Below are 144,179 nucleotides of genomic sequence, written 5' to 3' on the forward strand. Positions count from 1 at the left end.
AAGTCATAGTGGAGCCAGTAAATCTAAGAATGCTTTATACTGTTCACTGGAAAATCCATTCAATCCTGTGGCCTTTCCAGAAGGAAGTGATTTAATGGCATATAGAAGTTTGTCCTTGGTAACATTAAACTCTAATTCTTGCTTAGCCAAATTAATGAACTGATGCCTAGGGAGCGGTTTAAGTAAGACTTTACCACACTTGGAAGAGCAGAGGTCCATACAGAACTCTTTAAACATGATTTTGATTTAATTCTGCAGATTGACCAGCTACTGTAGCTTGAAAACTTTTAGGTTGCTATGCTAAACCTCCTCTGGTTTTTCAGTAATTCAAACTGCATTTGTTTCAGTTTAAGAAGGTAATGTAACCTAACTTCTCAGAGTGTAGTTGTATTCATACTTAAGCATCATAATGGCATTAAACTCTACTAAGATTTTTTTAATTTTGATTTTGAATATATACAGTATATCCAGTTAAACCTTGGATTGTGAGCATAATCCATTCTGGAAGCATGCTTGTAAATTAAATTCCCCATAAAAAGAATGAAAACTTTGATGATTTGTTCCAAAAATATTCATATAAAAATAATCAATACAAAATGTAAAGTAAAAAATTTTTTACCTGCACTTTATCTAAAGTTAAAGTAAGTCGAGAGAGCAGATAGGACGAATTTTACACAAACACAGACACTAACAGAATCACTGCTTTTTAACAGAGAGAGAGTCTGGAAACTAGATCTTTAACAATTTTATGGTCACAATATTGTAATAATCAAGACGCGCAAACGGATGTTGACTAATACAAGTGAGGCATGCGTACTGAGACCAAACATGGGAGATGATTAACAACAATCCCACCAAACATGAAAGAGAAGAACCATTGGCTCATTTGAGATCTCGTGGCGCTTGTCAGACAATGTGCATGCGTACTACTCGTATGTCAAGACCTTGCTTGTTTATTAAGTTAAAATTCATTAAAGAAAATGTACTTGTCATGCAAAATGATTGCAGACCAAGTTATTCACAATCCAAGGTTCCACTTGTATATATACAGTATGGGCAGATAAGTGGAAATTAATATTAACCAGTGTTGGGTGTAACACATTACAAAGTAACACATTAGAGTACTTGGATTACTTTTTTGATGTAACGAGTAATCTAACGTAATTTACATTTAAATCATCTACCATTTAAGTACTTGGTTATTTAGTTATATTTTCAAAAATGTAATTTGTGAGCCAGACAGCAGCGATTCCGTTAGTTTGCGTGTGTGTGTGTGTGTGTGTGTGTGTGCGTGTGTAGGTGTGTGTGTGTAGATGTGCGTGTAATTCCTGCTGTTAGTAGTTAACAGATTATGGGCCAAACTTCGCTGAGTGATGATGGTAGAATAATTATAAAGATCTTGACTTATTCGCTGTCTACCACAGCTGAAGATTTTTTTCCCGCTATGCAGCCAGGTTGTGTGTGGTCATGTGACAACATGTCGTTATTGTCTCTGATTGTTGAAACACTCATGTGGTAAAATATCTAATGTGTAGAATAAATGGTTAGAAAAGTAACTAGGGTCAAGTCGAGTGTAGCCAAATGTAGTGGAGTAAGTGTAGCATTTTTATGTCACAAATCTACTCAAGTAAAAGTATGGTGCAGTAAAACTACTCATAGAAGTCATTTTCGTTTCAAGAAGTTACTTAAGTAAATGTAAGGGAGTAAATGTAACTTGTTGCTACCCACCTCTGCATGCCAACATACTGTATGGCACAACAAAGCTGCACACACAGTCACAGGGAGCTGTTTCATGTAAGTCAGTGTACCAAAAGACATCATCCTGTGTACATTGGGAGCTGTGCATCTGGTGTCATGTGTTATCATGTCTGCTTTTTCATTGTGTACAGCAAGTTAGAACAGAGCAAATGTGAAATTCATGAAACTTGGCAAATCTGCCACAGATCAGACATGATTTGGCAAGTTGCATGAGGAATCACAAAGGAGTTTTCATTTTCTGCAATGGAAAAGTACACTAACTGGTTATTTTTATTAGAAGGTAATGCCGTAATGTAACTGATTATTTTTTAATGACAGTAATTTTGTAATGTAATTAGTTACTTTAAAAAGTAATATCCCTCAACATGATATTAACTCATAGCATTTAAAAGTGACAGGACTGCAAAAAGTGAGTGGGTCAAGATATTGAAAATGAATGCAGATCTGGGTACATAACAGTGACTCGGAGGAGTTACAAAAGAGAGCTACATGTATAACCGAAGTGGTAGAGGGACCAGCAAACCGTAAATAGGTGTTAAAACAGAATTATAATGAGACTTAAACATAACCTCTTAGTGTGATGTGAATCACAACTAACAATTTATAGTGTTTTTGTTTGCACAATAAATTTGTAATGCTAAACAATACAGATTATTACAAATATTCATCTGTAGCATGCAAATGCATCTGCTCTTGCAAAGCAGCAACATTTACATTTAGGAGACGCTCTTATCCAGAGCAACTTACATTTTTATCTTATTATACAGCTGAACAGTTGAGGGTTAAGGGCCTTGCTCAAGGGCCCAACAGTGGCAACTTGGTGGTTGTGGGGTTTGAACCTGGGATCTTCCGAACCGTAGTCCAATGCCTTAACCACTGAGCTACCCCTGGCCCCCAACATACATCATATTTAGCAGCATCTGCCAATCTGCATTAGCTATGCATCAATTTATTTTTTCTTATCCTCTACTGTTTAATGATGAACTGTAGGATAAAGAGAAGGTTTAGGTTCATGCAAAATTTTATCTGTTATAATAAATTTTTTTATTATTATTATTATTATTATTATTTCTTTTTACTTTTACATGTGTCTTCAGTGTATGTGTGTGAGTACAAAATGTTCAAATGTTCTGTATGTACAAAACCCTTACCTTTTTTCTTTTATGTCTGTGCAGGAACTTGTGCACAGCATTCAGATCTTCTTCTCTTTATGATGTCAAGGTGTTTAAAAAACAAATGTAAAGCACCAGAATGTAAATTAATTTATGTAAAACTTTCTAAGCCAATTTTATTAAAGTTGTAGGTCAGTAGTAAGATATATTACCTTATAGGGCCAAAAGGTTAATTGCATTTAAAGCTACAGACAAAAATAGAGCTCATTGGAAGCAGGAAAAAAACAGAGGGAATTTCACGCATGCCAGAATGCATGATCTCAGTGCTATTTAAGATGGAAAATTAACAACACATTGGGGCCCTCTGAGATCTACATGAACTTGTTGAAAAGGAGCATAAAATGTGACCTTCAAGCTAGAGAGAGAGTTATGCGAGGGTTGAATTGGTATAGGGTAATAGCAGAGGTGGAAAGTAACCAATAACATTTACTCGCGTTACTGTAATTGAGTAGGTTTTTTGTGTACTTTTTCTTTTAAAGTAGTTTTTAAAATCGGTAATTTTAGTTTTACTTAAGTATGTTTTGTTTGAAGTATTGTACTTTGCTAGATTTTAAATCATATTTGCTACAGTACTAAGTAAAAAAATAAATGAATGAAAATAAAAAAAAAAATGAAGCTAAATTTTTTTTTACCCTTTTCTTTACTTTTACTTTACGTTTTGTATTCTAATTTTGTGACCCTGAAAGAGGCCGATAAAGGGTTTGTGCTGAATGTTATTTTTGGCTCTGAGCCCTTTTTTCCTCGGTTTTTGGCGCAAAGCGTCACAACATATTTAAGCAATCACTTTGATTTCATGTACAAGAAAGTGAACCGATTTATTATGCAAAGGTGTTTCTCAATAAAAAGCAACTAGTTTGAGATTTATATCCACTTGTCTTTTTTTAACTACATGAGAATCCCAGATCCCACTCCGCTTTTAAAAAAGGAAACTCGGTAACTTTTACTTTTTTGAGTAAATTTTTAATGAGCTACTTTTTACTTTTACTTGAGTAGATTTTTATAATAGTAACTTTGCTTGTAAATTTCACTAAAGTAACAGTACTTACTTGAATACAAAAGTGTATTACTTTTGCCACCTCTCGGTAATAGTTATGTTTGGGTTGAGAAAGGGTTAGGTTAAAATTTCTCTCTCGATCGTTTAAATTATTCAGGCTACAGTTTTTTTTTTCCACAATATATTTATTTGCATTTGTTTTAAATACAAAAGCATACATTCAAATAAAGAAGAATAATAAAAAAATTAAAATAAAAAATAAAAAAAAAGAAGAGAGAAAAAAAACATACATAACAGAACCTTACAGATCAGCAAAACATGGAAAGGAAAAAAAAAGAAAAAAAGAAAAAAAAAAAGAGAAAAAAACAACCCACATCTCAACTACTTTCCATACACCAGCATACACAGCCATCCATTTAACAATTTAACTTTTACCTTTTCGGAGTATTTTGTTATTTTTAAAAGAAATCACATTATGTAATGGAGATACCAAATACAAAGAAATGAATGTCGAATATCAGTCGTCTCCTGCTGTCAAGTCCTCTTGGTTACAGTAACATAAAAATGGAGTCCAAATATTGTAAAAGTCTTTAAGTTTCCCTTTAACTGCATAAGTCAGCTTTTCCATGGCGAGGTTGTTAGTCATTTCTTTAAACCAGAGGATAGGGGAAGGACCTTGTATCTCCTTCCATTTTAAAGCAATAGCCCGTTTAGCCTGCAGCAAACTAAAGTCAATTAGTTTATGTTTATTAGTGTTCACCACAAAATTAGCTGGATATATATGAAATAAACAGAGTTTGGGATCACGAGGAATGTTTTCTTCAGTTAATTTACCAATCATAACCAGAATATTCTTCCAAAATGTTTGAATCTCAATACACTCCCACATACAATGGTAAAGGGTTCCAATCTCTTGTTTACATTTTAAACAACTGTCAGGAATATTTGGATTAAATTTATGTAATTTGACCGGGGTAATATATGTCCGCATGAGCCATTTATATTGCAGTAATCTGCATCTAGTATTGACACTACATGTTTGTGCAAGCAAACAAGAATCCATCCATTCATCTTTAGAAATATCTTCCTGAAGGTCATTTTTCCATGCAGTTAAATAGGACATAGAACTTTCTTTTGAACCCTCTAAAAGTGTATTATAAAAAAAAGATAGATTGCCTTTATCCCTTAAATGTTTCAAAGTATGTTCTTCTATAGTTGACAAAGAAGGTACTGAATAAGTTTTCATTTCAGAGTGTATAAAACTTCTTATCTGTAGATATTTGAAGTAGTGTTTCTGAGGAATATCGTATTCTCTCATCAGTTGTTGGAATGACATCATTATACCATCCTTATATAAATCCATTACTTGTTTTGCTCCCTTGTACATCCAGTTTTTGAATCCCCCATCGTTTCTCCCAGGCACAAACATTGTATTACCCCAGATTGGTGACAGACTCGAAAGTTTAATTGTTTCATCTAAAAAATTATGAGCTTCATACCATACACCAATAGAATTTCTAAGAAAAGGATTATGTGTAGATTTTTTTAGCATTTTAACTGAGGAAGAATAAAGATACATCTCTAATGGAATTGTTATTCCATTTTTTTCTATATCTATCCATGCAGGAGGGTCTGTTTCTATGAAGTAATACATAGCAGAACATAACTGAGCTGCCCAATAATAAAGTTTTATATTTGGTACTTTAAGCCCTCCGCGGTCATATGGTAAATAAAGTAGGGACAGACGTAACCGAGGACGCTTGTTATTCCATATAAACCTTATGAACATTTTCTTCAGTGTTACAAAGAATGTAGCTGGAAGAGGAAGAGGAATTGACTGAAAGAGATACAAGAATTTAGGTAGAATTGACATCTTTATAATATTTATACATCCAATCATTGAGATTGGCATTGCATTCCATCTCTCGAGCGAGTCCATGACTTTTTTAATTAATGGGTCATAATTAATTGAAATAATTTCTTTTATATTTGTTACTATCTTAATTCCTAAGTATGTAAACCCTTCTTGAGAACTGAAAAATTGTTGCCTATTGGTTTTATTGTTTCTCCTTTCATCCACATTTAATAATAACAACGCACTTTTATTATTGTTAACTTTATACCCAGAGAACTCTCCAAATACTGTTAATAAAGTGTTAAGTGATTGAATTGAAAGTTCTAGATTACTAAGAAAAACAACAATATCGTCTGCAAACAAAGATAAACGGTGTTCTCTCTCACCTATTATTATGCCTTTAATTTCAGGACTGCTCCGAATTGCCATTGCAAGAGGTTCTACTGCAAATAAAAACAACAAAGGGGACAGTGGGCACCCTTGACGGGTGCCTCTACTTAAATTAAAGGGCTTTGAGATTTGATTATTTGTTATTATTTCTGCTTCTGGACCATTGTAAAGTAATTTGATCCATCTAATATACCCCTCACCCAACCCAAATCTCTTAAGCACCTCGAAAAGATACCTCCATTCAATTCTGTCGAAGGCTTTTTCCGCGTCCAACGACAGAATTGCATGATCCTTGGCATTTTGTTTTTTATATACTATATTTAAGACTCTTCGTATATTATGAAAGGCTTGCCTTCCAAGCACAAACCCATTTTGGTCATTCATGATCAGGTTTGGAATGTAAGTTTCAATTCTCTTAGCTAGAGCCTTACACAGAATCTTAGTATCACAGGACATTAACGATATGGGCCTATAGGATGATTTTTCATTGGGAGGTTTACCTGGTTTTAATATAAGAGTAATCAGAGCTGATCTCAGAGAAGGGGGTAATATTCCTTTTTCCATAGATTCATTAAACATTTCAAGTAAGTGTGGTAGAATTTTCCTGGCAAATGTTTTCTAAATTTCCATCGGGAGGCCATCCGGTCCCGGAGCCTTACCGTTACTTATGTCCTGTAGAGCCTCTGAGAGCTCTTCTATACTTAGATTCTTTTCTAAAATACTTCTTGTCTCCTCTGATAATTTTGGAAATTGAATTTTATCAAGAAAATTATTTTGCCCCTCTGAATTGTTGGTGTTTTCCGATTTATACAAATTTTCATAATAGAGTTTAAAAACATTATTTATTTCCATTGGGTCTACAGTCTTCTCCCTATTCTCTAAGAAAATTGAATTAATGGCTCTATCTGTTTGTATTTTCTTAATTCTTCACGCTAGAAGTTTTCCTGATTTTTCCCCCTGATCATAATATGACTGCTTTAGCCACATTAAGTTCTTAGATATTTTACTACTAGTTATTTCATTATATTTGGCTTTTAATACGTGAAGTTCTTTCTGCTTTGAAAGGTCATTATTGGTAAAGAGATGCTGTTCTAGTACTTTAATTTGTTTCTCCAGGTCTACTAATTGTGCCCAATAAATTTTGGATCTGTATTTTGTAAAACTTAAAATCTCCCCTCTAATATATGCCTTGAAGGCCTCCCATTTAACTGAGGCACTCGTTTGATTTGTATTAACTGAAAAATATAGATCTATTTTACCCACATGGAAAGAACCTATATGAGGATATATGCGCATATACGAAACCTATATGCAGTATATATGCGCATATATCCTCACCTATATGAGGATATATGCACATATATGAAGGCCTATATGCAGTATATATGCGCATTTATCCTCACCTATATGGGGATATATGCACATATATGAAGCCTATATGCAGTATATATGCATATATATAATAATATATATGCTGCATATAGGCAAAATTGAGGTGCATATATGTGCATATACAGGCCATATGGGTCTCCTGTATTGCTTCTTTATATCCACATATAAGCCCTATATGTACATACAAGATATGTCTCCTATATAGCTCATGGCAGGATCTGGTCATTTTAGCTCATATCTCACTTTGGCATGATGCGCTCATATTTTCTATTATCAAGGCAATAACTAAGAACTAACTAAATAAAAAACACATTTTAGAATTTCTGTCGCATTATCTGCTAATGACCCGAGGCAGGACACGCGCACACGCCAATCACATGGAAATCAGTCCGGCTAATTTACATACTAGGCCACGCCCCCGGACAAGGAAACTCTTCAGAATGTTCTGGAAAGTGGGAGGAGTTTACATTTACCTCAGAAGAAGACTGTGTGGCCCTGACGACGAACGGGAGCATTTTGAAGAGAGAATCCAGGAGGTCAAACTGGGTAAGTTATTAAGTCTTATATAACTCTTATTCTGATAATATTAAACTAATATTAGTAAATATTTTCCTCACTTCAGCTAGCTCTTGTCAGCTTGTGTGACACATTGGCTTTCAATGCCATTTACATAGTTTAGGTAAATCATGCTAACATGCTGCCTTTCTGTATGTAGCACAAACATGATATTTCCCGGTGGCTAAGCTAATGCCTTATGGAGTTTACAGATGTTTATAAACGTTTTAATAAATAATCATTTATTATTATTATACTGTCTTATTATTTTTGTCTTTTCTAGATTCTACATTGAAGAAGTGGCCGGCAGCCACCCGAGGGCAGACAGGCACATCTATCAAGTCAAAGCTCACGAAGCTGAGAAGGTCCTCAAAATATATATATGTTTTCTTCCTGTTGAGTTTTTTTGTCTTATTTTTGTTCTTTTACTATTTGATTGTTCTTAAAAAAATAAAAAAAATAAATTTCTACATTTTGGGCTTTTATTTATGTTGTCTAACAGCTATGGATTTTAATAATTTTACTAATATCTAGGTAAAAATATAGGTGCATATATATGCACATAGGTACATATATGCACGTATATATGTACACATATATGTACATATAATATAGGAAAACGGCCAATTTTATATATGTCACATATATGTCTATAGGTACATATATGCACGCATATATGCATGCACGCATATATGTACATATATGTACATATAATATAGGAAAACGGCCAATTTTATATATGTCACATATATTAAAAACCTATATCAAACCTATATTAAAACATATATGTTTTATACAGGTTTTTTCCGTGTGGGTATTATCCAGAAATTTTACAAAATCAAGATCAAAAAGCCAGCTTGCTTGAAATCGAAATCTGGGAGGGGGGAGTACAAAATTGTCTAATTGGATTGTAAACGAAACAGGGGCATGGTCAGACAGTAGGATACTATCATACCAACTTTTGCCTACCTTCGCCACTAAACCATTGGAAATTAAAAAATAATCTATTCTTGAAAATGTTTTGTATGTACTCGAAAAGCATGAGTATTCTTTCTTGCTTGGATTGAGATACCAAATCTCAACTAAATTTAAGTCAGTCATAGACTTCAAGATAATTTTTTTAGACTGCTGATGGGTACTATCTACTCCTGAGGAGCGATCATTCGCAGGGTTTAGTATACAATTAAAATCTCCTCCAATTACATAATTTCCGGTATAAGATGAGATAGTGAAAAAGAAATTCTGAAAAAAGGAGGGGTCATCTACATTAGGAGCATATATGTTTATTAAATTAATAAGTGATGCCAAAATTGTACCATTAAGAATTATGTATCTCCCTAACGGGTCTATATATTGCTGTTTTAACTGAAATGGAATGGACTTATGTATAAGAATCATGACTCCTCTGGCTCGAGAGGTGAAAGATGCATTGAAAACTTGTCCTGGCCATCTCTTAGTGACTCTACTAACATCTTCTTTTAATAAATGAGTTTCTTGTAAAAAGATTATGTTTGATTTCATTTGTTTTAATCGACCTAGTACTTGTTTAAGTTTTACCAAATTATTTAATCCTCTTACATTCCAGCTACAAATATTTATCTCCGAATTATTAATCATTTACTTACTTATACAACCATGTAGATACAGCTGTGCATGGGCATACCATATAGAATGTAAAACAGAAAGAGTGAGAGAGAGAAAGAGAGAGAGAGAGAGAAAAGTAAATAATAAAAAAAATATTAAAAAAACGCTAACATTAACAACCACCGCCACCCCACCCCACCTGCATTCCCCCAACTGGAAAGCATAACAATACCCCTTACAATGAACCTTGGTTATGAAACATGTTAGATCCATATAATATGGAGCTACATTTGGCAAGCCTACTCTCATTACTATCAGCCCTGGGCTCGCTACCCAAAAAAGAACTGGGCTCTGATTTTAATACTAAGTCCCACCTTATGGAACATCGGCCTAGTTTAAATGGACATGTGTACCTCTATACCTGAACTTGTTTACTCATATTGATGAAAATATTGCTGAAAGGAAAAATCTATTTAAACCACATTTAAACCGGCAAGGTGATTTGTCGCGATATTTCGGTTCTGCTGGAATATAATATAAATTCCAATTGCACGTAAATATAAAAATCTTGACAACTTGAAAAAAAAAATGGAAAAACGCGTGAATCCTTAATAACTAAACACAGAGTTCAAGTCCTGATGAGTCCACACTTACTTGTGTTACAATGTTTAAGCATTGGTACGTACTGACCGAACAAAATCCTCTGCCTCCGCAACAGTTTTAAAGACATGACGCTGTCCGGCGTGCGTGACTATCAGGTGCGCTGGGTAGAGCATCCCGTAACGAATTTCCATGCCTCTAAGTTGTGCCTTTACTCCGTCAAACTGACGCTGCCGCTGACGAGTCTCAGCTGATAGATCTGGAAACAAGCTGATCCGTTGCCCTTCATATCTTAACTCCTTCATTTTCCTAGCCGCTCTCAAAGCCTTCTCCCTGTCCTGGTAATTCAGGAACTTTATCACGATCGCTCTTGGAGTTGACGGGCGGTTCGGGTTTACTTGTCCTACGCGGTGCGCTCGTTCAATGACAGGTGGGGATCCGAACTCATCTCTCAGAATCGCGGGGAAAAAATTCTCAATGAAGGCACACATATTGGATCCTTCGGTTTTTTCTGGCAGGCCAATTAGTCTCAGATTAGAACGCCTTCCTCTGTCCTCCAGATCCTGCACCTTGTTTCGTAGAACTTCTGTTGTTTCTTCGAGTTTATTAACTTTGTGTTGAAGGGCTGATACGTCCTCTTCAGCTTGCGAGATCCTCTCCTCAGCCGCTCCCATTCGTTGCGCTTGTGACAGTAATTCCGATTTTATGCCGTTTATGGCGTCCATCGTGTCAGTAAATTGTTTCGAACAATCATCTCTCAAAGACTGAACCGCACGTAGGATATCATCGTTTGTGGCCGCGTTATCTTCACTCTGCGGCTCGGCTAGCTTCTTGCTAGCTAGCACTTTGCCTTCCTCCCCCATCTGCCCAGACGGCTTTAAATGTTGTGCAGGTTTGATGGTTTTGGGTGGCATTTTGTCCCGGCAAACTTAAAAGTGATTTTCCAAACACTTATTGTATGAATTCTAGCCTTTCTAAAGGAGTTTAAGCGAGTATTCAGCAGCGAGCCCGATTCGCGCGACTTTCAGCTGCACGCCATAACCGGAAGTCCTCATTCAGGCTACAGTTAAAGATAAGATGAAGAAATAATGACAGTATCATGGTTTATGGTTTGGTGTGTGTATATGTGTATATATTTCTGTGTATATATTTCATGTAGGTACACACAGACACACACATGAGCCGTGACTTTTGTCTCCCCCTAGTGTGTCTGTGTCGGTATTGTTCCCCCATTGAGTTAATCAAACACTAAACAGATGTCACCTGTGTCTACCTCCTGTGTCACACTATTTAACCCAGCCGAACCCATACCACCTCGTCTGGTCACTGATGTGCACGTTAAGTTTATCTCTCACCCCTTTGTGTGTTTTCTCTCTCTCTCCCAGGACTGAGTGGCGTCTGCAGGAGGTGGCGGTGGGAAAGAAAGGACCTGCATTAAGGTTATACGTATTTTTTTGGAAAGTCATTCCGCTTTGTGGTTTATCTCCCGTGAAAGAAGGGAGTACACGCATTCTCAAGTGCGCTTTACACAGCCCCCTGCAGACCCAGCCTGGGAATACGGTTGCTGAGCCGTTCAGTGTTTCATTTTGTTTGTTTCTGTTTTAGTTTGTGCTTTTGTGTTCTTTTTTCCTCAAATAAACCTCTGTTCTTCCTTAAACCTGCACCTGCGTTCGTCTTCTCCCTATGGAAGTCATGACAGATGACCAGACCTTCCAGAACGCAGCAGGGACCCCCCTCCCAGAAGATGAAGTCCCTATCCTTGATTACATCCGCCGGCAACAGGGGCAGATCAACAGTTTGGCCAGGGCAGTAAGCGACTTGGCTCGCAGCGTGCGAGACATCGCTGTCAACCGCCCTGCCCCTGCCTCTCCTCCACGGCGCTCCACACCATCACCACCTAGAGCCACCCCCCCGGAACGATACGCCGGAGACCCGGAGGGGCGCAAAAAGTTCCTCATGGCCTGTGAGCTGTACCTCGCTGACTACCCCTACCTGTCAGGTCAGCTTCATCATACAACAGCTCACCGGGCCAGCGATGGACTGGGCCACCGCCGTGTGGAGCGCAGGTGGGATGGTGACGTCCCAATACGGCCGGTTCCTCCACGCCTTTCGCACGCTATTTCAGCATCCGGATCACAGCAAGACGGGAGAACAGCAGCTATTGAGGCTAAAACAAGGACACCTCTCGGTGGCGGATTACGCCGTCAAGTTCAGAGTTCTCGCCGCGGAGAGTGGCTGGTGCGAGAAAAGTTTACTCGCATGCTTCCGGGACGGTTTGCAGCCAGAACTCCAGCTAGAGTTAGCCTGCCGAAACGCGGACTTCGACCTGGATGAAACCATCGAGCTCGCGATCAAACTGGACCAGCACCTCCGCGGACGACGGCGCCCCCCCCCCTTTCTAAAGGCATAGGGGGAAAATCCGACTTTTCACACAGGGACAGCCTCAATAAAACCCCCGTCGAACCGCGCGAGGAGAACGCGGTCGAACCCATGGACGTCAGTACCTCTCGCCTGTCGACCCAGGAGAGACGCCGGAGGATTTCGTCAGGACTTTGTCTTTACTGCGGAGGGGGCACGAACCTCCTTAAGAACTGTCCCCTAATTCGAGTAACTGCACACACACCCCCACGCACACATCATGCTTTTTGTTTACGTGCATCACTCTCATACCATAACCACTCTGTTTCTGTTTTCCCCTTAATAGATTCCGGTTCGGCTGGGAATTTTATTTCTTCCTCTCTCCTTTCCGCGCTGTGAGCTCCTGTGTCGAAGCTTCCAAACCCGATTAAAATCAAAGCTCTAGATGGCAAACCATTAAAACAATCGCCAGTTAAACTTCTGTCCGTGCCCCTGCGGTTAACCTTCCCCGGTCAGTCCGAGGAATTAAAATTCTTTGTGATTTCGCGGATGAACCAAGCCGTCGTGCTGGGTCTCCCATGGCTAAGCTCTCACAATCCAAATTTTGATTGGGCAGGTTCACGCATCACTTCTTGGTCCCCCAGGTGCGCAAAATTCTGTAAACCTTCCATGTTGAAAATCCAAACTACCACCATTGAAAGCCCTATCACCCTAATGTCTACCACGGTGCCATCTGAGTACGATAGTTTCAGTGACGTGTTTAGTATTAGGGCAGCCGCACGACTTCCTCCTCACCGTCCGTAGGACTGCGCGATTGAGCTCCTGCCGGGAAAAACACCGCCTTGCTCACGCATTTATCCATTGTCTGTGGCAGAAACACGGGCAATGGAGGAATACGTGAGTAAAGCTCTCCAGCAGGGACTCATCAGCAGGTCCACGTCTCCGGCGTCGGCAGGTTTTTTTTTATCGAGAAAAATGGGGGGGAGGGGGTCTTCGACCTTGTATTGATTATAGGGGACTCTACAGTCTACTATTACAGTAAAATATAAGCACCCACTGCCCTTGGTACCGGCCGCTATCGACCAGCTCTGCGGCATGCTCATCTTCACGAAACTCGACCTCCGCAGCGCTTACAACCTCGTTTGTGTTCGCAAGGGCGATGAGTGGAAGACTGCGTTTAGCACGACATCAGGTCATTACCAATATAACGTAATGGCTTATGGACTCGTAAAGGCACCTGCGGTGTTTCAGGGGTTCATGAATGACGTGCTTCGTCATATGTTAAACCGGTTTGTCAAAGTATACTTGAATGATATCTTAGTATACTCTCGGTCATATGATGAGCACGTCCATCATGTAACCGCCGTTCTACGTCGACTGCACGTGCTTCATAAGGGGCTTTAGTATGCTGGCAGCGCTGCTCACTAACTTGCTAAAGGGAAAACCCCAAAGGCTAGGTGCGCTCACGCTGGAAGCGCGCACCGCATTCCAGCGCCTAAAACGAGCTTTTACCTCCGCACCTATCTTAAAACTGCCCGACCCTACCAAACCTTTCGTAGTTGAGGTCGATGCGTCAGAGGTAGGACTTGGAGCGGTGCTGTCACAGCGCCATGGCCACCCAGAGAAACTCCACCCCTGCGCCTTCTTTTTTTTGTAAACTAACACCTGCTGAGTGCAATTATGATATCGGTAATCGTGAACTGTTAGCAATAAAGTGGAGGCATTGGTTGGAGGGAGCCGAACACCCTTTCACGGTGCAGAAACTACTACTGTTTTCACGGTTTCCCGCATGTTTGGCCACCAGAACTTTGGTTCCAGGAGATGGTATGTTCTCAAAACGCCGGGGTGTCCTGAAGAAAAGCTGAAATGTGCCTCTATCATCACTCATTCTCGAAGTGACTCCGGGACGTAGGTTCGGCCCGGGGGACAACCCGGCAGCACGGGTTGGGACCGCATCGCCTGGGATATCTTCGAGTCGATATCCCACAGTACCGGAGCCACGACAAGTGACGGAGGCAATATGGGTTCAGGATCCGAATTCAGATCTGGCGTCGGGAAACAGCGGGATAGCGCATCCGCCTTTATATTTTTTGAACCGGGACGGTACGTGATGGTAAAATGGAAGCGCGTGAAAAACAGCGCCCATCGGGCTTGACGAGAGTTAAGTCTCTTTGCTTGTTGGAGGTACTCCAGATTCCTGTGATCTGTTAGTACCACAAATGGGTATTTAGCTCCCTCCAACCAATGCCTCCACTCCTCTAACGCCGCTTTGACTGTTGTTTTAGGCGCTGGGACCACAAATGGGTATTTAGCTCCCTCCAACCAATGCCTCCACTCCTCTAACGCCGCTTTGACTGTTGTTTTAGGCGCTGGGAAGTCGTACTTGCTTCCAGCGAAAACGCGCGTAGCCGTTGTGGTTTCCCCTTTAACAAACCGGTGAGCGGTGCTGCCATCGTGCTGAAGCCCCTAATAAAGCGCCCATAGAAATTAGCAAACCCAAGAAAGCTCTGTAGCGCCTTTACTGACTTGGGTTCCGGCCATTGTTGCACCGCCGTTACCTTGGCTGCATCCATTTCGACCCCCTGTGGCCTTATGTGATAGCCGAGAAATGCGATCTCACTCTTGTGGAATTCGCATTTTTCTGCTTTTACATAGAGCCCGTGTTCCCGTAGTAGACGAAGGACGGCGGTTACATGACGGACGTGTTCAACATATGACCGTGAGTATGTTAGAATATCATCTAAATATACTATAACAAAACGGTTCAACATATGTCGAAACACGTCATTCATGAACCCCTGAAACACCGCAGGTGCATTTACCAGTCCATCACGTTATATTGGTAATGACCTGATGTAGTGCTAAACGCAGTCTTCCATTCATCACCCTTGCGAACACGAACGAGGTTATAGGCGCTGCGGAGGTCGAGTTTGGAAAATATGGACGCGCCGCGGAGCTGGTCGATAGCGGCCGGTACCAAGGGCAGAGGGTGCTTATATTTTACTGTAATTGCATTGAGCCCTCGATAATCAATACATGGACGTAGACCCCCGCCTTTTTTTCCGATAAAAAAGAAACCTGCCGACGCGGGTGACGTGGACCACAGTCCCACGGACGGTGAGGGGGAAGTCGTGCGGCTGCCCTAACACTAAATACCTCTTTGAACGAAGTGTACTTAGATGGCACTGTGGTAGATACCTGGGCGGTCGGGCTTTCAATAGTGGTGGTTTGGACCGTTAACGTGGACGGTGTACAGAATTTAGCGCATCTTGGGGCCCAGGAAATGATGCGTAAGCCTGCCCAATCGATATTGGGATTGTGAGAACTGAGCCATGGTAAACCCAGTACGACGGCTTGGTCTAGCTGAGGAATCACAAATAATTTTAATTCCTCTGCATGACCGGGAAATTTTAACCGGAGGGGCACGGAAAGATGTTCAACAGGTGAATATGCTAAGGTTTTGCCATCTAGAGCTTTAATTGTGATCGGGTGCGGAAGCTTCGACACTGGCGCTTGCAGCGAGGAAAGGACAGCAGACGAGATGAAGTTTCCAGCCGACCCAGAATCTATTAGGGGAAACACAGAGATAGAACGATTATTAAATGACAAGGTGGCCTGTAAACAAAAACTGTGGTGTGTGCGAGGTGGAGTGCGTGTAGTTACTTTAAGTAACGGACAGTTTCGGAGCTGATGTGTACCCCCCCCACAGTATAAACATAACCCCGACGACAGCCTTCGGCGCCTCTCCTGGGCCGACAGGCGGGATGTGCCCACGTCCATGGGCTCCGGCGAGCTCTCCTCGCGCGGTTCGATGGGGGGTTTGCTGAGGCTGAGCTGTCGACGCGGTTCGGACCCTCCGCTGGCTCCTTTTGCTGGATAAGATCTGCGATGTCGGCGGAGGTGCTGGTCCAGCTTAATCGGCAGTTGGATGCTGTCATCTAGCGACAAACCCGCGTCCCTGCATGCCAACTCCAGCTGCAGGTCGGGGTGCAGTCCATCTCTGAACCTGGCGAGTAAGCTCTTGTCGCACCAGCCACTCTCCGCGGCGAGGATCCGAAATTTCACGGCGTAGTCCGCCACTGTAGATTGTCATTGTTTCAGCCTCAGCAGTTGTTGTTCCCCCGTCCTTCCGTGGTCAGGATGGTCGAACACCGCGCGAAACTCGTGGAGAAACTGGTGGTAACTGGACGTGGTGCTCCCGCTGGCATTCCATACCGCGGCGGCCCAGTCCATCGCCGGCCCCGTTAGCTGTTGGATTACGAAACTGACCTTCTTTCCCTCTGAAAGATCAGGAAAGTCGGCCAGATAGAGCTCGCAGGCTAGGAGAAATTTCTTGCACCCCTCGGGGTCTCCTGCGTATCTCTCCGGAGAGGCTGCTCGTGGTGGAGAGCGTGCGGACCGGCGTTGGGGCGTGGACAGGCGCGCCTGGCCAGTGGTGAGGTTCTGGACGCCGCGCGCCAGGTCGTGGACTGACCTCGCCAGCGCGTCAATCTGTCCTTGCTGCCGTCGGACGTAATCAAGGTAGGGGGGTTCATCTTCAGGGAGGGGAGTCCCTGCTGCGTTCAAAAAGGTCTGTTCATCTGTCATGTTTATGGAGGAAGCGAACGCAAACGCAGGGTTAGAAATAATAATAATAGTATTTAATGAGTCCAAAACACAAAAAAAACACAGAACACAACCAAACCAAACACAACGAAAACCAGATGGGGAAAAGCTTCCCCAGGCCGGGTCTGCAGGCGGGAAAAAAGGAAGAGTGCTTAGGTCACACCAAACAAACTGGATTTACAGCCTTTCGAGGAACTCAGCGCTGCCTCTCGGTCAGCCTTGCACTTGAACTTTCAGTGAGAGAACAAAAAGGATCTTCCGCCTGCAGACTCCCTCAGTCCTGGGTCAACACAAAAGACACACAAAGATTAGTCATACGGGAAAAACAAGACATGGTGCAACAGTGAACAGACGAGGGGCTACGGGTTCGACTGGAATAAATAGGGACACACACGGGGTAGACACAGGTGCAGGTAATCTAGGAATTAAGGAGGACATGTTACACACGCAGACACACTAGGGGGAGACAAAGCGACGGCTCAGTAGACAGGTGAGCCAGATCTTACTCCCCAGGACAGAGGTGGCTCAGATGTGACCATATTCACAAAAAAACACATTTGCGTGTATATAAAAATATACAAATTCATAATATACAATTCACATATGTACAACTGTGTAAAAAAATTTAATGTTTAAAATTTACGAGTGCATCATGGGCTGTGCATGTGAAAATCGATTTACGTGTGTGAATATCGCTGGATTTGTGTTTGTGTATTTTTGAGACTTTTCTGACTCCAACGTGCCAGCAAAGTCTTAAATATAGAAATATATATTTTTTATGAATATATAGCAGAAACATCTCACCATTAACTGTTCAAAGGAGATTAATGCCTTCTTTGGACGCCTTCAGCATTCCTTTGCAATGTAAAAAGAAATAACAATCAGGAACCATCATGGAGTTAGAATGTGACCCCAAACTTTTGAACTGTAGGGTATATATATATATATATATATATATATATATATATATTTGTCTGATCCACTGACGCTGTATGAGGTTGCTTAGATTTTAAAAGGGCTGTCATGACATCTTCTGAAATATGTATCATTTCATCCAGGGCACCAGTAACCACCAGATCCTGTCTGCAAATGAACTGTAGGTAGTCAATGTTCAGTGGCGTCTCTTTAAGACATGAACCAAACCATCATGAAGTCATTAAAGAATGTACTGCTGGAGAGATTCCTAAATTGTGAGAAACATGTAATGAAGGTAAAGTGTGTTATTACTGTGTAATTAATTAAACATTGTGCACTAAAGTAATAACTTGACATGCATCCTGTTCTTGGTTTGAGTTGGTAAAACTTGTATTTCTGTTGTAATTAACTCCGACTGCGTAAAAGGTGTGGAAAGCTGAGCTACTCGAACACTCCTGGAGGGCTGTGATTGGTTGAATGGTGAGGTCGCATCTGATTGGCTAAAGAGTACGAGTGATGTATTTTTGAGACTTTGCTGGAACGTCAGGAAAGACTTAAACATACACACACACACAAATCCAGTGATATTCACACACGTAAATTGATTTTCACATGCACAGCCCATGATGCACTTGTAAATTTTAAGCATTCAATTTTTCTACACAGTTGTACATATGTGAATTGTATATTATGAATATGTATATTCTTTTATGCACGTGAATGTGTTTTTTTGTGAATATTTTTTTCCGTGCACGTGAATTGGGTTTTACGCAGGTGAATTGGGTTACGCACGTGAACATTGTGTCTTTTGTGTGAATTATGTATGAGGCTGATCTGCCTCCATAAATATCACACAAAGAGGGGGGATCTTTGTGTGATATTACACTTCAGTATCTTTCTTTATACTTGAAATTCTGGAACTTAGACAGGTTTCCAGTCAAACAGGCAGAGACTGCTGCTATGTTTCCTTCCAATTTTCCAAGATTAATTAGATGTGCATTAGGAGACCTTGGTACATTTCCTGTGTACTGTATAAAATTATAGGCAGTAATGGATAATTCCCACAAATACTTTCGCTTTTTCTTGAACTGACTGTGTAAATAACTGAGAAGGTCTCCTACTCTGCTTGTAGGGGTTCAACTTAATCCTGTGTATATGAAAATTTACCGAATTGGTTTGGATCTTTAACTTCAGCTTGTTACTCTTTGAAATAAAATTAACTTGCCCTTTAAAAATATTTCTAATATTTACAATTAGCCACATGATTTTCATGTCCCTCTTATTTATCTTGAACTGACAAAATAATATGTTGCTGGCTCCAACATCTGTAACATTACATGTAAAGTTTTGGTAAACCCGAGCTGCTGGTGTGCCTAAGGCCAAATAAATTTATGTCATATGTCATATGTTGAAGAGCAGTTAAAGCAAGCATTCATGCTAAGGATGGTGAACCTCTTTGACACCCAAAACTTATTGGTACTCCCCTGGGTGAGTTGTAAACGTTAGTCTTGGCTTTGTGACTATGAGAAAATATTTACACACAACATTACAAAATGATTAATAAATGATAACAATTAATAATGGTTAGCACAGTCAAAATTGCTGTTAAAATGACAGAATATGCATTTCTAAACCCATAACAGTGCATTTTATTTTGGTATTTGCACACATCGCATGCATTCAATAGCAGGAAAAGCTTGAGGAAACACAAACAATGGCAACACCACAAAACACATATCATGTTCTTGATCTGTTCCTGAAATGTTTAAACTAATTTCTTCCTGTGTGCCGTTTTCCTGCCAGGAATATTTAACAATGGTTTGTTTTAGGTCTTTGCTCTGACACTCTTGAAAACCTATTTTCATAGCAATTATTTTATTTATTTATTATTTATTATATACTAATATAAATATATAATATTAAAAATTATCACAGAGTTTAAAAAAACTGTAATTTCTCATAAGTTTGTACATTTAATGTCACATCCACAATGCTTATAAAACACTATATATTTTTTAGAATGTAAATAACAATATTAATTGTAGGATTTTATTTTTATTATTTTTATTATTTTAGAAATTATGCAATTTAATTGAAACTAAACTTATCCACAGGCTGACGCTTTTTTTTTTTTTACTATTTTGAGTCCAAATGTCACATCCATAGTGATAGAACTGCCTAAACCTATAATAAGTAAATAGTGTTAATGTTTATCTATTACTTAATTGAAAAAAAGTTTTTTTTCATTAGTTATTAATTAGGGCCCAAACACCATAGCGTGTGCAGACCCTCTTTTTTTCCTAAGGATTATATTTTTCCACCTCTTTGGGGTTTTGTGGGGTCTTTACAGACTCAAAAAAACAGGAAAAAATTGGCAGACACCGGGCCCTCAGGGTCCCTCATGTCCCTGAGTTGAGACCATGACATGGGCAGCATGTCATGGTCTCAACTCAGTCAAGTCAGATATTTTGGGTCGTTCGCATAACGCACCCAATGGATACTGATATACTCCTCTGAGAAGATTTATAGGATCGCCACCAAACCGGGCCTATGTGATCTAAAGACATTGAGAATGTAAAATTGTATGACATTATAATCAGTGACATGTTCAGTGACATCACATCGAGTAACATCATAGTGTGATGTTTTTTTTTCGGGCATCTGCAGCCTATTCTACACATGTACACATCACAAATGTTAACACTTATACACACATACAAACATACCCCAAAAATGTTAACACTCATCTCTCTTGCTCACACACACACACACACACACACACACACACACACACACACACACAGAAATACACATACACCCACACTAACAAGTCACATGTTTTACACACATACTAACACACATCACAAATGTTAACACACAGACTCGCACACCACACACACAAACATGCACACACATTTACTCGTCACACACAGACTGACATACCCACACAGGGATTTTTGATATCTCAAACGCATCAGATGTAAAGATGCCTTAACCTTATGTTGAAAAGTGATTAATAACTTTGTGTGGCATTCTTTTGAGTGACATGATATTTAGTGACATCACATGTTGAGTAACATCATAGTGTAATGATTTTTTTCCCAGCATCCTGTAACGGGTTTGACTCTCTCGGGAAAATAGTAATTTATAAAGGAAAATGGGGAAGGAAAGGGTTAAAGGAGGGAAGATGAAAAGATACGGAAAGAAATGTTGTGCATGTACAGGTCTGGTGGCCAGCTCCTGCGCAGTTTGCTTGCGCTGACTCTCCTCTCAGGGGATGGCCAGACCGGCCTTTCCAAGCTCTCTCTGTGGGCGCGGTCTCAGACAGGAGTCCTCGCTGACGTCCGGCAGCTGGGCGGCTTTCCCCAGCTGGGAACAGGAGCCGTGATGTGTAACCCCTTTGCAGCCTTTTCCTCTCCGGCAATGAGCTCGCGGCTGTCCTTATTGCAGAGATTAAAGTACTTGTTCCTTTAAAGTCCCTGGGGCTTGTTCCATTTACCCCGCTTGCTTGCCGCTCTACCGCGTTTTTGTGCACAAACAGACTTATAGATCAAACACATATACAACACACACACATGGACGCACAAACACTCATACATCACACACACAAACAAGTCACGTCCCACACACACAGCACACACATACAGTACTATCACATCATAAATGTTAACACACACACTCACATGGGACAGTGGTGGCTCAGAGGACTAAGGCACTGAGTTACTGATCGAAAGATCGGCGGTTCGATCAGTAACTGGCCGGCGTCAGGAACAGGCTGAGAGCCCGTGCACACCGCACACCCCTGCCTAGCATCCTGCTCGCCAACGTCCAGTCACTGGAGAACAAGCTCGATGACCTCAGGCCCAGGATAAAGTTCCAGAGAGACATTCGGGACTGCAATCTCCTCTGCTTTACCGAGACATGGCTGAACCCTGCGGTGCCGGACCACGCCATCCAGCCGGCCGAGTTCTTCTCGGTTCACCGCATGGACAGGACACGGGACTCGGGGAAGTCAAGGGGAGGCGACGTGTGTTTAATGGTGAACAGCAGCTGGTGCAACAGCGTGAGCGTTGTTCCTCTCACACGCTCCTGCACACCAAATCTGGAACTACTGTCCATCATGTGTCGTCCTTTTTATCTACCTCGGGAGTTTACATCGGTCATAATCAGTGCCGTTTATATTCCACCACAAGCGGACACGGACACTGCCTTATGCGAGCTGCATGAGGCACTCACACAGCACCAAACACAACACCGGGACGCTTATTGTGGCGGGGGACTTTAACAGTGCCAACCTCAAACACGCAGCGCCGAACTTTTATTAGCATATCACTTGCCCCACCAGGGGCGAAAGGACACTGGACCACTGCTATACACCGGTCAAGGATGGCTACAAGGCACAATCTCGTCCACCGTTTGGTAAATCCAACCACACCGCCATCTTCCTCATGCCAAAATACAAACAAAGGCTGAAACAGGAAGTTCCGGTTCAGAGGGAGGTCGCGAGCTGGACGGACCAATCGCTGTCCACTCTCTCCACTGGGCTCCTGTTGATGATGGGGGTCTGGTAATTCCTCACCTGCTTTGTACTGAAGTCCACTATCAGCTCCTTTGTCTTGCTGACGTTCAGGAGGAGATTGTTTCTCTGGCACCAGTTCTCCAGATTTCCAACCTCTTCCAGGTAGGCCGTCTCATCGTTGTTGGTGATCAGGCTCACCACGACAGTGTCGTCAGCAAACTTGATGACGGTGGTGGAGTTGGTAGTGGCCACGCAGTCAGAGGTGTACAGAGAGTACAGCAGGGGGCTCAGAACACAACCCTGGGGGGCTCCAGTACTGAGAGTGATGGAGGCTAAGACATCAGCCCATCCTTACTGCCTGTGGTCTGCCAGTCAGAAAATTGGAGATCCACTGACACATGGATGAGGACGCATGACACATGGACACATTGATGACGGTGGCCGCGTTACAGGACGCACTCGATGACGCAGACTGGGACATGTTCAGAAACAGCTCAGATGACGTCAGCGTGTTTACGGAAGCGGTTGTGGGATTCATCGGGAAACTAGCGGATGATACTGTGGAAAAAAAGACTATTAGAACGTTTCCCAACCAGAAGCCGTGGGTGGATAAAACCATCCGCGACGCTCTGAAATCTCGCACCGCTGCCTACAACACGGGACTCGCGTCGGGGGACATGGAACCGTACAAGGCTGCATCATACAGCGTCCGGAAGGCGATGAAAGAGGCGAAGCAGCGCTACGGGAGGAAACTAGAGTCACAACTTCAACAGAGTGACTCTAGGAGCCTGTGGCAGGGATTAAGGACAATTACGGATTATAAAGCAACAACATCCGGTATGACGAACGCAGACGTGACTTTGGCAGATGAGCTGAACACTTTCTATGCTCGCTTCGGGGCTGCAGCTAAAGACGCTAGCGATGCTAATGCACACTGGTCCCGCTACAGTTTGCATACCGTCCAAACCGTTCCACGGACGATGCAATCTCACATCTCCTCCATACATCTCTCACTCACCTGCACACTCGGAGGGGGAATTATGTGAAAATGCTCTTCATCGACTACAGCTCTGCATTTAATACCATAATTCCCTCCACACTCACCACCAAGCTGGAGCACCTGGGACTTAGCTCATCCATGTGTCAGTGGATCTCCAATTTTCTGACTGGCAGACCACAGGCAGTAAGGATGGGCTGATGTCTCAGCCTCCATTACTCTCAGTACTGGAGCCCCCCAGGGTTGTGTTCTGAGCCCCCTGCTGTACTCTCTGTACACCTCTGACTGCGTGGCCACTACCAACTCCACCACCGTCATCAAGTTTGCTGACGACACTGTCGTGGTGAGCCTGATCACCAACAACGATGAGACGGCCTACCTGGAAGAGGTTGGAAATCTGGAGAACTGGTGCCAGAGAAACAATCTCCTCCTGAACGTCAGCAAGACAAAGGAGCTGATAGTGGACTTCAGTACAAAGCAGGTGAGGAATTACCAGACCCCCATCATCAACAGGAGCCCAGTGGAGAGAGTGGACAGCTTCAGATACCTCCGTGTTCACATCACGCAGGACCTGACATGGTCCTGTCACATCAACACCGTGGTAAAAAAAGGCCCGGCAGCGTCTGTACCACCTCAGACGCTTGAGAGACTTTAGACTGCCCTCCAAGGTGCTCAGAAATTTCTACTCCTGCACCATAGAGAGCATCCTGACGGGAAACATCACGACCTGGTTCGGGAACAGCACCATGCAGGACAGACGAGCTCTACAGAGGGTGGTGCGATCAGCTGAGCGCATCATCCGCACCGAGCTCCCTGACCTGCACTCGATCTACACCAAGCGGTCCTGGACCAAGGCCAGGAAGGTCGTGAAGGACCTCAGCCACCCCAACAATGGACTGTTCACTCTGTTGCGGTCTGGGAAGCGATTCCGCTCCCTGAGGGCCAACACAGAAAGACTGAGGAGAAGCTTCTTCCCGCAGGCGATAAGGTCTCTCAACCACACCACTATGCAAAACTAACACAATATTTTCACAATTTTTCACAATCAATCAATCAATCTTTATACATCCATGGACACTATGGACAACTCCACGTACATCACATCTACACTACATGTTTATGTTTACATTCTGGACCATTGCACAAAGACACTTTAATAACGATTGCACAAAGTCACTTTTTCTATGCATATTTGCACACCATTATAGTTCTATTTGTACAGTATATTTCTATTTTCAGTTTCTATTTTTAGTTCTATTTTTTCTAGTTAAATTTTATTTTAATTTTTTAATTTAAATTTTCTATCATATTTCTTCTATTGATATTTATTACTTATTATAAGCTTTAATTCTCTTTTTAAGGTCACTGGCGGTCGTGTAAGCATTTCACTACATTTCGTACTGTGTATGACTGTGTATGTGACACATAAAATTTTAATTTTAATTTTGAATTTGATTCCCAGCTCCACCAGGTTGCCACTGTTGGGCCCTTGAGCAAGGCCCTTTACCCTAACTGCTTCAGGGGCGCTGTATCATGGCTGACCCTGCGCTCTGACCCCAGTTACGTTGGGATATGCGAAGAAGGACTTTCACTGTGCTGTAATGTATATGTGACAAATAAAGGCTTAACAGCTTAACATAACATCGCATACCACACACAAATGCGCACAAACACATTCACTCGTCACACACATGCATACACGCACGAACACACACTCACACACACCAACAAGTCACATGTCTCACACATACTAACACACACATCACAAATGTTAACACACGTCACACACAGACTAACACATGTCTCTCACACACACACACACACACACACACACATTATATAGCGCTCAACAAATATTTAGAGCCCAAGCTGACATCAGGCCTATATGGTGTGTGACGTGTGCAAGTGGGCGGCACCCAGGCGCTGGTGGCTTTTTGTAGGTCTTAACACACTCAAAAAAAACACAGGTTGTGCGGTGCACCCGGCAGGCGATGGCAAAAGTTTCTTGGGCCCGCTCAACGTTGCTTACAACTATATTTAGACATTGTTTTTATGTAAATTCTATATATATATAACCTGCTTGTAAATATAAAATAAACAGAAATTATGCATATTTGATTACATTTACATTTAGGCATTTGGCAGACGCTCTTATCCAGAGCGACTTACAAAAATGATTAAAGAGTCTGGAGCTGCAAATGACTATGACTTTAAATACAAATATTGTTAATGAAACATTCCATAAAATTGATCTAAGCAGGTGTCTTCTATAATGCAAGCATTACAGCCCCTACAAGACCTCATAGTGACACACTGTGTGTGTTCAGTAGTGATCAAACAGGGGGCCAAAATAGGAGCAAAATGAGAGGGGGGTGTAATAGAATCAGCTTTTCGGACACCTGTTGGTGAGGGGCTCTTGTTAAGCCTGGCACCACCATTACTTTCTTTTAGCACTCGGAACTTGCACATAAGCCAGATGAGGTGTGTTCTTTTTTAAATGAAGAGTTTATTATTATTATTCTTGTTAATTATTATTATTATTATTAATGTTTCCAGACAAAGTTTGAAACTTTTCGGAGGCTTTTGCTCTTGTGTTGTGAGACCAGCTAGATATCAAACCTGTCATTCTGATCAGATGTTTAATCTTCTGACCTGTATTGCTGAAATGGAAATAACTGGCGAAGGAGGGGAAGTGGTGAAGTGCACAAATAACTCTTCTAATGAAGGTAATGGCTGATAGAAAAGTGAAGTAACTTATATTGTAGCTCTCGTTTTTCCTCTACACACATTTTCACTGGTTCACTTGGTCAGCTGGTGTGTGTGTGTGTGTGTTGTTCTATGAATAACACTAGGAAAAAGCTTGTTGTGCCATGACACTGACTTTAATGTAATTACTACTAAGTGCAAAACTGTAATAAATGCCTCAAATAAACATTATTTCCTGCTGACCTAAATACAGTATAAATCTTAAAGATTTTTTTTCATATAGCAAAATAGATTTTGACATGATGATATCCTAACTGAAGCTAATTAAAAATTAGTATAATACATTGTAAATAATTATGTATTACATAACAGTACTACATGTACTACATACTGTCATTCTCCATAAGATTGTAAACTTTTCTCTGACATTACCAGTCTGAGAATTACCTGTGATATATTTGAGCCTAGCTCATGTTACTGTATGTTTTAGCCTCTGGGTGGGAATTGTGTGTAGCTTCTGTTTCTCTTACAGTACACATAGAATAGCAGGCAGGCTATGATTTATTAATTTGTTCAAATTTGTTTAATCACATGTTCACATTCTTGGACGCAGTGAGTAAGTAGAGAGTAAAATGAATTATTAAGTTTCTAGCGTGTCTGTTATAAAGGCTTTGTTCTTGTTTGAAATGTGATAGGCATGCAGTATATTATGTCTGAGTTTTGCTCTGGGTATTGTGTTCAGTTGTTCACTAATGAAGTCATATGAATGAAAATGCATTTCCACATGGTGGACTGTGTAAACTGTCTGTCTGAGACACTTAACTATCTTACATAGCTCCATAGCTAAAATAAATAATGAAATGACTGTTTGCTTTTAGCTACAGAATATATAGCAACTAGCTACTTCTACTTGGCTTTTCCCCAACAAATTCAATACGACTCTTTTATTTACCTTTTTAGTATTCAGTTGTTTGTTGAGCTATACTGTACATGGTTGTTTACAATGCCTAGCTGCAGCTATGTTAGATTAAATAACATAAACTTTGCAATGTGTAAGTAGGGTGGCAGTGACCATGCAATTAAGCTTAGGTGTATGCAATCAAAATACTGGAATTATGGGGTTCCAGGGCATCATTTTGGGTCCCTCATTGAGCAAGGTAAGTTCAAGTTAAAGCTGAGGGAATCACTAGAAACCCTTCAAACCCCTAATGATATCCTATAAAAGTGTCACGATCTGGGTGTATTGGCAGGTGTTGAACGCCGTGGGCGGAAGGAGCAGGCATAGAGGCAGAGGGGTGGTGTAACCAAAAAAAGAGTCTTTTTAATAATAGTTAAACAAAGTATAAATAAAGATACAAACAAAGGAACAAACAAACTTAAACGATACTTAACTTTGTGCTAACAGGGGCTCTCTGGCAAGACACAGACAGGGGGAGACACATAACACGCCCTGCGGCGAGACACATAACACGCCCTGCGGCGAGACACATAACACGCCCTGCGGCGAGACACATAACACGCCCTGCGGCGAGACACATAACACGCCCTGCGGCGAGACACATAACACGCCCTGCGGCGAGACACATAACACGCCCTGCGGCGAGACACATAACACGCCCTGCGGCGAGACACATAACACGCCCTGCGGCGAGACACATAACACGCCCTGCGGCGAGACACATAACACGCCCTGCGGCGAGACACATAACACGCCCTGCGGCGAGACACATAACACGCCCTGCGGCGAGACACATAACACGCCCTGCGGCGAGACACATAACACGCCCTGCGGCGAGACACATAACACGCCCTGCGGCGAGACACATAACACGCCCTGCGGCGAGACACATAACACGCCCTGCGGCGAGACACATAACAGGGGGACAAACACATAAGACACAAACGAGGCGTGGAGCTGAAATTGGACACTAGAGAGGACGGGAGACACTAGAGAGGACGGGAGACACGTAAAGACGAGACGAGAGACCAAGAGAGGGACAGGACAAGGGCTAAAGACATGGCAATCAGCTAGGCATGGCTTTTAGCTAAACATGGTTAAGCATTGCTTAACCATGGCAGTTAGCTACACATACACCTAGCCAAGCATGTCTTTAGCCCCTACATGCACTAAGCTACACTTACCTGATAGCTTAAACACACTAGGGAATAGGGGCACAGAAACACAGACAAAGAATACCCAGTGGCTAGGCGAGGCAGCCCTCCAAGACTAAGCGAGGCAGCACTCACAAGCTAGTCGTTACTCCAAAGCCCGGAGGGACCGCACTCTAAACCTAGGCACACTGGGACGCTAGGGGGAGAGGAAACACAGACAAGGGATACCCAGTGGCTAGGCTAGGGGACCATCAAAGGCTAGGCTAGGGGACCATCAAAGGCTAGGCTAGGCTGAGGACACATCAAAGGCTAGGCTGAGGACACATCAAAGGCTAGGCTGAGGACACATCAAAGGCTAGGCTGAGGACACATCAAAGGCTAGGCCCACTGGGCAACTAGGGGGAGAGGAAACACAGGACAGCTAGAGACACAGAGGGGCTATGGCTAGAAGCATGCTAGTACTGTAACTGTACTATAAACTCAACATAGCATTTAGCTAATCATGCTCCTAGCCACACATACACCTAACTGCTTACCTGTTCTAGCTAACCACAAGAACACAGGAGGACAGGACTGAATCAGCTCCACAAACACACAAAACATACACAGAGACATTGCCAATAAGAGAGCCCAAGTCAACACAACTAAAATCAAAGTACAAATTAAACAGATAAAAACAAACCAAAATGCCCACATAACTGACAGTGGTATTACCAAAAAATGCTCGACCCAGTTTCCCAGTCTAAACAGCTATTTATAGATTGATTGATGGCTACCTCGGTTCAGGTGTGCACTGCATCACCTGACCGAGGTGCCTGCTGGGAAACCGAGTCGGCCAACAAAAACTACAAAATAAAAACAGTGACCTCTAGTGGAGGACCCTTACAGTACCCCCCCCCTTAAACCGCTCCTCCGGAGCGCTATTGGTGGTCCCAAGGCACTTCCCTGGTGTCCCTTCACCCGACCCCGACAGGCTAGCTCCCGTAGTCAACTGTGTGGCGAAGGCAGCACCGGATCGCTGTTGTAGGCCGGGCGGAGGGGGCAGCACTGTATTGCTCTAAGAAGTAGAGCCCCTGAAGACAGTGCTGTGTTGTCCCCCAATCCTGGCTTCTCCTCCGCCGTGCAGCGGTGGGTGCCCGACATCGAAGCCGGGTGCTGGACGCTGTGCTGGGGTGTCGCTCCGAAGGCGGTGAGCCTTGAATAAGGGCTACTGGACGAAGGTGGGGGCCTCCACATGAGGCCTGCTGGTGTTGCTGGGACCTCCCCGTGAGGCGCTCGGCGGCTGCTGCAGCCGGGACCTCCCCGTGAGGCGCTCGACGACGCTGCAGCCGGGACCTCCCCGTGAGGCGCTCGACGACGCTGCAGCCGGGACCTCCCCGTGAGGCGCTCGACGACGCTGCAGCCGGGACCTCCCCGTGAGGCGCTCGACGACGCTGCAGCCGGGACCTCCCCGTGAGGCGCTCGACGACGCTGCAGCCGGGACCTCCCCGTGAGGCGCTCGACGACGCTGCAGCCGGGACCTCCCCGTGAGGCGCTCGACGACGCTGCAGCCGGGACCTCCCCGTGAGGCGCTCGACGACGCTGCAGCCGGGACCTCCCCGTGAGGCGCTCGACGACGCTGCAGCCGGGACCTCCCCGTGAGGCGCTCGACGACGCTGCAGCCGGGACCTCCCCGTGAGGCGCTCGACGACGCTGCAGCCGGGACCTCCCCGTGAGGCGCTCGACGACGCTGCAGCCGGGACCTCCCCGTGAGGCGCTCGACGACGCTGCAGCCGGGACCTCCCCGTGAGGCGCACGACGACGCTGCAGCCGGGACCTCCCCGTGAGGCGCACGACGACGCTGCAGCCGTGGCCTCCCCGTGAGGCGCACGACGACGCTGCAGCCGTGGCCTCCCCGTGAGGCGCACGACGACGCTGCAGCCGTGGCCTCCCCGTGAGGCGCACGACGACGCTGCAGCCGTGGCCTCCCCGTGAGGCTGAAGGGTGCTGCAGCCGTGGCCTCCCCGTGAGGCTGAAGGGTGCTGCAGCCGTGGCCTCCCCGTGAGGCTGAAGGGTGCTGCAGCCGTGGCCTCCCCGTGAGGCTGAAGGGTGCTGCAGCCGTGGCCTCCACGTGAGGCTGAAGGGTGCTGCAGCCGTGGCCTCCACGTGAGGCTGAAGGGTGCTGCAGCCGTGGCCTCCACGTGAGGCTGAAGGGTGCTGCAGCCGTGGCCTCCACGTGAGGCTGAAGGGTGCTGCATTAAAGTCCCAGCCCCCTCTGCTATGCCTTGGTTGGTCGAGCATTCTGTCACGATCTGGGTGTATTGGCAGGTGTTGAACGCCGTGGGCGGAAGGAGCAGGCATAGAGGCAGAGGGGTGATGTAACCAAAAAAAGAGTCTTTTTAATAATAGTTAAACAAAGTATAAATAAAGATACAAACAAAGGAACAAACAAACTTAAACGATACTTAACTTTGTGCTAACAGGGGCTCTCTGGCAAGACACAGACAGGGGGAGGCACATAACACGCCCTGCGGCGAGGCACATAACACGCCCTGCGGCGAGGCACATAACACGCCCTGCGGCGAGACACATAACACGCCCTGCGGCGAGACACATAACACGCCCTGCGGCGAGACACATAACACGCCCTGCGGCGAGACACATAACACGCCCTGCGGCGAGACACATAACACGCCCTGCGGCGAGACACATAACACGCCCTGCGGCGAGACACATAACACGCCCTGCGGCGAGACACATAACACGCCCTGCGGCGAGACACATAACACGCCCTGCGGCGAGACACATAACACGCCCTGCGGCGAGACACATAACACGCCCTGCGGCGAGACACAACACGCCCTGCGGCGAGACACATAACAGGGGGACAAACACATAAGACACAAACGAGGCGTGGAGCTGAAATTGGACATTAGAGAGGACGGGAGACACTAGAGAGGACGGGAGACACTAGAGAGGACGGGAGACACTAGAGAGGACGGGAGACACGTAAAGACGAGACGAGAGACCAAGAGAGGGACAGGACAAGGGCTAAAGACATGGCAATCAGCTAGGCATGGCTTTTAGCTAAACATGGTTAAGCATTGCTTAACCATGGCAGTTAGCTACACATACACCTAGCCAAGCATGTCTTTAGCCCCTACATGCACTAAGCTACACTTACCTGATAGCTTAAACACACTAGGGAATAGGGGCACAGAAACACAGACAAAGAATACCCAGTGGCTAGGCGAGGCAGCCCTCCAAGACTAAGCGAGGCAGCACTCACAAGCTAGTCGTTACTCCAAAGCCCGGAGGGACCGCACTCTAAACCTAGGCATACTGGGACGCTAGGGGGAGAGGAAACACAGACAAGGGATACCCAGTGGCTAGGCTCAGGACACCATCAAAGGCTAGGCTCAGGACACCATCAAAGGCTAGGCTCAGGACACCATCAAAGGCTAGGCTCAGGACACCATCAAAGGCTAGGCTCAGGACACCATCAAAGGCTAGGCTCAGGACACCATCAAAGGCTAGGCTCAGGACACCATCAAAGGCTAGGCTCAGGACACCATCAAAGGCTAGGCTGAGGACCCCATCAAAGGCTAGGCTGAGGACCCTTTCAAAGGCTAGGCTGAGGACCCTTTCAAAGGCTAGGCTGAGGACCCTTTCAAAGGCTAGGCTGAGGACACTTCAAAGGCTAGGCTGAGGACACTTCAAAGGCTAGGCTGAGGACACTTCAAAGGCTAGGCACACTGGGCAACTAGGGGGAGAGGGAACACAGGACAGCTAGAGACACAGAGGGGCTATGGCTAGAAGCATGCTAGTACTGTAACTGTACTATAAACTCAACATAGCATTTAGCTAATCATGCTCCTAGCCACACATACACCTAACTGCTTACCTGCTCTAGCTAACCACAAGAACACAGGAGGACAGGACTGAATCAGCTCCACAAACACACAAAACATACACAGAGACATTGCCAATAAGAGAGCCCAAGTCAACACAACTAAAATCAAAGTACAAATTAAACAGATAAAAACAAACCAAAATGCCCACATAACTGACAGTGGTATTACCAAAAAATGCTCGACCCAGTTTCCCAGTCTAAACAGCTATTTATAGATTGATTGATGGCTACCTCGGTTCAGGTGTGCACTGCATCACCTGACCGAGGTGCCTGCTGGGAAACTGAGTCGGCCAACAAAAACTACAAAATAAAAACAGTGACCTCTAGTGGAGGACCCTTACAAAAAGTTGGTAAACTCCAGGAACAATTGTATCTAAAGGCTGTTTTTCTTTGGTCTCCTTTGGGAATATTGACTTTAAGAATATGGTTGTAAGGTAAGCTGCATAGGTCTTGCTAATTGAGTAACAATATTAGCCTGTTCCAGTGTAGGGGAGACTAGAGGCAGGGGATAATGTTATTTGACTTGGTTGAGTTCTCAGTAATCTCTGCACAACAGACGAGAACCCCCCTTCTTCTTCAGTGCTGTATTGACTATTTTTATTTATTTTTTTGCCAGCCATGAGTTACTATGGCACAGTCATATGTGCTTTGAGGTTGTAACCCAGGAGAGTTGACCTTGTTTTACCCTTCTTTTAGGTCAAGAAACTCAGTGTAAATCTTTCCTTTGGCATTAGCATCCAGGTTCCCAACTGAATTTAATGTTTGGGGGGAAAATAAGATGACCATCATTTTGTTTCACTGTTGTACTGTCTATGGGATTTAATCTTAAATTAAAGCGCTTTTAACAATCCTCAACCCCTAAGGATAAACACTTTTCTGTGCCAACATAGTGCCCACAAGTAAATCATTTTTACACATGGGCCACCACACTGCATACTAAAATCAAAGCTAATTAAGTGATAGCCAATGTCTACAGCTTACATTCCTTTAGATGTTAATGCTGAACTGTAGCTATAAAAGAACTGAAAGCAGCACTCAGCAAGCAACAGTCTCCACACCTGAAAGGAGCTTTTATTGTTGCTAAAGATGTCATTTATTTCAATATGTTACCTTCCAAAATTCAACCAGAATGTCACTTCCTCTACCAGAGAGGACAAAATAATGGACCATGTCCATGGACTAAGATCATGGACCGTAGAATGATCAGCCACATTACCAACACTACTGCCAGGAATTGACTGTCAAGAATGACTGTCAATTATATGTTAGTAAACTAGAGATAGGATCATGGCAACTAAAACTCATCTATGCCTGTGGGGACCAAAGCCAGGCTTATGTGGTCTGATCCCACAGAAAAGACAATGTACTGTAGCACAAAGAGCTACAAAAAAAAAATCCTGGAGATGATAGACGTATATCAGAACACCCAGTGCATCACAGCATGCTGTGTATGGATTTTAGCAGGCAAAGAGTCCAAGGGTGTTGACGCAGCCCCTAACTCCCTATATCTTAATCTGATCGAGCATCCATGGAATGCACCAGACAAACAAGTCTGGTCCATGGCCCCACCCCATAACCCACAGACAAAGGACTTGCTGCTAACCTGCCGGTGCCAAATACCACATCACCCCCCAAGGGTTAGGGTTGGTATATGGCACCGGGAGAAAAAAGGTTTTGTGGAATCATTCCCCAAGGGTCTAGAGCTATGTATACAACCTGTGCAAAATAATTTATACCCCTTGTACTTTTCCACACTTTTTGTCACGTTACAACCACAAACGTAAATGTATTTTATTGGAATTTTATGTGATAGACCAATACAAAGTGGCCCATAATCTATATCTATACAAATAGATATCTAAAAATGTGGTGTGCATTTGTATTTCTTCTATAAATCCTCTGTATTTGACTACATCTATCTTCCTATTAACTCCGCCCAGCTTCTCTGTCCCTACCGAAAAAAAAAATCATATCCACAACATGATGCTGCCACTCCCATGCACAGTGTTAGGTTTTCCGCCACACTTAGCATTTTGCATTTAAAAAGTTAAATTTTGGTCTAAATCTGACCTGAGCACCTTCTTCCACAGATTTGCTGTGTCGTCCACATGTCTGGTCACAAACTGCAAACAGGACTTCCTATGGCTTTTTTTAACAATGGATTTCCTTGCCCGGCCTGTCGACCAATTTAGGTTGACGGCCATGTCTTGGTAGGTTGGACTCTTTCCTTTTTCGGATTATGGATTGAACAGTGCTCCGTGAATGTTCAAAGATTGGTAATTTTTTTAAGAACCTAATCCTCCTTGAACCTTTTCCACAACTTTATTCCTGACCTGTCTGGTGTATTCTTTGCACTTCATGATGCTGTTTGTTCTTTAACGTTCTTTAACAAATCAGCTGTATTTATCAGGTGGACTACAATAACAAATTAGGTGAGTAAAAATGCCGATCATTATTTGTAAAAAAAAAAAAAAAAATGTGAAAACCATTAATAATTTGTGATAGGTATGTGGCACTTGCGTTAGTGTGTGTTAGTCTATCAAATAATATTTCAATAACATATATTTACATTTGTGGTTGTAACGTGACAAAATGTGGAAATTAAATTTTTATATTTAAAAAGTATAAATACTTTTTCAAGGCACTGTATTGGATATTTATATAAAACACTCATCACTTATAACATTAAAACTCAAAACATTAAAGCAAATATTCTGTGGGATCCCCTTGTGTCACAAGTAATATTGGAAAAATGTCATGAATTTGGATAATATCGGAAAAGTATGAGTAGTATGAGTGCAGTTTTAGAAGATGCTACTGGTATTGGTATAAGCAAATCTGTAATATACATACAGCAAAAAAAAAGTTTTAGAACCTTTAAAACATTCAACCTCATTTTTTTTTATTTGTTTAGTTTATATAGGTTTTTTGAATGCAATGTGTGTTTTAATGTGGAAACTATCTGAAGCATGTATATATATAGAAAGAAAAGCTGACCTCTGTGTCTTAAAATAACAAATAACTGTTGCTTTTGTTGTTATGTAATTACCTTATTCCATATGTGTTATTTTATAGTTTTGAAATCCCCAGTATTGTTGTAGAATGTAGAAAATAAATCACAAAACAAAAACGAATTTGCAAGTAATCTAAAACTTTTGAACGGTAGTGTCTGTATATATATATATATATATATATATATATATATATATATATATATATATATATATATATATAAATTAAGAATTATGTATAAAAAAACAGTGGTTCACACAGCATGATATACAGTATACAGTAGGTGAACAGGTCAAATTATTACAAACCTTAACAGATATTTCCTAATTTAAGAGAATCCTAAAAATCCCCTGTGGCCTACCCAAACTGTTAATCACAACAATGAAAAACACAAACATTTGATGAATGAAGAATAACACATACTTACTTTTTTGAGGCAGAGAAGTGAACTGTCCTGCAACATACGAATCATTAATCTGATCTAAACCCAAATGGGCATGCATTTTACTTCCTGTAGGCAAAATACCGTTAAGACAAGCTGGAACAAAAGCTTGGCAGGGTATCTGGGACAGTGGTTCTCAACCCTGGTTCTGGAAAAACCACTGCTCTGCAGATTTTACTGTTTTCCCTGCTCCATGACACCCACTTATATTCAAAAAGGCTGTAAATGAGCTGATTCGTTCAATCAGGTGCACTGAGGGCAGGGCAAACATGAAAGTGTGCAGTACAGGCAGTACAGGGTCTTCTAGGGCAAGGATTTGAAAGCATTGATCTAGGACAATAATGTAGTGTCAAAACTTGTCCAGAAAGGGCTGGTGTGGGTTCAGGAATGTATACCAGAACGAGGCAGAACTGATTCCACCAGTTTAATTAGTTTTTTTTATCTTTCCATTGAGGTGTGGCATCTGTGTGGTTGGAATAAAGCCAGCACACACTGACCCTTACTGGAAAAGATTTGATTCCTCTCATCTAGGATAACAAGCAATTGTATAAAAAGTGCTTCTTACAACACTGTTCACCCAATTTGGATGTAAAAATTAGAAATTAAAGCCCAATCATACCAAAATGATTTATTGTTTGATTTCAATTACAATGCACTGCAACATACACATAAAATAAAAATAATTTTGTCAATCTACAAATATTTATGAACCTGACTGGATATAGATATCAGTAGTATGCAAATATAAATTTATTACAGTCAGAGAACATTAAACATTGATGTGCCATTAAACAGTATTTTTTTTTTTTTTTATAATTTCTTTATCTTTCTCTATATATATTTTTATATAGAGTTAAAGGAAAATCGGAATGTGACATCACTTAGGGTCCCTGACGACCACAACAAGGAGGCCTTGGGTGGCACTCTGTTGCATGACAACAAGTCTGGGCACTGCAAATTAAGCCACATGGCTTTGCCATTTTACCCCATAGTGGGAGGGGCAAGGAGCTCACAAGAGATTCTGGCCATGCAGCCATCAGACATAGATAAGAAAAGAGAAGCCTTCCTGGAGTACCTAAAGCAGAAGTACCCTCACCATGCCTCAGTCATCATGGGCCACCAGGAGAGACTTCGAGAGCAGGTCAGAGGCCAGAACAAACACACATACACACACCACCCAACAGCATATTTCTTTTCTTGTATCATGGCTGTATACTAGATAATGTATCTCTATAGTGTCTCAGTAAGATTCCATATGTTTGAACCCTGCTGGTGTTGGGAAATCAAAACAAGTAGGATGAGATCTACCTCTAAACTTTACATTAATACATGACAGTGATTTGGCCAGAAATTAATTTCAGTGGTTGCTTGGAAAATACTTAAAGTATTGCTTACGGGTTCTTTTGAGTTTGATTGTGTGATATGTTGTGTGTTTGGGGTGAATACCACACAGTAGTGGAGGTGATAGTAGTTTTAAGAATCTGTTATTTAATTACTGTACTGTATACAGTATGACCTTTAATAGGCACAAATGAACTGCCTCTACGTCAATCCGCTTGTCTTTAAAATTACTGTTTATCTGTAAATTATGGATAACAATACTATTTATAATTTGTCATCTGCATCAGGCCCTTTCTAATGAACTGTCAATGATTTACTTTTTTGCACTTTTAAATTTAAACTACAACAGTATACTGAATACTTAATGGCTATATTTTGCATATTTTTTGCAATTAATGATTCAGATTATCAAACAAGGGGAAAAGCTGTTTAAACCTGACTGGCCATATGTGAAAAAATAATTGCCCCTTTCAAAGAATGAACTGTGTTTTTTCTCACAATTAAAGTTTTACATTTTACTTGTCACACCCAGTCCTAATGACTGCCAGTCTGTTGAGTAAAGAAATCACTTAATTAAAAAAAAATCTGACAAAGTGGATCATGTTAAAATATCTCAAAAAGCAACATAATTTAAAGAAATTTAAGAATAGATGAGAAACAAAGTAATTGACATGTATCTGTCTAGAAAGGGTTATCAAGCCTTTTCTAAGGCTTTGGAACTCCATCGAACCACTGTGAGAGCTATTATCCTCAAATGAGTGCCATGTGCAGCTTAACAGCTTAAGACAGAAAGAGAGAGAAATAACAGTTAGCCAAATGTATATTTAGTGCAGAGTGCAAGCAAGGACTCTGCCAGGACTAAATGTGACTGGATAACTAAAAGGGAGAGACAGAAGGAAACACAGACATGTGGGCTTCCTGAGAAGTAGAGCAACCAGGCACTAAACCGTTAACAAACCTGAAGGACTGGGCAAAGCTACGGGAGTCGCTTCACTTCCCGATATCCGGAATTGGAGTGTGACAAGCAGGAAGAGCAAGCTCGTCGCACATTCCTCCGGGGACCCCGACCACCGCAGCTCCGCGAGCCGTTAGGTTAGCGGCACCAGCTTCCCTCTATGTCTAAGAGTCCCCCAAGTCTGCTCCTTTACCCAAGACAAGTTTATTTATAAACATGCTTGATTAAATAAATAGGTTTTCAGCTTGGACTTAAACACTGAGACTGTGTCTGAGTCCTGAACACTATTTTGAAGGCTATTCCATAACTTCGGGGTTTGTAAGAAATAGCTCTGCCGCCAGCTGTAGTTTTCATAATACAGTACGTGGTACTGACAAGCAGCCTGCATCCTTTGATCAAAGTAGGTGTGGCGATCGTAAGGCACCTAGAGGTGATACATGCATGAACTAGTTTTTTTGCATTGTTTAGGGACAATATATTTCTTATCTTGGCAATATTTCTGAGGTGAAAGAATGCTATCCTGATAATATTATCTACATGAGCTTTAAATGAAAGGCTGGAATCTATAATCACACCAAGGTCTTTTACTGTTGCACTTGGTGGAACAGAAAGGCCATTTAAAGTTACAGTGTGATATAAAATCTTACTTCTAGCTGTATGCGGTCCTATGACAAGAACATCTGTCTTATCAGGATAAAGCAGAAGGAATTTAATTAGCATCCAATGTCTTATGTCCTGAACACATTTCTCAACTTTAGTAAGCTGGTTTTTCTTATCTGGTTTTGCTGAGACATATAACTGTGTGTTGTTAGCATAACAATGAAAACTAATACAATATTTATGGATGTTGCCCAGAAGAAGCATGTAAAGGGAAAAAAGCAGTTGGCCTAAAACTGAACCTTGTGGAACACCAAACTCCACTAGAGAGCATGCAGAATATTCACCATTTAAGTCTACATACTGATAACGATCGGTCAAATAGGATCTGAGCCAGGAGAGGGCTGTACCCTTAATTCCTACTACATTTTCTAATCTGTGAAGAAGAATACTATGATCAATGGTGTCAAAAGCTGCACTGAGGTTGAGTAATACAAGCATAGTTACACAACCCTTATCAGAGGCCAATAGAAGGTCGTTTACTACTTTAACGAATGCTGTATCTGTGCTGTAATGAGACCTAAATCCTGACTGATACAGTTCCTGTATGCAATTTCTATGTAAATATGAGCATAGCTGCTCCGCTACTATCTTTTCCAGAGTCTTAGAGGTAAAGAAGAGGTTTAATATTGGCCTGTAATTGGACAGTTGACAGGGGTCGAAGTCAGGTTTCTTAATTATCGATTTAATAACTGCTAATTTAAAAGATTGGATACCCAATGCTGTGAGGAATTAATTATTCATAACAGGGGTTCTGTTATTGCTGATACTATCTGTTTAAAAAAATGTGTCGGTATAGGTTCTAATATACAGGTTGATGAATTTGCAGAAGAGAAGAGTGAAATTAGATCATTCTCTTCAAGGGGAGTAAAGTATTCTAGGTTCTGATCTGACATAATTAGTTTAACATCTGCATCAATTATGTTTGTCCGGTTTCAAAGCCTCAATTTTATGCCTGATATTTACAATTTTATTATTGAAAAAGTTCATGAAGTCCTCACTATTGCACAATGTTATTGTGAAGATTTCTGCAGTGGTCTTATTTCTAGTTAATTTGGCTTCTGGATTCCTAAAATGAATATTAAAACCTCCAGCAATTAATGCTTTGTCTACTGAAACAACAAGGTTTGAGAGGAAATCTGCAAATTCACTAAGAAATTCAGAGTATGGCCCTGGAGGTCTGTAAATGATGATTAGCGGGATCGACTGAGCTGACTTAATATTCATAGCTACACTTGTTATGTTACTATAGAGAACTTCAAATGCATTAAATTTGTGTCCGTGTTCTTGTACGATAGACATATTATCATTGTAAATAATTGCGACGCCTCCTCCTCTACCAGTTAGCCAAGGCTGGTGTATGTAGCTGTATCCAGGAGGACTAGCGTAATTTAAAGCTACATACTCATCCTGGTTAATCCAGGTTTCTGTTAAACAGAGTATATCAAACTCCTGATCCGTTATAATTTCATTAACAATAACTGCTTTAGATGCGAGAGATCTAATATTTAACAGTCCTAAATCCAGTTATGATTCAGTAACTTTTATTTTGAGTTGTTTTAGCACCAGGCACTGCAAATGCTGCTCTACTTTTGTGCAAGGTCAGCCAGAATACTGTACAATGGTCCTAGAGCAGATAGGATTAAGGGCCTTGCTCAAGGGCTCAACAGTGGAAGCCTGGCAGTAGTGGGCCCCAACAACCCTAACTCTAACCCACCTTTTGGCCAGGCAGTGATAATCAGGTTAATTTGATTTTTTAATGCAGCCTGAATTTAAAACCTAGCAGGTCTCATTTGTATTGATATATCTCAACAATTAATTCAACCATTTGTTCATGTTACAGCCATAGCTGAAGTCCAACTCTGTTCAACAATAATTGGTTGCAATGACTTATGATTTCATGGCAGTGGTCATTGCTGAAAGATACCTTACTGAGGAACCCAATCTTCTTGTAACTTACAGGTTAACTTACACACTTACAGGAAGAACATACTATCTTTGGACACAGACTGTAGATAATAAACTTCCAATTCTGGTAGTGACAGACCAAACTAGTATAGCCATGTACAAAAACATTGATGTTAGCCATTGCTCAAACCTATTTCCAATGTCTGTGCAGAATGGAAGGAAAGTGGTTTACATTTATGTAATTAGGTATGACCTTAGTCATTACATTTTATTTTCAAGAAAAAGTAAGATTGTTGCAGCTTTCTACGGGGATCATACTGTCAGTTTACGCTGACCCATACCCCACACATGCACACTTTGCTTTCTTATGCACAGTAGTGACCACACTCTCTTCCACACACTGGATCAGTGGAATGCTGTTTGCATTTCCCCAGGATGTGTGTGAGAGTGTCTCTCTCTCTCTCTCTCTCTCGCTCTCTCTCTCTCTCTCTCTCTGTGTCTAAGTCAGGGTGTGTCCGGGGTGACCAGGATGTCCTGCATGTCCTACATTTTTTTCTTTCACCTCACAGTGCCAGTACTGTTGCCAGAGCTTGTTTTCTCTGAATACACCTACAAATTAATTTACAGAATGATATTTACTCATGGCAGAACTTGGGTTTGAGATCAAAAGATGAATTTAAGACTTTAAAGTTTAAATTAAAGCTTTAATTTACTTAGTTTAATTTATTTCTGGATGTGTTAAACAACTTAAATAATCAAAAACACAAGCAAAAGGCAAAAATACCAGTCCTGGTTTCATAAAAAATAAAAAGAGAGAGGAGTCCACACTCCAATATAGAAGGCATCAACCTGAATGTCAAGAATCAAACAAAAATGACCACACTGAAATTTTGGACAAACTGGAAGAAGGTGGCAAACCTTGCAAAGCATTGAACCAGTGGCCATGATAAAACTGGCTCTCATAAAGACCATCCCAGGCAGAAGCAAGACCAAAACTTACCTCTGCTGCAGAGGAGATGTTCAACCTTAGAAATCACTAACAGCAGCTGGGATTAGAGTTGTTATGAAGTCTTTACAGAGTAGCAGAGAACACCTCAATAGCAGCTGTTCAAAGGAGATTATTGCATATTTTGGACACCTTCAGCATTGATTTTCAATGTAAAAAAAAAAAAATCAGGAAAGATCATGGTATTGGAAGGTATGTCCAAACTTTTGACAGGTAGTGTACCTTGAATAACACACCGGACAGGATCTGGACTTGCTAGATTGATTTCCGGTTACACTTTTCTGTATCAAGGTGGTTACTTGTGTGTTCAATCAAAGAATAAAAAAGCATTGCTTATCAGTAAGAGCTGCATAGACACCCAGGGCTCTCTCCCACCCATTGAGTGAAATCGCTAAACCTACAAAGGAAATACGTGAAAAACAAACAAACAAGGGAGATACCAGGATGAAGAAAGGAATTCCCCCCCCCCAACATTTTCAAATCACTTCTCATCTGTCTGTGTATGGAAGCAAATTGGCATCATAATTATTTGAAAGATATTAGCCTTTAAAAAACACATTTTGACATTTTATCACTGTTGAATCGGTAATTTTTTAAATACTACTGAATTAATTAAACTGAAATAATTTACTTACCCTTTGAATTTCACATGAAATTCTTATAAGTCCATTTTAAGGTGTAAAATCTTGATTTTAATATACATCACTCACTCCTTTTCTTTACCGCCTTATCCTGTGTACAGGGTCGTGGGGGGCCTGGAGCCTATCCCAGGAGACTTACAGTAGGGCACGAGGTACACTCTGGACAAGGTGCAAATCCATCACAGAGCACATAAACACATTCACACGTTCCTTATCCCATTGTATTTGTATCTTTATAAATATGCAGCCACTGGAGAAACAATTTACCTCGGGATTAATAAAGACCTATCTTATTTTATCTTATCTTAAAGATCTGCACAAGAGGGACAGAAAAGTAAACTTCTAATATCTTGAGAAGTAAATTAGAAACAAATGTTCACAAATTTCAAATTTTTTAGATAATTCTTTACGAACGGAATTCTAGTATTTTGAACCCCAAGGTTTTGCACAAACTGCAAATTGGTGCAAACACACTCCGTTATATATCGCCACCAACAGGTCGATCGCGTGCATTCCTGTACTTTCTGTACTACGGGAGGGAGTGAGAGGGATCGCGCGCTGCGGGCCAGTCCCAGCTTGTGGTAGGTGACTGTGCACACATGCGCGCGCTTCCCTCGCGAGTTTTCCGGGAACAGGAGTGCGACTGACGGCATGGCGCATTACTCAACACACGGGTCTGCAGCGGGACAGAAAAGTTCACGTTCGTTCTGAGGGAGGATCATCTCAGGAATTACTGCCAAGGAGAAGAGAAAAGGTACAGTGAAAAGTTTCCTTTGACGTCTGTTAAATGCGCTGCCTGGGCTTTGCCTCAGACAACAGGCGGATATTTAAGGTTTTTTCTGGCTATTGTTGATAAAGTAACCCGAGAGCCGGTGTTTTTAAAACGTCGTGGGAGAGCAGATTCACCAAACCGAAAACAACCACACGCACACATGAGAAACAGCCCAGGATTGCCTGTAACCATGCAACTTGTTGCTAAAGATTCAGCGAGCCTTCAGCTAAAACGTCGTACAGCTCGGCGCTGAGGAATGTGTCGGAGTACCCCCGTCCGGGCTGTTCATTTAACACACACTGTGAGTAACCTGCGGAGTCTGCGGCCTGGGGCCGACCATACGCTCCTCATCTCCTTACACTCACTGTAATCTCCTCAGATTTTTCTACTTCTCACCTTCGTACACCCCTTAGTAACTCACCCCTCACCCCTGTACCTCCCTTAGTTACTCACCCCTCACCCCTGTACCTCCCTTAGTAACTCACCCTACACCCCTGTACCTCCCTTAGTAACTCACCCCTCACCCCTGTACCTCCCTTAGTTACTCACCCCTCACCCCTGTACACCCCTTAGTAACTCACCCCTCACCCCTGTACACCCCTTAGTAACTCACCCCTCACCCCCGTACATCCCTTAGTAACTCACCCCTCACCTCCGTACACCCCTTAGTAACTCACCCCTCACCTCCGTACACCCCTTATCCCTGTAAATTTTCCTGCTACGGTGTGCCACAAGGTGGTGAGATGCTTCAATTTAAAATGCATTTTCCTGGTTATTTCAGGTAGTTGATTAACTGCTAATGGCACCGTCTCGTCTAGCTTGCAGAGTCTGCAGCCTGTCCATAAACTCCTCAGCTCCTTAAACTCCCCAGCACTTGAAACTCCTCAGCCCTGTAAACTTCTCTCCCCGTAAACTCCTCAGCTCTGGTGTGCCACTGGGTTGTGAGATGCGTTCATTTAAAATGGATTTTCCTGCACATTTTTTGATAGTTAAATTAATTTATGCTACCCTAGATATGATAATCCTACTCAGGTTTTTATGGATCTTTTTGTCTATTTGCCAACAACTATTAGTATGAAAAGATCTTGAAGGAAATATACATCACCATGCTTTTGTATGCAGTTGCTAGCAAATTTCATTTTTTTATAGGTTCATTACCCGAATGAAGTGGTGTGTGTTACAAATGTCCTCACTAACTCCCTCATGCATTCATCTGAATTTTACCAATATGGTGCAAAGTCTATAATTTTTCTAGACACAGTGATCACCAATCACAACAATGCGTGTTCAATGTTATGTCATGTTGGCACGAAGGCATAAGAATCCACAAAATAAAAGCAAATAAAAATGTGGCACTTTTAGATTAAAGATGTAGATGAAGTTAATATTCAGAGTAGGGGTAAAACAATTCCTGAAATTAATTGAGTAAATTTATTCAAAAGCAAATTACGGTCATGTTGATATTCAGCATTTTTTAACAGATTAAGATTGGTTTGTTTGTTTAACCAGTTATTTTGCTCCACCAACACATAACTTAACACAACTGGGGGAACTAGCTAACAAACCCTTCAAAAGGAATAAAATGGTTGCAAGAGGACATTTCAGTGTTTATTAAATACTAGTTTGTATTGCTTCAAAAAGAAATAAGCTTTACATAAATCAGACAGTACGTAGTGTCATAGAATAAAAGCAAATAAAATATCACAATGTGTCTAATCACTAAATAAAAATGTATAAATGCTAGAATCAATTTAGCAACTCTTATATTACCAGATGACGACGGTACCTCCTGAACTACTAAATGAGTTCAGCTTTTGGTTTAGCCATGTTTAAGGTTACATACATTAGGGGTCCCAGTTTGTCCCAAGTCACCAGCCGCACCACTAATATGGTAATGTTAAATTTAGAAAATAGGGTTCAATGGATCAAAAAACATAGCTTGGCGTGAATCATGGGGTTTTTGAGTCATGGATTGGATAATTTTTGGATCTGCAGGAAAAGCTACAAAAGTGTAATTTTGCTTTTCATGAGCTAACTATTCATAACTTAAAGGACACTTAAAGCAAGCAACTTTCTCTCATTATTATACATAAACCTAACAGTCAGGATGTCTGATGTTAGAATAAAATATTCTATACTGAATTGTTTTGAAAATGATTCAGTTTTTTGATGATGTGGCCACAGGTTATTTTTTCAATCACTGTTGAATGGGAAGGTACTGATCTGGTTTTTATTGGAGTGTGTTATTAACAGGGGATTTTGTCATTGTAAACTGGAATGCCTGGAGCACACAGATGATGAATGATGAGCGGAAGATGGCTGTAATCACTTCTTGCAGTCTTTCTGCTTTTAAACAAATTCCACTCACGTTCAGATGTTTAATTAATTTCCTTGTGTTCATGGCTTTGGCAAATACAGTGGTGCAAGAAAGTATTTAGTCAGCCACCAATTGTGCAAGTTCTCCCACTTAAAAAGATAATTTTCATCATAGGTATACCTCAACTATGAGAGACAAAATAAGTAAAAAAAAAAAATTAAGAAAATCACATTGTAGGATTTTTTATGAATGAATTGGTAAATTCCTTGGTAAAGTAAGTATTTGGTTACCTAAAAACAAGCAAAATTTCTTCTGCCTCCACTTGTTACCTGTATTAACTTGTTATAAGTATAGAAGACACCTGTCCACAACCTCAAACAGTCACACTCCAAACTCCACTATGGCCAAGTCCAAAGAGCTGTCAAAGGACACCAGAAACTAAATTGTAGACCTACACCAGGCTGGGAAGACTGAATCTGCAATAGGTAAAGCAGCTTGGTGTGAAGAAATCAACTGTGGGAGCAATTATTTTAAAAAATGGAAGACATACAAGACCACTGATAATCTCTTTCGATTTGGGGCTCCACGCAAGATCTCACCCAGTGGGGTCAAAATGATCACAAGAACTGTGAGCAATAATCCCAGGGGTTTTTGTTAGTGAATGACCTGCAGAGAGCCGGGACAAAAGTAACAAAGGCTACCATCAGTAACACACTGCGCCGCCAGGAAGTTAAATCCTGCAGTGCCAGACGTGTCCCCCTGCTTAAGCCAGTACATGTCCAGGCCCGTCTGAAGTTTGCTAGAGAGCATTTGGATGATCCAGAAGAGGATTGGGAGAATGTCATATGGTCAGATAAAACCAAAATAGAACTTCGTGTATGGAGGGGAAAGAATCCTGAGCATCCAAAGAATACCATACCTAATGTAAAGCATGGGGGTGGAAACATCAAGCTTTGGGGCTGTTTTTCTGCAAAGCGACCAGGACGACTGATCCATGTAAAGGAAAGAATGAATGGGGCCATGTATCGTGAGATTTTATGGGGAAAATCTCCTTCCATCAACAAGGGCATTGAAGATGAAACGTGGCTGGATCTTTCAGCATGACAATGATCCCAAACGCACCGTCCGGGCAATGAAGGAGTGGCTTTGTAAGAAGCATTTCAAGGTCCAGGAGAAAATCTTTGGAGGGAGTTAACAGTCCGTGTTGCCCAGCGACAGCCCCAAAACATCACTGCTCTACAGGAGATTTTAATGCAGGAATGGGCCATAATAACAGCAACAGTGTGTGAAAACGTTTGACCTCCGTCATTGCCAACAAAGGGGATATAACAAAGTATTGAGGTGAAATTTTGTTATTGACCAAACTCCTTATTTTTCACCACAATTTGTAAATGAATTCATTAAAAGTCCTAAAATGTGATTTTCTGGATTTTTTTTTCTTACTTTGTCTCTGAGATAGTTGAGGTATACCTACAGTATGATGGAAATTACAGGCCTCTCTCATCTTTTTAAGTGAAAGAACTTGCACAATTGGTGACTGACTAAATACTTTTTTGCCCCACTGTATTTTCTTTTTTTAATACATTGTATTGTGGGTTATTGGCACCCAGGCTAAAAAAATGGAGCCATAGATTTAATTTACTTCAACCTACTATAAAACATTGTAATCAAACACACACAAACCTTGTCTCTGGGTGTTCAAATTTAAAGTCACTTTAAATTTTACAGTCTACAGTTTAGACAAAACTTACAATTGAGTTGTCCAGGGGAACAATTTGGAAATCTTTTCACTGTGCTTTTCAAATACATTTTCAGATTAAAGGTTCAAGAGAATTAATAATAAACTAAACAGATTAGTGATTTTTTTTTTTTTTATCATTTTTAGAAAATATTCCTAACTTTTTCTGAACATACTTCACTGTAAGTATACTGTCAGTGCCTGGAATTGGTGATCATGGGGTTGTGTCTCAACTTGCATTTATGAGTCATGAGTGCAACAAATCTAAGATACTCTATAAAGATGAGTAAAATGTTGTGTTCTTTACCTACTATTGTATTCTAATTAATATATAAGTTAGTTATTTACTGCATGTCCAGTTTTGTGTACATTTTGCCCTTGGTTGAAAATGTTAACAATTAATAATCAATTAATGATTTATTAATAATGGTAACAGGATGCAAATATTTTTAGGGGAAAAATTTATGGAGTCGAAATATTTTAAACAATCTCTCACTCACCATCTATAGCGCTTGTCCTGTATATGGCCACGTAAGGCCTGGAGCTTATCCCAGGGGACTTGGGACACAAGGTGGGGGACTCCCTGGATGGGGTGGCAGTTCATCACAGGACACACAAGCTCACACACTCACACACACTCTTTGGGAAATTTGACAATACCAGGACTGTGAGAGGAAACTGTAGTACCTGGAGAAAACCTACCAAGCATTTTTACGGCTAAGTTATTGAAATTAGGCCAATTTGGCAAAACTGATCACTCAAAATTGCACAGTCAGACATATGACATTATTTAAGAATGTAAAATACATTACTTGCTTCACGTTAGTGCTTTATAATGTTAATGTACAAGTGGCAACCACTTTTCCCAGGCTTCCAGGTTCAAGGTTAGTCTGTCCCCCCTCTAGTGTCAGGAGAAACAAATCTTTGGCTTTATTCTGGTGTATATCTGAGGTAACTGTAATATAATAGCTCAGCCTTATTGTGACATTCAATGTAGTGGGTCTTCAACAAAATTTCAGGTTGTCTGACAAAAAGACACCCACAATGAAAAAAAAAAAATAGACTACTACCTGAACAGAGACAGGCAGTTACACCTCTAATGCATCGATTTTAGCTGTTATAAAGAGAGTCTGAAAACAGAGCAAAAGCGTTAGATTATTAGAATTATACTGGTTATATTAGCTTGAGCAATAAAACCTTTAACAACATCAGTACCTTCTACTTTTTTACAATAGTTAAACACAGTCTGCGCCCACTTCATTTAAAGTAATGAAAAAGATTTTTTTTAGAAATTGGACAGCTTGAATGTTGTTTTCATTTAAGACCATGGACAAAAGTGACAAAAAAATTCCACAAGTAATAAAAAGAAACCAAAATTACATTTGTCTCCTTTTTTGCAGATCTGAAAAATGATCTGATCCATGGCTGAAAAACCATGATATGATCTGAGCCATAGGTTCTGTGATTACTACACGTTTCCCTGTCCTCATCCAGAATTGAGGTGGCAAAAAATACAATATTTTTAAAGTATTAATTACAGTATTATGCACTGCAGGTGTACCTTCCTGTGGTATAAAATATAACAGAAGTGAGCTATAGAGAAATATTAGGCCAAACAAACTTTTTTGAATAATAAAGTACTGTATAGGGGTAGCTATATATGTATATATAGCTAAGTATAGGGGTAGCTCAGTGGTTAAGGCATTGAACTATGGGTCGGAAGATCCCAGTTGCCACTATTGGGCCCTTGAGCAAGGCCCTTAACCCTCAACGGCTCAGATGTGTAAAGAGATAAAAATGTAAGTCGCTCTGGATAAGAGCGTCTGCCAAATGCCTAAATGTAAATGTAAATGTAATTGGTTAAATTAGCAGTAAATCAATTAAGGATCATTAACATCTCTATTTTAATTAGTTATTAAACACGCTATGACGTCATGGAAGTTAAAACATAGAGTGACGTCTGCCTCTGTTTATTTATTTTTTATTTTTTTTACGAATGTGAAGTACGGTCATGTAAACACCCATTTGTACCATTCTACTTCTTTTGTTTCTGTGTTTGAGTGTTTTGTTGTTTCTACAAATTTAGTAATAGTGTGTGACATGTTAGAATTGATATAAGTGTTATTTTGGGGTCATGTACGCATCCTGGTGGCCAGAGGTCTAAATTAGTATTATGTTTGGCTGTATGAATAACCTGCATGGTTCATTTTAAATGGTCCAGTGATGCCCAGTTAAGTATGATGTGTTGTAGAGCTGTGAAGCCTGGGTAGACTGTTGTTTTTATTAGATTTTTGTGGGCTTTGTAATTTACTAATGTTTGTCTGATTGTCTCAAGCAACTATATTTCTGACTTTTAAGTTGAATAAAAGTATTTGTTCTCTATATAACTTGTATTCATTGTTTAATTGTTAATTGTTTAAATGCCATTGGACAAACCTGCCAGGATAAACTGCTTGTGACTGCTTTAGGTGTCTCTTTTACTTGTGTTTATTTAGCTGAAAGTTGAAAATTTTTAATAAGGATATTTGTCCTAGATTGTGGACATGAGAATCAGGGATGAACTCTCAGGAACTCGCAGAACTCCCAGGGGGGGCTGCAAAACCCTTTTTTAAACTGTCCAGTGTTCTGGTAAAAAAAATAAAATAAATGTATGTGTGTATGTACAGTGCCTTACAAAAGTTTTGCGCTTTTTATCACGTTATAACCACAAACGTAAAGGTATTTTATTTACAGATATTTAGAAACATTTTCCTGCACTTAACAATTATGTGCCACTTTGTGTTGGTCTATCACATAAAGTCCCAATCAAAATACATTTATCAAGGTTAGGTTTAAAGTTAGCCAGGACAGTTTCAGTTAGTGATGAATAATATCCAAAGAATTATTTTTATCATTAAAACTGAGATGATTGTTCGCTGATTTGTGTCAGGTTTCAGTTTCTTTTTTGGCGGCTTGATGGTAACTGAGGAAGTAAACAAAAACGAACACGAAATTATCACTGCACACTGACAGCTCTTGTTTCTTGTCTTAAGATGCCGTTTCATGGTCACTACCTTTAAATGAGTTATTGTGTATTTATAAATATTAGCTTTAGATTAATTAACATAGACATATTAATTTGCTAAATCTGAAACACTGATTATTGATGATCACTGATTATACAGTATATTTCACAAAGATGACATCACAATGCTAATCAAATCAAACATTCTGTACCAAATGGTAGGAATTTAAATACACATATAGCTACCCTCTATTATTTATGCAGGAGATGTTCCACAGTTATTATCACCACAGTTGTTTTTGTTGTGCACCAAATACGTTGGACTGTTTTCTAAACAAGGGATCATTGAAAGCTGGATTTGTTCGATATTGAAGCTCATGAATCGCTCTGTTTCAACTGTCTGTGACTCAGCTTCATATTTTGAAGTTGTGGGAGTTGCTATTTTTAAAGATACTTTAATGCTTGTTTAGCAAGTTATGTTTGTTTACATTTACATTTACATTTAGGCATTTGGCAGACGCTCTTATCCAGAGCGACTTACATTTTTCTCTCATTACATTTTCTCTCATTCTCTCATAACCAGTTTGTTAAATTTAGGCACACTTTGAGGCTAATGTAGCTTAGTATAACTTGTGTGAGGTATGATAGACCTTCGTACCAGTAAATGTAATGAATAGACAGAATAATGTCTATTGGTTTGAGACTTTTTACTTTTTTAAATATATGTTCATTCTGATAATAATCTATTCATTTATTTACGTGTATAGTGCTTTTAATACTAGACATGGTCACAAAAAGATTAAATGGAAATATAGAAGTTCCGGGTGTAACTTTTACATTTATTTTTCCCTAATGAGAGGAACCAGAGTCAAAAGACCCTGACCCTGCTCTCATCTGGGTGACACAGGATACTTTTATTGTACTTAATTTACCTTCTTTAACTACTAAATGTACTATAAAGTCAAATATTATAGTAATGTAGAAAGTAACATACAAGCAACTAATGAATATGAGCATCCGAGTTCTTACTGAGGTCATTATGGTTTTCCAACGTTCATGGAAACTTGATTGCCAAACTATTAGAAGAAATTGAAAGTCTTAAACGTGGTAGGTAAAGTGTTTGATTTATCAGTTTGATCTTTAGGCTGTCTGTATGAGATATTCATACTGTACTGTTTAGCAAGGGAGCTTGGTTGATAATTTATCTTATATAAAAGCATGATATTAAGACTAGAAGCCGCTCATCACCATTAATTTAAGGGGTGCTAGTAGAGCTGTACAATTTAATTGATTAATCATTTGAATCAATATTCATTATTTTTATTCAGTCAGTTGAATCTTTGAGGCGGCACGGTAGTGTAGTGGTTAGCACCTCCAGGGTTCGGGGTTCGATTCCTGGCCAGGCTTGATTCTCGTCTCTGTATGCATGGAGTTTGCATGTTCTCCCCTTGCTTGTTGGGTTTCCTCTGGGTACTCCGGTTTTACCCACAGTCCAAAGATATGCAGGTTAGGCTAATTGGCGTTCCCAAATTGCCCATAGTGTGTGTGTGTGTGCCCTGGATTGGCACCCTGTCCAGAGTGTACCCTGCGACCCCAAATACAGGATAAAGCGGTATAGAGATGAGTGAGTGGGTGAATTTAATCTTTTGGTGCTGTTTTCGATTGGGAATGATTTCAAACATTAAATTTATCACTATTATTATTAAGTTTATAACCGTTCACCACTTTTATTTTTCACAAATACTTGCTATATGCATGAGTACTGCTTCTTTTCCTTAAAATTTATATGCGGTTGGTCCAATACCACCACTTAATGCACTGGAGTATGGAGCGGAAGATTGACAGATAAAGGTTAGCTCTCTGTACATAACATTTAAATGGTCACCAAGTCAAGTGCTGACAGCTTGCAGTTATAATTTTTCATGTGCATCCTGCATAATTCATGCAGAAATTTGTGTAAAAACCCATTGTTTTTATTCATGTGTGTGCTCTGCAACGCATTCCCACAAGAGTTACAGCTGGCAGTAACACAACATAAACAGCTCTCTTATCTTCCGAGGTCATTTGGTTTTTGGCTGATGAAATGTAACAGTATTTTTGATTGGTCAGTCTTGCTGTCTCCAAGGAACGCAATCGCTCCATTCAAAGATTTGTTTTTGTTTACTTCTTTAGTTTCAATCATGCCACAAAAAAAGGAAGTAAAACCTGACACAAATCAGTGAGCAGTCGCCTCATTTTTTGGACAAAGTGTTGAAAATAATTCTTTGGATATATCTTTATCGACTTTATCAACTGAAACTGTCCTTGCTAACTTTCTTGGAACCCATTGTGCTATATGTTATCTTGGCTTTACACTGATTTACACTGATGTAAACACCTTTTAAACTTCTTCCGGATGTATGTGCAACTTAGTCAGCATTTGGTGTGTTCATCCGTATTTCGAAAATGCTTCATATGCCAAGGCAAATTCCTTGCAAAATGTAAATACTTAAGGCAAAAATTCATAATGTAGGCGATTTGCATGCCGAAGTTCCACGGTACGTGTGTGTGTGTGTGTGTGTATATATACAGTATAAATACATATATGGTCACTTGTGCTACATGGGTGCAACCCTGCCAAGAACTACCGAACCATTCTGGAGGACCATGTGCACCCAATGGTTCAAACATTGTATCCTGAAGGCGGGATGATAATGCACCAATACACACAGATTTAATTTAAATTATTTTATGTAATACAAGGTCTTGGTGGTCATTAAATTAGTTGTCTTGCAACTCGTCTCTTGTCAGTACAACCCTGCTTATTAGTACTTATTGTGGTCCAAGTAAGAGCACTGCTGATATTAAAAACATCTTTGTGAAGTGTCTGAGCGAGAGGCTGGGCTCACGTGTGTGTTGACTATATGAACACATTCCTGTTAACAATTGGTGAAATCAGGCAACACTTTTTTAACAGATTGAAATAATGAGTTAATTTAATAAATAACTCAGTAAATAATTCTAATTATTAAATGCTTTGTTCATTCCGTGTTAGGTTTGCGTTTTTTGTTTTAGCAAAGCAAATGTTCTCTCTCTCTTTCCTTCTTCTTTCTTTTTTCACTTTCTTTGTCTCCCTGTATCTGTAGTATTTGCAGGGGATGTTATCTTCGCTGCAGTGTGAACTTAACATTCAGAGATATCTGCTAAAAATTGGGTCACTTCATCAGCCCAGAGTCAGTAATCAGCGGGGCAGTGAAGCCCAGTTAACCCTTGTGTATGTGGGCATGTATGCTTTTTTGTATTCATCCCAACTCGTAACAGGACAGAAACACATGTTATTGTATTTGCTGTGTGCATGAAAATCTGAGGTCATAACCAAAAACAGTTTTCACACAATTAATATTTTAAAAAATGACTTATTTAAAAGATTTACATCAGTGATTCTCAACTGCAGTCCTGAGGAGACCATGAACAAAATACAAATAAGTCAAATAAAATGTCTACTTAAAATGAGCTTTAATATGATACTGTATGTCATTTACAGGCCACACAATTAATTTACTAAATGCAAAAAATATAATGAATTCTGTTGGTTGAAATAGTGACGACTTTTGTTGGTTGTGCTTAGACCTCTTGCTTTGCTCTGTGTTTGGATGTTGCACTCATTTTTATGGCTGATGAATGGATTGTTCATGCAACTGTAAATAGTTTTATAATATATAGTCAGGTCTATAAGTATTTGGACAGTCAAGAAATCGTTTGCCTTTGTACACCACAAAAAGATCTAAAGACTAATCATTTAAAAAGTCGCTTAAGTGTAGAAAGAATATTGCGTTAACAGCTTAGAAATTACAGCAATTTTTGTCTCTCTATCTTGACAGGCTCAAAAGTATTTGGACAATCGACTAATAAGCAGTTTGATGAATAGTTGTGCCGGCTGTGATTTAGAGTGTTGAATTTACAATTTGCAGCTCTCAATATGCAAGAGACACCTTCAGAGAGCTAGCAGAAACATTAGCAGTAGCCAAATCAACATCATGGTACATTCTTAGGAATGCACTGGCGAGCTCAGTAACACCATAAGAAGACAACTGTGGATTATCACAGAATTCTTTCCTTGATGAAGAAAACCCCTTCACAACATATGGCCAAGTTCAGGAACCTGGTAGGCATGCCAAATTTAATAATTAAGTGATGTCTTCATAAATGTTAATACAGAAAGATTATCTTAAATTACAAACTACTGGAAGGCCGGATTAGGCATACCCATAAAATTAAGTAAATTACTTACTTTAAAAAGTCTTCACATTTCTTATACAGTATTGATACTGTACTTGTAATTACAGTGGGAGAACTTGCACAACTGGTGGCTGACTAAATACTTATTTTCCTCGCTGTACCTGTACCTTAATGATGGTAAGAGAGGAATATGAAGAAGGAAAGGAAGGGCTCATGATCCAATTCGTACTACATTATGAAACATGGTGAAGGCAGTATCATGGCATAGGCATGTATGGCTGACAGTAGAACTGTGTCACTAGTGTTTATTGTTGATGTGTCTGCTGATAGAAACAGCAGAATAAATTGTAAAGTATATACTCCATATGCTTCCTGCACAGATTCAGTCATTCGCTGCAAAACTAAGTGCAGATGAATAATGACTCAAAACCTATTGTAACACAAAAGCAACTCAATACAGCGAAATGTCCAAGTAAACTGGCCAAGTAAATCACCTGACGTCTACCCAGTTGAGCTGCTTTTTACTGCCTAAAGAAAACACACAGACTGGGGTACCAGACTTTATAATCATTTTTTTCAAGTAACAATATTTTGTTAAACCCTGTGAATTAAAGCCGGATGTCTATATGACCAATCACATCATAATTGTTTGATTTTAAATCCATCTGGGTGGTGTACAGAGACAAAATTGTTGAACTGTTCATGGATTTGACTGTATCTAGTGCAGGAACTAGATGACTGAAGTGATGTCTGTCCCACTGGTTATAGTACAACAATAAATGGTAAACTGTAATATTTCTAGGGCTGCATCATTTAATTAAAAAAAAAACCATTGCAATTATTTTGACATGATAATTCTAAAGCTATTAAATATACAATTTTGTGTTCCAATGGATTGATCTAAACTTGATCTGATGTTGGCCAATATTTATTTTTTACCCCAAAATTATTATTATTAATATTATTATTATAAAATAATCAAAGTGGGATCTTAGATAATGAACATAATTCATTTTGGAAGCGAGCGTGTTTTAAAACACTCGTAAACCAAATTTTTACCATAAGAAATAATGGAAACTCAAATTATTCTTTTCACAGCCCCAAAATCTAAAGACAAAAAAATAATCAACACAAAATATAAAGTAAAAAAAAAAAAAAAAATTAACCTGCACTTTAACTAAATCCTGACAGATAAGTGTTCCCCTTTGTGCGCACAGATGCTGTGTACAGTATGTGTGTGTGTGTGTGTGTGTGTGCGCGTGTGAAACTAAAGTAAGTAGCCCCTCCCCTTTCTCCTTTTCGTCTTACACATTTACTCTTCCTCCACTCTTTTTACACACACGTGCACACACAACGGAAACACTGTTTTATCGGAAAAAATTACAAAAGAAATCTCTATAATGACACTCGATTGAGCCACAAACTAACGGAATCACTGCTGTAAAGTAAAAATAAAACAATTTAACCTGCACTTTAAAAAGAATCACGACAAAGCAGTGTTTCTGTGTAAAGCAGAAAGAAAGAGTGTGTGTGTGTGTGTGTGTGTGTGTGTCTGTGAAGGCGAATGTAGGAGGGGTGTGTGTGTGTGTGTGTGTGTATGTGTGTGTGTATGTGTGCATGCGCGTGTGTGCGTGTGGGGCATGGTGTTCAATGACGCGCGCGCACACAGACACAAAGAGCAAGCTGATAGAGAGGGTGAAAATGGATTTTTAACCTCTCTAATGAGACTTGCTTTTGCTTTGAACGCGCGCTGTGTACACACGCATACAGACACAAAATAAAATATGTTTTATGCGGACACACATGGTCACAGTGTTGTAAACAGTACACGCGTGCATGGATGTTGATTATACAGTACCAGTAAGAGATGCGCACTAAGACCCCGCAGGGGAAACGATTACCCACAATTCCGCAGCGCAAGAGAGAGAAAAAATGTAGGCTCGGTTGTGATCACGTGATGCTCGGCGTCAAAACAAGAAGCGCATCCATGATACTGTACATGATACTCTGTACTCGTATACCAAGACTTTTTTTTTTTCCAAGTCAAAATTAATTTAAAAAATTAGCAAACCGCTTTACTCGCAATTCGAGGTCCCACTGTACTTAATTTATTGACACACTCTATAAATTCCTGATTGTCCCTCTATTACCTGTAATAAACCTAAAGCTTTTGCATTGCTCATATTGAGACTTAGATTTTTAATTGTGCAGCGATAATGATCTCTGTCTTTGTTGCATTTAGAACTGGAGCGCCAGGAGAAGTGAGCTGTGCTCAAGTCTAGGACCAGCGGTCAGTGATCAGTCAGATCTCGGCTCGTTGGCATCTCTGGATGCTTTTGAGATCATGTCTGAGTGTGAAGGGCCGGTTGCGTTCACCCGTGGCTCCCGCACTCGGGCCAGCCTACCTGTGGTGCGTTCTGCTAACCAGACCAAGGACCGCTCATTAGGTACGTAAATACATACACAGAGTCAAACAAATTGTGTGACCTGGCGTTAGGAGTTTGATTTAAGACACAGTCACTGCAGTTAGGTACTGGAAAATTATAGGGGCACATGTTTTGAAAAAAAAGCGCAGGACTTTAAAACAGAGTCTTTATTTTTAAGTCTCCTTTAAAATGATTGTGTGTATGTTATAAAAAATATAAGAATGAATGCAAATGTGTTAAAGTACTTTCCATCCAGCCAGTAAGATTAGAGGCTCTACTTAATGCGCACACAGGCATGTAATACAGGCTAGAGCTAGATTGTGGGTAGACACACACACATTTCACCTTCTTTTCAAACCCTCTGTGCTCAAACACACCTACCATTCTTTTACCTCACTCTACACGCACACATACTCACATATGCACACATTTGGCCCAGAAGCACTGATTGGTTGTTTTAAATGAACAACAGCTGGAAAGAGACAGAGGGAGAAAAAAAAGAGAGAGGGAGAGAGAGGGAGGGAAATGGGGGAGAGATTTCTTCTCTAAATACAGCTTGTGAAAGAACGTTGTGGTGAACAGACATTGTGGAATCTTAGAGCTTTAAACAGATAGATGGTATGTGTTTTCTGTACTGCGCAGATTCAGAGTAAGTTTGCTTTTCACTCAATTCACTGAAAATGAAGACGGGTTCATGTTTACTGTAGCGATGCTGCCATGACTCCTTTAGCTTGTAAATTTAACATGCTTTAGATGATTTAAAAACCTCAGAAGCATTTGGTTTGTTTTGCTTAAATTTTGCTCTACTATTCTTTATTGCTGTCTTCAGTTAACTACAGTTGGAAAACATTCTTGTTTTGTCAGGAAAAAATATTAAAAACTTTCATTTTAAAAAAAGAACTTCTTGTAAACTATTTAGCTGCAGTAAGGAAAAAAAAATTAGTTCCTAAGCTGTAGGGCATTTCTACATTCTCTTTGTGTTCTAATTAGTTTAAGCTGTAGTTTAGATGCGTTTGTGATAGGATCTAGAGTTAATCTTTTGTCTTAGCCTGTCTCTTCAGACAGAGTATCCATTCGGCTGAACAGTTGTTTCTCATTTATAGAGATACAGGAACACACTCAGGTTGCAGCCTACAGTTTAAAAGCTAAAGGAATTTATCTCTGACATCAGGGTTTGTTATTTCTTACATAATTAATATTTTTGTTTAAGAAAATTATTGATTTAATTATAATAAAAAATATTAATGATTATGAGACTTTCAGAATTTGCCTTTTTTTTTTTTTTACAAGACTGCTTTTATGCACATTATAGGTAGCACATACAGTAAAGTCCGAAAGACTAAGATTCGACTGTGAAACTTAGTCCAGCAGTTTTTCACTTATTTATGTTTATCACAACATTAAAAATGTTGATGGAAAAATCATAAAAGCACAGGGAACATGGGAAATGCTAAATAAATTACTAAATGATTAACTAATTACTAATTATTTTGTGTCTAATATTCATTGTTTATTTTCTTATTAGGTTAATTGAATGTAGCCTTAAAGGACCATCCTAGACTAGTCGCAATCTATCTGACAAAATAGATTCTTTTTTTTTAAATAAATTAAAAATGCATATATCTGTTTGCTTTTAACATGGTAAAATGTTGCCATATAATCCTGCAGGTGTGCTCTAAAATATTCACACTGAACATTATCTGTGTGGGATGAGTAAGTTATTAAGTGGTACAAAAATAATGTAATATTGAATCGGGGTATTGTGATACTATCATGAGGTCCCTGGTGATTCCCCTGCATGCTGTGTGTGTGTGTGTGTTTTTTTTTTTGAAAGCTTTACAAAATTTTTAGAAACACTGATTTTCTTTATACTCACAAGCATACTGTATGTTGATCACTGGTAAAGTGCCAATCACACTTCCAGCATATTTCATATGTATTTGAGAATACTTTAAAAGAAATGTTAGAAATTTAGATATAGAAGTTACAGTATTCTGTAAAAATTCAGCTTTAGTCCTAATGTGTGATAATTCTTCCATCAGCTCAGGCATTTATTTCTGGCAAATTCCTGTGCATAGAAATAAGCCATTACTGTATCTTTCATTTACACTATATAGTGACATTTAAATTGTCATTACTGAAAGAATTTATATTTGTGTAAATTTGTGTTTTCATTTTTTAGATTTTATATTTGTTAATAAATGCCTGTGATATTAAACATCTGGTTCATAGAATTTTATCTTGATGGTATTTTGAAGCTTATTTGCCACTTTCACAATTTTAGCTATGGATTGCGGCAACTCATGAATCCCTTAGGTGGCCATTCAATAAGCTCATGGCTAATATTATTAATGTGCTCAAAACAAGTTTTACAGTAAGTGATTGTATCACTGGTAAGTACATTTTAATATTTTCCCTAAAGTTTCAGTCATAACTCAAATTTCAGATTCTTTATTTGCATTATGTAAAATAGACAGAAATACAACATATAAAAGTCTGTGAGTGTGTGTTGAGTCCGAGTGTGTTACAGTATGTCTATGTGGAGTCATTCCCCACTGCAAGATGAGAATGTTAGTAGAGCTGCTAACCTGGAACACAAAGCAGGGAAATTTGTCTAGAAGGCACAAATCTTTAAAGATACCAATTTGAGCAAGCTTAGTAGGACAGCTGCTTCATTTGAGTCTCAGATGAACTTTGGAGTGCATTTTCCACACAGAACCATGGCTGTGTATTTTGTCTCCCACTGTTTTTATTGTAATCTCTTAGGTGAAAACATGCAGGGCCAGAGTGTCAAGCAGGAGAATTTACAGCAAATAAGACGTAGTATCATGGAAATATGGAAACCATATATGGAAATTAGTATTGTTTTAGGACTGATTTAAATTGTCTACCTACCCAACTGGTTTGTTGCCATTGTTTACAGTTTCACTGAATCTTCTGAAAGGCTTTTACCCATGCATCTATGAAAGCAGAGATATAAGATCCAAATTGAATGAATGTCCTGTACCCTTTAAAGCTTAAACTCAAATGTTTGGGAAATTGGTCCTGACTTTCTCGCTCTCATTCAGGTGTGCTGTATCTGCAGTTTGGTGATGAAACAAAGCAAATCCGGATGCCCAATGAGATTACAACTGTAGACACAGTGCAAGCTTTGTTCGTCAGCGCCTTCCCACAGCAGCTCAGCATGAAAATGCTTGAGTCACCAAGCACCGCCATCTATGTCAAGGATGATCTGAGAAACATGTATTATGAGCTGAGTGATGTAAGGTATGTAGTATGTTTATCACTTACTAGATACACAATATTCTGATTACATACCATAATAGTGAAATACTTGCACTATTAACTTTATGCAATGCTTGTGCTTTTGCTTATTCAGGTTACTTATGTTTATATAGAGCTTTTTAACAAAAGACTCTGTCACACATAAGTGGTGTAGAATTCCAAATGTTAATTTCACCGGAGATATATGCCCATGAAATTCCTAAGATTAAAGTTATTTAATAAATTTTCTGACCTTACATTTAGGTCTTCAGACTAAACTTAAAGATTGAGACTGTGTCGGACTAATTGGGAGGTTGTTCCATATATTGTACCTTTTGTAGAAAAACTATTGACCTAGTTTATCTATTGATTTTAGATACAGATAAGGACAGCTTTTAATTCAAGCAGATATTGGAATCATAATTGTAAACCAAAATTTACTCATGTACTGTGGGATGAGACTAATAAGTATTATCTAATGTTTTTGGTTTTAGTAAAAATCATTTTGAAAAACAAAAAAAAAAAAAGGTTAATCTGGGTAATAGGAGTCTCTCTCTTTAGGTGTCATGTTGACACGGGTGATATGTGTGTGTGGCATGGTGGGGAAAATGCCCAGACTGTGTGTATAGTATGAATCACATTCACATTCAAGTCAAACTGGGGCTTGTGACGAAATTTTTTGTGGTAGTATAGTTTTAATAAGTTTTTTTCCCTTAACTAAAAACTCCAAATCCCAATCCTTCATACAGTAACTGCACATCTAATGTTGATATGAAAACAAAAGGACTAAGATTGATGAAGTGACGATAACATGCTGCTATGGTTTGATTGGTATAAAGACAGTGGGTATCTGCCTTTCCTTGTAATATTCCTAACAAAGCTCAGTTGTTGGTGTTACAGTAGACTCGTAAGTAAGTAAGTAAGTTGTCAAGCATGTCATCACAACAACCTCTACATGCTGACAAATAAATTGATGCCCATGTTTATCTCTATTATAGCAAACTATACAGCATATCATATACAGAGATTATAGTCACAGAGATAATATGCCATAACCTAGTGCTAAATAATAATATATCTAATCAAGCACATTAACATTTTTATATGTGTGGTATTTCAAAAACTAGTTACCCCCACTGTTATGGTAAGTGTCTCACTATATTATTTCACTCCTAGAATTCATAAATATTCAGGTCAATAAATATTTGAACAGTGGCACAATTTTCAAATTTTTACCTCTGTTTTAACCATGATGAATTTTAAATGACTTCAAGCTTAGATTTAATGGGGTTTAACAAAAAACATTCCATTTTAACTTTATAAATAACACCCATCCATAAAAAGACAGAATCACTCAGGGCAATGCCAAAGATCTTGAAGGCCACAGAAGGCTGTTAAATTTAATTATGCAGACTGGTTTTGTTGGCGAAAAACCCCTTCACAAAATCTACCCAAGTCAATGACACTTTGGAAGAGGTAGGCATATGACTGCCTACATACGTACACTACCGCTTAAAGTTTGGGATCACTTTCTAATTCCAAAAACGCCGACCTTTGTGTCTTAAAAGAACAACTGACTGTCGTTGTTGTTGTTACTTAATGACCTAATCCTGTATGTGTTATTTCATAGTTCTGAAATTCCCAGTACTTTCAAATTCAAATTTTATTTGTCACATACACAAACATACACAGTACGAAATGTAGTGAAATGCATTATACGACTGCCATTGACCCTAGAAGAGAATTAAAGTTTACAAATAAGAAATAAATATGAATAAAAGAAATACGATAGAAATTAAATAAAAAAATTAAATTAAACTAGGAAAAATAGAACTAAAAATAAAAATAGAAATAGAAATGTGCTGATGTAGAATTTAGAAAATAAATCACTAAACAAAAACAAAGAAATTTGCAAGTGATCCCAAACTTTTGAGCGGTAGTATAAGTCCATCATATGATGGCTTCATGAAGAAAAATACCGACCAAAAAAAAAAAAAAAGCCAATTTCTGACACAAGATTCAGTTATACCAGAATCAATGGAATAAAAAAATAGTGAGAGGGAAAGGAAGGAAATGTTCCAAAGCGCACCACGTCATCTGTCAAACATAGTGAAGACAGTGCTATGAAATGGGCATGTGTGGCAAATGTGGCAAAACTGATCGGACCAAGCTTCCTATTACAGTTGGGTAATGGGCCAAACATATTGCGAAAACAACCAAAGGGAAAGTATAGAATGTTCTTAAATGGTCGAATCAGTCAACTGTATACCAGTTCATTTTATTGTCACTAAAATGCCAAGCGAGAGTGATCTGTGCAAAATTATCCCCAATCTGTGTTCTTCTGATGACAATACCCTCATGCACACACCCACACAACTCCATTTCTCACCTTTTTCTGGTGTTTCATGACGTATACAAATGGTTGCAAAATGTAACTTAATGATCGTAGGGGCCCCAGAATGTACAATGGTAAGAAAAAGAAAACAATATTTAGCATTTGGTGTGATCTGATCTTCACCTAAGTCACAATAGTAGAAAAACACAATGTGTGTAATGTTTAAGCTAATAACACAACCAGTTATAATTTAAAAAGTAAGTGAACCCTTGGAGTTCCCTATAGCTTTTTTTGGCAGCAATGACCAGCAATCAAATGCGTTTTGTAGTCCTGGAGCTGACCTGCAGAATGTTCAGGAGGATATTTTTGACTATTACTCTCTACAGAATTGCTTTAGCTCATACACATTTGTAGGATGTCTGGTGTGAACACTTTCCTGAGGTCTTTCCACAGCATATCTCTGGGGGGTTAAGGTCTGGGCTATGACTGAAGCCATTCAGTGGTGGACTTAGTTCAACGATCAGGGTCATTGTTCTGCTGCATCACTCAACTTCTACCAAGTTTCAGCTGGTGGACAGCCACCCTAACATAAAAATGAATTCCATAGGATAACCTATAGGACATTTCTGTAAACTTTGGAATTCATTTTTTTCTCTATAATGGCAAGTTTTTTAGGCCCTGAGGCAGTGAAACAAGCCCAAGCCATGATGCTCTCACTTAGGGATGCACAGAAATGAAATTCTTGGCCGAAGCCGAATATTAATGAAATGCTTGGCCGAAGGCCGAATACCGAACGCGGTGTTTCGCATTTTTTTCCATTTATTTTGCCAATTTATATTAATTATTTATTAAATAGTAAAAATTTGCTTTTTACTATTTTGTGTTGCTTTTTAGAAAAATAAATCAAATAACAAAAATACAATTTCAAAATATTTATTTAACACTGAACATTTTTTTTACATTCCAGCAGATATTATACAAACAAAGCACAATATAACTTAAAATAAATAAATTAGTAAAATAAAAAAATATTTTTTTATTTGGCCATCTTTGAAGCCCCCCTTCTTGAATAGCCTATGTTAGGGCTATAACTGACTGCTGAAAGGATGTAACTCTGTATGTCTACAACAACAAATGTGCATTAAATAGTGCAAAAAATGTGGATTCGCTGCTGCTGTTGCTGTAGCCGGGTTACTATTTGATCGCGTCATTAAAAACGTCATTGTTCGGCAAAATTTATTCTGCCTTTTTACTTATTCTGTGTTAGTGCTTTTTTTGTCTATTTTTCGGCCGAATAATTTCGGTTGCCGAACATTCGGTGCATCCCTTTCTTGACTGTTGTGATGATGATTTGCAGTTGGTAAGCTGTGTCTTTTATGCACCATACACAGAGTGTATTCTTTATAAAACAAACTTTTGCTTTATTAATCCACAAAATATTTTCCCAGTAGCATTGGAGATTGCCAAGGTACTCTTTGGCAAACCTCAGGCATGCAGCAATCTTTTTTTGGAGAAAAGCAGCTTCCTCTATGGTATTCGGCCATGGACACCCCCTGCGTATTCAATGACTTACATATGGTAAACTCATAAACAGAGGTGTTTGCAAGTTTTCGTAATGCCCTCAAGCCTTTAGCTCATGGGTTCTTCTTTATCTCATTGACGAATCTGCTTTGTGCCTGTGGAGTCATTTTTGCCAGATGCTTCTTGGAAAAGTAGCCACAGTCTTCATTTATTCTCGATTTGTCTGACTCTCGATTAATTGATGCCTAAACACTTTTTATTTTTGTGCCTAAACACTTTTTACACTTTTTAAGATTATTTTGTATTTCTTCCCAGCCTTATCCAAAAACAATCATTCTTGAACAATCACACTTTTGTGAGGCATGACTGTCATCAGCAGATGCTATTTATGAACAGCAAACTGTCTGAATGTCATTGATTAATCAAAGTATCTTTAAACCACACCTTTAAATTAATTTCATTGATTGGACTCCAGGTGTACAGTACCAGTTACAACCAGTTAATTTCAATGGCTTCACTTACTTTTTCTTGCCTTTTTTTCCATCAGAACAAAAGTTCTGGCTTTATATTTATATTTTTAGGTTGTTGAAACAAACCTTGTGAGTATTTTAAGTTTTTTTTTCTTACTATGGTGAAACCAGAGAGACCAACCAGTGTTGCTAGCAGACACAAGGTGTAGCCTGTTTGTCTGCTCCTTGGTCTTGGCTCTGGATTGTTACTGATTAACTAGACGTGTTCAGAGACTACAAGCTATGCTAAAAAAATGAGAACAGTCAGTGGACCTGAGTGGAATGGATGATGTCTCACACTAACAGATCAGCCTTGCTCTCAGAACTATTTAGGCTTTCCTATATAGCCCTTATTGTTTTCTGGCCATCACCTGTACTTCCAGCAGCTCGGTGGGTATATTCTCGATGCTGTATTGGCACATGGAATCAGGATGGGACCAGCACATACTTCTGTATGCGATATGACCCTTATTATAGACACAACTATGGCTCCTACGGTACCTTGAGATTACCTGCTGTGTCTAGCGCTCTGGCTCTCAGTATACACTGCTGATGCGCCTAAAGACCTTGCTAATTTCTCATCCTGTAAGATGGGGTCTACTTAAGAGAGACGTTCATTTCAATTCAAGTTTATTTCTATAGTTCTTGTAACAATTGACATTGTCGCAAAGCAGCTTTACACAAATAATTATTTAAGTTTGTATGAAATGTGAATTTGTGTAAATCAAAATGATAAGATTGTCCCTGATGAGCAAGCCGAGGACGACGGTGACAGTGGCAAGGAAAAACTCCCTAAGATGGTAATGGAAAGAAACCTTGAGAGGAATCAAACTCAACAGAGAACCCATCCTCATTTGGGTGATAACTGATACCAGGGATTGATCTGCAGTCATACTGTGTGTTAGGTGGCTGGAAATGTGTTTAAGTAAATATGGACTCCAGTTTGTTATTGGAGGCTCAGGCTCAGAATGCAAGAAACTCCAGTCCTGAACTATCGAGTGACTGAAGTCACAAGTCCTCAGAGAACAGCTGTCTATATCAGCTGGGGCCAGGCCCGTGTTCGTGGAAAAGTAGAACCGTTTCCAGTACACACACGAATCCCAGACAAACCACACAGGGCATCCATGCGTCGAGATCTCCAACCAGAAGCGGGACACCAAGACGAGTTAGACTGGTCCAGAGGGCAGAGGGGGTCTGGATCACTGGCAGCTCAGGATAGTATAGCTCGACAGAGAGACCGGCAGAGGGAAAAACAGAAAAGGAGAGAGAGTGGAGAAGAGAGCAGAAGAGTAGGAGAGCGTTAGGTACACATGTATAAGGTGAATGTATATTTAGTGCAGAGTGCAAGCAGGGACTCTGGCAGGACTGACTATAACAGCATAACTAAAAGGGAGAGCCAGAATAAAACACAGACATGAGGGTTACCTGACATGGAAAAACGATCGATCACTTTCACCGTCAACAAACCTGAGTAATCAATGAGAGTGGGGAAGACAGCATCTAAACATACCAGTTCACCGTAATACTCTACGTCCATCTGAGTCCCCCAGATCTGCTCCTTTACCTAAGATGGATACATTTACAAATATTCATGGCAAAATAAATTGGTTTTTAGCCTGGACTTAAACACTGAGACTGTGTCTGAGTCTCAAACATTAATTGGAAGACTATTCCATAACTTTGGGGTTTTTTAAAAACCCTGCCCCCTGCTGTAGTTTTCATAAAACATGGTACTGACCAGCAGCCTGCATCATTTGATCGTAGTAGGTGTGGCGGATCGTAAGATACTAGCAGTTTACTCAAATACTGCGGAGCGACACCATTTAATGCTCTATACGTCAAAAGAAGTATTTTAAAATCAATGCAAAATTTCACTGGGAGCCTGTGCAGTGTGGATAAGATAGGGGTGATGAGCTCGTATCTTCTGGTTCTAGTGAGGGCTCTCGCTGCTGCATTCTGGACTAACTGAAGCTTGTTTATGCAGCTAGTTGAACAACCAGACAGTAAGGTATTACACTAGTCCAACCTAGAGGTGATAAAAGCATGAACTAGCTAGCCCTCTAGGATGTGCTCCTCTAGTGCTACAGTATTCACCACATTTGCTTTGCTTTGCCACATTAGCTTTAATTTAGGAAGAAAAGGATGGAATTAATGTGTGTTATATTAGTCGTCATGGCTTTTGCTTGCATAGACACACCTCTTTAACATCATAGAGACATTTGTCCATAGGGTTTCTATGGCTACATTTCTCAACACGCACAACACACTAACACACAGACACACACATGCACATCTCTTTGATCTTTAATAATCTGGCAACCACCTCATGCCTTTTATATTGAAGCCGTGTTGATATAAGCTGAACTTTGAAATGGCGTTTCTTTTTATCATCATTGCAGTTACACTGGACTACGATCATATGACTACAGAATATCATATAATTCCCCTCCCCCCGCCCACCCTAAGCATTGAAATAAAACCAGGCAGACCTTTAACAGAGATTAGCCTGTGACATGCACACACTTTTGGTGTCTTCTTCCTTGGAGAAAGTAAAAGTAGTTCAAATCGGGGAAGTGTACATAGAAACACATTTTTTTACACTGTGCTTATTGGGGAACGTAACTTATGGATTCCAGCCATGATGAAGTGTCTCAAATTTCGAATCTTTGCTCTGCACCTGATGGAATGTTGTCATTTCTCTCGCCTAGTCTTTCTCGCATTGATCTGCCCTCATGCATTACTCACCCTACTGTAGCCAGGTTCAGGAGGCAGCATTATCATCAGCATACTCGGCCGTGGTCTGATGGCGATTTTTGGGAAGCATTTATAAACAGTTCAGATCTTTCCTTCCACAGGAGCATCACAGATCAGTCGTGCCTGAAGGTATACCACAAGGATCCTGTACACGCCTTCAGCCATGCAGCCCGGCCAAGCAGCGGAGAAGCCAGGGTGAGTGCTAGCCCCCGTCAAATTACACTCATCAGGCAACATAGTGAGGCTCAGTGTTTCTTATGTTTACTTACTGTGTGGTCAGAAGGTCCAATATCGAGATTGCATTGCTCTTATTAGCTAAAAGCTGTCATGAAGTTCTGTCCTAATTGAGTCAGTTTTGGGTCAATCATTAGGAGATGGCAGGGGAGGTCATTTGAAATATGTGGCTTTATATCAATTTAAAAAAGAAAATTTTGGGGAGATTATGAGATCATGTAGTGTCTGAATTTCTTCTCTAAAAGTGCACATCTTCTCACTGTTCTATTTGCTGGGAACTGGAATTTCTGACCTTCCCATGATGTTCAATAATTTTAATAAAAAATAGTTTGTTTAATGTTCATAGGTAACACTTTAAGTGTGTAGGGAATCCCAAAACAAACACATTTAATTTTATAGTTTTTTTTTTTTTTTGGTAAGATTTAATCTTTCAGCAAACATTTTATTACTGACTCTTGGTCACTTGTGTTTAAAGTATTTGGCTAAATACCCTGTAAAAAAAACTCGTTTCTCTTCTTTCTGTAAATAATTTGAATACCTTACTAGCTAGACATTACTTGTTTTGGTTCCTCATGGGGTTGGTGTAGACCTTGTGTGTTATTACTGTACAATAGAAGTCACAGCCTTTTCTCCTGCTTTATTTCTCCCTTATAATGATTACTTATAGCGACAATGCTTGCAGCCAATATATCAATTTCCTGGTGTTTGTGTGTCTAATCAGTGGTATGTGTCTAATTTGCAGTTTGCCTATGATCACCATCCACTTACAGGTTTTTTTTTTTTTGTCTTGCTTTTATGATTCTGTTGCTGAGAGGATTAAACTATTTTAACTCTTGTGACTTTGCAGGTAGTACAGACACCTCTTGTTTTATGAATGGAAATAAGGAAAGAAAATGATATGTGTTACTGCAAAGTGCTTTCTTCAGAGATCCCAGCTTGTTAGTATTTTTTGGGGGCTTTTTGGCAATGTAATGACCCCAAGAGGACCAACATGAGCAAAACCACATTCAGACTGTGAAATGCATCCTGAAGGCTAGAACCAAGACAGTAGAGATCCTCAGAAGCGATGATAAAAAAATATGGGAAGGTGGATAAAAGCGTGCTAGGGTGACGCATTTACCAAATCCTAGGAATCATACACCTTTGAAATACTGGTGGTTACATGACCAAAAAGCAAGCTTTAACCTGTGAATTGGTGGTCTTAAGTTCCATAACTGGCTTAGGCTTTTGTATTTAACCAGCTATGTGTTACTTGTTGATATGGTGCATATTTAAATATTTTTAAAATTGAATTGAACTTTTTTTTGAAGTTTCAACTTTATTATTAGAATTATTGCATGTTGATGCATTTAACTGGAAACTTGAGTTTCTATGCCTGTGGTAGAGTAAATAAATAAAGTTGTTCCTTGACCTTTATTTATTTAAGGCCACAAGAAAATGTATAGCCTGGTACCTTTATTTCTGAAAGTGTACTAACATAATGTTTGCTTTTGATTAAGGCCAACTGAGGAATTATGGCCATAAAGCATAGTAGGGGTCAAGGTACAGGCGAAGTAATGATGGAAAAGTCCAGACTCATAAACAGTAACGTAGGCCGGGGTTTTCTCACACAAAAAAATAAACAGACAAACAAAAAATAAGACTTAGAATTTAACAAGACAAAGACAGAGAAACAGCTGGCTATACATATACAGGCTTAATCAAGTGCCTAATGCAGAACGCTGTATCTCATTTAACAAAGTGTGCACAGAAGTAAGAATTTCCAGTATGTGAAAGAACTTTTGCATTTATCACATGTACAGTATATGCACAGTTGTAAACAAAGGACAGTATTTTGTTGTCTGTTGATTTAGCAGAGATCCTGTTGTATGAGAGAGAAAAAAACTGTGAAATAGTATGTTTAACACTTTCATGAGTGGCTACGAATCAAAAACAATGTAAAATAAGTTGAATCATAAAAATCATGCATATCAAATATTAATTACTAAACATTTAATAAATGATTCTGCTACGTGAAATAAAATGATCACTTCTCAATCAACAGGTGCTCTGTGACCAGGCTTGGCCTCGTCTCCCTGCTGGATTACCTCAAAGCTCCTTTCTTTTTATTAGCAGGAGACTGATAAAACTGTTCTCCAGGGCTGTGTGTCATTGACATGCAGAACAATTGTCTGGCATTGTAAACTAGCCATAACATTAAAACCAGCAGCAAGTGACGTTGAATAACATCAACTATCTCAATGCATTGGCAACTGTCTTGGGCTATGATATATTAACCAGGAAGTGAACAGTCAATTCTTGTATCTGATGTGTTTAAAGGAGGAATAATGGGCAAGTGTAATGAACTGAGTGATATTGACAAGGGCCTGAGTGTGATGACCAGGTCGACGCATCTTCAAACATTTGGGCGTTTGGCTGTTCATGGTCTGGCGGGCTTAGCAAAAGAAAATCAAGAGAGGACAGCTGGTGACTTGGTCTCCAAATGTTTACTGATGTGTGTTGGGAGCAAGGCAAGCCTGTCTGAGCTGATCTTACAGAAATGCCATTGTACCACATTAGCAACATTCGTATGAGTAGCATGAACACATGGTGCATTAGTGACTTTCTGCTACTGTAATTTGAGTGTGTAGTTGCAGACTGGTCAGAGTGTCTGTGCTGACCTTCATTTTGCATGTGAACTTCAGAACTAGGCTATAGATCAAAAGAAGAAGGCGGCCTCATTGTTTCTTGTACATTACATAGCAGACTAGGTGCATCAGGAAACATGCAGTAGTAACATGTGCACTTATTTAGTACATCATTTATTTCTTCAGTTGTAAACATATAACATCATAACATACAGTAATCCAGCTTAACCACAGACTTGGGCAAAAATAACAATGAGTAGCACACACTGAACAAGCCTCTGGAGTCAGGGTAATGACCTGGGGTTGCTTTATTAGTCGGCCAGGTCAAGGCCCAATGACGTTATGTAGCAATTAAATGAAATCCAGGTTATCACATCCATGGAGTTTTTCTTTATATTTCTTTCTGATGGTATGGTCTACGTCAGCTCGCCCATGCTAACATTCATTGTGCTCAAATTTCTGAAAGAGTTGTTCTAAAAGCGTGATGAATCATTTACTAAAATAAATTCATGGAGGCCAAACCCGATCAATAGTCTTTGAGATCTTTGAGATGTGTTTATGTAATGTTTTAACGTTGTCCATTATGGATATAAGAGCTCAGGCAAAAAACATTCTGGGTGGAACCAAATCATGTGACATTGGATATGGTTGTTGAAATCTTGCCATGGTGAATGCACTCTGTAATCAAAGCTAAAGGCTGTCTAGTGTAGTATTAGTGTATGCAATTTTTTTTTGACCAGGTAGTGTTTAACTAACACACATACAAACACACACACACACACACATCTCTCAACCCAAGTCAATCAGGTATGTTCACACAGGGTTAACAAGTACATCAGATTTTGCCCTGCATCTGTGCAGACTTGCTGTGTGCGCTGGAAAACTACTGGAAAATGGAGAGCGCGCTCTCTCTCTCTCTCTCTCGCTCTCTCTGTATGTGTGTGTGTGTGTGTGTGTGTGTGTGTGTGTGTGAGAGAGAGAGAGAGAGAAAGACTGTCTAGTCAACATCTGGATATAATTGTCCCTTTCCACTGGGTCATATATTTTCTGAAACTGCAGTTGGTGTTTCACTGTGATTCAGTTCAGGATGTTGGGATGTGATTCTAAAATTATTCTTTGAGAGTCTTACAGTATATGTAGTTCTCAGTTTCCCTGGGATTTTCTTATATAAAGCATTGACCGACTGAATGATTTTAAAGAAGAATGACTGCTTTAACAAACAGTGTTAGTTTTTCTACTGCATTTCTTTGTATTGTTGACATTTTCTGTAAAGGGCCTGTGTAAAATCTTCATAGTCTTTACTCACAGAGCATTTTATTATGAACTCTATATTTATACTCCCTATGCACTCAGAGCAGATACTGGGAACATTCCTTTAAGATTCTGGTTCATGTAGGAATGACTTCATCATGCAGTTCCTGGTGATTAACTACATGATTTCATGCATCCCAAGCAGCTGATTAGATAAATACATACTATAAATGAGTAGATGTGCAGGCGTCCTAGTTAAAATAAGTGTTTAAACAAAGCTCCATATATGACTTTGTTGGTCAATACAGAATCTTACGAAGAAAGAATCAAGCCCTAAGAATTATTTCTGTGAATCCTGTGCAGTATGTGTTAAATTCTCCTGGGTGTGGATTTTGTCAGTTTTAATGACACTAAATGTGTGTGTTTGTTTGTGTGGCTTCCTTATTGTATTACCCAGTTTGACAGTGTAAGAGCACACACCCAACTTTTGCTCATGTGATATTGTTACTCTTGTTACCCTGGGACAAATCTACGTCACTAAATTTACTTTAGTCTGTGCCAGCATTAGAGTTTTTCAACAGATTAGCCCCAAAGTAATTTCACAGAGATTCAAATCTCTGTTAAAAATGCATAGAGGACCTTTGGCACGCATACCAAGTCCTGTAAACAAGTCTTTTAAAGTGGAACAAAGGGAAAGATCTGAGGAGTGTTTTTGTATAACGTTGTGTTCTACAGTGTTGCTGAATTAAAATGACCGCAGACGTGGGCCTCACCTGTGCTGGGTGTGGTTCAGCATCTGACTCAGCGCTGAAATAAAGCCTTTATTTTTCTTAAAGGGAGCAGCACAATGAGTGATTGACTGTCTGACCTTTTCAAGAATGCATTGAAAAAAAGCTACAGGTCAAAAGAAGTTCCAGTTTGTTTTTGCTTTGTGTCTCTGGTTGGTGCTTTGTACAGCATGCTAAATATAAGGTTATGTATTCAAGCTATTACATAAGTTCTGTTTGTGTGTGTGTGTGTGTGTGTGCACATGTGTGTGTATATACAGCATAAACAAAACTAGAGTGTGTTTCATAGTATCCACAGTGTGTGACAACAATAGTATCACAAGTTGTGTCATCTATAATTAACTCATTATTTAATAATGATGATAACATTTTTATATTAAAGTCATAAAGATTTGAATGTTGCCCTGAATAAAAATCCATCTTTGTCTTATTATTGAAGAACACCATTGAAGAATCTAGTACAAACAAGAGTATGTCATGTTTAATGCCAGAACACAGGCATGCTGAGTTTCGTTCCTGCTAGTTTCACCTTCATCTATGTGTACTGTAGCTCACACTCACACACACTCGGGTCATTGCGCACACTGTTATTCCTGTTGTTCCTCATTTCTGAGGGAACAGAAAGGAAACATGATTCTCTTTCTTACTACTGTTCTTAGGCACTCTGGGAATTTTTAAAAAACTGATTTAAGCATTCACAAGCTCACAGCACAGTCTCTCTCTGAAAGTGAAGAAATGCCTGGGGGTCCTCACAGGTGAGGGGTTCAGCACTGGCTCTTTGTTTGTGGTTTGTGTTGGCTCAGTGTGTTAAGGCCCTGAGTCACTGATCAGTAGGTTGGCAGTTCGAGACTCAGTTCCGTTAGTTTGCCGCTGTTAGGCCCTTGAGCAAGACCCTTATCCCTGTCTGTGCTGACCCTGCGCTCTGACCCCCAGCCTACTAACTAAAGCTGGGATATGGGAAGAAAAAATGAATTTCACTGTGCAGTTACTGTATGCACTGTATATGAGGTGAATAAAGGCTAATTTTTTTTATAACATATGCCCTTCTTTTTTAATTAATACATAGTAAACCTTTTTAGGATTCAAACGTCGCTTAAAATTTAATAAAAAATGTACTCTTTTGGCTAACAGTAATAGAGTTGACTCATTGCAGTTTTTTGTCTAACAAAAGTCTGACATGCTAATACTTATTTTGCCCAATTCAAAATTTTAGCTATAACTAATAGCAAACCACCTCTTGCTCGTCTTGGACTTATTCAATTTAAGGTAATACACAGGGCACATTTTTCCAAGTCTAGACTCTCTGAAATGTATCCGGAAGTGGAAAACAAATGTGATAAATGCCATGGCTCTCCTTGTCACCTTAGCCACATGTTTTTTCTATTTCCTGAGCTGGAAGGTTTCTGGACAGGTTACGTTGCTATTATGTCAACTGTGCTTTGGGTAACTCTCCAACCTTGCCCTCTGATTGCTATATTTGGGATTTCTGATTGCTCACTTACTGTACACTTAACTCTACACAAAAATGATATCATAGCTTCCACATCCTTATTAGCGAGACGTCTATTATTGTTGCATTGGAAGTCTGCTTAATATCCTACTATCTCCCAGCAGATAAAGATGTCATGTTTTTTTTTAAACTTGAAAAAAATAAATATACGTTTAGAGGTTGTTTCCACAATTGGCAACCATTTCTTTCTTATTTTACTAGTCAAGAGGTATTGCCTGATTAAATCTATACCTGTTACTGTTATCGTTAAGTAATATGCTTGGTGGCTGTGTTGAGCCGTGTGGGACGGGGGGCGTGAAATAAATAAATAACTGATAGCAAACAAATATTAACATTATACATCGAAAAGAACACGAGCATGGCTCATATAAAACCGTCATCGATGCGCCTAATGTTCCTATTTTGCTTCTAGCTTTTTCCTGACAGGGCAAAGGCAAGCAGTGATTTTTAATTCTTTGACAGACTCTTTCCTGCGTCTCCCTCTCTGCACTGTGTTGCATAGTACAGCAGGCCTGCATTCAATAACGGAAGCGTTAAAAAACATGTTTTATTAAATCCTTCAACTGTCATACGTTTGTGGATGTTTTTCATGCTAGTTATTGAACGCAGCCCTGCTGGCTGTCACACATGCTCCCATGATTCATGGTGAATGTTCTTGGATGCTTATTAAATCTAACATTTTATTTGACAGATAAATTTATTAATGACGTTAGGTACTTTATTTATTTATTTATTTTTATATGATCTCAGAAGCTTTTAAAACTCATGCAGTGCTGTTCTAACTGATGTGCATGAGGACTTTTTCTCACTCCCTGCCTGTCCAAACGATGCCTCTATATTGGATATCACCGATACGGAGTCGACCGGACCTCACTATCAGATAACGCTAGCAATGCAGACTTGACTTCACCTTAAATGAAAGTAATATGTCAAGTCTGAACGCACCCTTATTTTTCTTCACCACTTTCACTTTTCAGTGAATTTATTTATTTATTTCCCTGTGCACATATGCACACGTGTGTGTGTGTGCGTGTGTATGTGTATATACAGTACTGTATACACACACACTCACACACACACACTCTGTAGAGCATTGCACTTCTTCCTCTCCACTCTCACTGAAACACACAGCACTCATTATACAAAGCCCATACAGGTGTACATTCTCACCAAACAGTTTTCCCCATGTCTAAAATACTAGTGAAGTCCAGATTCAAGTGTGATTTAGTAGCAGCATTGTAAGAGGGCTACTTTAAAAATACATAGAAATAATTTTAAGCGAATAAATCTGATTGTTTTTTTTTTATTGTGTGTCAACTATTGTGTGTTGCATTTATGAAATTATCGAACTGTTACAGGGAAAACTAATTGTTATTTCTGCCTGCAACGAAAACATTTTGAATTTCAAAAAAAAAAAAAACACTGGGTTGAAGATTTACTTTTGAGGAGCACTCAAATAGACTCAGTGTCTATTTAAGTGCTCCTCAGATTAATGAAATAAAAAGCTGAACTAAAATTATCCACCTGCAGCAAAGCAAAACGGTTCTACAGTTAGTGTTAACTCGTTTTTGTGGTCTTTGTGAAAATGCCAAATACTTAAAATTGTGTATATTGTAACCTGTAGCAAAGGTTAAGTGTGTTGGGCTCATGAATTATTATTTTTTCAGTCTTATGGCATGTGTTAATCATGTAATTGGCCTCAATGGGGGAAAAAAGGATTAATATTTTAGAAGAATTCAAAATTTCAACCTGAAAAACAGGTTGTTTTCACCACTAAGACGGCTGGAGACTTTACTCTACTTGTTTGTTACTTGGGAAAGTGATATTTCTGGTCAAGGAATGTTTTAATATTATATATATTGAAACATGTTTTTCCCCCTCAGATGCACAGAGAGGCGATGTACACAAGTCGAGATGCTCCTCCTCTGATGCGTCAGACGTCAAACAGCCCGTCTATGTCTCCTACTTCTCACTCGATAACTTCTTTGCCTTCACGCATCCCTTTTGGCCCACGCTCATCAGGGGGAGGAACCACTATGCCACGTGAGAGAGCAGGCCACTCACTGGCCACGCCTACCCGCTCAGCTTCACCGAGCCCCAGTGCCATTCTTGAACGCCGTGATGTCAAGCCAGATGAAGATCTTTCTGCTAAAGCCATGGGGAGGGGAGGAGAGGGAATCTATGGTGATCCCTTTCTGTTACATCACAATTCTCCAACCACAGAAACTCTGGACCAAGGCTACCATCGAGCTTCTATTCGTCCGTATGGCATGACTATGGAGCCAACAGAGCATCACTCGCTGTTTCGGCAGAAAAGTTGGAAGACTCCACCTTCATCACCGCACAGGATGGGTGAGATTAGGATGACTGACATTCAGGCCAGCCAGTCTCAAAGTCCTTTGACTATTGAACGATCTTCGCCGGTCCGACAGTCATTTAGAAAGGAAGGGCCTATTGCTGTGGAAAAGGCCAAGAATGCAATGGGGTCCCATGTGACCACTGATCTTCAGGGTCACGGTCTGCCGGTGCAACCTGTTGAACCTCAGACACGGTAAGTGTGCTTTAGGGAGAAAACGAGGGAGGGGACCTGCGTAAATATAACTAAACATGCATCTGCCTAACGTCATCATCATGCACTTATGTATGTATGCTAACCCTGAATTAACTCTGTTTTTCTCACAGCAAACTGTCAGGGAAATGTGTCCGTTTATACAGAAAGTATTAGACACACAAGGGACAAACCAAAAATATAGATACTTCACTGTAAATTAACGCAATTAGTCTCATTAAATAAGTTGCATTAATTAGTAAGTCTTATAGCGTATTTAAGGAAAAATAAAATGTACCAAACCTTCAAATTGTTTCAAATGACTAAAACCTAAGGTTTTGCAGAGAGAAATTATATTTAGTGATGTGTTTGAAGGTTTTGTTCTAAATTGTTTTTCCCTTTTTACAATATCAAAATAATAGCACCCCAATAGCACTCATTAGCACCCATAGTTCAGTGTGAACCTGGTGGAAAAATAGGTGTTAGTGTTTTTGCACAGCGAGTGAGATTGCTTGTAACGATAGAGAGATCAGGGACAGAAGTGGTTATGTACTGTAGCAGTTCTCAGAGTGTTGATTTTACAGATCAACACATATGAGATTATACACAAAATAGTAAGCAATGCTAGCTTTTTCTGTCCGTGTGTACACTACCTGGCCAAAGGTTTGTGGACACCTGACCTGATCACCTAAGACAGTCAAGTCCACAGCTATTTGGACAATGAGAGAATTTTTATATTGTTTCTGCTGTACAAAAAAAGATCTGCGTACATCAGGCAGCAATCGGCCTGTCAGTTCTCAAGGTTGATGTTTTAGAAAGTAGACAGTATTTGGCAGTATTTTGTTACTTACGCAGGGAAGAGGACGGGTTCCCTGTTGAGTCTGGCTCCTCTCATGGTTTTCCTTGCCACTGTCGCTCTCAGCTTAGAAACAATCTGATGATGACAATTTATACCAATTTCTTCACACATTTCAAATTCTTTAAATCTGTTTTGCCACAATAGCCATAGTTAATAGTCCCATATAAATAAAACTGAATTTAAATTTTATTAAATAGATGAATTATTTGTTGTATATTTAGAAAAGTCTAATCCTTGCAGACACCCCTTGTAACTTACAAGCTGCTATACACAACCTAATTTCTATGTTGCTCCAATAATACGATGGACTTGTGTACTAGCGTAAAGAGCATATTAAAAGTAGTTAAAAGTTTTACATGGATAAAAAATTTACATATTCTAAAGTTTATGGACCACCCTAGCATGTTTAACTTTTTATTTATAAAATATTTAAAAGTTTTATTTTATTTATTTAACTTAGAATTTTTGTCATGCAAAATCTAACTAAAACCTTTTCCCTCATTAAGTTTTTGCTAATTGCTGCCTATGAGTAGTAGGTGCCAATGCATTTCTTTTATTATTAGAAGAGAGAGCTAAACTTCCAGGTTATTCTTCAAACCCATGCAGCAGGATCTGGGTTATTTTAGGGATTTGAACTCCTGGACAGAGTAAATGCCTAACTTTCAGTGGTTTATCATCAATAATAGAAGACAGACACAAGTCTCACTAACTTAACAAATTAATGCTTTGCACCGAGTTCAACTAATATTGCCATTACTGTACTGAGAATGTTTTATTGTTGTTGCACTCTGTTGTGATTGCATGCACACACACACACACACACACACACACACAGTTAGTAGTAAGCATGTGCATGTGTCTTTGCTCTCTCTCTCTCTGCAGAGAGAGAATGAGGGCTATGGAGGAGCAGTTAGCCAGTCTGACTGGTCTTGTGCAGCATGCACTCCTAAAGGCTCCCAGCATTAAGAGAGGTGACAGGGAGCATGTCAGGTAAGCAAGGCTTTCTGGGAAGTGTAGTATAGTATAAGTATCTTGCATAACTACTAACTGTCAGCATGGATTGGCTGCTCACACTAATTCATTGAATTGAATTAGACTGTATAAAAACATTTATGTTCTCATGTAACCCACTGTTATGTTACATTTTTGTGCTTGTTTTTGTTGTATGATGTCTTACCTGTTATTTCAGTGACAGATTTATGAAGTCGGGATCACCTGTACACAGCATATCTAGCACAGGTCAGAGATGTCATTCTCTAGTTTGCATTTAGTTTTTATTTTCTTGCTTTTATTTTTCTTGCTTATTCATTTTCCTTCTGGTTTTACTTTATATGCCTGTAAAATCCAAAGCTGTTGTAGGTCTTCTTTCAAATGTAACAGCTCACACACACGCACACATACAAACAGTGTAAGCTATTATATAAACATGCACACACAAACTCTTAAGCAAAAATGTGCTGCTACAAACATCATGCCAAGTCATACTGTTGACCAACAGGTTTCAAGTATTTGTTTCAGCTTTAGCACAATACCTGAATTTGGGTGTGTTCATATGTTTAATGCACCTGCTGAGTTTATACAGGTACAGTTGTTTGCAACAGTATTCACCATCTTAAGTCTTTTCAGACGTTACAAGAAAATAAAAGGACAACTATACAAGCTGACCCATAATACTAAAGCAGGGGGAAATAATAAAAAAAAAGAAATAGGCAATCCAGCAACAACAAAAATATAGCAGTGATTGTGTAAGGAGGGCGTTAATTAGAGAAGAAACCAAGATGCCTACTGGAACTCAGTGTAGAGCCAGGGGAAGGGTTACCATTGTTCACAGGACTAGACAAGACATGATAATAATACGGCCTCGGGCTAGATGCATCCCGTTGACGTGTCTCACCTGGTCTGTAAAACTATGGCAAAATAAAATGTTGCTCATTACTTTTAGCATCCTAAAAGTATTTTTTGAAAAAAGTTTGTGAACTGCTTTCTTTGTAAAATTACGCACTGAAAACATCAAAACAGGTTAGCTAGGATGCAAATCCTATACACCTAGCGAAAGAAGTGGTATTAGGAGAAAGCTTGATGCTGAATGCTGGATGTTAAGTCATGAGAAATATGGATTTCTTAATATTTATTTTTTCTGAAGTAGTTGGTAAAGCGGTGTGTTTAATTTACAAGTAACATATTGCCATGTTATATTTTTGAGTCATCACTTTGGGACAAAACACTGCGAAAAATACAAGAATCTGTCACAAAAACAGCGAGGCATATTTACAAAGCTCCACACAATGAACAAAGGATTTGTTAAAGCTAACTATGTGACAGTTCACAAAATTGACAAGGACATGATAAAAGATGGATTGTGACAAAGTGGGTTGAGGAAACTGACAAATATGGAGCATCTAATAAAAAGTAAATCAGACGCTTTCACCTACTGCTCGTTTGCCCCTGATGAAATTTGTGAAGTGTCCCAGCTCGTCTGTCTAAGTGGAGTAATGCAAAATTATAGAATAACCGAGAAACTCTGTCAGCGAGATATTCACAGACATAAATGCATGCATACAATGTTTTGTGACTGAAAAGGGAAGATTTGGGTCTCTTATAAAGGATGCCAGATGAAGTAGCTAAAATGAACCCAGTGCTAAAAATAATATTCTTGCATTGTATTACTCATCAGGAGTTGCTTTACAAATCAGTGGTAAATCTTAGAGACCTAGTGGATGTTGTACATGTGTATAAACTGAGTGAGGGCATTAAACCACGGGCAGTTTGTTGCACATGTGTATTTCCTTGCACATTTTTTCTTGCTACTGTGAGGGCAGCTTTTTTTAGCTAGATAATACTGTATTAGTTTTTTTCAGAAATAAAAAACATGTTTTGAGAAAAAATTTAATTATGCTATCACAGTGCAGTTACAATAATTTCCATTTGATATTGAGCTCTTGATCAGTTCTACTGGTATGGTCTGATTATGCACATGAAAGTATATATGTTTGTGTGTATGTGTTTATGCACATGGCAGTGCCTCTGAGAAAAGCCATAAAAACATAAGTTGCCAAAATTTTGGGTGACTGGTACAGAGCTCTGGTCTCAACACAACTGAACAGTCTTTGGAATAATCAGAATGCGGACTGTGCACCAGGGCTTTTTGCTCAAAATCAGTGCAGTCGTCTTAAAGCTTTTGTGCTTGAATATTCCACAATCTAATGTGGAGCCTTCCCACAAGAATGTAGGCTGTTCTAGCAGCAAAAGAGGGAATGTTCAACCAGGATGTATGCACCTATCGTCAAGTGTCCACAAACTTTGACTAAACAGTTATGTTTATGTTTGTGAGAGCTAGGTCACTGAGGTTTTTTTTTTTTTATTTGTTTTTTTTTTCTGTATTCAATCAGGAGGTTCTTCTCCAGTGCCTGGACTCCAAATTGGCAAGACTTCATCTGTGAGCAGCACCAACCCAACGTCTCCCAATGGTACCGTCTCTATCCAGGTGAACCTCTCGCATTTCAGAAAGAACATCTCTGGGCTGCGCCTTCAGTTGCAGCAAATGAGACAACTTCAGGTACAGTAAATAAGGCAGTAAAATAATTAGGGAAATCATGTACATACAAAGTGAATAAGACGCATGTGTTGTGTTCGTATTATCACATCTGTAACTCTGGGTTTTGTGCCTTTTACAGTTGCAGAATCAGGAGTGTGTGTGTGCTCAGATTAAACAGGCAAAGCAGGAGATCAGTGCAAGGCTTGCTGAAGTGTTGAGACGACAGGAGGATCCTGCACAGAGACAACGCGCTCTGGTGGAGGAAGAGAGACACAAATATCTCAGCATGGAAGAATCCGTCCTTACACAGCTGGGGTGAGACACAGAGCTCTGTCCAGTTGTCTACTGAGGGAGAAAATAGTAGCAATACACAAATAACAATGTTATAAAGTACAAAGGCAACTATAATTTTATTTATTTTTTGTTTGTTTGTTTGTTATTCCCATCTAGCAGGATTCTCACTTTGAGTGGTGACAATATAATGAATACAAATTAAAGCAAGTTAATCTAAAGTCACTGCATGGAATAAATCTTCTTTCCTGACCAAATAAGTAAGACAATGATCGTTTATACAGTATTATCTCAGAAATGGTCTTCCAGAAATGTAGTGAGGAGTGGACTAAAGGGATGAGTTGGGATGGAGTTACTCTCGCGTGTAACTGTGTGTTAGTTTTGGGTCGAAGCACTGAGGGACACATCTAAACAACCTCTTTCAATAAATCTATACACTATACCCGCGGAGCCTCATGTGTCTCTTTCATCCCTCTGCTGCGGCTCCCTGTGGCTTTTAAAAATACAGTGGTGGGAAAAACTATTTGCCCCCTGTTTGTCACACAAAATGTTTCTGATCATCAAACACATTTAACTATTAGTCAAAGATAACACAAGTAAACACAAAATGCAGTTTTTAAATGAGGGTTTTTATTATTTAGGGAGAAAAAAAATCCAAACCTACATGGCCCTGTGTGAAAAAGTAATTGCCCCCTGAACCTAATAACTGGTTGGGCCACCCTTAGCAGCAATAACTGCAATCAAGCATTTGCGATAACTTGCAACGAGCCTTTTACAGCGCTCTGGAGGAATTTTGGCCCACTCATCTTTGCAGAATTGTTGTAATTCAGCTTTATTTGAGGGTTTTCTAGCATGAACCGCCTTTTTAAGGTCATGCCACAACATCTCAATAGGATTCAGGTCAGGACTTTGACTAGGTCACTCCAAAGTCTTCATTTAGTTTTTCTTCAGCCATTCAGAGGTGGATTTGCTGGTGTGTTTTGGGTCATTGTCCTGCTGCAGCACCCAAGATCGCTTCAGCTTGAGTTGACGAACAGATGGCCGGACATTCTCCTTCAGGATTTTTTGGTAGACAGTAGAATTCATGTTTCCATCTATCACAGCAAGCCTTCCAGGTCCCAGCAACCCCAGACCATCACACTACCACCACCATATTTTACTGTTGGTATGATGTTCTTTTTCTGAAATGCTGTGTTACTTTTACGCCAGATGTAACGGGACACGCACCTTCCAAAAAAACTTTTGTCTCGTCGGTCCACAAGGTATTTTCCCAAAAGTCTTGGCAATCATTGAGATGTTTTTTAGCAAAATTGAGACGAGCCTTAATGTTCTTTTTGCTTAAAAGTGGTTTGCGCCTTGGAAATCTGCCATGCAGGCCGTTTTTGCCCAGTCTCTTTCTTATGGTGGAGTCGTGAACACTGACCTTAATTGAGGCAAGTGAGGCCTGCAGTTCTTTAGATGTTGTCCTGGGGTCTTTTGTGGCCTCTCGGATGAGTTGTCTTTGCGCTCTTGGGGTAATTTTGGTCGGCCGGCCACTCCTGAGAAGGTTCACCACTGATCCATGTTTTTGCCATTTGTGGATAATGGCTCTCACTGTGGTTCGCTGGAGTCCCAAAGCTTTAGAAATGGCTTTATAACCTTTACCAGACTGATAGATCTCAATTACTTTTGTTCTCATTTGTTCCTGAATTTCTTTATATCTTGGCATGATGTCTAGCTTTTGAGCTGCTTTTGGTCTACTTCTCTGTGTCAGGTAGCTCCTATTTAAGTGATTTCTTGATTGAAACAGGTGTGGCAGTAATCAGGCCTGGGGGTGACTACAGAAATTGAACTCAGGTGTGATAAACCACAGTTAAGTTATTTTTTAACAAGGGGGGCAATCACTTTTTCACACAGGGCCATGTAGATTTGGATTTTTTTTTCTCCCTTAATAACGTAAACCTTCATTTAAAAACTGCATTTTGTGTTCAATTATGTTATCTTTGACTAATAGTTAACGGTTTTTGATGAGCAGAAACATTTAAGTGTGACAAACATGCAAAAGAATAAGAAATCAGGAAGGGGGCAAATAGTTTTTCACACCACTGTAAATAATGAGTATTAAATGTATTGAAGATTATGGTGATCCTTTAACATTAAAATTAAATATGTTTAATTTTTGATTGTTTAAATAAGCGCCACAACTGCCGATGTGCGACACCTGCCGGCACATCTTTTCTATAAATAGTCCTTTTTTTATTCAGGTTGACCGCAGACTTGCTGATGCCCGTGTGTAAAGTGCTATCACCTTTAATTTTTAGGAAATAAATTCATACAGTGAGCTTGAATCAAATTGTTTACGGGGCTTCAGAGTTAAAAAAAATTATTGCATTTTGACCTTGAAGGTCTATATGTGTAAAACATTTGCAAGCCAGTATACAAGCTACCTCTGGGGACATCTTTTATGTCAGCAAAATAGCACCTTTTTTGGTTTTCTTTAATGATAAAAAGGTGCTATAAGGTGCATAGTTTCTGAAAACCCTAGTTTTTTGTGTGTTTTTTTCCAGTTAGTTTAGGAGGGTTGAAAATTGGGAATGCTTATCAACATAAATAATAATCTAGATAACTGTAATACATTTGGAAGTGTGGGATCCCAGGCCAGTGTGGTGGAACTTCACTGCTGTAAATTAAGACTTAGCAGTCAGTGATATGCTGAATAAAGGTTTCTTTGAAGTGTGCAGATCACAGACTCACGAGCGCCAGCGGTGCTATTTCCATTTTACCTTACCAATCATACCTTACTGTACCTCAGAATGCTGAGGTACAGTAATCAACAATGAACATAGCCTATGATTGGTTACACATTACATAGTTTAGAATGACATCATCAGCACTAAGGTTACAGAGAGTACAGATTAATTCGAGCAGTCGGTCATTCCTTATCGCTCCTTGGTATGCAGAGTTACCCTGAAAGCATTGTGTTCTCTTCACTCCTTTATCTGCCTAAATAAGCAATTATAGACACAGCATAGCATTTTGGCACATTTTGAACCAGTGTAACTCAGAGGAGGAAATGTGCTTACATTCAACGAATTTTGTTTTAACATATGAACATATTAACACATACAGAATTTAAAACATAACGCCATCTCAGTAACTGTAAAGGCCCTGCTGGAGTGACTGGCAGCATGAGCAATGTCAGACAATGAGTAACAACCTGTCATTGACCAGTAATGATACTTCATGCATGGGTTTTAAGATTTACAGTTATATGTAGACCTAGTAAACTTCTTACTTGTCTCTGCCTTCTGTCTGTCAGTATCTAATTATCACATTATCTAATAGCACATTTTCTCAAACATTTTTCTGGAGAGCATAATGTGAAACGTTACTCAGTATCAACTCATGAGAACTGTTGCCTTGTCATGCCAAACCTACTCAATTCAGTTTACTGATGCAAGGGAAATGCCTTGGAATAAGCTGTATTTAAAAAATGCAACTTTTAGTGTGTCAGTGTGGGATCAGCCTGCAGCATTAGAAAGAGAGTGTAGGCAGTGCAGAAGCTCTGAAGCACAGGAGTGTTAGGATGAATCAGGAATAGCATATTATTTACCATTATATGTTCTCTGTAATCTGTACTTGCAACTGGATGTCTAAAATAAAAATGGCATTAAATAATTTAGCATTTAAACTGTATCTTATTAAATGTTGTGGGGGATGTAAAATATTTCTCTTAGCTTTTATGAGCTTTAAGGTTTTTTTTCCATATCTTTAAATAGACTTTCTCAGAAGCTTTATACGCACCTGCCCAAAGAAGTCTAAAAACCTTAGATTGCGAGGAACTTGATTTGCGAGTGTTTTGCAGGACAAGTAAAATTTTTAAATAAATTTTAACTTAATAAACGAGCAAGATCTTGACATGCGAGTAGTACCCATGCGCTTTGTCCGCCAAGCATCACATGATCACAACTGAGCCAATGGTTCTTTCTCTCCCTCTGTCTCTCTCGTTCCTGTGTGTTGTGTGGGTTGGGGATATTAATCAGGAGACTTTCCAGCATTACAAGGGCGAATGCGGGCTGTGCTCCCTCGCTCTGGGGGATTATGGGTAATTGTCTCAGTGCATGTGCATCATTCATATAGTCAACATCTGTGCATGCGTGTACTGTTTACTATAACATTGTGACCACATGTGTGTGCGCGTTTAAAGCATTTTTTTTTTATTTTGTGTCCAAGTGTAGTCAGTGTTCTTTAGTAACTGTACTGCAACAACAGCCTCCGTGAAGGATAAGATTAAAATGGCTGTAGCAGTGCAGTAGATAATTATGTTTAACAACAAGGAGGCAAAGCAAGTGTCATTAGAGAGGTTTCTAGTTAAAGAGTTTAACGGCAGTGTTTCTTTTAGTGTGTATGTGTGTGTATGTGTGTGTGTGTGTGTATGTACGCATACCCATGTGTATATGTGTGAAACTCGTCCTACACAGTAGCCCCCTTCCTCCTCCTCTTCTCTTTCATCTAACACCAGCCACGGTTCTTTTCAAAGGTAAAGTGCAGGTTAATTAGTTTTATTGTCAGAATTTTCAGAGTTTTCATTATTTCTTATGGGGGGAAACCCTTTGACATATGAGTGCGTTAATATACAAGCACGCCTTGGAACAAATTCTGCTCGCAATTCTGCTTGTAATGACGTAGGGATAGTGAATTGTATGATGTGATAAGATGTGCAGTATTTTTCTGTGCTTCATTGAGACTTTCATATAATAAATTGTAGTTATGATTCTCTGGAAACTGTGCTGTCGTAAATAAAAGAATTAAACATGTGTGCAGGGATCTGGAGCAATATGTAGAGTCTGTGAGAAGGGACTCAAGCTCAGCCACAGCTGCGAGACCAATCACACTGAAGGAAGTAGAGGAGGGAGCAGTAGGCCTGAGGAAGGTTGGGGAAAGTCTGGCAGGACTCAAAGGTAAAAGACAAGTATAATACACTACTGTAAAGAAATCCCTGCTGTACGTCATGTGAAAAATGCTTTGAATATGTGCCAGAATACATGAGGTCATTGCTTTTTTTTCTCATATAAATGATTACATTTATATTTATTGTGCACGTGCAAGGCACAGCATATCTCTACGGGATTCTCCACCAAATTACTCATTTAACTTTTTAAAACAAAGCTTTTTCATTATGTTCATTGTGTCCATCATTCTTGAATTATGTTTCACTATTGTTAGTCTTCTTGAAAAAGGTAATACAGGCAGTATAATGAAATACATCTTTAAGAACAGATATGGATATTTTATACATAAAACAGATCCAGATAACGGTGTTCTGTTACACTTACAGCCATGCACAAATGACTTACACATTCAACAGTGCTGTACTTTTTTACAGCGATACTTCTTTACATAAAAATGTGTCCTCGAATCCCCAAATATGGCAGAAAGCCCCCCTTTAAATACTCCCTAGCTTGTTCATGATGTTCAAAAAACTACATTTTTGGCATATTTAAAATGGTTTCTTGAAGAAATAAAGTGAGCCAGGTAATGTCCAATACCATCCTGCTAGATCCTAACGAGTATCTGCGCTGTTCAGCACTGTGTGTGGTTTCCCTGATACTGAATATGCTCTTCTGTCACTAGAGTTTCTGCAATTATATAATCATGAGCATGTTCACACAAGAATACCTTCAAAAATCATATTTGCACTTTACCACACAGAAACGAATTAAAAAGTAGCTAGGACTAGGGAGACTCTACTGAGTAATTTGACACCATAAATTAATACAAATACAGTACATGTAAGTGACTGTAGCAAAAATGGCAAAAGGCAAACCTTTATTTGCATTCCCAAAAATTTTCCCTATTAACCTTATTTTTCCAGTTGCATGGCTTTCTACTCTGTATGTGCCATTTAAGCTTTGCACTACTCATGAACAAACAATCATGAGTTGGAGCTGTATGCAGTATCCAACGTAACATTTTCCCCCACTTGCCTCCTGGGCAAGTAGAAGTGTTTTACTGGCATGTTTCTAAATTTCATTTAGATTTCAGTTAGAGTTCAGTCACTTAGAACATTTTCAAAATAAGGCGTATCATCATAATCACCATAATAACAACAATAATAATCAATAAAGAATCTATTGAGTTACATATACAGTAGCAGTTTTTTTAGTTGCCAATACAGGTATTCCCACACTGACTTATAAATAATCTATTTACAAGTAAATTTGAAGCTTGCATGGGTTCTCATACAAGACAAAAATTTTGCAGTTCCTCTCTAATCCTACAGGTGGGGTGCTTTAAACTGTTCACACTTTGGCAGGCAGCACAGCCTTGATAAGAGCAAATTATTGTCAAGGTTTGTTTAGAATTGTAACAAAAAAACTGAAAAAATAATTATATCGGATCAGGATTTTTATAAAATCATGATACAGGATTCGCAGTACAAATCAAATTAGCACCTGTGTATCATGATAATACTGTTTTGTATTAAGTAATCCCTGATGTTTCCCATCCCTATTAGCAGTAGTGGTAGTTACAGTATTAATACACAAATACTTAACCAGCTTTCATCCCTATACTGGCCACAAGGGCTTGGTATCACTAATCTCATATTGTGTTCTCAAAAGTTAAGCCATGCACAAAAAAAAAAAAAAAAAACCTTCTCGTTGAACTTACTTCCTTCAAAAATAATTTGGTGTGTATAAATAGTGTGAAGTATCATGACTCATACTATGCTAGTAAGGCTGCTTTTTCCTTTATTGCTCCGGTGATGGTCAACGGGACTCTTAGAGGGAGTTAGTGGTGATAGAGTTTCTCTCGGACAGGACCTCACAACACTGTAAACACACAGTTTATAAAGATAATGAAGGATCAGAATGACCGTATGCAGAAATGTGACTTCTGAGGAAGGTACATTTACACTCCTATTGGTCTGCTGCTTACATGGAACCCTGAATGTGTGTAAATTACAGCAGTTTCCATCTCCTTAGAACTGAGCTTGCTTTTGTTAATTATAAAGGTTTAAAATCACCAGAGTTTTTTTTTACAGCAAGATCTTAAAAGTCCTAAACCAGTCTGCAAAGTACAGTATGTTTCAGGGAGTGTGTTCAGAAGTACTGCAAAAAGCAGTTATTTACAGTTTGAGGTAAAGGATCTTAAATTATATTTTTTACTGTATACGTTATAGTTATTGTTTTAATTAATTAGGTCATCATTTATAGATGAGTGAAGTTTTCTAAGATATGGACTACTACATAAAAGCCTTGTGCTAATTCACCACGTGTGTTGCTTTAGTGAGCAGTGGAGGGCGCACTGTACCTTTCCTCCATTTGTTTTTGCAGTAATAACAGTAATAAGCAACCTCAAACAAAACATCAGAGTTCCAGTACCCTAGGGCATGGAACCCCAAAAATACAGTGATTACCCGACCAATTAACGTAGCATTGTTGTACAGTCATGTGACTGTAAGAATAACAAATTCATAATCACTATGCTAATTTGACATTATGATTATTCTCCTCTCTCTCTCTCTCTTCTGTGTGTTTGTGTGGGTTGGGGATATTAATCAGGAGACTTTCCAGCATTACAAGGGCGAATGCGGGCTGTGCTCCGAGTGGAGGTGGAGGCTGTGAAATTTCTTAAAGAGGAGCCACACAAACTGGACAGCATGCTGAAGAGAGTCAAATCACTTACTGAAACACTCAGCACTTTACAGAGGTACACTTTTGTGTGTGTTTGTTGTGTGAACCTGTAAAGCAGATTTGTAATACACCACATAGCCAAATGTTTGTGGACACCTGATCCCCATAGTCATACAGTGGATATAAAGAGGCTGGACACTGGCAGGTCTTTCTAATATTTTTTTTAAACAACATAAACAGTTTCAGAATCCTTCTTGTAAAATCCTTTCAACCAATAAAATGAAACAAGATGAATGATTTAAGAAAAAAAGAAAAAAAAGAAAAAAAAAAGAGAAATAACATGGTTGCATAAATGGTTCTCAACTAAGGAGGGGTCTAAGGCTTTAAGGTAGTCAGTATAAGATTTGCATATGTCAAATAAGATCAAAGTTATAAGCTTATAACAGTATAGTCAAAAGTCTGAATAGAAGACTAAAATATCAATTTATTCTTTTGTTTTTGTGTATATGGCTGGGCTGGGGTGGAGTTTTTTAGATAAAGGGGGATTTGGGAACCACTGCTCTTAACTGAAGCACCTTTAAATCTTATCTCTGCATGCAGGCTTTTAGATAAGAGTCCATTGGTTCTCAACTTTTGCCATTTTTCCTTGACTGGGAATCTTGCAGTCCTTTTCAGGTCATCAAACAGATTTTCCCTATTAAGTTAAGATCCAGAGAAGATGCCACCACCTCCATGTTTCACTGTGGCAATGCTTGTCTTTTTGAGGATTTTTTTTTTTTGTGTGTGTCAAACTAATTATTTGGTATTGTGGTCAAATATTTCAACTGGATTGGCTGGTGCGATCAGTATTTGCCAGAAATTACTGCATGTGACTGACTATTGATTAAATATTAAATATAAGATTTGGATTAGCTGGTTATATGTGGTAGTATGGATACACATCTGTCAACAATTAATTACCAAGTATTTAGCCTAGCCGTGGTATAAATTGCATTTTATGTAAATATATAAAACCAAATCTGGGGAAGTCTGTTGGAATGGGTCTGATGCAGCTCTGCAAATTCACAGTGTTGTAGGAGCGCTGGGTGTGACTGTGTGGCACTGGCAAATACCAGGTTCACAGGTTGGGTAGGAACTCCCATTCATACTGTAGAATTTTGCTAAGGGCCCCAGGGAGGCCCCGTTTGTTAATGTTTTATTTGTTTTTTCTTTATTTTTGATTGAATCCTTGTGTCTCTGAATGTCTAAAATTATCAAAAGGGAGTTTTGCATTCTAGTCATATAATTACTGTGTAGTTAACAGTATGAAAACCAAAACATCCAGTGAGTAGGAGTGCTGTGGGCAGAAGTGCCTTGTTGATGAGAGCGGTCAGCGAAGAATGATTAAACTGGTTAAAAAATGCAGCGTGGCTATGGTGACTCAAATAACCACTCCTTACAACAGTGGTGTGCAGAAAAATAATTACTGATAATTGAATCAATGAATTTTGTTGTTAATTCTGAAAATAAATGAGTGAACGTGTGTCTTTATGCATTCTTTGTTAATACACTCGTTACTATTTAAACCTGTGTATATGTGTGTTAAGTAGGAATGCCACAGAGAGTTTACTGAAGCCAGATTCCGTCATTACCACAATGGCAGATGAGACAGAAGCAGTGCCTCCTGCGGAGCTCCACAGCACAATCCCTCTACTTGAGCCTCAGAGATCCTCTGCGAGTTCAGAAGCCGACAACTCCAAGCCTCTAGTACCCCACTGCACCCAGAGATCTTTCCCATCCACTCCTGAGCTGCCTACAAAGCAGACCAGCAACACACAGAATGTTGAGAGATGCAGCTCAGCTCAGCCAGAACTCACAGCAACCCAGAGCAGCAGCGGTGGACTGCCTCTTAGCATTGCTCGTTGTAACGGATCTTCCAGCAGTGAAACTTCAAGCCTATTTATCGAGGAGATTATTAGTCATAGCAAGGGCAAGAACAGAGCCCCATCCATTGAGGTGAGATCCAAAGAAAATGTACATATTTAAAAATATTTAAATATCAAATAAAATTTGTCAAATTCACTGGATATCTCATGTTCCATTAGCTGTGTGTTTATATGTGAATTGCGCATTGCCAAAGCAATAAGCACAACTGGCCAAGTTGACCCATATTGATTATAAAGCATCACCAAACAACGTACAATCCCCAAAAACACAGGATCCCAAACACAACGTAGTGAAAACTAATTAGACTAAGCTGTTTAATCTGTTTTTATTGGTTTGTGTTTTTTTTTTTTTTTGCAATTTCTAGACTCTTTTTACTTTGTTTTTTTTTTTTTAGTCTTTTATTGAATCTGTTTGTGCATATTATATGACAGTTTTGATTTGCTGGTTAATAAACACAGGCTGTCTATACTGGTCATGGTGAGCATTACGGTGACTAGAGAAGATCAGGCTCAGCTTCTGGACCTCTATTTTATGACAAGGTTATGATCACCCATTACACGTGGACTTCCAGGGAGTCACTACAGGGCGGCAAAATCCGAGACGTGACATTTTAGACTTTTATTCCTGTAGCTGTCGAGGGACTGAATCTATTCATCTAGTTTCAGGATTTGCACACCTGTATTGATATGATATTATATTCTGTGTAGAACTATATATTTTTTAATTGATGGATGAAATTTTAATGCTCCATTTAACGCCTGGCTGCAAACAAAATTTCTTTTGGCCTTATAATAATAATAATAAATAAGGTTAATATTTTCTTGTAAAATTATTTTTTCACCGCACAGGATTACAGGTGGAAGTGTTCTTTCTCAATGTGACATACAGTGTATTTGTTTACACAAGGTTAAGAGCGGAAAGCTGTAATTGCACAAATGAATGCATTTCTGAGAACAGTTTTAGAATTTCAAAACCATTAGTGGAACCTTACATTCTACCTTAGAATTTAGAAATGACCATTACAAACATTAACAAATGGAACAAAACAATACTGAACTGTCAGATGTGACAAACAGCATAACCTTCAAACAGAAACAGAGCAACATGTTCATATAACCTCTTTTATAATTATTACTCTTCAGACCTTTTCACCTTCCACAACATGTTTAAGTTTTTCTGGCCTTTCATGCAACCACTGTGTCCTGATTGATCGTGTTCTTTCTATTATTGTATCTATGAGTGTACCTATAAAAAAATTTCTGCACTTTATAAAGTTGACCATTTCCAAATAAGCGCCCTATGAGGGGTTCGGGATTAGAGTCAATCCTTACAATACAGTGATTCCTGTATAATTTTAGACATTTAGGTCATTGAGTCATGCTTAGTGTTTTCTATTCTGTTTACTATATTTAAGTTCACCTACAAACCCGATTCCAAAAAAGTTGGGACACTGAGAATAAAAACAGAATGCAATGATGAAAGTTTCAAATTTCAGATAATCAGAATACAACATAGATGACAGATCAAATGTTTAAACTGAGCAAATGTATCATTTTAAGGAAAAAATAAGTTGATTTTAAATTTCATGGCATCAACACATCTCAAATAAGTTTTGACATGTTTACCACTGTGTGGTATCACCTCTTCTTTTTTTATAACAGTCTGAGTTGCTCAAGTCTAAGGGAGAGATTGTTCCAGATTCTCTGAATCTTTGGACAATATTATTAACTGTAGATGATGATAATTTTAAACTCTTTGCAATTTTTTTTCTGAGAAACTCCTTTCAGATATTGCGCCAATATTTTTCGCAGCAGCATTGGGGGAATTGGTGATCCTCTGCCCATCTTGACTTCTGAGAGACACTGCCACTCTAAGAAGCTCTTTTTATACCCAGTCATGTCGCCAATTGACCTAATAAGTTGCAAATTGGTCCTCCAGCTGATTCGTATATATGTATATTTAACATTTCCGGCCTCTTATTGCTACCGGTCCCAACTGTTTTGGAATGTGTAGCTCTCATGAAATCTAAAATAAGCCAAATTTGGCATGATGTCTCACTTTCAACATTTAATATGTTATCTACAGAATATTCTATTCTGAATAAAATATTGAAATTTGAAACTTCCACTTCATTGCAATCTGTTTTATTCTCAGTGTTTCAACTTTTTGGAATCTGGTTTGTAGTTCATGCAAGTTTGATTTCTTTCAGTTACAAACATATACTGTATATATATTTAGTTGCCTTGATTTTGTTATTTTTGTTGTTATTCTGTTCATCTCTGCGTCTAGGCAGCTGAGAAAGAGTGGGAAGAAAAGCGACAGAGCTTGTCTCATTATGACGGGCTCGGTTTTGAGAAAATGCTGCAGGAAGCAGAAGTCAAAATGCTGAGGGGAATACCGAACATGGAAAGCTCAGTAGATGGGATCAGGCCAAGCCCTGTTGCAGCGCCACCTCCTGCCACAGAGGAGTGGGTGGAGAACCCCAAGCCTTCTGTATTCCAAACTCATGGTCAGATGTCATCCACACACTTATTGTGCAAAAAAAAATATATTAATGTACTCAAAAAGAAACTACTTTGTAGTTAACACACCCACTCAGTATACAGTCTCCACTGGGAGTGTTCTGATGGCAAGACCGGTTATTTCTTTTCGTACTATACACTAAAGACGAGGGTTAGAGATCAAACGATGAATATGAACATGCATCAAAATTTCAGACTTATTTCTTAATGTTTTCATCTAGATGTGTTAAATGTATTTAAATATTTAATAGTAAGTAAGTAGCAAAAATACATTTTGCTGGAATTGTGTTTTTATGTATATTTACAGTAGACATCAGAGGATATAAAATTTAATTATGTTAACATCCTGACGTATTTAACTATATACTGTACGTATTACTCTGTGGTGTCCAAGAGTTTCTTCTCTATGACCAGTTAATACAAGTTACCTGGGTGGGTTTTACTTTTCAGTAGAGTGTTTAAATTGTAAGAGGAATAAAAATGTACTTATTTACTTTTAATGTAGAAGCGATTTGTCCATAGCCTGGTCTGTTACCTCAGAGCTACCATTCCAATGTGACTTTATGATGACTTTAAAGTTACAGTAAATAGTTATGTACCAATATATATTGTACTATATTATGATTGTAGTAATTGCATTGCAGAAGACAAGCAGCCTGACCCACCCACCTTTGAGAAGTCAACTAAAACTGGATCTGACAAAGCTCCAAAACTAGAAAAGGCCACTAAAGCAGTTGCAGTGTTGGGTAAACCTTTAATGCCCAGCCTATCAATCAAAGCAAGCATGGAGAGGCAATCAAAGTCTAAGGACAAAGCTACCAAGACAAGTCAGAGCTCAGAGAAGGCCAGCAAATCCCCCCCTCCACCTCCCCCTCGCAGGAACTACATCAACAGCACCACCCGCTCAGGAGAGGTCATCTACGCCTCCAGGAAGGAATCTGGAACTGCACAGGTTTTTTTTTTTTTAATCTACCCTTGTTTATAGTTTATTGTCAAAGGATTTTTGAACTGGGAAGGCATCACACACTATTTTATACTTAATATAATTAAGCTACTAACACACATAATTACATAACATATCAAACATTTCAACTAGGGAGTTGGAAATCAAAAAATAAAGAATGGAAAACAGAAGAGACAAAAGACCTCAATGATTTCATGAAATTTCCTGAGGTGGTTAATCTGTAGTCAGTGGCCGCTATCTGTTTGTATAGTCAACATCCCTGATGCACCATGTGACCTCAAGGGTTTCCTGCCACATTGGGGACTTGCAGGCCCTCATGTACAGCAAAAAGTAGAGACTCTAGCCACATGTCTGAGTTCTGAACATTCTTGTGAACCAAAATACATATCACATTTTTCAGCATTTGATTTAATTGTTCATGCGGAAGCTGGTACACATTGATTAAATTTCCAACAATTTGTATAGTTTTATAGTTTCTTAAACAGACAGAATTTCTTTTATTCTGAATCGGAGAGCTTGATTAAAGGTAGGGACATGGCTGGTGGATTTAGGATCCATGATACAGTTTAATGGCTTTATTCACTCCTAACCGTCCTTCCAGAGAATTGTGATGTGCCTCCTGGAGCTAACACCAGACCACACCTTACAACTGCCATAATATTCCTTGGACTGGATTTGATGTAAACATTTTTATATAATGTCATTTATTTTAAGACCTACTGTAGGAACTTCTGAGCAATTCACTAAATTACATTTGAGGAAAGTGATTATGATTCTTAGCCTTCGAAAGTTGTGCTTAAACAGTAGCTGTCAACATGAGCAGGGGAAGCAAGATTGATACAGACAACAGCAGTTACTTGTATGAAAACAAGGATGATTCAGATGATCACATTCCATGACACAGTTTTTGACCTGCCAGCTAAGGTTAAGCAGGTTAGAGATATTTTTAAGAAGGAGGAGGCCATGGCTCCAGGGTCCAGGTTCGATTCCCGTCGCTGTGTACATGGAGTTTGCATGGTCTCCCCGTTCATGGTGGGTTTTCTCCGGGTACTCCGGTTACCTCCCACAGTCCAAAGACATGTAGTCATTCCCGAAATTGGCCAATTGTGTGTGTGTGTGTGTGTGTGTGTGTGTGCTCTGCAGTAGATTGGCCTTGGTCTCCTTATCATTAAGGATCCATCCAGAGTTTAGCATGATACACATCTATTACAGTAATTTTCATGGACAACTTCCACTGTGGGTTTTTAAGGTTATAAAAAGCCAGGAATTGGGTGTCTTGATGTCTGTTACTTTTTCTTGCTATTAGAAAGACACTTTTAAAACACTGTTGAGCAAGATGGCAACCATGGTTTCTGCAGGGGGTGATAGCGTTCCGGCACCACACCGGATTTCTGTGGCTGCGGGGTGAAAAAAAAAAATCAGGTTCGCGGATATTGATCTGTCATTTCTCTAGATCTGAGATGCGCAGGTGATAGAGAAGGAACAGCCAATCAGCAGTAGTGTGTGGATGTCTGTGATTGGCTGGTTTTGTGGCTGTTTTGTAACGCTGGACAAAGTTGAGCGCGCGTACAGGCAGAGTCGAGCGCGCACAGAAAATAAATGTTGCACGCGCATGCAGGCAGAGTCGAGCGCGCGCAAAATCGCTCAGAATTGTGGCAGGAATTAGTGATGCGCGGGTCGTCTGGTATGCTGCGGGTCGGGGCGGGTAAAGAAATTTGCACTTTTTTGCGGGACGGTTTGGGGCGGGTCATTAAAAACAAAATTAAATAAAAAAATGCATGTATGTTGCGTGCAATTCCCTATAGCATATATTAAATATTTGGGAATATCTATTTTAATATTTTAAGTTCTTTGATAAGGTTACGTCACGTGACAAGTCACGAAAGCGGCAAGCAGATACCGCTGCCAGTCACAACAAAAACAAAGAAATAAAAGTGAAGATGGAAGACGAGGTGCGCGAGACATTGAGGTCGGGAATATACATCATTAAAAGAAAAAGAGGTCAGGCTGCAAAATCAATTTTTTTGCATTCTTTCTTTGCACGGCGAACGTAAAAAACGCTAAATGAACGTTTCCGTGTAATAAATGGAAAAAAAATGTCAGTGGGTATTTAGCGTAGGCTGTAAACTGTAGGCCTGCCCTATACAAATCTAAAATAAAAAATAGTTTAGCTTAGATTACAAACGCTGCTTTGTAAATGTTTAAAATGTATATCATTATTTTGTTATTAATATGACCTGATTTATCATTCATATTCATAATCATATGTTGTTGCCAGTTTACAGGGCGATGTTTCCAAGCACTTTCAGGCTGAAATAAAGGCTCTTTTCATTTGAATTACAATGCCTAGTATGTCTATTTAATGGTCGCGGGCTGGGGTGGGCCAAAAAAAAATAATACCCGACCCGCGCATCACTAGCAGGAATATAATGCCATAATATTCCACCCTCAATGACCGATCGTGTGACTGATTTAAAAATTCGCTTGTGCTCCTTCATTGCATCCTACTCGTCACTTTATGTAAGAAATTAGCGGAGGATAATCAATTACTGTAGTTAATCAATTCCTGTGTAATTTGGAGTACTATCATTGCCACTTACTGACCTGTCTTGGTATGGCTGTGGCATCTGTATCATTTACTTCCAGTGATTGTACTAAGATGGGCTAATAATATCAGTCTAGGCACTGAACATATAGAGAGAAAAATGCTGTGTTTTCTTGAATAATACTGGGGGCATAATGCAAATATGAAAATATCTATAAAAAAAGAGCCACTTGACAATAATATTGATCAGGGTTAAACATAGGCTGTTTATATATTTGGACCCAGGGGCCAACAAGTTATGTGTTAAAAGTGCGTCGCATACATAGTACCCCAACCCCTACTCACCTCGGGGGCAAGGAAAAAAGTTCAGGCTTAGGATTTTTTTCCACTTTCAGCCCTGTTTCTGTGTTTGGTCAGAACACCAAGGTCAAGGAATTGCCCTGATCCCACTGAGAAAGAGTAAGTGAAGAGAAGGATGCAAGCGTGCAACCAAAGAGCAGAATGTTGTGATTTTGGTACTGTCCGTGCACCATGTCTCATTCATGTAAACAGAAAGCATGCTGCCTGGTTTATTACTGAAGTCAGCTGTTCTGTTGGCACAATGACGTGAGTGGCCTGCTAGCTCCACTGTGTGATTTGGTATGTTGTGAATAAGCCATATGTCTAGATGAGCACAAAAAGTCATTAGATTTAGATTTTGTCATGCTCCTCACCACCACTGTTTTAATTCTGCTCTTTTTCTACAAATCGGTGGATAAACAAATTTAGATCTTTAGATATGCTGTACAGTACACACTATTCCACCAAAAAGCATTTATACATAGCTCTTAAATAGTGTGCTTTTTGACCAGGTTAAAGTTATTAAAATAAAATACAAGATAAGTTAGAAATGCAGTTTGTTTTTGTTGCAGGAACTAAAGTAAATGAAAGAATTGTAGGCAACAGATCATCTTTTTGATCACCAAAATGAGGAAAAAGCAATTATGCTAGAGGATTTGAGTGCAGGTTCAGAATGTCTGTGTGTATTGTAATATTGCATAAGACCTGGTGGGTGGGAAGGTCACGGAAGACAGACCGTCTGTTTTTCTAACAGAAAACTCCAATAAAACCCTGTCCCAGTATTTTGGGGCTTTTGTCTACTTCTCAGTGCTTTCCCCACTCAGATGTTGTCTAAAAGGACAAACAAACTAAACACACAGTGATCTTTATCAGAGTCATGTGTTACCTGCTAATTTCTTGCAATTATTATTTTGACAAGATTATTGCTTAAAGTGTACTGTATAACAATAATTTTACTCTACAGGAAGTTGAAGTTGATGGTCAAAATTTAGCATCTCAGCATACACCAAGGAGCCCTTCAGAGGTGAAGCCCAAGCCTTGCACTCCTCTTTCAGTCACAGCCTCTGCCAACCTGGAAGAGGAGGATGAGGGGAATAAGATCATGGCGGAACTGCAGGTGGGAGATCTATATACAGTATTACTGCTCAGAGTGTCTATAGAGTGTTAGGAATGAGAATCACTAGTCATCAACTGATAGAATATTATCACAGCGGCATATTGGTGTCGATTCAGTTAGTTTTGCAAATTTGTACATCTCATCATTTATTTATGATTTGTTACCATTTTGATGGTCATAACTTTAACATAAACCTTGTCATAACTTGAAACTTTTATACCTTATCTTTTTAACAACTTCACATCTTAATTAATCATGAGTAATAAAATGTAGCCCATTCCTTATAACCTTTTCTCACTTAAAAAGCAATACAAACTAACTTTAAATTAAAGAGTTTAACATTCAACTTAAAAGTAAATTAAACAAAAAGCTAAGTTTTTACTGAACATCATGTATCTCTGTATAATTATTATTTCTTAACAAACATAGTTAATAATTTGCTCCTACCACACGGGATATGTGAATAGTTCAGGATGCGCCACCTGAAGGATGATAAACAAATTCTTGACCGTGTGTTAAGCAGTTGTGACCACGCGGCCATACACAGCTTCTAACGCACGTGTTTCGAGACTAATTAGGGTTTGTGGTGTTTTGAGACTGATGTAAGCTTGTGTAGTGAGTGGATTAGTTTTTTTTTTTTTTTTTTTTTTTGAACAATTGTCATACATAAACATATCAAAAACAACGAATTAAATGTATTATTATTATCAGATGAAAAGAAAAATGAAAAACTCCCCACCCACCCCGAACAGTTCTGAGAAGTCAAAGAGTCCTTCCAAGGCCTTTAGGTTAAACTTTTTAGGGCACTTCTTCTTGGGGACTGGAATGAGGTGCGATTTGTCCCTAGTTGCAAACTGAGGTCAAATATGTATTTGAAGTGGCTCGTTTAGTTCTTCAGCATACTAAGACACACCCTATCCGCACCAGCTGCCTTGTTGAGTCTCTTCAGTTCTCTTCTGACCTGATCTGGATGACGATTGAGATGGCAGCTTAGGGGAGGGGACGTGAGAATTGAACAGTAGGCTCAGCAGAGGCAGAAAAATCTGTTGTAGGACCAGTTGAAATCTTTGGCCTTCTCCATACACCCCTCTTAAACATTGTCTTTTTAACAGCCTGTTAAGGTGTTTGTACCATCACAGAACTTAAAAGAAAAGAAGTTATTTTCTTGCAGCTTCAACTCCACTTTCCCTTTGTATGACTCCTTGGCCTGCCTCTGTCTAATCTTAGGCTTCCCTTTAAAAAAAAAAAAAAAAAAAGGGCCTTTTTTTTAGGTTAAGGTGCTTGACCTTGCTGGTAATCCAGGGCTGGTTAATAGGGAAGTAGCACACAGTTTTATCAGGAACAGAGATGTCCATGCAGAAGTCGAGGTAGTCAGTCATGCAATGTGTGATCCCCTACGTGTCTTCAAAATGAGGATTCTGCAACAATTCCCACACAGTGCTCTTATGAAAGTTCCTCAGGAGACCAATTCCTAAACAAGCGTGTGTTGGCTGGCTCGTGTCCTGGGGCTAAGAAGGCCAATTGGTGTTCCAGGGCAGGGGAGTGACATTCACTTCCCTCACTTTAGCATACAACAGGTTTAATGTCCTGTTATATACTATATATATATGTGTATATATACAGTATTTATATCTCACCGTCATTCCAAAAATGGCATGTTTAAGCCTTCTGTATTCGCCTTCTAAAATTACTTAAAGTCATCGCCCACCCAATGGCTGGGTTTGATTTGAGTGATATTGATGTATAGTAGTGGCCACCATTTATAGGATAAGTTTTTCTATTGAAGTAACAGATGTATAAAAATGGCAAGTAATAGTTTCATATATGATTTATTTTCATTCCCTTACAACTTACACTTGTCTGAAAGCAGACATGATTTAAATCAACACTCAAAATGGTGCCCTCCCAATTTAAGATGACTAAAATTACATTACAAATTCACAAATTATCGCATTCCTTTAGAATTTTAGCTCTTTATCAGCATGTGTTCATTTGCTTTTTGTGATAGTCTTTTTTTGGCAGTGAATTTCATTGTCTTTGTGTAATGGTGTTAGTTTGTCATATATAATGGGGTAGGATTTAACTACAGTTTCAAGTGTCGTTAGTTTCCACGGTAAGGTAATTCGTGCAAAGGAATGAGATGGTAGGCTTTGTGTTTTTCATGCAGACAATGCCCTATACAGTAGGTTAGTACAGTATAGGAACATGGTCCCTAACCCCCTACAAATATTCTCCCCCTCTCAGGTTTTCCAGAAGTGTTTGGTTAAAGACATAGAGCTTAAAGGTTTGGTAGAGCCACAGATCAAAGAGATAAGATCTGGGGCTTTACTACACCTTAAAGAAAAGAAGGTAATGGGCATGAATTCTTTTAACTATCCCACTAGCTGCTTGTTCCTACAGTACCTATAATTTGTCTCTGATGGCTTCTCTTTAAATATCTTTTGCCATTTCTACTCTTCTTACTGTACGTACTTATGTTGGACATCTGTAGCACAATTCTAACTGATTTTCTTTTTCTAGTCTCTCCTTTTCCCTCTACTGTATATAATCTACAGTATACAGTATATACTTTCAGCTTGTAACCAGACTAGACCAGTGTGTGTCAATATCCATTTAATAAACCAACAAATTCTTTGTTTGTGTTATGCAGACACCTGTTTTCTGTTTTTTAGTCTTTTAGATATGCATATCTCAAATCTTAAATCTATATACTGCCTGTCCATAAATAGATACTATGTACTACAGTATAAGGCACTATGACTTTGCTCGACTGTCCTTATCAGTGTTTCCAGCATGTAATGTGGTGGCCAATTCATGTGCGAAAATGATTCCTTACTGTCCCAGAGCCACTCATTTACAATTTGAGTCCTTTAATACTGTATGTCCCTGCTGACTTTATTTTATTAAGACATAACATTGCTGAGACTAGATCTGGCACACAGCTGTTTAGTCCCTAACCTCTTGACTTTATGTAATATTTTGCATGAGGAGATGCCCTTACTTTCGCTATTAAACATGGCTCTGATTTCTGCTGTAATTTTTTTTTTCATGCCACTTCACCAAGTGTTAGTGATTGCTTTTTATTTTTTTTTAATCACATTCCTTTATTGATGGTTTAGGATTATTCTTCGGGAATTAAATATGTTAGACAGTTCATAACCCAATTCCAGTTAGTTAAAATCTCCTTAGTTTTCTTTGCTTGATGCAGACCAATAATTAGATTCCTCTGAAATTGCTTTTTTTAGGACAAGCACTGTATTCATACAGTATACTTAAAACTGGAAAGTGTACACAGTGTTAGAAAATTCTTTTTACAATCATTTTTTTGTTACTGCCCAGAATGTTATCATAAATTATATAAACAAATTACTGTGTAACCAAATATTAGCTATATTTGTCTGCATTGTCTTTTTCTTAATTTTACATTCTTATAAAATCAACAATGTGAAAGTAATTAGATTTAGACCTAAGTATTTGCTGCTATTGCTGAAGAGTTGTTCCTACTGAACATGTTTTGCTCTGATCATCTTACCTGCTCCATGCCCTGCTGTAAGCCTTCTGCTGTATCTTCTAGATTAAAACCATATCCTTTCCTCTGAACATCTGCTCCGTTATTACATATATTTTACTCCATCTTTATAGATGCTATGATTGCTAAACAAAATGTAAATTGCATTAAGGTTAAGATAAAAGATTTTTAGATAACTTGAACTATGAATCTTAAATTATTGATGGGTCGTGAAAATTATGGGGGTTAATGTAGGTTTTCTTACAACAAGCTTTTTAGAAAAGAGTTACCAGATACATTAAATTAATGGTGGCAATAGTTTATCTGCTTAAAATGAGACAAGATCATCAGTTTATATATTAATAAACATTTGCATTATTGGAAAAGATCACCAGGTAGATAATATAGTGGAAGGAGTTTTATGTGATGTGATGTTATTCTTCATAACCTCTAGCAGAATGCAGAAATTCAGGAGAACAAAGATTTGGTCATGGATGAAAATGGCAACAACGCAATACATCAAAATGCAGGGGTGAGCATCTATTTAACTGTATTTTTGTCTTTTCTTTTTTTTTCAATCAAACATATATGCACTTTATCAGCATATGTGGTAGTAAAATGTGTTCTTTATTATACAGTAAATGTCTCATGACATTATAACAGGTCACACTTGTTAAGCTTTTTTGGCGTGTGTAAATTTACTGGCAGTCATTTTGCTAATTATTATTACTTAAGTATACAGTGCATCCGGAAAGTATTCACAGCGCATCACTTTTTCCACTTTTTGTTATGCCACAGCTTATTCTAAAATGCATTCAATTATTTTTTTTCTCAGAATTCTACACACAACACCCCATAATGACAACATGAAAAAAGTTTACTTGAGGTTTTTGCAATTTTATTAAAAATTTAAAAAAAGTAAGTATTCACAGTCTTTGCCATGAAGCTCAAAATTGAGCTCAGGCACATCCTGTTTATATCCTCCTTGAGATGTTTCTGCAGCTTAATTGGAGTCCACCTGTGGTAAATTCAGTTGATTGGACATGATTTGGAAAGGCACACACCTGTCTACTGTATATAAGGTCCTACAGTTGACAGTTCATGTCAGAGCACAAACCAAGCATGAAATCAAAGGAATTGTCTGTAGACCTCGGAAACAAAGCCTCTCGAGACACAAATCTGGGGAAGGTTACAGAAAAATTTCTGCTGCTTTGAGAATTTTTTTGGGGAAAGGTTACAGAAAATTTTCTGCTGCTTTGAAAGTCACAATGATCACAGTGGCCTTCTTCCATCCGTAAGTGGAAGAAGTTCGAAACCACCAGGACTCTTCCCAGAGCTGGCCGGCCATCTAAACTGAGCAATCGGGGGGAAATGGCCTTAGTCAGGGAGATGACCAAGAACCCGATGGTCACTCTATCTGAGCTCCAGAGGTCCTCTGTGGAGAGAGGAGACCCTTCCAGAAGGACAACCATCTCTGCAGCAATCCACCAATCAGGCCTATATGGTAGAGTGGCCAGAGAGTCTCATCAGACCTGAGAATTTTGTTTCTCATGTTCTGAGAGTTCTTCAAGTGCCTTTTGGCAAACTCCAGGCGGGCTGCCATGTGCCTTTCACTATGGAGTATCTTCCGTCTGGCCACTCCACCATATAGGTCTGATCAGGGGCAACAAAATGCGTCTGAGCTCAGTTTTGAGCTTTATGGCAAAGGTTGTGAATACCTATGTACATGTGCTTTCTTAATTTTCATTTTTTTTAATAGATTGGCAAAAATCTCAAGTGAACTTTTTTCATGTTGTCATGGGGTGTTGTGTGTAGAATTTTGAGAAATAAAATGAATTTCATCCATTTTATAATTAGGCTGTGACATAACAAAATGTGGAAAAAGTGTTGCGCTGTGAATACTTTCCAGATGCACTGTAAGTGTTAAAAATACTTACTGTACATAAGTATGACTACCTACTTAATACTTAAGTTAATTAATACTCTCTTTCTGTGACCTTTAAACCTTAAAGGTCATCTATTACGTCACAGCACAGATCAGCAAGGAGTTTCCAGAGGAGTCAACTGACAACAGAGCTGCATCTCAGTCATCCCCCCCACAGGTGTCAAAAGTCAATACTTATGAGAAATCCCAAAACAAGCTGCTGGTATCCCCAGATGGTCTATCCGGGGTCCATTACCCAGACAACATTTGGAGCCTTCCTAGTAATTTACCACATACACCACTTACTCGTTCAAGCTCACTGAAGACTAAGAAACAAGACCCAGGTAGCCCTACTCAGGGAAAAGTCCATGTGGTCAAAGCTCCACAGGTTCAACTTAGCATAGAGGAGACAGTGGAGTCTCCAACATCAATTTGTACCCCAGTCTCACTTGGTAGTCCTGACCTCATTTACTCCAAGGCACCTGCAAACCATGGTGAGTTGACTTCAGCAAATCAGCGGCAGGTGTTTAGTGTGCACAAGACTAGGGAGAAGTTTGAAGATGTGGATGATGAATGTGAGACTTTCCTCAGTCCTGACTTGCCAGGAGAAGAACCTCCTCCTCCTCCACCTGATAATATTGCCTTTATGATCACCAACACCAAAGTGCAAGCTTTATCCACTGGAGAGTACCAGGATCTTGTAAAAGCTAAGAAAGGAAATGTGCAAACTGTCACTGTGGGCAGCAAACCTCAGAATAAACATGGCAGTGACATTTCTACAGAGTCTTGTAGCAATGGTTTTGATGATGCTGAAAATGGTGAATTCAGTAAAAAACCTGTTATTATTATTTTTGATGAACCAATGGATATACGCTTAGCCTACAAACGCCTTTCCACCATTTTTGAGTGTGAAGAGGAGCTGGAAAGAATGTTGACTGAAGAAAGAATAGAGGAAGAAAGTGAGGAAACTGAGGATGAGGATAAAAGAAATGTACAGGTAGCACAAGATGGGAACAAGATGAATTCTAGAAAAGCACAAAACGAGGCAAACCTCGTTTTGTCTTCATCTCTGTTATCTGATGGAGGGGGGACTGAAACACAGGTTACTACTGATCCCAAACAGGATGCTAAGAAGAAGTTTAAGTTTAAATTCCCTAAAAAGCAGTTGGCAGCTCTAACACAGGCCATCCGCACTGGTACTAAGACAGGCAAGAAGACTTTACAAGTGGTGGTGTATGAAGATGAGGAGGAATCAGATGGTTCTATTAAACAACACAAAGAGACCAAGAGATTTGAAATTTCTTGCTCTAAGGAGGATAACCTAAAATCAGATTCTACTGCACAGGAACCACATGAAAGGACAGAAGAGATTCGAAAGAGCGCCTACAAGACACTTGATAGCCTTGAACAGACTATCAAACAGCTTGAAACCACAATAAGTGAAATGGGACCAAAGTCTTCCGACGACCTGCTGTCCACTAAGTCCACTGCTGTGTCCTCCAAGCCTCGTGCCAGGCAGGGTGCAGAGGCTTTAGACAAAGTAGTTCCTCAGAAAGCTTTGGTCACCAAATTTTCCAGCTCCAGCAAGCGCCCTAGCCTTCGGAAGAAGCCCAAACCACAGCTTCTTCCTCGGCCTGCTGGGAGCAACACAACAGGCGTGTCTGTCACCCCAGCTTCTCCTCAGCAGGTCTCTCTCTAACTCTGACCGTCTTGGTATTGAAGACTATGGGTTTCTTCATCTCCTATTCCTCACAGTAATCCCAGTCTAACCAGTGGCTTTCACAGATACCTAACCTCCTCTTCTTTTTCAGAGCAATGACTATGGGATCTCTGCTTTTTAACCCTCTATGTAAATATAATATCTATATATGTTTTATATGGTGTTTTGTGGGTGATTTTCTAAGAGTCTACAACACTACTTTTATAATGTATATTCACTGAGGAGTTTCTAACTTTGGGTTTAAACAGCCAAAAAGATTACTCACAGACTGAGCACACTGTCACTTTGTCTTTTTTCTTTATTCTTTTTAATGGTTCTTAAGGTAACAAGAAGAGAACAAAAAAATTTCTCTTGGTGTAGAGGTTTGCATGTTTTTTTTCCCCATCATTTTCTCTTCTGTGGCCATATTCAAAGAATTGTAAATGTAAAAGGACGCTCTTAACAGCAGTGCCCAAAATAGGGGAAACTGGGTAAAAATCCTAATATTCATCCATCTTTAGTAATCACTTTTCTCTGGTCTTCATGGTCTTATGCATTTAAACCTACTTATACTGTATATTAAACAGAATAGCATCTACAGTAAATACCCTCTGCACAGGTGAATAAATCAGCTAATATTATCATTAATGAACATGCATCATCCATAAAACATTAACCCTGCCTTTCCTCCTAGCACAGGCCTTTACTGGTAAAATAAACTGCCTGTAGTTGTGGATATATTTTTTTAAAGAAATGCTTAGTTGGGATAACTGTGTGGATTCGTTGGGAAAAATATGCAGGAAGTGGACTGGCTATTCTACAGTTGGACGGGTTTCCTTTTTATCCCATGTGTTTCCAGATCAACTGCAGCCCTGATCAGGATAAAGTGATAACTAAAGATGAGCAAATGAGTAACTCTTAGTTAGTCTCTTACTTTTTACTCTTACTTTTAATTGCACTTAAAAAAAACTCTTAGTGGTACAATACAATTTTTTCTGAATATGGCCCCTGATGTACATGCCTTTAAATGTTTTTTAAAACTACAGAAATTGTTGTCCAGTTTTTCCTTTTTTATTTTTTACAAACTTTCCAATACACCACATTTTGAGTTCCTTTATTTTTATTTCTTGTTTGGTTTAAATCCCTTTTGCAGAATGTCAGCGTGGCCTCTCCTACTAGTCGGATGCCAGTGCCCATGTCTGCCAAGACCAGGCAGCAGCTGGGCACCTCAGACAGAGAGAGGGCAACTAAACAGCTAAAGCTGCAAGACTCACAGAGGCAGTTTCGCCAGGTAGTCTTATCATAGGACCACTGGTCCACTCAGCCAGTGATCACACATTTAGATGAGAGCATGTTTCTGACAGAACAAAGAACTATAGTGTGGGTATTTAAGGAATGGACAAAAACTTTGGAACAGGAGAAATTGGAACAGTTGTCTATTGTGTGATCACCTCAGTGCTGACAATAACACTGGATGAGATGTTGATGACTGTGCTTTCATTGGCTGTGGCTGAAGGCATGTGACGACTGCAAGGCATGATGCGTCTCTTTTAACATAATGGAATGCGTCTGTTAATTCTTTTTGCTTTGGGCTTTGGTGCTATGTTTTAGGTCAAAAGGACACCAACATTTTAAAATAATTTCCTGATAATTTAAAATAATTTTGCTGTCACAATTTATTCTCCTTTATCCCTTTTTTCATTACCCTTACCTATACTGTGCATTGGGGAGATGCTGCTTGAGATTAACTAATACTACATCATAAGTTTTATATTTTACTTTGCATCCTCATCCAACCAATTCTAACACTACAGATATCATTGTTTCTCATGACACAACTTTCCTTGCCCGTGTGCTCCTAAAATTAATATCGGACACTTTCCCATGTGCACCTTTCAAGGGACGAGTCCACTTTACTAATTTCAGGATGAACCTGCTACTAAACTTCCAACATCCCGTGGAAACATTTCTGCAGTGCACCTCCACTTCTCTGGTCTTGTATAACTGGTTGATTTCCATGACACTTTGGATTACTCTCTGGATATAAATAATCTTAAAACATTATTTATTTTCTCCAGTTTTCACTCTTAGCTTTCAATTTCAGCCCTGAACCAATGGATGATAACATACTTTTATTTTTGTGTCTGTCTGTGTGTGCGGGTGTGTGTGTGTGTTTGTGATTTTGTTTTAGATGTTAGTATATTCTGTCTTTGATTTTTTGTAAGAATTACATGTTAACTACTTCTATTAGAGTAACTCAAATGTTTGAACATTTTCACATCTGCATCATGACAAACCTTAGGGATGAATATCCATCTTTTGTGAAATCTTTGTTTACAGGCTAATGGAAGTGCTAAAAGATCTGGAGGAGATTCCAAGTCCACTTCCCCTACAATGTCTGCTTCTAAAATCCCCGCTTTTTCCACTAGTGCAGGAAAAGGTGCTTCTCAGCCCGATGCTACTAACCCTGTTAACCATTCTGCTGTTCCCTCTTCCTCTTCTTTTTCTCCCTCCTCCTCTAAATCTTCTATCCCCAACCCTCGCTCAATTCCCAACTCTTCCTCTCATATTTCCCCTCTGACCAATGGTTCTAGTAAGCTTGCACAGTCCACTCACAATACTAAAACCCTGTCCTTGTCCACACAGACCCAAAATGGACGATATTCCTCTTCTTCCTCTTCCCACTCTCCCCTATCCCCCACCATGTTGTCACAGGTTTCAAAGAGTATCCGAACCATTCACACTCCCAGCTTCGTCAGTTACACTCGACCGCACAGTGGGAACTCTGCAAAATCAGCTATCCCTACAGCAACAACCACCAAGGACACTTCATAGAATGCTCTGCCATCATTTGCTTTTGCACTAATGAGGTAGTGCTGCTCCGACTTTGCTCCCCAACAGTATAACTTTGTTTTTGTTTTTTATTCTGATTATCTAACATTTACATTACATCCAGTGTTGTAGATATCCAGTCTGTCTGTTGTTTTTTCTTAGTCATACAATTCTATTTGCTTTTTTTTTTTTTTTTTTTTGCTCCTCACTCAAGTTTTTAACGGCAAATTTTTTAAAAGTCATAGAGACCGAAAACTGATATACTAATTAGTGAGTGTTTATGTTCGAGCTGGATGTTTATATAATTTTGATCTGTTGGTCGTTGGTCAATTTACCCTGACAGATGGGAGCAATAAGTATGATCTGTCTGGTTTATAGTATCAAGTGTGTATGTGTGTGTGTGTGTATATATATATATATATATATATATATATATATATATATATATATACACACACAAACGTGTATATATAAAGTATCGCCCAGACAAAAATACCCAATTGGTATTTTTGTGTTCTTTCAAGTTCACTGCCTGTTAAACTGTTATGAAAGTCAGTAGTAATTTTGTGCCTGTTTGTCAAGGATGTCTTTATTTTGCATCCTCATTGTTGAAAACAAATGAACCTAGTTCAACCAAATCTACCCATATAAAATTATCTAGCTTTACTGTAATATTTTGGCTTTTAAGTTGTGCTTTTATAAATAGTGTCCTACCCCTGTATATACTAACTGATAGTCCTTTGAGTTTTCCTTGAATTTTGGTTGCATAATACACCAAAGTTTATTTCTGTGTCTTCCTGTATCTGTAGAGATCTCTTGCAATTTGAATGTCATGTAATAGAGTAACCATGTCTGCATTTTGTAAATAGACATTTTTTTTTATTTGTGTAAAGCTTTAAAAACCAAACAGTTTAAAAATATCTAATGGCAAGACAAGAATTAATACATTAAACATTTGCATGTTTGTCATCTGAATTGTCTTTTCTGTTATTTTGTTTTAAATCTTCTGCATGTGTTTAAGGGCAAACCTGGAGGATTCCTTAATTATTCTTATCCTTAAAAATATTTTCAATAACATTAAGAAAGCATTTTTTGCATTTAGTAATTACTATGTTGACGTTTGGGTCATTTTAAATCATATCTTCATTCAGTCAAGCTCTAATTTCCAGTCAGAGGCAACCAGATACACTGATCCCCCAAAACATTAAAACATTAAAAGTAAAGTAAATAAAAGATTTTAATGTTACTGTGTCAATTTTTAAAGGGTGAGATATACAGCCTTTAAATTTAGATTTTTGTATATAAACAATAAAAAAAAATCTTCAGATCATAGCAGGAAAATACAACCTCATACAACAACATTTAACTTTTTAACCATGCCGTTATTTATTTAACAAAAATAAAACCAAAATGAAAAAACCTGTGCAGAACTAAGTACCTCCTCACTGATTCCACAGGATTTAAGAGGGTAAGTTAGAGGTGCCACTAATCATCAGCCCTCAAATCACTGATTAGTAGCAGGTGTGCAGATCTCTATAAAAGCAGAAGCTTTGGCAGTTTGCTGGTCTGGAGCATTCAGGTGTGTGAACACAATGACTAGAGGGAAAGACATAAGCAATGATTTTAGAGAAGCCATGGTTTCTGTACATTAATCTGGAAAAAAAAAAAGTTGTATGTTGTTTAACTGAGTATATTGTTGTATAATACTGAGACCTGCTACGATCAGATGATATTTTTATGATTAGATTATGTTTTTTTGCACACAGAATAAAAAGAGAGGTTATGAATAATGAGCAAGTCAGAGGCAACAGTGGAACTGCCTGAGAGAGTAAACAGGTTATTATGTATGCTGATGCCTTACAGTTAAATTAGACAGGCTAAAGACATTTACTGTACTCACTCATTGTCAGTACAGGGTCGCCGGGCCTGGAGCCTATCCCAGGAGACACGAAGCAGAGCAAACGCTGGACAGGGCACACATACACTCAGACGCTCATTCACACACTATGGATAATTTTGGAACACTAATTAGGATAATTTGTATGTCTTTGGACTGTGAGGAAAAAACAGTACCCAGAGAAACCCACCATACACACTTCATGCACGTGGACCCTGCAGCGGGAATCAAACTCAGAACCTGGAGGTGCACTGTCCCGCACTAGACATTTCAATTCCATTTTAATTACTGTGCAAATTTCACTCCTATAGTAAAATCTACACTCACACATTTAAGCAGATATCTCATTACTTAATCATGCAGATATAGGTCAAGAGCTTCATGTAATGTTATTAAGTAATATTATTTAAAAACCTGCTGAACAAGGACATTAACACGCGTAACTGTCAGTTATGTGGTTTACAAAATGTATCTGATTTGTTTCCTCTTTCCAAGAGCTGGATAAGAGCGTCTGCCAAATGCCTAAATGTAAATTTAAGTTATGGTCTATTTGGAGTTGCTCTTATTTTGAAGTCTTAAATTGTGTATCTTTATTCATTTAGAAATGTACATACATTTGGTGTTTGCTTGTGTTGCCTTCAAATTGCTTGGACTGAATCAAATAATTAGAGCCTTCCACAGTCAACGTAATACTTTGCTTAAGTTTGTTCAAGAATGCACATTCTTCCAGAAAGAGCTGGTAAGTAAAGCAGGATCGTAGGCCCGTGACAGTGGGGGCGTGCTTGAGTGTTGGCTGTGGATGGAGAGTCCTGTAGGTGGTTTGCACCAACAGGTTGAGGAGTGATGTTTCTCACCCATGTCCGTATTTGTGCTTCTGCTTCGACATTCAGCGAGATGTGTTGGGGAACGTCAACAGAGCCACAACCACAAAATTCATAAGTTCCCTTTTCAGTTGCTCTGAAGTATTTAAATAAGACCCAGGCCAGGAGATCTCCTAGACTTCTACCTGCTGCCTGGATTAATCTATTGGAAGACTCAAAACTTCTTGAAACCTCTTCTTGCTGCTCCTCTACGTACTCCTATTGTCAATCTCAGACAAGACTTCAAGGAAGAAGCTACTGGTCAGAGAGGCAGTTTTTCCAGGCAGTGGACGGTTGATCGACACATATTTACTATGGATGAAACAATATGGTTAGCCCAAGGTTCCATATTTGCCTCAGGTTTTATATCAAATGGTGTGCTACTGCACTGGAACTTATATAAACAGAAAAGAAAATCATACAACAAGCTTCAACAGAAACTATAGCAGGATCATGTGTTTCCCTGTCCCTCCATCTTTCTCCATCACCCCTGCGTCTGTCCTTCTCTCTGATTTAACTGTGTCCTCTTTATCTGTTTATAATCCATCTTTATCTCACACATTTATTTTTACTTCTTTTACTTCTTTCATTTCCTTATATCTTTCTGTGCGCTTCTCTCTCCCTTCTCTCATGGTCTCTTCTGCCACTTACTTCTTCTTCTGTATTTCTCTTCATATCTTCCTCCTGCCCAGAGATCGTCATCAAAAAGTGTTTTAAGCTATATTTTCAATTTTCAGTTTTGCTATTTGCTTGTCACTCCTGTGACCTACAGCTTCATGATATTAAAGGTTAATATCCACATACTTCCTCACCCTAGACTGTAATACATTTTAATAAAACTATTAAATGAACAAAGATGTAACATTGATAGTGATAAGAGTGGTGTGGTCACGCACCATGCAGTGAAGGGCCAGGTGAGTGGCAGGTGGAAGGCATGGAAGGCGTGTCTGATGAGAGAGAATACTCTACATCTATTCAGTGTTTCCTGAGCAGAGTGAATGTGCGAGAGAGATTCTGGTGTGTGTAAGAGAGAGAGTGTGTGTGAGAGAGAATACTGTACTGAAAAGAAATTTCACAATGAGCAAGTGAACCAATTTTGACTTTTCTACAGTGTCCACCTTTCTTTTCCATCATTACCCCATCACATTGATCTATATATAAGTTAAAGAAAGGTTTTGTCTGTACATTGGCCAGAACTCGCTTTTTTAGTGATATTTTTAGGTTTTATGAATTATAGGACCAAACCAGTCTCAGAGAATTTTGTGTCTATCTGTCTGTATGTCTGTCCAGCCAGATTTTGTCAGAGCATCATGCAAAGTTAGAATTCAATGAAACTTTGGCAGTCCTTCGTATTTAAACCTAATAAAATCAAAATAACAAGCAAATCTCTGTAAGATTAGAGCAAACATATTCACAGCAGTCTGATGGCATGTAAAATACCTGAACTGAGAGCTCAGTGTTATGTGATAAAACTCAACCCTAGAAAATTTATATTTTTGTATTAATAGGTTATACAGTTTTGCTGTTCAGACAGACATGTACATAATAATATTGATAATATTATCTAAAATAATATAAATAATTACATGATAATATCACTGATTACATTAAAGCTTATCATTATCTTGTGTGTGTGTGTGTGTGTGTGTGTGTGTGTGTGTGTGTGTGTGTGTGTGTGTAATTTTTGTGTGCTGTGTTTCTGTGATGAACTCTGTTTAGGGAGCGACTTTACTTTTGGCTCACACAACACACACACCACCATTACTGCATCATGTTTTCATCACAGAGAAGCTCTTACAGCAGCTCGCGGTGTGAATTGAGCAGTGTCTCAGCGGCAGAAATGCTGTGTGTGTGTGTGTGTGTGTGTGAGGCATTCAGGTGCAGCTCTAAACATAATACACTGGAACACACACCTGATGCGTAAAAATATGGATCTCCCATTCTGTCTATTATTTTTTCCCCAAGCTTATCCAACTTATGGACTTGGCTTTGGGACACGGCTTATACTGTTCAGCTTATGGATTGGTTGCGAGAGTTCACAGCATATAGAAGGGGCAGCTGCCTTTTGCCACTCGCCCCAGCGTAGCTCTGCCCCTGGGCATTAGAATATTCCCAGAATAAATGTTTTCTATACATACAGTATATATATATTTTTTGTCAGTCAGTGTTCAGGTACAGTCACAACTGTCTGCGTGAATATGATTGGCCACAGTGATATACAACCTTCTCTTCTGCATGTTTGCACCTGACACACAGCATGTTACTATGCTTCACCTCACATTGGCATGATCCGTCTGTCATCATCACACTTTTCTTAATAAGGAAGCATAGACGCACACTGGCTATTTTATTTGGAGAAGTAACACATTTAGTGGGCAGCAGACACACATCATTTTCAAGGCTTACATTTGATTTTGATGAGAGCCATCCCTCTTCCATCTTGCATGCACAGTTCCTCTAAATCTTTTATTATGGCATTATTCTACTGTCATAAGAAACTAGTTATACACAAAACTATGTATGTGGTATCAAAAAGTTCAATATTATATTGAGAATTGTGGCATACCCAATATTTACACAAAAGTACAAGGATGAGTCAAAAATTATCTACACTCTGTAGAACTTTTTTAAAAATGAACTTGCATCACTTTTCAACATAATCTTCTTTCTTTTTAATACTCTTTGTCCATCTGTCAACATGCTTTTATAGTCCATCATAAAAAAAAAAAACATTTTCATAAAAGAATGTGTTTCATCATAAAAAAAGAAATTTTAGGCTGAGCTGCAAGCTACTTCACTTCTTCATGGGGCTGCTTTCAGGGGACCAAACAGGTGAAAGTCACATGAAGCAAGATTCGGAATATAGGGAAGATGCTTTGGTCAAATCTGTGTGGACGTGTATCGTCAAGCAATAACGCAATGCCCTTGGATATCAGTCATCTGCATTTAATCTGCAGTTTAGGCTTCAGGTCTTTAATAAGCGTCTCACTGTAACGAGCTCTGTTGATTGTTGAACCATTTTCCTGATAATGTCCTAATACTGGCCCCTGAGAATCCCAGAAAACTGTAGCATTCCAGCTGATGATTGACTTTTAAATTTTTCCTCTGTCTGTGATTGAGGATGTTTCCATTTAATACTCTGCCGTTTACTCTCAGGCTCGTAGTGATGAATCCGTGTCTCGTCACCAGTAATGATTCACTTTAAGAAAGTTTCACCTTCCTTAGAGTATCACTCCAGATTTTGTTTGCAGATAACCAACCACTTCTGTTTACGCTCCTCTGTGAGTTGTTTCTGCACCAGGTACATCCTCAGAGTACAAAAGAAACGAATCACTACTCGCTGCTCAGCTTCTGTGCAAATCACAAGCCGGGCATCAATGTTGCTCACACTGCAGTTAGAAAGGAACTGATGTAACACCTTCACACCTGCACAGCAGTGACTGGGGAGTGACAGTAGCCCTGAACGGAACGCCGATATGTTTTAATTTAACCCAGGGAGTGGATCATTTTTGACTGCGTATATAGAGCAAAGAGTCATGTTTTAGCTTTAGTTATTAAATAAGACTAGCAAAGAAATATTTAACATTACAAATATCATTTCTTCTCATTACACAAATTTCCTTAATGGCCAATATGCTTGGCTACAGTCCTTTAATGATATAGTCTCCACAGAGTCGCTGCACTGTTACCTGTTAAATCCCTCCTTCTGCAAGTTTCCAGATCCTATATGTGCCTCGGCATAAATATATGTTACGCGGAGTAAAATATAAAAGTTTATTTCAATGATGCTGTATAAAAAGACGAATGCTCAGATTTATCAGGCAGATCTATCTTTATTCTTTCATTCACTGGACATTCTATCAGCCACACTTACTGCATGCGGTCACCGTGTAACCTTGAGGTACCTAATAAAGTGGACACAGAACGATATGGTAACTGCTCCTTACAGCATGTTTACTGTTCATGCATTCCTAGACTGCAATTTTTAATTAAATGGTTAATATTTACAAATAGTCACCTTAATGGTCATGTGAAAGACAGTGTATGTGTGTGTGTTTGTGTGTGTGTATGTGTGGGAGGCTTCTGTAGTTATGAATAACCACAACAGGAAGAAAGTGAACACAGCTAGTGTAGATAAGAGTCATTTCAAAAGCAGTGCTGAAGCCAAAGAGCCTTCGTAATCACCATAAAAGAAGAATTATACAACTTCTCAGTAAGTACGTAATTCCACAAAATATACTGTATAATCGCTGTTTTTAATAAACGTTACTTAACCTGGAGAATCATGTTCTCCTTATATATTTTCTAAAAATCTTTCAAGCTGACAAATAATTTAATGAAAAGTTTATAGTAAAGTATATGTTTTTAGTAAATGGTGCTGATATAGTCTAGAATTCATCATACAGTGTGAGTGTGTGACGACCCCTGTGTACATGGTTGGAAGTGAGCTGGTTTGAGTTTTCTTTGTAAAATTTAGCATTCACAATCCGATCAGGGTTACATCCAGTGATCTCAAACTATTAGCATTTCAAGCTTATATTCATCACAAGTAAAAATTAAAATAAAATAAGCACACTGGCCCGTAATGCTACTGATCAACAACAGACTAAAAACAAAGACTTATGGCTGTATCACTGTAGAAATATGATGCTCTGATGTTTCTTATGGTAATGAATTAAATGTGTGCTATGTTGCGTGCTAAATCCTCAAAGCATGTACATTTGGGGGAAGTTGCCTTTCCTCAGCTTGTAAAAATAGCAATAATGTTACTGTACATCCAGTTACTACAGTATATAACACTCACGCACATTAATGTAGGAACTCACATGCCTTTCACTGAAGGAGCTTACAACCATAGACAAACCACAGAAATAACACTACAAAATAACATTACAAAAACATGGAGAAAGGTCATTGCTGGTGTTAATTAACCAAATTCTTATCTTTTTTTGTGCCCATTTTTCATGTTTAAAAAGTGCCTTACTGAGGCCCCCTGATGGTGGCGCCCTGTGATGGTCCTGTGAGGACATAAACAATTCAAGTTAGGGTGGAAAAAAATGTTGGCACTTACAATGACATCTTATATTGTGTGGGCTAGATGCCCTGGTTCACACTCTTGATTTTGCTTTTATGATAGTATTAATGCACAAACAATTTCACAGTGTCCTCACAAAAAACTTCTGTCTGAAATATTAATAGTATTAATTTGCTAGTATTACTAGTATTAATTTGTGTTTAATTTATATTTTGGTGCAAATACATATAGTCAATGATGCAACATTTAACCTGCAAATCTGAGACAACTGTCCAATTTCCATGTCTCGATGAAGACATGATATACATGACTTTATCTGTCCAATCAACTCTCTTTATTTCTTTTCCATAACTCTCTCTCTCTCTCTCTCTCTCTCTCAGACTCAAAGTAAAGGAATAATTATGAATGTCTCAGTGGAGAATGGCATCTACTCACCTGCATCCCATGAAGAGGACATGTTCTTTACCATCTTTTACATCATTGTTCTCATTGTTTCTGTTCCGTGCAATGTGCTGGCCTTATGGGTTTTCTTTCATAGCAAGCGCTCCTCCTCTTCCAAGGTGTTTCTGCTGAATCTGGCTATAGCTGACATGTGTTATGTTTTGGTACTGCCCATGCGTGTGATTTATCATGCTTCAAACAGTGCCTGGCTGCTTGGAGATGCAGCTTGTCGCCTGGTGGGATTCCTGTTCTTCATAAATCTCTACTGCAGCATGTACCTCATAACTTGCATCGGCCTGGACCGCCTGTTTGCCCTTAGTCTGCCCCTGAAGTACCAGTCCCTGAGGAGAAGTAAAAATGCTAAAGCGGTATGTGCTATTTTGTGGGTGTTGGTGACTTGTTCAATGGTCCCTGTGCTCATTTCTTCCCAAACGGAGATCAGGAGGCCATCAGGGAGGAATGTCACGCATTGTAATCAGCTATACTTGGAGAAAAGTTCTTTTAAAGCCCTTATCTCAACAGCAGTTGCAATCACTATTCCTCTGGTCACTCTAATGGTATCTTACATGCTTATTTTTCTCAAGCTTAGAGTGATGACATTTCACCAGAGAACATCTGGCCAAATTAAAGCAGTCAGAATGATCGTGCTGACACTGGCTACCTTCATAGTGGCCTTTGTGCCCTATCATGTGCACCGTTTGCTTTATATTGAGCACCACTTACACAACAAATCTAGTAATGAAGATAGATCTTTGGCCTTTGCTAACCGCTTAACTTCTGCTCTCACATGTGTTAGTGGTATAATGGATCCAGTTATGTACTTCTTCCTGGCTCGTAATTACCAGACGACTCTGCTACAGCTTTGTGGAAAAGCAACAAACCAAGACAGACGACAGTCCACAACCTGAACTTGACACTTCTCACTGGACATATTTACAAAGCCTACATTTAATATAAGTGCATAATAAAAAAAAAACCCATAATAATAGTCACTGAAACATTTTTTAAAAAAGAATACTATCTACTAATTTTGTGCAAAGAAGCACAACCACTCTGATGTACCGGCCTTTTGCATTTAGCTACATTCATTAATCTTTTATGAATGTTTTGTATAAAAGATTTGGTAAGAAAAACTGAACCAAATTGTCCACCAGACTCACAAACGTTTCAGAAACCCTGATTTGCTTTGTATTCTTATCTGCATGATTTCTAAACATTTGTATTTATTAATGCCCACAAAACTCCCTAAAATGCTCACTGACTGCCATAGTAATGGCTAAACATTTTAGCAACACAGCAGAAAGGCAAACGTTTGCTAAAAACATTTGGTAGTGTAACAGACAAATAACAAGGACTGGAGTCATGCCTTTGTCTGACAGCTAAGCTATTTGTTGAGACCTCATGGCTCTGCACAGAAAGACCAGCCCATTATCCATTAACACATTCATGCTTCATTTTTCATAGCTGAATTATTACATATATTTGTTGATCCTTCACATGCTTTAATTATTCCAAATAATATAAGGGAACTGTTTTTCACAAAATGCTCGAGATGTACTCTGGATGAGCACATTTGCTAAATGCTGTAAATATAATTACATATGCTATTTAAATATATAAAGTGCATTAATCCATCCAAATACTGACTGGCCAAAACAAAAGTTTCGGAGGAGAATCAAATTACTGGGCTGCATCAAGTAAAGAAAACAACTTTGGAGATACCAAATCGATGTTATTGGGTTAATAAAAAAAACTGTCCAACACATTATTAAAACCAGGAAGAAAAGTCGTGAAGTGTCATCTTTGCAAATGAAAAAAGTAATAATAATTGGAGGTCAATTAAATGTTAAAAACTTAAAGAGAAACCAAGTGGTCTTAAAGGTCCAAATTGCCCCCCTTTCAGAGTGATGGATGTGCCAGGATAAGAGGGAAAGCGCATGAAGGCTCAGCAACCGTAGTGGCAATGAAATAAAGTCAGCTGACAACCTGTATTGAATGAACAGGCTATCACATCTATAGAGTTTTTCTTTCCTGATAGCAGGGGAATATTTCATGATTCAAACTGTGAAAGAGTAAAAGGGAATTTTTACACATGAAATATTGGATGCTGTACAGAAAGCTAAGGGCAGTTGAATGAAATATGGGAGTTTCATTTGTGTTTATTTATTTGGCCAGACAGTGTAGTGTATATGATATGAAGTCAATTAATCCTTTTACACTCATCAGGAGTACAAGTAGGATACAAACATTTTCCTTAAAATTTCAAGATGTTAATAAATAAATTTTCTTGTGTTAATGCTCCCATGAAAGATTTTATAAATTTTCATAAATTTTGTGTTAAACTGATGACACGATGTATTTTTTCATTTTTGTCTATTTTATACTATCCAATATGTTATAATTTTTTTAAAATTTTTATTTGTATTTTTTTTTATGGTTGTTTAACTTTCCATATTAATTTTTAACCTTCTGTGGACTAGAAATTGGTGTCATTTAATCTGTATAACCAAACTGTCTGCCTTTTAGTAATGTTGCTTCCCTAAATCTTCATTTATTTCTTCAAGTATTGGTTCTGTACTGCAGTTAGGAAACAACAGTAAAGCTTTTTTACAAACCAAGTCCAAACAGTATGTATAAACCTTTCATTACATTTGACTCACTTTGACTGATAACATCAAAGCCAGTGGTTTAGAAGCTCATCTCACTCAATACAGTATGATTAATGCTGTGTCAATATGTACTTGGGGATATTTCTCACATTGACATTGACACATAAATGTGGGTTGTTCTATAAGCAGTCAGCACCTTTCATCTGAATTTAAACCACCTATTATTAGAGCTCTTACTTCTAAAGCACTAACTGTAAATGAAACCAGAAATTAGTTCGACAGAACATGAATAAGTAGCTTTAAATGAAGTTATTCTTCCAGGATATTTTTCCTCATTTAACCACCAGAGGAGGAGGCATTGCACATGTTTATTAATGTGTTACTAAGTACACATCTGGATTTGAATTTAACTCTTTAGTAAAAAGTTCCTATTTACTAACATGGCAGATTTATGCACATAAACAATTGAGGCTGACTCTCAAATTTGGTTAAAATGCAGTTTCTTTTGTTTAAAAAAGCTTGTTGGAAAATTTTAATATTCCTTTTGATAATCTAGAAGTACAAGATCCAGAGAGCAGTGTGCGTGGGTCTATTTAGAGTTAGTATATATTATTTAAAATATAACAAGACAAACTCATTACAGCAGACACATCCTTGCCTTAATTTTGACATTTACTTAACCATAGCCTGATTGTTGGTATCAGATGGACTGGTTTAAGTAATTTAGGTTTATCCACAAATGCTCCTGATACACATAAGGGTGTTCATTAATGGACAGCGAACGAAGATTAAATATAGAAAAGATAGTTTCATTTCCTCAGTCTAAAATGGTTTCAGATACCTATTTAATTTTATTTAAACTGTGTGTTAGTCATAATACATGGACTTTTTGAAGGTTATCTTAACTTGATCAGGTAGCCGAATGTTTAAAGTCAGTGTTCTGCTACACTTTAGATAATATAGCTTCACTTAAAAGAAAGATAATTAAAATTACATGTCTCACCCATGTACTCACCATACAGTAACTGCTTTTAGGAGATGAAAGCATGATTTGAAACTTCACACAGCCAGAGAAATAAGCTCAGAACTGAACTGGAAATTATCCTGAAGCCATCCCACTGCAGCACTGAGCAATGGCATATTCTCTCTACGCTAATATTGAGTTTAGTAATTATTTTCTATGTTATTTTAACAAAGAAGCTTTAAATTGAGCTTATCAGAATGTGAATATATATATTTTTATTTAGATCATATTGTGCGAGTGAGACATGTGGTGGCACATGATAGGTTCCAGGGATGATATAAGAAAAAAAAATTATGAGGAACTAGAATCAAAGGGGAACCTATCCTCCTCTAGGTGACAACAAATATAACCGTATATACTTATTTACAGTACCAAAGTTACCCAGTTTAAATACCAACAGCATGTACTGTAGTGGTGGGCCTGTCTCTGCAAAGTTGCTAATATTTTGCAAATTTCAGTAGGGATCTAAACTCAAAGGCTTGTTGAAAGAGACAAGCAATGCCATTATTTATGTATTTTCAAAAAATTATTTAACAAGAAGAAAAATATCACAGGAAATGCCTCAGTGTGTTGGGGAAAACCACACTGCATGCATGATGCCTATAGCTTATTGCATATTGATACTTGGTGCCAGGAATTTTTGACTTCTTTCTCATTAGGGATACTTTTAAAAATCCAGATTTTTAAAATTCTTGTTTTGCAACAATGTCCATTTTTAAAAGCATAATAGAAATAAAACTAAATTAAACTGAACATCTGGGCGGCTCAGCAGCTTAGTGACAAACACAAGAAGTGACAAAAAGAGTGGGTAAGTAAGAATGATTCATGGGGCACCTGACTGAAAAATGCCATGGCAACTGTAAAGGTTTTGGCTTAGTCATAGTCCCTGGTTAGCTCTGTTGCCATACCAAAAATGGAGGCCAGGGCCTTTTTCTTCTTTTGACTGCTCTTGTTAGGGGTAGGACGATTTGCCTCCATATACGTAACTGCCTGCCACCTCTTCCTTTATCACTCCACCCTTCAATGGTGAAGGCCATTGTATTTATCAACATTTACACATGCATTCATACACTATACACCCTTATCTGCCCTGGAGGAAACCGGAGTGCCCGGAGGAAACCCCTTAGCAACATAATTTTTCCTTACAGCAATGAACACTGGTGTGAAGTCATAAAATGAAAGGTGCAACAAAATGTGCAATAAATAGGAATATAAATTTAAGACCAAAATAAATACAGTACACTATAGTGACCTTCATCTATTATTACAGACGGTCTAAATAACAGTGTGAGGAAGTAGAGCCTGCTGAGGTTCAGCCTGAGTTTTCGGTTCGACCCCAGTTTGTGCTCAGAGGAGATCCGTACAAGTGGGCGTGGCCAGTCGCCCGGTTGATCCGGAAGAAGCGCCTGATTATTTACCTCTGAGCCAGCCTGAGTGTCGCGTGCGCTGTCTGTTTAAAGCTCAATAGGCAGAATGTTCTAGTAAGTTGCTGTTTAGAGTCTTCATGTCGTTGTGTGTTTCGTCATCTCGTTTTCTTAGTAGCAATTCTTACGTGGAGTGTTTTGAGCACAGAAAGTAGAGATGAGTGACTTGGTCCTCATCACCCTGGGCAACAGTACAGGGCAGTTACAGTTCTGGACTTATTTCCCTGTGTATGCTGACCTGCTGTTAATGTCCTCATGATTCTGAAAGTGTTTAGGCCTTTTTTCTTTTAGATAGATTTCTATCACATAATTAATTCAATATTACCTAAAGCAAACATGTCCATGTTAATCTGAACAATAACATCAATGTCCATATTTTGTTGTAAAAGTGCAAATATTATTCAAATGATTTAAAAAATGTATGTAATATGTTATAATAAGTATACCATATAAAGATAAATAGGCGTAGTGGGTAACACAGTCGCCTCACGTCTCCAGGGTCTGGGTTTGGTTCCCACCACGGGGTCTGTGTGTATGTAGTTTTTATGTTCTCCCCGTGCTTGGTGGGTTTCCTACCACAGTCCAAAGATATGCAGAGTCCGATAATTGGTGTTCCCAAATTGCCTGTAGGTTGTTAATGAGTGTACAGTATGTGTGTGTGATGGATTGGCACCCCATCTAGGGTGTAACCCGCCTTGTGCCCTATGTATAAAGTGATATAGAGTAAGTGAGAGTGAGCATTAAATGAGCACTGTAAATTTCTTTGGTTGTGTCAGTGTGACACTAACTGTATATTTTTATCCTTCTATCAGTCTTTATCATCAGGACCAGTGATGACCAGGGCGCTAAATAGAGTTTCACAAAAGAATTATGGGTACAGCCTCATCTTTAGTGAGTCCTGGTGATGTGATCGAGGACGGGTATGGGGCTGAGGGTGGAGAAGCGTGCGAGATTCCTGTGGAAGTGAAGCCAAAAGCACGACTGGTACGCAGTTCGTTCAGACGTGGCCCGCGGGTCATCGGGGCCAGCTTCAAATCCACAGGCTCTGTGGAGCTGGAGTATGCTGCTGAATACGAGCGTCTCCGGAAGGATTACGAGATCTTTCGTGTAAGCAAGAACAATGAGATAGCGGCCATGCAGAAGAAAGAGGCCAAGCTGGATGAGGAGAACAAGAGGCTACGTGCTGAGCTGCAGGTACCAGAACAGAACCAGATCTCAACCAATGTGTCTGTCACAGGTCTCAGTAAGGAAGAACACTTTAGTCACATTCACCTGGACTCATGACATGATCATATGTTATTTTTTTCCTTTGGGTTGAGGAATACATTTGTGAACTGGTGAATATCCGAAATGATAAGAGCCCCAAAATTGGAGCAACATAATTTTTATAACACAGACACTTTCTGTTAATTCTATAAACCTTTATGTCTTCTGTGTTCTTTGCCCACCAGGCCTTGCAAAAGACGTACCAGAAGATTCTCAGGGAGAAGGAAAATGCTTTGGAGGCAAAATACCAGGCCATGGAGAGAGCAGCCACCTTCGAACATGACAGAGATAAAGTGAAACGACAATTTAAGGTGCAGAACTTTAGTAAACCTGTTCTTTGCTTTTTTTCACAGATACAAAAATGACACAATTTCAGTAAAGGTTACAATTTTATTTGAGAGCTTCCCAAAGCAACTGCATGCCTTTAGTATGTAGTGGTATCAGGGCTGATGGAGGATGCCTTCCACATGATGCAGAGTCATTTTAACTCCACTGTTTGTGCAACCTGGCCGACTGCAAACTCTTTTTTTGATTTGCCAACCTTAGTTGTTTTCTTTTTTCCTGATAACTCTGCCCATGAGGCTAGCTGATCTGAGCATCCTACACATAGTGTCTGTGCACACTGGTTTCTCTTGTTTTTTAAAGTTTCAGGAGCAGTAATTCAATTAAATTTTATTTGTATAGCACTTTTAACAATTGTCATTGTCGCAAAGCAGCTTTACACAATTAAAAGAATTATTTACGTTTGTATGGAATGTGAGTGTGCATGAATCAAAATGGTCAGATAGTCCCTGAAGAGCAAGTTGAGGGCAACAATGGCAAGGAAAAACTTCCTGAGATGGTAATGGGGAGAAACCTTGAGAGGAACCAGACTCAACAGGGAACCCATCCTCATTTGGGTGACACAGAAGCAGGAATTGATCTGCATTCATACTGTGTGTTAGGTGTGTTAGCCAGTTCAGCTATAACAAGTGAGGCTTCTGTTTCTCAAAGAGGACACTTGTCAGTACTTCTTTCTTTGGCAGATGTCCATTTGAGCCTTCCACAGCATCTTCTGTCATGTTGGAGTATTTTTCTGGAAACTAAACTGTAGTGTTCTAGACTACATCTCATATAAAATAACTTCTCAAAACATGTATAACCTTATGAGTTTTTATTTTTAATTTACTCTGAACATGACAGGTCAGTCTCACAATGGAGTAAGAGCCATATATACTCCAATTTCTGGTTTACTAGACATGAACCTACTGTAGTTTAAGAGGAAATGCATTAACAATGTAAATCAATAAACACTTGAATTTTTAATATATATATAGTTGCTCTCTATGAACTCTAATGTTGGGCTTTTAAATAAATACATTACAAAAAAATCAATATCATGGCAAAGTTTTTTTTTGTAATTTTGTAATGACGCTCATATATTGTAGATGCATGACACATAAAGTAAATGATTACAGGATTTTTTTTTTTGTTTGTTTTAAGCTTCAATGATTATGCCAATTACAGCTAATAAAAAATTTAATTCCAGTATCTCATTAAAAACTAAAATATTTCCTAAAATCAATCAAAAACGGATATATTCAGATACAGAAATATCCAACTTTTCAAAAAATTTTGTTAATTTATGTATTTAATACTTTGTTGGGGATTCTTTAAAATGAGTTACTGTATCAGTAAGGCATGACATGGAGAAGCTCAGCCTGTGGCACTGCTGCTTGAAGACCATGTTGCTTTGATAGCAACCCTCAGCTCATCTGTATAGTTGGATTGGGTGTTTCTCATCTTCCTCTTTACAGTAGCCCATAGATTCTCTATGAGGTTCAGGTCAGGTAAAATGGCTAACCAGTCAAGCACAGTTATATCATCGTCAGCAAACCAGTAAATGGTAGTTTTGGCAATGTGGGCAGGTGCAAAGTCCTGCTGTCCTGCTATAAAGAAATTGCCATTTCCATAAATGGTCAGCAGACAGGAGCATAAAGTGCTCTTTAATCAAAAAAAGTTAATAGACTTTAGGCAACTTCAGTGCAAGTAAGCTGTCTTCCCCATATTTGTATTGACCTGGTATTTGTACTGTATGAATAGTCTTTTACTTAGACTTGAAATTAAATATTCTAATATATTGAAATACTGAAATACTGGATTTTTTTTTTTAATAAAAAGACTTAAAATATTAAAAATATTTCACTCTTCCATGCAATTAATGCATAATATATCAGTTTCACTTTTTGAATAAAAAAAAAAACTATCACAATATTATTATTTTTAGATGAACTGTAGAAAAGACCTTTAAAGATCTGTTAGTATATTATCCCAATCAGAAGAAACTACCAATCTTAGTTTAGTACACTTTTTGTTGGAAGTGTTTAAAAAACTATGTGACTTATAAGTGTCTTACTTAACCTTTAGCTACACAGTACCATCTGCTTCTCAGTGTACACTCTTCTTACACAACCCCTCTCTCCTCACTTGATGAACAGATCTTCCGCGAGACAAAGGAAAAGGAAATTCAGGATTTATTAAGGGCAAAGCGTGATCTGGAGTCTAAACTGCAGCAACTGCAAGCTCAGGGTGTTCAACTGTACGAACCTATTGACTCTGACTCTGATGACAACCACACAAGTGTCACAAGTAAGATGTTCATATCTATACAGTACAGTATGTGTGCACCTGATTTCCAGTGTGCGTAGTTCTGATTTACTAATTATTGTGCCTGATGGTACTAGGAATGCTTGTTCAAAGTCAAGTAAATATCCTAGTTTTCTTTCAGTCAAAAAAAAGGATGGATAACGCATGTAACACAGCATATATACTACCAGGCAAATGTTGGACTCTCCTCCTTCATTGTTTTTCTTAATTTTTTTTATTTTCAATATTGTACATTAATATTGAAGACATCCAATCTATGGCAGAGCATGTATGGAATTATGTAGAAAAATGTTTAAAAAAAACAGAATATGCTTTATATTAGATTGTCCTACAAAGTACCTACAATTAGGCTTGATGATAGCTTGGCACACTCATGGCATTTTCTCACTCAATGGTTTTCAGTTTACAGGTGTGTCTTGTCATGAGTTAATCTGTGGCATTTCTTGCATTCTTAATGTGCTTTAGTCCACAAATTGTCTTGGTCAGAGGAAGGGTGAGTACCGTGTAAATAGCCCTATTAGTGCCACTGCAACTACTGTACAAATCCATATTATGGCAAGAATCATGTAGTTAAGAAAAGACAAAAGACATTACATCATCACCATAAGAAATGGTCAGTCAGTCTAAACAAATCTCAAGAACTTTGAATATATATAAAACCTAAAGTGCAGTGGCTGCATCGCATACACAATTATTTAAATTTCAAACTGTGGCCATAAACAAACAGATGTTTGCAAAATAACATCCATTGGAACCACCTTAATTACAATGTATATCGCTACACCGACAGTTCTTTTAGTTTATCAGAGAGTTTCCAACATTTACATTTTTATGGCATTTGGTAGACGGCTTTATCCAGAGCAACTTAAATTTTTATCTCATTATGCATCTGAGCAGTTGAGGGTTAAGGGCCTTGGTCAAGGGCCCAGCAGTGGCAACTTGATGGTGCTGGGGTTTGAATCTGGGACTTTTCGATCCTTAAAGTTTCCACAAGTGTTTTGTGATTCTTGTGCTTAAACACAGTTACAACTAATCTTTTAATTATAAGGTTCAGTGGGTGTGTTTAGAGGTGTTGGTGAATTACAAATGGTGTTGGGCGCTGGTCTTCGAGGATTAGAGTTAGAGATTCCCGTGCTATATAAATGTTTTGATTTCGCTGACTTTCATTTTGTAACTTTTTTTCTTCCTCCCTACCCTGTCTCTTTGACTTTAGCTGCAGGGGCACAGTGTGAGTACTGGAGTGGATGCATTCTTGGTAGTGAGCCTTCCATGGGGAGTATGATGCAGCTGCAGCAGGGTCACAGAGGGCCAGAGTTTGCTCACAGTCTCATCGATGTCGAGGGGCCATTCGCCAATGTCAGCAGAGGTTAAAGTTCCTCATACACTTCAGCCGTGACTTACTACAGTTTTGTTTGTGTGCAAGTGTGTTTATTACGGACAATTACACTTTTTTGTTTTTTTGCCTTAATGCATGTGCAGTTTTGACAATTTCTTGCCATCGTTGCTTTGAAAATGAATGAATAGTCACTTTAAATGAATAGAACTGGCGAGTGTTAAACTAATCCAAACAACTGAGCACAAAAAAAGCATTATACAGAATATAATAATAATAATAATCAGAATTTGTCAACATTATGACATGGTCAGGTTGGGGAAATATTAGACGTTCTGCATATGCTAAAAACATTTAAATGGACTCTCGGGTTTTAGGCATGTTTTTACTTACTTAAAACATACACATTCATTGTACACATTAAGTGCACGTGGTCTTCTTTGTGTTGCAGCTTTCTTTTTTGAGAAACTTGCTAAAGCTAATTTGAACAAATTGTTTATGCAAAAACTTACTTTTATTGTTGTTTACTACTTGCACATTGCATCCTATCTCAAACTTAAATTAGGAATGATAATTTTAGCTTTAATTTTATCTTCATGTTATGGGAACCATTATTTATTAAAAATAAAATACACAAAAAGACATTTTTATATAATGTACAATGCTATCCTGGGCTAGGAAGATCTTAATTTAACCATGAACTAGATTACATCATAGTGAGTAGATCCGTTTGCATGAGTGCTATTATATTGACATTAAACATCTGTTTTAGATGATTGGGATGCAGCAGTGTCCAGCCTGCTACAGGTTTCTCCTCATGTGTCTCAGGCTTTATGGAGTAACACAGTCCGCTGTTATTTCATCTATACCCAAGAGACCAGAGCAGAACTCCAAGTCTTTATACAGGTACACACATCCAAATTCACACACCACCCTCCACACGGTCAGGCCAGCTGATGCACAGTATGATCTGGTTCTGTCTCTGTTTCTCAGACTCATTCACCTGAATTGAAGAGGTTTTGTGAGAGTTTGGGTCATTCCTATTTAACTGTGTGTTTCCCGGAGGAAAAAGCTGCTCTGTATGCTACTGAGCGCCATCTGGAGCTTGAGAGGAGCTCAGTGTGTGTGCTGCTGCTCAAATCCTCAGTGACCAGGTGAGGCGTACACACACACACACACACACACACACACAGAGAAATATTCAAACAGAATGTGTAACTCTGCAATGGAAAAAGTGGAAAAGTAATAAGAATTTGAACCCTATGCTGATGTTGTCCTTTTCTCACTTTCTTTCTTTCATAACTTAAGTTGTGTAATGGAAGATGTGGAAGAGGCATTTGTACGCACTCCAGACTCTCGTCCTCTGCTGGTCTATTTAAATACGGGAGAAAAGAGAGTAGAGAGTGAGGGTGCTTCCTGTCTGAGCTCAGCCGCTAGAGACCTCCTGGAGAAAGTTAACAATGCAGACAAGGCCGCTAAGGTTAAGGTAGGACACACTTTTGCTTCTTTACATGTTCTTAGACAAATATCCCACAATTCAACAATATGACATATACACCTTCACTGGCCAAAAAAAAAGTCGCACTCGCTGAAATTTTGTTCCACCACATAGGTGGGACCTATGCATAAAGGGGGACATTGGTTTCCCTTTTTACCCTGAAGCACCCATTAATCTGGCATAGGCTCAATCTGAACTCATCAGACCACCTTCCCATTTTCCATTGATTAAAAATTCAATGTTTATGCTCCTTTAAAGCTTTCTGTGTGTAAATGTTCTTATTTCCACAATTAAACATACAGTGGAACCTTGGATTATGAGCATAATTTTCAGTATTCCAGAGGTGTCCTCGTGTATCAAAACACTCGTAAATCAAAGTGAATTTCTCCATAAGAAATAATTAAAGCTCAGTGTGGAACTTATCCATTCCACAACCCAAAAAATAAAACAAATGAACCTGTACTTTACCTTTGAAAAAAGTAAAAATAAATCCAGACAGATAAGTGTTTCAGTTAGTGGTGTTCACATTTCTTCCACATTGGTTGCTAGCTCAGCACTGTCTATTCATAGTTTAATAATATGTTGGACAGTTTTAACCCAATTTATGGAGATTCCAAATAGTTTTAGTAGTTTTCTTTGCTTGATGGCGGCTAATTCTTGAAGTCTGAAATAGGGCCTTTTTTGGTGTGTGTGAGTGTGGGTGTGTGACATCTGAAATCCTTAAGGCCTCCAGCACCAATCGGTGCATAGAGCAACAAGCGTTCTCCATTGTGTTTAATTGAACTTGAAGAGAATTCTCGTTGTTTCCGTAGCGGTTTGGTTTTCACGGGGCGGGTTGTTAGCCCAACCCTTCTCTTTTCTCATCCGGCAACGGCGGAGTTCATATCTGAAAGCATAGTGGAAAATTTTTACATAGACTTTAGTAGTTCTAAACTCTGGACCCACAAGCACTAAAAAAACTGTAAGATGAGCTTGATAAAACACAACGAAACTTTAAAACTAAGACTGTAAAAACCTGGACAAAGTCAGTTAAAACATAAAAGCAATGGTAATGAATCACTATTATTAGTATTATTTTTTAAATGCGTGTTATCTATGGCATAGCTGAGCCTGTTTTAGCACAATGTACTAACACAAGCCAAAATAATACCCTGGTTAGCGTTTTACTTTCTACAGCCAACTCGGGATCGGTATTTTGTCTGAGTTTACTGTTACTTTCTTTTCAATTAATTTATATGTGTGCTGACACTGTACAGTATGTGGTGTGTATACAGGCTCAGAGGTGTGTGTTTCAATGTGCAGGTGGTGGACCACTCAGGCTCTGCAGAGGAGGGAGCAGCACTTATTTTTGCTCAGCTAGAAAGGATTGTAAAGCAGGTATATACAATTTTTATCTGATTTCAGTGTTTATAAATGCTTTCTGTTTCCCAGATTGAGCTCTATTGTGTTGATGTAAACTACACTCAACAAAAATATTAACGCAACACCTTTGTTTCTGCTCCGATTTTTCATGAGATGGACTTAAAGATCTAAAATTCTTTCCAGATACACAATATTACCATTTCTCTCAAACATTGTTCACAAATCAGTCTAAATGTGTGATAGTGAGCACTTCTGCTTTGCTGAGATATACCATCCCACCTCACAGGTGTGCCACATCAAGATGCTGATCTGACATCATGAGTAGTGCACAGGTGTACCTTATACTGCCCACAATAAAAGGCCACCCTGGAATGTGCAGTTTTTTGCTTTATTGGGGGTCTGGGGACTCAGAACCGTCAGTATCTGGTGTGACCACCATTTGCCTCATGCAGTGCAACACATCTTCTTCGCATAGAGTTTATCAGATTGTTAATTGTGGCCTGTGGAATGTTGGTCCACTCCTCTTCAATGGCTGTGCGAAGTTGTTGGATATTAGTGGGACTGGTACACGCTGTCGTATACGGCGGTCAAAAAAAACTGCACATTCCAGGGTGGCCTTTTATTGTGGGCAGTATAAGGTACACCTGTGCACTACTCATGATGTCAGATCAGCATCTTGATGTGGCACACCTGTGAGGTGGGATGGATTATCTCAGCAAAGCAGAAGTGCTCACTATCACACATTTAGACTGATTTGTGAACAATGTTTGAGAGAAATGGTAATATTGTGTATCTGGAATGAATTTTAGATCTTTAAGTCCATCTCATGAAAAATCGGAGCAGAAACAAAGGTGTTGCGTTTATATTTTTGTTGAGTGTTATATACATATATATATATATATATATATATATATATATATATATATATATATATATATATATATATATATAAATGTTTACTTTTAGTTTGAGTACTGCTTTTCACGTTAACAGTTTGAATTCTTATTAAGAAGTCAGATGGCATGGTGCATGGTCTCCCTGTGTGTGGTGGATTTCCAGGTTCCAGGTTCTCCAGTACCCTGCCACAGTCGAAGGACATGCAGATTATCCTAATTGCCATTTCCACATTGCCCATAGTATGTGAATGTGTGTGCTCTTGCCCTGCAATAGACTGTACCGCATACAGAGTCTCCTAGGATAGGCTCCAGGGCCTATATTTACCCAGCGTCTCAGACTCACTCCTAGGAATCGCGTCAAAGTAAATTAAAAATACTTCAACCTCTAAGTAGGACATAAAAGTTGTTTATGTTTGAAGAGATTGTTTCAGCACTGAGGGCTGCAAAGTAGGTGTGATATAAGCGCAATTATAGTGTGATCTAATTTTGGGTATTAGTGGTTTTAAACTGTGGAAAATCTTAATGGTGAGATCAGCAGTAGTTGTGTGAAAGCTTTATGCAAATAGACAAAACTGCATGACTCGACTGCATGACGTTATCCTAATCACACTTCTCCAATTAACTGTTTCAAGCCCCTATAATAGAGGTGTTCAGGACTGTCATAATCTGATCAAAATTACTTCGTAAAGAAAGCCAAACTGGAGAGAAGAGAAAACTGTTTTGCTTGCAGCAGGGGTAATAAAATGTAAAGAAATAGTTGAAGGGAAATGCTGCCCTATTCCCCTTCCCTTTAAAGATAAAAAGAGTGAGTGGGTGGCAGTTTGTGAAACCATCAATGCAACCTGTGAGTTTGCTAAATGTACCTCTGAGAAGTGTGAAAAACTGTGGTGCCCTGTGTTAAAGAAGTGCTGGAAAGAAACTGCAGCTCATAACAGAGAGCAATCTAAAATTTTAAACTCCATACTATTTTTAAAAACACAAATTAATCATATGACCAAATTTGACCCTAATGACTTCCCTTAGTTGCAGATATGTAGTTACCCACCTGTGTGTAATAATGGCACATTTAACTCAGATAATACTGAGGAAACAACACTAGGTGTGCTGAACTGCAAGTTTCATTATAAAATGCTTCTAGAGGGAGGTCTGGATAAAACCAAAGTTTTGTGCGTAAGCTAGCTTCAAGGGGAAGTATTTTTACAACAATAAATTAAATGTAAAACACTGACAAGAGCTGTAAAAGAAAGGCAGATCGCATAGGCTACCTCTTTATGATACTTACTGGAGACCACTGGACATCAGCAAGTAACTACCTTAGAGTGAACAGGACATCAAATCAATGACAAATGGCAACTGCACTCATTCACTCTGGGCGTGTTAAACAAAGGTATCGCGTAACCATGCTGTGATTATTAGAAGCCATTTAGGGTCAAACTTGGCCATATGATTAATTTGAATAAAGATTGTTAACGTGTTAATATTGACAGCCCTGCCTAAAATAATAACATAAAAATCTTTTGATCTTTCCTGTGAGAACAACCAAAAGAAATCTCATAGTACTAGAGGCAAAGGTGTGTGAATCTTTGAGTTAATGACTTCAAAAAAGATAATTGGAGTCAGGTGTTCGCATACATAGAGTCTTGTTAAGAAAATTATTTTGGAGGTATTGAGCTACTTTGACTGATTGAAAGCCACTCAAACTTTTTTGAGTCTGCGCTGCACTAAAATAATATGCTAATGTGAGGCGTGTAATGTGTGCCTCGCTATAATTAAGAATTGTTGATTAACATAAAGCTGGACAGAGTTTTTAAAGAAATTCACCAGTCTACAATTAAGCAAATAGAGACTGGCTAATCTACCAAAAAGTGGGCACCCAATCAAAATGACCTGAAGATCACAAAAAGACTAATTAATAAGGTAAAGAAACAACCCTGGGTGACAGCCAAAGATTTGAAGGCATCATTGAAACTGGCTTATATCTGTGTTTATAAGTCTGCAGTACGTATAAAATGTTTTGTTAAAAGTATGATAAAGGAAACATCATGATTTGGGCCTGCTGTGCTGCATCAGGACCAGAGGGAAAGATGAATTCCCAAGCGTATCAAAAAATTCTTCAGCGATCAACTGACATCACCATGTTTAATTCTTCTTCTGTTTTGCTTTTCCAGGCTTTAAGAACCAGCTTCTTTTAGGGTGTTGTTTGTTTTGGAGGGTTGTGTAAATGGTCAGTTAATTTAAGGGGTTGAATTAAATTTGCTGGTCTAAAACCGTCAGTTTTTTTTCTTTATTGTGTTGGCAGTTTACTTTTGTAATTTCAATCAGGCCTTTTGTTTCTGTCATTAAACTGCTGTTGCTTACCAGTCTTACTTCTTACTTTTCTTATTTTTTATATGTCTCTGTAGGAACTGTTTGGATTGGAGCTGGAAGACAGCATGGGACTGGAGGACAGAGAAGACTCTGACTCTGGTGATGTGCTCTGGGATTTACATGATGAACAGGAGCAGACTGAGGCCTACCAGCACATTTGCAGTGCTTCAGCTAGTCTCAGCTTTCAGAAGGTTCTTCTATCCTTGCCTTTTATTCCTCTCTTTCGCTCTCTTTGGCTCTTGTGTGTGTATGTCTAAAGAAATTATTCTATTTAATTTATTTAGCAAGTTTAACAATGAATATGTTTAATAATTATTAAAGCAGCATTGAAATACAAATATAGAGTTCTGTAGAGATCCCTATGCGAAAAGAGTCCTGTTCTGGGTTACATCAAAACAAGTATTCATTTAACCATTGCTTATCCACAGCTGTATACTATAGAACAGTCTGTAGTATCTGCTAATAATGAATAAATTTCTTCCACAGATTACAGAAATTATTTTTAGGTAAAAGATTACATTTACAGTTTGTTTGTTATATAAACACATTTTAAATAATTGGTTATTAGTCTTAGATTATTAAGACAGTCTATAGAGTGAATGTTACTATGGAAAGTATAATGCATTTCAGGAATACTTTATTATAAAAATATCATTTGTAATTACAGACAGAACTGTTAGCAGAGCTGTGGTTGTACAAAATTCAGCATTGACATTACAGCACTGTATATCACATGAAATATCAACAGTGCCTAAAGTGATGAATTATATCCAGTTTGCATTGCAGTTAATTGCTTTATCCATTATGTGACAATGAGAATACCTAATAATCTTTTATTCCCCCCCCCCCCCCTACTTTTGCGCTGTCTCTTTAGTACATTGATTGTCTGAATGATATGGTTGCTGCTCCTCCCCCCACGCCCCCTTTGCTGGTGTCAGGAGGGCCAGGTTCAGGCAAATCTCTTCTTCTTGCTAAATGGTATTTACTATTGCAAATGAAACAAACACCTGTACAGTTTAAACAGACTTCACTTATTTTTACATAAAGAGAGCAGCACACATTTACTTGATTATTCATTTAATAACATTCAGCCTCAAGAAATGTCCTGTACTTGAAATACATATGTTGAACAAAGAAAATAATTTTAGTAAAAAATAACTGTGTCCCAGGATAGAGCTGCAGCAGAAGCACTCTCCCAACACACTGATCCTCTATCACTTTGTGGGTCCTGCTTTGTCCACCAGCGCAGATCCCGTCCTCATCATCAAACGTCTCACTGTAAAGGTCTTTAATGCACACATGAATTCATGTATGCTTTAGTATAACTGTAAAAGATTTGCTAATTGTGAAGCTAATAATTGTCAGTCTTAACATTGACTAAACTGCTGTTAATATGGCACTTGATAATTGCATAGTTTCGAAGCAGTTTATGAGTAATGAATTAACAGAAAACAATATGCAGTTCATGTCTTGGTAAATCATTGTTTCACTCAAAACATTTTATTTGAATACAAAAATATAAAAGGTTGATAAAAAGACACAAAACACAAAGCAGGTATCATGAATTTATATGTTTTCAATATGTTGTTAAGTCTAACTTTAATTTAGCACTAAAAGAAAATGTTTATTAAAAAACACCAACTCCACCAATTTTCATCCCAATCAGCACTTTACATGCTAATAAAACTCATAAAACAAAAACACTTGATTTATTTATATAAAATACCTTTAGTTTTATGCTTCAGTTTACTTGGTATGCTGCTAAAAAAATTGCTGAAGAAGTTATAAAGTTTTGTCTTTGGCCTTTTCCAGCTTTTGCAGCATTTCTGGACCCTCTCAGGCTTGTCCATGGACCCCTGTAAGATCCTGGAGGAATTCCCTCGCTGGTTAGAGAGACTGTCCTCACGTCATCATGGCAACATCATTATTGTCATTGACTCTATTGATCAAATCCAAGTAGGTGTAAAGATATACACATTTGTACACCGTCTATCCATAACATTACAATGTAAAACATTTGATCATTCATGGAATAGATCAAACATGTCTGATCCACCGTGGCCCCAGCCTGCAACCCAGAGCACCTAAAAGATCCAACGCTAAAGTCGCAGTGCACTATAGCATACCCCAAATTCTCTGCAGCAGTGTACTTTGATACAAAAAGTGTATACAGTGGAATCCCGGATTACAAGCATAATTCATTCCAGAAGTGGGCTCGTATTCCAAAACACTCGTAAACCAAATTTAACGCTTGTGTAATGATGAGATGGACAAACTAGTCGATGGCCGTTCTTTTATTTTCTGCATTATCAGGTTATAGTACAAACTTTCAAGTGGATCCTGCACTTAAATCCAACAAAAAAAAAACTACTGAAGAACAAAACTCTATATCCTAGCTTACATCTCGCATTCGCGTTCACACACACCAGACTGCATTACCCACAATGCATCTCCCGCACTGGACTACACTTCTGTAAACAGCGGTCATAAATCAACGTCTCTCTCCACTGTTTTATCTGGAAATTAGCAATAAACATCGCTAATGACACTCCTGTAAGCGCAAACTAACAGAATCACTGCTGAAAAGTAAAACAAACAAACAAATGAACCAGCACCTTACCTCTGAAAAGATTTGTTTAGATAACGTGTGTTATAAGAAACAGTACACGCGCTGCTTCCGAACACAAAATAAAATATGTTTTACACACACGGGATCACAGTGTTATAGTAACAGTAACAGTACACGCGTGCACGGATGTTGATTATACCAGTAAGAGACGAGCACTAAGACCCAGCAGGGGAGACGATTCCGCAGCGCAGGAGAGAGAAAAACCGTTGGCTTAGTTGTAATCACATGACGCTCGGGGTCACAACAAGAAGTGCATGCGTGAAACATGATACTCAGTGCTCGTAAACCAAGACAATGCTTGTTTTTCAAGTCAAAATTTATTAAAAATCTTTGCTCGTCTTGCGGAACACTCGTAAACTGTGTTACTCGTAATCCGATGTTTCGTTGTATCAATCTCAAAACAATACAAATGATCTTGTGAGGACACTGCAGGAAACAGGTGCAAAAGTATCCGATAGACCGATATCGATGTGGCCTAAAAGGCTGCTCAGCAGGCAAAAAGCCGCTGCTCCAAACCTGCCAGCTGTACATAGGGACAAAGAAACCTGAAACAAAAATTCTGTTATTTGGCCATAATGCTTATTGTTGTCGTCAGGAAAAAGGGTAAGGCTTGCAAGGTGAAAAACATCATCCCAATTGTGTGAAAAGTTGTGACAAAATAACTTGTGGACCATAAAGTTTGAGGTATTGGTGGGCCATCACAAAGCAGTAAATTTATTTTAAAGGAGAGAAACAATTGGAGTGGGTAACCACACAAAGAAACATTTTAGCGTTTCTCAGATGAGGCCCTGGATGAACCAGGTGGTTCGCCTTCTGCTCAAAGCACTCAACAAAGTCTTCAGGTCTGGAAGCTCTTCCTTGAGGGTTAGGGGCCCAACAGTGGCAACTTGGTGGTGCTGGGATTTAAACATGGGACTTTCTGCTTAAAGCATGTCCACACAACTCTGTAACTTCCAATCAGTAGTTTAACACCTTAACACTGAACTATGCCTGGTACCAAAGCATTCAGACCTTCCCAGCCAGGCTGTGCAACAGCTTTTTTCCAGTCATCAGTCTCCACAACGAAAAGGGACTAGACTGATTAACACACACACACACACACACACACACACACACACACACACACACACACACACACACACACAATTACTCAGATAAATTCAACTTATCAACAACCATCTAACAATTGTTCTTACCGACCCATAATTGCTCTTTTGCACAATATTTATTGCTCTTTTTTTATCTTTGGTGCTTCTTACAGGTACAAGAAATGTTTACTGGTTACTGTTTCTCCTCCCACTAACTCAACTCATTACCTCATCACTGTGAATATTGAAATGTGTCATGTTGTCACTCTGTCCCTCTTGTTTTCACATTTGCATGTGCACTTTGTTGTCTACGTATTTTGTATAGGACTTGGCTCAGCTAGTCAGCTAATTAGGTTTCTTAGTTAGCGAGTTAGTTAGTTTATGTTGATCATTTATGTTGTATGTAGCACCTTGGTCCTGAAGGGACGTTGTTTCGTTTCACTGTGTACTAAACTGTGCATGGTTGGAATGACAGTAAAAGCCTGTCTGAGTAGACTTAAGAAGATGAAGAAGGTCATTGTGGATTTCAAACGAGCTGGCAATTACACTCATGCTCCCATTTACATCACTGTACCTAGATTAAAATCCTTAAAGTCCACATCTCTGAGAACCTCACCTGGTTTCTGAACTCTCTGCTTCTGACTAGAAAGACACAACAGCACATACTGGAGAGCTTTTACTGCTGTACTATTGAGAGCATTCTCACAAACTGCTCTTTAGTGCAGTACACCAACTGTGCTGCTTTGGCTGGCCTCCAAAAGGGTGGTGAAAACTGGTATTCATCTGCCCACCTTGGAGGACATTTACAAGAAATGCTGTCTGCAAAGAGCAAGAGACATCATCACCTTGTTCTATTTATGTAGACTATTCACCCCTCTCTCATTGCTCTTATTGGGCAGATGTCTCATTAAGGGTCTCAGCGCCCACAACCCCACTCCTAATTTCAGTTAATGTAAATATATATAATGTAATGTTTGTGTATGTTGAGGTGATTGTGGTGGTGTTTGGTTTCTTAGAATGCAGAGCGACATATGAAGTGGCTGATTGATCCACTACCTGCTAATGTTAGAGTTTTGGTGTCTGTCAATGTTGAGTCGTGCCCACAGGCTTGGAGGTACGTGCACACAAGAACACATTAACATAATTTTTATTAAATATACCATTAAACCGTCTACAGATTCAAATAAGAAAAACAATTTATTTGCTGCCAGTAGTATGCTGTTTCCTCTGGTAGTGACCTGTAGCCCACTAGCTTAACAACCTTACCAGTAATATTGTTACCATTTATATTTGTAGTATATAACTATACAGTATATATTATAATATAGTTATTTAATGAGAATTGTTGTTAAATAACTTGGATGGTTAAATGCTTTTTTATTGTGTTTTTTAAACATTAATGATCACACACACACATACAAGAGAACAAGTTTAAAGTAGCTGCTCGCTTGTATGAAAGAATAACGCATGGAACAGCTCAGCAGCCAATTACTACATTACTTTTGGTCCCTCAAAAAGTGTGGATCAAGTCTAAACTTCTGTAATTCCTTCAGTGTTTACCTGATTTAGATGTATATACCCTAAAATTAAACCTGAAACCAGTTTAAAAAATCCAAATATTTATTGACCTGATTGCATGTATTTACAGTGTGGCAAAAAAATATTTAGTCAGCCACCAATTGTGCAAGTTTTCCCACTTAAAAAGATAAGAGAGAGCCTCCGAGTGGCGCAGTGGTAAAGCGCTTGCCCTATCATCCGGAGATCGCTGGTTTGAACCCCGGGTGATGCTGTTTTCCTCTCACAGCCGGAGGCACAGAGAGAGCTAATTGGCCGAGCTCTCTCAGGGGGGAGGGATGAAAGGTACTTGTGCTCCCACATTAGTCACGGCGCTACAGCCAATCAGGGGCGTCTGTGAGCTCGCGCACACGGAAGGAGCGGCTAGCGCTTTCCTCCGAGTGTGTTACTCCGCCCCTAACTGTGCGTGAGCGAGCAGTTCGAAAAGATGCGGTCGGCTCGCGTCACGTGGTTCGGAGGAAACATGGGATAGCTTTCGTTATCCCGACTGAGTGGTTGTAGTAGCCTTGATGTGTGTGGGAGCCTCCTAGTGACGGGGAGTAATTGGCCACGACTAGATTGGGGAGAAAATCGGGAAAAAAAAACAAAAACAAAAAAAGATAAGAGAGGCTGGTAATTTTTATCATTTTCACCTTAACTATGAGTGACAGAATAAGAAAAAACAAATCCAGAAAATGACATTGTAGGATTTTTAAAGAATTTATTTGCAAATTATGGTGGAAAGTAAGTATTTGGTCAATAACAAAATTATATCTCAATGTTATATACTCTTTGTTGGCAATGACGGAGGTCAAACGTTTTCTGTAAGTCTTCACAAGGTTTTTACACACTGTTGCTAGTATTATGGAATTATATATTCCTACATGCAGATCTCCTCTAGAGCAGTGATATTTTCGGGCTGTCGCTGGGTAACACAGACTTTTAACTCCCTCCAAAGATTTTCTATGGGGTTGAGATCTGGAGACTGGCTAGGCCACTCCAGGACCTTGAAATGCTTCTTACGAAGCCACTCCTTTATTGTCCCGGGCGACGGGTGTGTTTGGGATCGTCGTCATGCTGAAAGACCCAGCAACGTTTCATCTTTAATGCCCTTGCTGATGGAAGGAGGTTTTCACTCAAAATCTCACGATACATGGCCCCATGATACATGAAACATTCATTCTTTTCTTTACACGGATCAGTCGTCCTGGTCCCTTTGCAGAAAAACAGTCCCAGAACATGATGTTTCCACCTCCATGTTTCACAGTAGGTATGGTATTCTTTGGATGCAACTCGACATTCTTTCTCCTCCAAACAAGAAGTTCCATTTTGGTTTCATCTGACCATATGACATTCTCCCAATCCTCTTCTGGATCATCCAAATGCTCTCTAGCAAACTTCAGAGGTGCCTGGACATGTACTGGCTTAAGCAGGGGGACACGACTGGGACTGCAGGATTTGACTCCCTGGTGGCGCAGTGTGTTACTGATGGGAGCCTTTGTTACTTTCGTCCCAGCTCTCTGCAGGTCATTCACTAGGCCCCCACCATGTGGTTTTGGGATTCTTGTGATAATTTTGACCCCACGGGGTGAGATCTTGCATGGAGCCCCGATCGAGGGAGATTATCAGTGGTCTTGCACATCTTCCATTTTCTAACAATTGCTCCCACGGTTGATTTCTTCACACCAAGCTGCTTACCTACTGCAGATTCAGGGCCTGTCCACACGGAGACGCGTTTCGCTGTATACGTGTAAATTTTTTATTGTATATAAATTAAATATATGAAATATTTTTCATCCACACGGATCCGGCGTTTTAGGAGACTGAAACCGCTATTTTTTTAAACCGGGTCCCAAAGTGGATAAATCTGAAAACGACACCATTGCGTCTTCGTGTGTACGGCCAGTCCGTATATTTTGTGAAATGATGATGTCATCACATCACGTGTCGGCTGCGTCACACGTACCAGCAACAACAATAATGGTGGACTACATGATTGTGTTCGTGTTGCTACAAAGCCTGCTAGCTTTATTACAGCAAAATCTATTGCTTCTATGCAACTGTTATGAGCAACAAGCGATAATGGACAACACCATCTTGGTTCGTATACAGCGCGCAAGGTTATGCACATGCTCAAAGTCTTCTTGTCCGTGTATAGTGTATCTCTATGGCAGAATTACAGCGCCCCATACTGGTCTGGCATATATACTACACCGTTTTCAGTGGTTTCGTGTGTACGCAATTTTTTTATGTGGACGAGGAAAAAAAATGATCGGATAGGAAACACACCGGCTTTGTGTGGACAGGCTCTCAGTCTTCCAGGACTACAAGCAGGTCTACAATTTTGTTTCTGGTGTCCTTTGACAGCTCTTTGGTCTTCGCCATAATAGAGTTTGGAGTGTGACAGTGTCTTTTTATACTGATAACGAGTTCAAACAGATGCCATCAATAGGACAGAGGAGCCTCTTAAGAAGAAGTTGGTCTGTGAGGGCCACGATTTTCTGTAAGAAATCTTGCTTGTTTGTTGGTGACCAAATACTTATTTTACTGAGGACTTTACCAAAAAATTCTTAAAAAATCCTACAATGTGATTTTCTTATTTTGTCTCTCATAGTTAAGGTGAAAATGATGAAAATTACAGGCCTCTCTCATCTTTTTAAGTTGTAGAACTTGCATAATTGGTGGCTGACTAAATACTTTTTTGCTCCACTGTATATGGAAGGGGAAGTGTTTTTTACAGTCAGTGTAAATATATGCAAGGCAAATCTGTCAGAGCATGGGATAAATGTTTTTTTTTTTGTGATTGAGCCATTGATTAACAGGTAACAGAAGTAGGTGTCATTTAAATTTTTTTGCTATACTAATTAGTACAGTAATTGTGCCTCCAAAAAGCAAGGTTTCTGTGGGAAGTGTACATACTTCCATACCTCATTTTCAAGTGGGTGATTATCACCTGTATTATAGATGTGCATCCGTACTCTGTGTGTTAATTTGCCATGTGGCTTCAGCTTACCATGCTTTCACTACTTAATCAGAATGAATCCCTCTTTAACATCTACAGAAATTCAAGTCCTGTTGCAGAAAAGTTTTACAGAAATCCTTAATTTGTAATGCTGTGATTTGTGCACTCATTATGTGTGGTTCTTTAGCTTATTTGAGTATATGCACACCACATGCAAGTCACATTCCCGAAGATAAACATAAAACCTATAGAATGTTGCATTTCTTACTTACATTGTAAGCAACAGTTTTCTTTCACTCTATAGACTGTGGCCCACTTTACATCTGGACCCTCTCAATCCAAGAGAAGTGAAAAGTGTCCTCAATACAGAATGTCTGAACACTGATATGAAACCCACGAAAGAGCAGGTGTGTCTCTTCTGTATTATTTGTACAGCATGAACATCAATGTGTCTTATAAACATTACTGTGATTACTGAGAATGCTCATTTACTGTTTTCTTATAGGAGAAGAAGTTAGAGAGACATTGTCGTTCTGCGTCCACCTGCAATGCGCTGTATGTCTCACTGCTAGCCAGACTCCTCACCCAGTGAGTGATAAACCCAGTTAAATAAAGAAAGTCACTTTGAGTGTAAAATGTGCTATATACTGTAGAAGCATACAGTGTAATATAGGATTCTCGCGTGTGCATGACATGTTAAAAGGCACTTTTTATGGGAAAATCACTTTTTGTTCTTTTTTGTTAATTTACATGAGGTTCCAGGTTGTGTGCCAGAAACAAAATATATGAAATATTTTTCTTTCTTTCAATTGTGTTCATAAATGTGCTAAAAGAAGATAGATAGATAGATCCAGATATATAGATATATACTTTATTTCCATTGCACAGGATGCGACTAAATTGTCACTACTTATGGTTCATGGAATAGAATACAAAGAATAAACTAAAAAGATATTACATAATCAGATAATACTTGATTATAGTAATTAATATATTAAAGCAGCTAAAATATTGCACTTAAGCAGTATTGCACATGTTGAACAGTGTAATCTGACAAGATTTTAAACTTTAAATATAACAATAAAAATAAAATTGAATAAGACTAAAATATTGCATATGACAGTATTGTACGTTTGTTTATTGAAGCACATTATTCCTCATTATATCTTTCTCCTTAGCACTAGATCATCTTCGACATTGGACAAAATTTTGCATCGGAGTGTGTCATGTCAGGACACAGTGGCTTTGTACAGACTGAGCCTGAAGATGATCCTGGATTCACTGAACACAGACAGAGAGAGGCACGTCATGAGAGAAGTGAGTTTTATACTGTATGTGAGTGAATACCACTGAACAATCAGAAAAACTTTTCCAAACATGACTCAGCTTTACCAAACATTGCTGGTAAAAACACTACAAAAAAAAAGTTTTTTTATTTAATACACAAGGATTAATCACCAGCTTTATACTAACCACATGTTAGCTGGATCTAAACTTGCTCTTAGAATACTACAAAGTATTTTACTTAGTCATATTTAACTTATAATTGTGTGTGTGTGTGTATGTGTGTGTATGTGTGTGTGTGTGTATGTGTGTGTATGTGTGTGTATGTGTGTGTATGTGTGTGTATGTGTGTGTGTGTGTGTGTGTGTGTGTCTGTGTTATTTTGCTCTACAGTTACTGTGCCTGCTCTGTGCCAGTCATAATGGTGTTAGTGAGTCTGAACTCCTGGAGATTTTCCCAGAGTTGTATTTCCCAGCCCTCTCCTCTCTGCTCTGCAGTCTGCAGAAACTCCTCATCGTCTGCTTCAGCTGTGGCCTTGTCCGCTTTCAGCACCCACAGGTGTTTTTTTGTGTGTGTGTGTGTGCGTGCGTGAGGGAGAGAGAGAGAAACAGTTTCACATCTTATTTTCAGTTCACTGGTCAAAATGCCTGGTAATAATAATAGTCAAAGTAAATATAGCTACTATAGAAAGCTATCACTAAACAGGAAATTGTGTTTGAGGAATACACCATCTCTTGCGAGAGTGTCAGTAATGATGTTGGTCCACGGTTATTTTTGCAACAGCTTGCAAAAAGCTTATATACAGTACGAGTTCAATGATCTGCATCCTGTCTACAGCAGGCTATACTGTTTCCTGCCTGTACCAAGCCAAGCGTACCAACATAGAAGGGCTTCGTTCTGCAGATTCAAATAGAAGAGAGAGGGACACACATTATGCCCAGTGCAAACTGCAAATACATATTTGACACCTTTAATTCAGGTCTGCAGCAGCAGATGTTTCCACAAAGTAAGAAAAGGAAAAATATAATGTTTTCTTATAGCCTTTAGACTGAAACTGAAAACATATTTAATACAGTTTAAGGATTTTCTTATATTACAAATGTTTTGTTATAGCCTTATGCTATTATCCATCTAGGAACCTCTGTAGTCCAACTAGGGACCGTGGAGGCCAGTGGTGACCATTGTATTTATTCCTATTTTACGACTGTGGTGGAACCTTTGGTCAAAATTCACGCCTGCATTTACACACTATGGGGAATTTGGAAACGCCAGTTAGTCTAATCTGCATTTCTTTGGACCGTTGTGGGAGGAAACTGAAGTACCTCGAGGAAACCGACCAAGCACGAAGAGAACACGCACACGCCATGTCACAGACCCCTGGAGACGCATGGTGACCGTGCTAACCATTGCTCCACCGTGCTGCCTAATAGCCTGTTGGTGGCTGTTAATTTTGTTTTTCTAATCATTACTGTTCAACTGATTTAAGATAATTTTAATTCTTTTATTAGCCTTTAGTTTATAAATTACTGGCAGGTGCCACTTAAATACACTGTGTAACAGACCAAATACTCTTCACTGCAGCAGTATACTCTAATAGCAGAGCTCTCTTTCAGCAGGATAACATTTCCTCCCGCACTGTAATGACAGTAATGCTCAGGGATGGTTTTAGGAATATGAAAAAGAGTTTAAGGTCAAAGGCACAAGAAGGACCTGCACAACATTAGGCAATGTAGAATATAATAAAATAATACATATATTACAATATTTAATAGAAATATATCATGTGTATAGTATCATTTTTAAATGTTTTGTGTTTAAAAATAAATAATTTATGTTCAAGCATTAGGTGTGTGTGTGTGTGCGTGTGTGTGTGTGTGTGTGTTCTTTTCTGTATAACACGACCAGGCTTCTGAGGCTGTAATCCAGGAGTTCCTCAATGGAGAAAGATGTTGCTCATCGTCCAGGGAGAAACTTATTCAGTATTTTAACCAGAAGCTTAGGTCAGTATTTTGTCTGAACACACACACACATATATGCACATGTTCCTCTAATTACAACAAGTTTAAGTGTTGGTTTACTGGTGTGTGTACAGTGAGAACACAGTGACATGGCGTGTTGCTGATGAGTTGCCATGGTTACTGCAAC

At 39.1% G+C, this 144,179-nt stretch overlaps 3 protein-coding genes across 19 annotated transcripts in view; all 3 read left to right on the plus strand.

Annotated features, from left to right (window-relative positions):
* Window positions 1-34,539: 34,539 nt before the first annotated feature.
* On the plus strand, window positions 34,540-108,834 carry si:ch211-285f17.1 (sickle tail protein homolog). Of its 14 annotated transcripts, none has more exons than XM_053493747.1 (22): window positions 34,540-34,836; window positions 36,710-36,999; window positions 53,323-53,409; window positions 56,658-56,862; window positions 59,910-60,108; window positions 67,326-67,419; window positions 75,518-76,185; window positions 77,924-78,031; window positions 78,231-78,280; window positions 80,431-80,597; window positions 80,716-80,891; window positions 85,671-85,807; window positions 88,412-88,559; window positions 90,073-90,478; window positions 92,699-92,918; window positions 93,576-93,883; window positions 97,744-97,896; window positions 100,141-100,245; window positions 101,859-101,936; window positions 103,417-105,015; window positions 106,181-106,318; window positions 107,368-108,834. In XM_053493747.1, exons 2-22 carry the CDS (start codon window positions 36,826-36,828, stop codon window positions 107,860-107,862), a joined length of 5,715 nt encoding a protein of 1,904 aa, XP_053349722.1. In that variant the 5' UTR covers window positions 34,540-34,836; window positions 36,710-36,825; the 3' UTR covers window positions 107,863-108,834. The 14 variants fall into 14 exon arrangements, 13 of the variants coding, with proteins under 13 accessions (XP_053349722.1, XP_053349730.1, XP_053349717.1 ...); XM_053493748.1 differs by lacking the exons at window positions 34,540-34,836; window positions 53,323-53,409 and adding exons at window positions 42,865-43,120; window positions 43,267-43,439 and having other exon boundaries at window positions 36,928-36,999; XM_053493755.1 differs by lacking the exon at window positions 34,540-34,836 and having other exon boundaries at window positions 103,417-103,506.
* A 7,203-nt stretch (window positions 108,835-116,037) lies between these two features.
* On the plus strand, window positions 116,038-117,142 carry si:dkey-96n2.3 (uracil nucleotide/cysteinyl leukotriene receptor). The gene has a single exon (XM_053493525.1). It carries the CDS (start codon window positions 116,053-116,055, stop codon window positions 116,998-117,000), a length of 948 nt encoding a protein of 315 aa, XP_053349500.1. The 5' UTR covers window positions 116,038-116,052; the 3' UTR covers window positions 117,001-117,142.
* Window positions 117,143-121,967: 4,825 nt separating this feature from the next.
* Window positions 121,968-144,179, plus strand: part of nphp3 (nephronophthisis 3) — a 34,751-nt gene continuing 12,539 nt past the window's right edge. For 2 of the 4 annotated variants that reach the window (XM_053494200.1, XM_053494202.1), the window contains exons 1-19: window positions 121,968-122,343; window positions 122,601-122,726; window positions 124,893-125,043; window positions 126,275-126,427; window positions 127,167-127,300; window positions 127,388-127,548; window positions 127,703-127,880; window positions 129,195-129,269; window positions 132,553-132,708; window positions 133,392-133,495; window positions 133,687-133,801; window positions 134,330-134,473; window positions 137,251-137,348; window positions 141,055-141,157; window positions 141,256-141,338; window positions 141,929-142,085; window positions 142,428-142,592; window positions 143,940-144,034; window positions 144,127-144,179. The exon at window positions 144,127-144,179 is cut by the window's right edge and continues 70 nt beyond it. In XM_053494200.1, coding sequence (XP_053350175.1) covers window positions 122,020-122,343; window positions 122,601-122,726; window positions 124,893-125,043; window positions 126,275-126,427; window positions 127,167-127,300; window positions 127,388-127,548; window positions 127,703-127,880; window positions 129,195-129,269; window positions 132,553-132,708; window positions 133,392-133,495; window positions 133,687-133,801; window positions 134,330-134,473; window positions 137,251-137,348; window positions 141,055-141,157; window positions 141,256-141,338; window positions 141,929-142,085; window positions 142,428-142,592; window positions 143,940-144,034; window positions 144,127-144,179 — 2,575 coding nt within the window. In that variant the 5' untranslated portion in view covers window positions 121,968-122,019. The remainder of the gene's footprint in view (window positions 122,344-122,600; window positions 122,727-124,892; window positions 125,044-126,274; window positions 126,428-127,166; window positions 127,301-127,387; window positions 127,549-127,702; window positions 127,881-129,194; window positions 129,270-132,552; window positions 132,709-133,391; window positions 133,496-133,686; window positions 133,802-134,329; window positions 134,474-137,250; window positions 137,349-141,054; window positions 141,158-141,255; window positions 141,339-141,928; window positions 142,086-142,427; window positions 142,593-143,939; window positions 144,035-144,126) is intronic. The other 2 variants (XM_053494201.1, XM_053494203.1) reach the window with 1 other exon arrangement.

The sequence above is a fragment of the Clarias gariepinus genome, chromosome 4 (assembly GCF_024256425.1).
Source record: "Clarias gariepinus isolate MV-2021 ecotype Netherlands chromosome 4, CGAR_prim_01v2, whole genome shotgun sequence".
NCBI classification, from domain to species: domain Eukaryota; kingdom Metazoa; phylum Chordata; class Actinopteri; order Siluriformes; family Clariidae; genus Clarias; species Clarias gariepinus.

Coding starts and splice junctions, on each gene's coding strand:
- si:ch211-285f17.1 (XM_053493747.1), top strand. CDS start 36,826: ATGGCTTTGCCATTTTACCCCATAGTGGGAGGGGCAAGGAGCTCACAA. Junction 56,863..59,909: donor GACCAAGGACCGCTCATTAG/GTACGTAAATAC, acceptor GCTCTCATTCAG/GTGTGCTGTATCTGCAGTTT. Junction 78,281..80,430: donor ACACAGCATATCTAGCACAG/GTCAGAGATGTC, acceptor GTATTCAATCAG/GAGGTTCTTCTCCAGTGCCT.
- si:dkey-96n2.3 (XM_053493525.1), top strand. CDS start 116,053: ATGAATGTCTCAGTGGAGAATGGCATCTACTCACCTGCATCCCATGAA.